This window comes from Equus caballus, chromosome 3, assembly GCF_041296265.1.
Source record: "Equus caballus isolate H_3958 breed thoroughbred chromosome 3, TB-T2T, whole genome shotgun sequence".
Taxonomy (NCBI): Eukaryota; Metazoa; Chordata; class Mammalia; order Perissodactyla; family Equidae; genus Equus; species Equus caballus.
In genome coordinates this window covers 10,203,566-10,321,409 of record NC_091686.1, presented here as the reverse complement: position 1 = coordinate 10,321,409, position 117,844 = coordinate 10,203,566, and the positions used below count along the sequence as shown (strand labels likewise).

Genomic DNA, 117,844 nt, shown 5'->3' with positions numbered 1-117,844 from the left:
TATCAGTGGTGGGAAAAGATGCAATGTGAAGCGTGAAGCAAGATCCAGTGGGAGAACCACAATGTAGGACCTGGGGCTTGGAAGAAGACCATGCAATCCACAGCAGGTAATGTCATGCCTTTTGAGAAACAGCTCCTGGACTCTTACTAGACCCTGGTAGAGACAGAACGCTTGACCATGTAACCAGTCGTAACCATGGTGAGCTGGGTTCTGTTGGACCCACCAACTCATAAAGTTGGACAGGCCCAGCTTCAGTCCATTGTAAAATGGAATTGGTTCATCCAGGATTGAATCCCAGCAAGACCAGAGAGCATGAGTGAGCTGCAGGAGCAGGCAGCCAGACCAACATATCATCCACCACACTTGTACCAGTACCCCTCCTCCAGTTCACACTTATAACCGTATTAGAGGAGGGGACAGGATCATGAGCAGCTGAAAGAGGAGGAAAGAGCCTGAGCTTGGTTTAGAGAAGCGCTGGCTTGGAATGTGGGTACAAACCAAAATGGACGGTGGCAGCATTACAACCGCATTCACAGGAGGTGCAGAAAGACAATGGAGAGGGAAAATCTTCTGCCTGGGCAGAGCTGTGAGTGGTGCACCTGGTCACCTATTTTGTGTGGAAGGAGAAGTGATCGCAAGTGAAAAGTGTCCACAGGGGACTCATCTAATGGGCAACTTTGGCTCAAGGACTCCCCATTGGCCTGGCTGAAATGTTGTTAGAATGGTGCTATAGCCTAAGAAATTTCCTCCCTCCTTTCTTTCCCAAGTATGAGACCAGCATCGTGGCCTGAAGGGTCTCCCTGTCTACTCCTGCTGCATCTACTATGTAGTCATAGGCATTTTCCCCATTAATTAAATCTCTTCATGTCTAAATCCATCCTACTTGGAGGACCCAAACTAACACAAATAATAAATTTCAATCTTAAAGATGTTATTCAAATTTAGTAACATATGACATGTATGAATTAAGATTTGCACTTATGAAACAAAAATATTATACTTGGCTGTCTGCACTCTTTCGCTGCTTTACAATTTTTTAAATTGTGGGGAAAAAACACGTAACATAAATTTACCATCTTAACCATTTCTAAGTGTACAATTCAGTAACTTTCAGTATATTCACATTATTTTGCAACCAATCTCCAGAGCTTTTTCATGTTGTAAAACTGAAACTCTGTCCTCATTAGACCATAATTCTCAATTCCCCCTTCTCCCTAGCCTCTGCCAACCACCATTCTTTCTGTCTCTATGCATTTGACTGCTCTAAATTCCTCATATAAATGGAATCAGACAGTATTTGTCTTTTTGTGACTGGCTTTTTCACTTAGCATGATGTTCTCAGGGTTCATCCATATGTAGCATGTGTCAGAATTCCCTTCCTTTTGAAGGCTGAACAATATTCCATTGGATGTATGTACCACATTTTGTTTATCCATTCATCTGTCGATGGACACTTGAGTTGCTTTCATCAGTGCTTTAAATTTTAAACACGAATAAAAATTTCAAAACTTATCAAGTAGTACACTGTTCAATATTTAAATATGTGCAGTTTGTCTATTATACTTTAATAAAGTTGAACGAACAAGTAAACAAACATGCTCTCTTCTCTACTCCAGCCTTGTACATCAAAGCACATACTCAGCATCTGCTCTTGGATGTGTAATGGGCATGTCAAACTTAACATACTCCCACCAAACTCATCATTTTCCTCCTCTCTTCAGATCTATTCTTTACCCATTCTTCCCCATCTCAGTAACTGGCAATTCCATCCTCCGAAGGATTCAGGCCAAAAAACCTGCGAGTAATCCTTGACTTAATCCTTGACTCCCCTCTTTTTCTCATCTGATCTGCCAGTAGATCTCATTGACTCTCCCGTCAGAATAAATCCAGAACTTGACCTCTTCTCATTACTACAACAACCCTGGTCCCAGCTACTATCATCTATTGCCTTAATTGTTATAGTTGACTCCTCACTGTGTAATTTGTTACATGTCAATTACACCCCAATAAACCCTGGGGGAGGGTGGGGAGAAAACAGCCAAGTCACCAAATTTCCACCTCCTTTTGTAACTCCTTCAATTCTTTGCTTAAATTAATACCTTTGCAATGACCCTTCCTTAATCACCTTAGATAGATTTGAACCTCCTTCCTACCCTCTCCCCATGCCACTCTTGGTATTCCCTATGCTTTATTTTTTCCCATAATGCTTATCATAAATAAAATACCATATATTTTAATTATTCATTTCTTTTTCTTTCTCCCCCAGCCACACCCCACCCCCTGCCAACTAAACTATGAGCTCCGTGAAGGCAAGAACTTTGTTTTGCACACAGCTTTATCCCCAGCACTTAAAACAGCATCTGGCATATAGTAAATGCTCCATAAATATTTGTTGAATAAATGAAAGAATGTGAAGGCAGAATTGTGAGGGGCTTAAGAGCTCGAGCTCTGTGATCAAACAGACTCAGGTTATAATCTGGGCATCGTCACTCTTTTGTTGTATGAGTGGCTCTGGGCAAATCCCTCAATACCTCTCTCTCCTAAGGTTTCTTCCTCCAGAAAAAGGTGGATGCATGTGATAAATACCTATCTTGTGGGTGGCTGGGAAGATTCACTAAGACAGAGAGGAGCTGTAGAAGAGAGGTAACAGGAGATATTGTTCTTGGTCTAGTTCTGACACTGAATTGCCACTGTCTTCCCTCCACTCCCACCTGGAGAGGACAGTAAACCTGGGGACCAGCAAGGAGGCCATCGAGCTGGCAGCTGAGAATTCTCAGACTCTAGGGAGGAAGGCCAAGTCAGCTGGGCCAGCCTCCTTCTTCTATGCTTAAATCAGACATTGGATACTCCCCCTGAGGTGGGCTGGGAAGGAAGGAAAGACGCAGACTGTTCCGAAGACAACCTTCCATGCTCTGCTCCATTTACCTCCTTCCATTTGTAATCCAGAATCCAGTTTTGCCTGGTAGATGGCAGCAGGTTCCTCTCCCCGGGATGGGTGGGTGTAGGTGGTCTCACAAGAGTACAGCCAGCTTGGGTCAGCTGATGCCACGTTCACCGGCTCTCTCTGCACATCCCCACCCGCCCCCCCCCTCGTCCCGCCCCCAACATCGATGCCCTTTAAAAAGCCAATTAAATCACATCAACTCTGCTTTCATCACACCTCTTTGTGAGCACCAGTTATCTGGACAGCTCATTTTCAGAGAACATGAATTACTAGATTCAATTATCTTTCAAGGCTATCTCCTCTTCCCACCCCCTCCTCAGTCCTGGCAGTTTAGCAAAGTTGGTTTGTTTTGAAACAAGCACAGGGAATACAAAGGGCACAGTCAAGCTGTTCAAGCTTCCTGCTGATGGCAGAAGAGTTCACACGAGTGTAGTCCATCATCACATCAACTCCTCTCCTGTGCTGCTTGCTGATTCTCCCTCCGCCCCCTTCACATCACCATCCCTCCATCTTTGTGCTAACGGCACTCCTCCCACAACTTTATCCCTCTCTTCTCTATGTCCTGGGAGGCGGGTTCCTACGGACTCCATTTCCCAGGCTCCCTTGCTGGTTGACTTCCGGCTGCTTTCAGCCAATAAGAGGCGCCCACAGGAGGGCTGGACGAGAGAGTGCTCAGGGTATTTCTTCCCTGCTCCTTCGCTGCTTTGGCAGCAAGGTTCCGGTGGGGTGTAACTCCTCTACGACCGCACCACCTGTCTGGCGTCCCCTCACTCACAGCGCCAGCCCTCTCTGGACGCTGGTTTCACCATCCCTCCCCTTCCCCTTCATACCTAGAATGCTGCTGGCCCCGGACGTCTCACCCTCCTTGTTGGTTCCCTTAGCTCTACCCATGTGAGTGTATATAGTCCCTTCACTCCAGTCCCTCCAATTGAACTGGGTGGAATTCTGTTTCCTGCAGGACTCTGACTAATAAACACGTTTGGAGTCCTCCTAGCTGAGGAGTTCATCTCAGCTCCAAAAACGATCTGCCCACTAGCAGAGAGGTTTGCTGTGCAGATATCCCTGGGAGAAAGAACTGCTGAACATAAAGACACTCTGACCTGTAGACTGTCAGCTCCTTTTCTTAGAGTCAGGCTTTGTTAGGGAGGCAGGACCGGGTGTCTAAAAGAAGTGGGGAAGGGGGTGCCTTGGAGGTGAGGCAATTCGGAGCAGAGGGTTTTAATGGCCCGGGGTTCCAGCCCTGGCTTGGCTACTGGCTGCTTAACTTGGATAAGTCATTCAATGTTTTTGTCCCTCAATTTCCACCTCTGTAAAATGAGGATGACGCATTTTAAGTGGCTATCCTATGCATCTTGCAAGCTTACTCTCAGGCTTAAATGGGATGAAGTGAGAGAAAGAAGTAGTTTGGAAAGTGTGACGCCAAGGCGGGCACCCCAGCACCTCCCCCACCTGGAAGGAGCCACTGCCCGGGTTTGTCAGGAGTCCATAGTAGATTAAATCTGCTAGGTGAAAAACTGACTCAGCTTGCAGGCTTTAAGTAACAATAATGATCCTTGCCACTGTTATTTCTTAATATATTTATTACCAATTAGGTAATATTATGATTGCTTAATAAAAACACAATTATTGTTTCAGTTACTATCTATTGCATGCTAGCTATGTGACAGACACTGTGCTGAGCACGTTCTATACATTATTTCATTGCATCAGCGTGATGGTTCTTGAGATTCAGGTACCATCTTAACCCCCATTTTACTCAAGAGGAGACTGAGGTTCAGAGAAGTTTAGCAACTTTCCCAAGGTCACATAGCTGTTCTAAGTGGGGCTGAAGTTTAAACCTAGGCTCATACCTCTCTGTTCTGTCCTCTCATCATATGTACTCAGTCAGAGCAGTGGTTCTCAGTGGCGGAGAAAGGGGTACTATTTTGCTCTCCCCATCTGGGGTCATTTGGCAATATCTGGAGACATTTTTGTTTGTTATAACTGAGGGGATGCTATTGGCTTCTAGAGGGTAGAAGCCAGAGATGGTGCTTGTATTCATTTCCTAGGGCTGCTGTAACAAATTACCACAAATGGAGTGGCTTAAAGCAACAGAAATTTATTGCCTCACAATTTTGGAGGCTACAAGTCCAAAATCAATGTGTTGGCAAGGCTACACTCCCTCTGAAGGCCCTGGGGAAGAATCCTTCCTAGTTTCTGATGGCTCCCTGCAATCCTTGGCATTCCTTGGCTTGCAGCTCTGTCACTTCAATCCCTTCCTCCATCTTCACATGGACTTCTTCCTTGCATCTCTGTGTCCTCTCCTCTTCATATAAGAACAGCAGTCATTAAATTCAGGGCCAACTCTAAATCCAAGATGATTTCCTCTCAAGATCCTTAACTAATTACATCTGCAAAGATCCTTCTTTCTTTCTTTCTTTTGCTGGGGAAGATTTGCCCTGAGCTAACATCTATTCCAGTCTTCCTGTATGTTGTATATGGGTCACAGCCACAGCATGGCTGCCAATGAGTGGTGTACGTCCGTGCCTGGGAACCCAACCCAGGCCGCCAAAGGGGAGCATGATGAACTTAACCACTATGCCATGGGCCAGCCCCAAGATCCTTATTTCAAGCAAGGTCAAATTCTGAGATTCTAGGTGGACATGAATTTTGGGGCACACTGTTCAACACACTACACTGTTAAACACCTTTCAGTGCACAGGGCATCCCCCACAACAAAGAATTATATCAAAATATCATAGTGCTAAGGTTGAGAATGCTCGAGAGAGGCATTTCTTCTCTGGGAAGCAAGGAGAATGTGCCTCTGCTAATCTAGACAGCTACAAACAGAAAGGGTCTCAGAGCAGCTTAGAGTCCAGAGGTCACCCACTCCCTCCACTACTCTGGGACCACTTCTCCTGACAGCCTCCAGTATGTCCATGTGGATGCTGCCCCCTGCCTGGCATTTTTGTAGTGCTGTGTATTTTGACTTAAGGATGATACGGTCAGATCCACCCAAAGTATTAATCTTCTTCAATAAGTAAGAAGTGGCTGGCCTCTCCTTCCCCAAAAGGGAAGATGCTCAAAAATCAGATAAAAGAACTCAGGCTCATGGGAAAGTGACTATTCGCACGTTATGGGAAAGGTACCAGCCCTGTGAGGTAGGCCATCATCTGATGGCTGCCGGAGCATTTTCCTCCATTGCTTCAATAAATATTTGTTGAGCACCTGCTGTGTGCTTGGCCCTGGGGATGCAGCAGTGAGCAGCAAGGCCAGCGTACCTGCCCACATGGAGCTTCCAGACTGATGCAAACAATTATAATCCAATGTGTAAGTGCTATAACAGATGCCCAGGTGTAAGGTGCCCAGATTTTGAGGGATCATGGAAGGCTTCCTGGAGCAAATGAGGTTTAAGCTGAGATTAGAAGACTGAGTAGGATTCAAATCCAGGTGAGTCAGACTCATTAGTCCAGGCTCAACCACAACCTTAGCCCCCAAGCAAAGCCTAAGGGAAGAGTGATATTGGGGGAGGAGAGAGCTTGTGCAAAGGCCAAGGGGAGAGCCAGTACATTTGGGGAATTGAAGGAAGGTCAGTCTATGCTTCACCCCTTTAGAAGAGAAAAGCAGGGAAGGCTGTTACTAACATCCACCTTCTGGTTTTCCTCCCTATCCTCTAGGGGCTCCCTTTGACCTCCCTTTCTCACGTGAGTTGTTTGGATGTCTTCTCTTGGCATCCATGTTCAACTCAAGTCCCATCTTCTCAGATTCAGGGGTCTCCATCTAGATCTGATCCCCAGGTCAGGGCAAAAGCCTTTGATCTCATCCCAAAGCAGAGGGGGACATCAGACATGGCCAGATGTCTTTGGTGTCTCATAAAACGTCTAGAAATTGCTTTGTGCTGGCCAAGGTGAGGCAGAGGCTGAAAGCCCTGGGAAAGCGTCAGAGCTGAGGCCTATTCACTGACGAGCCCCCACTTTGAAAATCTGAATCAGAAGCACGTAGCTGGGGGCCTAGGAGCCGTGGTCAGCATTACTCATGTCTCCTGCTCTCTGGATCATAGAGGGGTAAAGGGGCAAAGAGCCTGGGCTCTGAAGCCAGCGACCTGGGTTCAAATCCTGCCCCAGCCACTTACGAATTGTGTGACTTGGAGCAAGTCACCTCATTCCTCATAACTGTAGCGCTGCCCCCTAGAGGTGTGTGTCTGCATGTCTGCAGCTGAGGGGGAGCTCAGCACAGGGCTTGGCACCCAAAAAGGACCCAGATGTTGGGGCCTGTTTCTTTCTCATCTTTAGCCATGAACCCAGGCCCAGCCTCCTCCTTCATCCAGTTTCTAGGGAAGCTCTCTGGCCTGAGATGGAGAAAGCAGGAAGTGGGAAAAGAAAACGGTTCCTCTATGAGGATAGTCACTTATTTTTTAAAGTAAACTTTATTAAAGAATAACATGGAAAAAATGAGTAAAAATCATAAATGTACAACTTAACACAATTTCAAAAGCTGAACACACTTGTGTAACCAGCACACAGTCAAAGAAACGGAATATTTCCAGCACCCCAGAAGCCCCCCACACACTCCTTCACTGTCAGCATCACCTCCAAGGGGAACCACTACCCTGGCTTCTGACGCAGACGTTGGTGTCACCTGTTTTTCTATTTATACAAATGAAATCATGCAGCACATACTGCTTCGTGTCTGGCTTCTTTCACTCACCATCGTGTTGACGAGTCATCCACATTGATGTGGGTAATTATAGATCACTCATTACCATGGCTGTACAGTGTTCTATTGTGTTTATCCATCCCTCTGTTGATGAGCTTTGGGGACGTTTCCAGTAAGAGGCTAGTGTAATGAGCACTGCTATGAACATTCTAGTAATGTCTTCTGGTGAACATATGTAGACATTTCTGTTAAGTATAAAGTTAGAGGTGCAATTGTTAGGTCATTGTATGCTCCACTTTAGTAAATACTGCCAAACAGTTTTCCAGAGGGATTATACCAGGTGTTTACTTCTTAAGACAATCAGTGACATGGGGCACTGTGCCCTCCTTCCCCAACAGTCAGTTATTTCTTCACACACATTTATGAAGTCCTGGTCTGTGCCGGGCACTGGATGAGATATTGGAATGCCGAGGTGGAAAGGCCATGGGTTAGTCCCGGCCTTGGTGCCCTCAGATCCATTCCTTCCCCTTCCTTGTGTGTGTGAAGGGGGAGGGGTGGGTTGGGGTTGTGATAAGCTCTTCCTGCTGTGTCTCCCAGGCTCCTGGGTCAACTGGAGGGCACTGGCTGGAGGCCCGGGGGCAGGAGAAAGGAAGAAGCTTTGGTGAGGGGGGGGGGGGGTCCCCTCTGTCTCTGCCTTGGGCAGCGCCTCTGGTTGTGGCTGCATCACTTCCATGGCTCCAGCTCCCACAAGACACACCTGTTGTGGTTCCAGCTTCTGCAGGTGACCCTGGCCCCTGGGCTCCAGTGACATCACCTGCTCCCTTGCCCCTCCACCTGAGGGGTGGCAGTGGCTTCCTACTCTTGGTGGCTGTTTGGCTTCCCCACTCTTCCACCACATGTGTTCCCAATTCCCTGTAATCATGCACTCCTTTGATGCTTAGAATGGTTTCTCTTTTCCAGGTTGGACCCTGACTGATTCTGGCAGAGACCTCCAGGGCCAGAGGGGAGATCTCCAGCCAAAAGGACAAGTCTCATTCACCAAGACTTTTGCACCGGTAGCGTCAGATGAGATGTGTTGGGGGCAGGAGCAGTTGGACATGCTCTAGGTTACCTGGGGTGTCACCAGGAGGACTGCTGCCAAATTGGGATAGTCACTCCCCCCAGCCCAAGGATCAGCATTGGGAGGCCCACTTCAGTGTCCCGCCAGCTGAGGCCGCTCCCTCCAAGGCATCCCTCTGTCTGGTTCTACGGACCAGAGATCTGCAGGCTGGCCCTCAGCATGAACTGCCTGTGGTAGCTGTTTACCTTTGTGGGGAGTAGACCCTGGAGTGGAGAGTGGCATTTTGGATCTCATGGTGTTCTCGGTGCCTTATGCACAGTAGGTAATAATAACAATTCACACGTGAGCATTCACCATGTGTGGGCACAGTTCTCAGCACCTGACGTGTCTTAACACAGTAAGCATTGTTATTATGATCCCATTTTTCAGATGAGGAAACTGAGGCATAGGGATCTGAAATGACTGGGACCCAACTGACGTTTGTTGGTGATGATAGCTTCAATAATTAGTGTAGCAGAGTGCTTAAAAACACTGGCTTTGGAATTCAAAAGACAATGATTTGAATTTGGTTTCTGCCCCTTGCTGGTGTGTGACCTTCCTCAGTTCCCTTCTCTGCAAAGTGAAGATAATGATGCCCACCTGGCCAGGTTCCTGAGAGGATTAAATAATGGGTGAGCATCAAGGTAGTAGAGCTTGCAAGGTTTAAATGTATTTATATATATACATTCACATATACGCACATATATAATATATAATGCAAAATTGTACTTTACTGCACGTATGCTACACTTGTTTTTCAATCATGAACTTATTTATTTATGATTAGCAATGGCCTGAAAACAAGCTATAACCTTCAGATTTAACAAACTAATTAACTTCTTTTATCTGATAAAATAACGTTTATGATGAACGAGCCTATGTTATCCCAGACACTAGTCTCAGATCATAAATTACTCCTTTGGGGATCACATTAATAATCCAAGCCTATGAGGTATATTTTTAATACTGCACTGTTTTTAACTTTTTATTTTGAAATAATCTCAGTTGCAAAATATAATAAAGAATTGCAATACACCCTTTAAGCAGATTTTCTACATTCCTCGAATGTTAACTACGTATGCTTTCTCATCCTCTCTGTCTCTCTCTCTCTCTCTCTATACAACAAAATAGATATTCATCGATATTTCCCTTATCCAAATATTTCTTTTTTCTGAAACATTTGAGAGTACTAGTTGCAGACCTGAGGTACGCCTTTATCTCTGAATATTTCAGTGTGTATTTCCTAAAAGCAAGAACATTTTCTAATAAGATTATAAAAATCAAGACATTAACATTGATTTGACAGTTATCTAATACAGAGATCTCATTTAACTTTTGTCAGTTGTCCCCCTAATGTCTTTTATAGTAAAATAAATACATGCATTTTTCTGGTCCAGAATTGCCTTTCGTGATCATGTGTCTTTAGTTTCCTTTGATCTAAAACAGTTCCTTAGTCTTTCTTTGTCTTTCGTGACCTTGACATTTGTGAAGAGTAAAGGCCGGTTATTTTGATCAGTGCTTCTCAGTGTGGGTTTGTCTGATGTTTCCTCATGATTAGATTCGGTTTCTGCATCCTGGGTAGGAATATCACAGAAGTGATATGTCATTCTCAGAGCAACATGTCAGGAAGTATTTGATATCATATGATTTTAACTTTGATCACTTGGTTAAGTGGTGCCTGCCAGATTTCTCTGTCATAAAGTTTCTGTTTTTCTTTGTCTTTCATAAGTATCTTAGGGAGAGATACTTTGTATAAATACACTGTTTCTCATCATACTTTCACCCACCAGTTTTAGCATTCATTGGCGATTCCTGCCTGAATAAACTGTTACTATGACAGCTGCCAAATGGTGATTTTTCTAATTCCATCATCCCTTTTACATTTATCAGTTGGGATGTTACTTTATTTATTTAGATCAGTGTGGACTCATGCATTCTTTATCCTTTACTATCACTATTTAATTCAATGCTCAAATTATCCCATATTTGGCCAGCGGGAGCCTCTTCGAGCTGGCTCCTTCATCCTTTTGACGTGTCCCCACAATTTTTCATGTGGTGGCTTACTTTCTGGCCAATTAGATGTTCATCTATATTTCCCTTATCCAAATCAGGAATCAGCCATTTCTCCAAATAGCCCTGGTTCCTTTTAGTAGAGAATTTATACCTCAACTTTTAAAAAGGAGAAAGGAGAAGAAGAAGGAAAGGGAGGAGGAAAAGAAGGAAGAGAAGTGCTGAAGGAGGGGGGAGTTACAAATATTGTAGTATGTGTTTTAAGTGTTACATTTAACAAATCAATGGCTTTACAACAAAAATATGATGCAATTATAATTGTGTTCCCCATAAGATAGTTACACCAAGAGTTTACATTTGAGATTCTTCCTGAATGTGGGCCCAAATCACCCCTCTGCCTCCCCAGCACATTCCATAATAGCCCTGAACTAGTAGTGCTGAAATGGGGAGTGGAGGAAATTCCACAGTGTGATGGTGAATCTCAGAGAGCTCAGCTCTGGCTTCTCTGAACCCTGACCTTGACCTCTACCCCCCAGAGCTGCTTTGCCAATATCTGTTTTATACGTTGGGATTTCACTCAGTTTTATTTGGGAAAGTTTTAGGGCAGTGGGGTGGGGAAGGTGGTTAAGAAGAACCAGACTGTCTGTTTTCAAATGCTGGCTCTGGCAAGTGACTTAACATCTCTGTGCCTCAGTTTCCTCATCTGTAAAATGGGGGTGTATCGCCAGTTGAGGATTTTGGAGGGTGACACTGTTTGATATGTGTCAAGCACAGGGAGCAGCAGCTGGCATGTGAGAGTAGTACACATGATGTTGGTAGTTGTCCTGATGTCACATGGAGGCTGCTGCCTTTAGAGACATCTTCCCATTCTTGGATTCATCACTTAAACTGAGCCCTCAGGACTCCTCCTGCCCTCAAGGATTAGTACCCACAAACTATGTCTCATGGCCCAAGACTGGAAGATCTCTTCTCTGGCTTGTCTTCACCCCTTGGCACCTGCAGGCACCCGTGCATCAGGCACCAGCATCAGTCACGACCCTTTCCAGTGTGAGTGACAGAATCCCAACTCCTACCAGTTTACACACAACAAAGATCCATTGGCTCCAAGGGTGCTTCCTCAAACTTCAGGTATGGCTGGATCCAGAGACACAATTATGCCACTAGGATACCAAATCCCTCCACCTTTTCTGGACTCAGTTTTCCTCTGTGTTGGCTTTGCTCTGAGGTAGGCACTTCTTATGTGGCAGCAATATGATCAATGGCTCCAGGCTCACATCCTACTGGCTGACCAACTTCAGCAAGGAAAGAGAGCGGGTCTCCCAGTAGCTCCAGCAAAGGTTCTATGTCTGATGCCTATTGGTCTGCGTGGGTCACATGCCATCTCTGAACCAATCCCAGGCTGTGCTACATCTCTCCTATTTGCCCCTTCATAGCCACTCTCCATCATTTCCACCCCACTCTGTGCCTTGGGAGGCTGACCCATGTCAACTATAAAAGCAGGCTCCTCTGCCTTCTGGGTTTAGGTTGGGCTCAGCAAATGGGAGGCACAGGCAGCAGACTGGAGGGCAGGAAGATGGTACAGTCAGAGTGTGTATTTTCCAGCTCCTTCCCTTTCAGGTTGCCATGGGCTGGCTGTGTGTCTCCACTGAAGGTCCCAGCTCCTGCCAGGATGCCTTCTCCATGCAGCACCATTTCTCCTGAGCAGTAATCACTCCCTCTCTCGCCCCTTCAGGCCAGGGAGTGATGGCTCCCTGCCAGCGCAGGCCCCAGGGTACTGCACCAGCTCTGTTGGTTTCCCGAGATCCTGCCTTAACCTTTGTAAAGAGATGCTTTATTACGCTCTCCTCGGTGACCCAGTTGAGTATGCCACCTATGTCCTGCTGATGCGCATGCTCACCTCTGGAGCACAGGTGAGGTCTGTCCTAATCAACCACAACAGAAGGAACAGACAGTGCGACAAAGATGGGAATGCCAAAATGCTTTGTCAACCTCAAAGCATCAGACCATGTTGGGAGTGTCAGACACTAAGTCAGGGTCCTCTTAGCCTTGGTTTCATCTTCCTTCCTCTGAGTTCCACTGAATGACAGGGTGAGGAAGGGAACTAGATTTGGAGCCCAAACCAGCCACCCCCTTCCCTCTTGTATTTCCTACTAGCTGTGTGACCTGAACAAGTTACTCAGCTTCTCTGAGCCTCCCTTAAATGAAGATACATCACCTGCCTCCCCCAAAGGGTTGCTAGCAGAATTAAATAAAATGATGGCTGTGGGGAGGGATCGCTGACATCTGGAGTTCTACACTCACTGCACTGTGGGGCCTCAGGACTTCGGGGGCACCCTCAGGTGCCCCCTTCCTTCTCTCTGGTGGTTCTATTTGTTTCCATTTTGGCCACAGAAGATCCCAGTCCTCTGTCAGCCAGTGTCCGCATAACCTTGGAGGTAACCTCCGTCCCCCTGTCACCAGCATGCTGTGAGATCGAGTGAGAACATCTGTTTATGGTCTCTCTGTGCCACCCCGCCCGAAGGAGACTGTAAGCTCCTCGAGGGCAGGGATGCCATCTGTTCCGTCCGCTGTTGCATCCCTGTGTCTGGGGGGGACCAGCACAGACCAAGTGCTCAGTAAGTATGTGTTCAGTGAACAGAGCCAAAGAGGAATGAAGAAAGACCAACTGTTGTAGCTATTGTTTTACTCCTACTTGTTAAAAAACAAAATGAAAAATGTAAAAGCAAGGTTACAAAAATTGATGATAACATCACCTACATTATAGGATGGTTGTGAGACTGGCACGAGATTGTGTATATAAAGCACCCAGCACAGAACCCAGCCACGAGCAAGTGCCCCACTAACATTGTGTGGATTCATGAGCAAGTACCCACTCAGAGACCAGAGCTTGGCTGAGGGTCCCTCTGCTCCTGCCAGCCTGGCACCAGCTGCTAAGCTAACGTTGGATCCCAAGGAGGGAGACCATTGTCTTGGGGACAAAGGTGTCACAAAAAAGGAAAGAGAGCCTGTAGGCCGGGCTGAGAGGACACTGCACTCAGCTACCGACTTGCCCCTCAGATAAACGGTCTGATCTTTCCAGGCCTCAGTCTTCTCATCTGGAAAATGGGGATATTTGCACCAGTTCCATCCACCTCACAGGTGGTCTTGAGAATCAGATAAAAAAATGGCTATAACTTAAAGCTCTTGGAAAATGAAGGGTCGCTAATGAAGCCCAAGGGATGATGAAAACCTTTCACTATCCCCAACCCCCCCACACCCAAGGGTCCGCAGATCCCCACTCCCACCCCTGGGCTGGCTCCAAGAGAGCTTTGTGCGAAGGCCCAGATTGAAATGGTCCCTTGTTTCTATTGCTTTGGAAAGGAGTCCTCCTCTAGGATTGCTGGAACAGGGCACTCTGCTGGCTCCAGCCCCAGGGGCACCTCACGGGAACCAGAGGAGGCAGCTATCTCCACCCATCCTGCAAAGTGAGTCACCCTGTCAATGTGCCCTTCTGATGTCACAGCTGGTTCTACCAGATCCCCTGGAGCTGGGCCCCGCCCTTGCCACGCTGCAACCCGCACCCTCCTCCGTGTCAAAAGCAGGAGACACATGCCAGCCAGAACTACCTGGGCCCCAGAACCTTATTATATTTGAAAGTGTTTCAGCCTATCAGTCTTTGTAAAACAATGATTACTGAATGATATGGAGTAAAAAGAGCAAGTTTTCCCTTTCTCCCTGCCCTCCATCTCAATCTACACCCCAAAGGAAACCATTATTAACAGCTTGGTGTGGAACATTACAGATTCTGTATAATGCATATTCCATTTTCTTTATTAGGACTTTATTTTTTTAGAGCAGTTTAGGTTCACAACGAAATTGAGGGGAAGGTCCAGAGATTTCCCACATACTTCCAGCTCCTGCAAATGTATAGCCTCCCTTATTATCAACATCTCCCACCAGAGTGGTTCACTCATTACAACCGATGAACCTACACTGACACATCGTATTCACCCAGAGTCCATAGTCTACTCTATGGTTCATTCTTGGTGTTGTATGTTCTACGGGTTTGGACAAAATGTATAATGACATGCATCCATCCTTATGGTATCAAAAAGAGCGTTTTCACTGCCCTAAAACTCCTCTGTGCTCTGCCTATTGGTCTCTCTCTCTGCTCCCACCCCCGGCCACCACTGATCGTCTCACTGACTTCATAGTTTTTCCTTTTCCAGAATGTCATATAGTTGGAATCATACAGTATATAAACTTTTCAGATTGGCTCTTTTTCCCTTAGCAATATTCATTTAAGTTTCTTCCATATCTTTTCATGGCTTCATGGCTCGTTTCTTTTTAGCGCTGAATAATATTCCATTGTCTGGAGGTATCATAATCGATTCACCTGCTGAAGGACATCTTGATTGCTTCCAAGTTTGGGCAATTATGAATAAAGTTGCTATAGACATCCATGTGCAGGTTTTGGTGTGGACGTAAGTTTCCTTTGGATAAATACCAAGGAGTGTGATTTTTGGAGTGTATGGTAAGAGTATGCTTTGTTTTGTAAGAAACTGCCAAACTGCCTTCCAAAGTGGCTGTACCATTTTGCATTCCCCCCAGCAATGAATGAGAGTTTCCTACTGCTCTACATCCTCACCAGCATTTGGTGGTGTCAGTGTTCCGGATTTGGGCCATTCTAATAGGTGTGTAGTGGTATCCCATTGTTGTTTTAATTTGAGCTTCCTTGATGACATGATGTGGAGCATCTTTTCATATGCTTATTTGCCATCTGTCTGTCTTCTTTGGTGAGGTGTCCGCTAAGGTCTTTGTCCCATTTTTTAACTAGGTTGTTTTCTCACTGTTTTATGAGTTTTAAGAGTTCTTTTCATATTTTGGATAACAGTGGTTTATCAGACGTGTCCTTTGCAAATATTTTCTCCCAGTCTATGGCTTTTCTTCTCATTCTTTTGATGTATATTCAATTGTTTAAATTTACTTTAATTTTACAAGTAATGAAAAATTTTACCTTCTTTGGGGAAAAAATGAAACAGAACAAAATCCCCCCATCTGAGTCTGCTCTCACCACAGCCTGTGGGTTATGTCTGTTATTTCTCTTATTTTCTTTTTTTTAAGGTACGCTTTTTGGTAAGGAAGATTGGCCCTGAGCTAACATCTGTCCCAATCTTCCTCTATTTTTGTATGTGGGATGCTGCCACAGCATGGCTTGATGAGTGGCGCATAGGTCCACACCCAGGATCTGAACTGGCGAACCCCAGGCTGCCGAAGTGGAGTGAGTAAACTTAACTACTATGTCACCGGGCCAGCCCCATGTTATTTCTTCTGAGTGCATTTGTTCTCACCTTTCTCCATGTGTTTTTGTTTATACATATTTCTATTTCCATGGGAAACATCTAGCTCTATTTTGTGTGCACATGTTTTACATAAATTCTGGTATAGCATACCTATTAGTCCCAGTCACAGCCATGCTGAGTCTTGAAGATCCATGCATGTTAAGACGTACACAGCTACCTCGCTCTAAGCATAGCATTGTCTTCCATTAAGTGAATACCTCACAATTTATTTAGCCTTTTCCTGTTGATGGATCCTTGGGTTGCTCCCATTTTTTTTTCTTTTGTTCTTTTATAAAATTTATTTTCAAAAATTTTGACCAAATTCATGCATGTTCCTGGTATTAAAAAATCAAGGTTTATAGCAAAAATCAGCAAGTCATCACACACACGCCTGAGACCTGCTTCTCTGAGAAATGATTTACTACTCTTTCAGCTGTTTCTTCTGGCATTTACTTCCAGATTTCTGAATAAGATGCTTATATGCTATTTCTTGATTTATCAACCTGAGACTCGATCTACTGCCTTCCCATTGTGTTAGATGTGGGTTTGATGTTTTATACCCACCACACCTGCCCACTTTGCTCCATTCTTCCCATACAGTTACGGGACAATTTGGTGAAATCAGTATTCTGTGTTTATGTTATTGTGACTGTAGAAGTATTTTTTTCCTGCCATGCAATGGTTCTCAACTTTAACTGCACCCAGGAAGCTTTAAATAATCCAGAAGCCCAGCCTGCTCCCCAAATCGATTATGTCCAGCTATCTTCAACTTTTTCCTTCTCAACCTTCCATTGAATGTCTTATTTCTGCTCTCACATTTTTAATTTACAAGACTCCTTTTTGTTTTCTGATTGCTTCCTGTAGCAGACACTGTTGGCATTAGCCCTCGGCACTCACCCCTGCCAGCTGCCCGAGGCTGTTTGCTGCAAGGCTCTGTGCCGTTCTGCCCAAGGGCTGTTTTCTTCCAAGTGGCATCCTCAGCCTGAGTGCAGAACCAGCTGGAAGTGATGAAGGTCATTTCCCTTGGAAGCACCTGGTGGGTCCCCGCGCACTGGTCAGGATTCCTCTAAGGTGTGTTCTGTTCTGTCTCCAGGGGTTCTCCAGAAAGATCAAGCTCCAGGTCCCCACAGTAGTAACTGGCTAAAATAACACATCTTTCATTATCTTCCTTCCCTTCCCTGTCTCTCTTCCCTCTTCCTCAACCAGTATTTTCTGGGATTACCTGCCCCAAATCACTTGCACTGGAATCATTGTCTCAGAGTCTACTTGTGGCGACACCCAAACCAAGATGCTCCTTTTTTTTTTTTCAATAGAATCTTATTCTTGTTTCGTGAATGCAACACCTTGTTATCTGAGGATATTAATTACAGTGAGATCTAACATTTGTTTAAAAAGTTTCACTCTTGCTGGTCCATGGAGACTTACCTTGGCCCATAATACCTACAATTTAATTTTCTGGGGTTTCTCCAGAGACAACTCTCCAGTCTCCCACTGTGATGAGGCTATGTGCCTGGCTGGCAGCATCCTTAGAGCCAAGCAGTAGGGGGGACCAGGGTTCTTCCTAGTCAGCATACAGACTTTCCCATTCCATCCCTAGTTTTAGCATAATGTCTCTCCCTGCTTTCTGCTGTGCCTGGTCTCCCTAGGTCTGGAGATTCCCTGGTTCCATTTTTTCCACAGAATAAACTTCTGCTGAGATCAGGAGGGGGTAGTGGCCTGGATGCAGCAGTTCTGAAAAGGTCTCCTAGGTGGTTATTCCAGGTACAATTGCTAAGTAAAAAATCACCCAAAACTAATCCAAACAAGAACATTCATTTTATTATGTCTCATAGTTTCTGTGGCTGAAGAATTTGGGAAAGGTTCAGCTGGATGCTTCTGGCTTGGGATCTCTCATGACGTTGCAACCAGAAGGTGATTTGAAGCTGGGCTAGCAGGGGGTCAGGCATTATCCATCTCTCCCTCTCTCTCTCCTTAGTCTCAGGTCCACTCCATGGGGTTTTTCCATATGGGCAACTTTGAGCTTCCTCATAACAATGTGGTCTCAGGACAGTCACACTGCTTACACGAAGGCTTAGATTCCAGCACAAGAGTTCCAGCCTCGGAAATACGGCATCACTTCCACTGCATTCAGTTGTGCAAGCCTGCCCTAATTCGAGGGAGGGGACATAGTCTCTATCAACAGGAGGAGTGTCCCCATCACATTGTGGAATACTGCTGTGGCCATGTGTGGAAAATGCAGTCTGCTGCAGAGGTCCCACTGCTTCTCATACAGGGGTCCTAGCTGTGCTTTTGTTGGAGATCCCGCTCCGACTCTGACACATCATTCTGTCTCAATTCCTGGCATTTTGGGGTTTTAGTTCATGAATCGTCCTGCTTCCTGTGAGGCCCTCCTTGCACAGATGTGCAAGCTGGGCAGTACACAATGGAACCACATCTTAAGGGAGACATTCACCTTGTAAACATTGTCACTTTGTCTATCTACTTTGATCATTTTTCAGCAGACGGCAGTAAGGCGGGGGGTGGGGTGAGAAACAGCACTTTGTGTCAATTTCCCACCAGATGGAAGTCAAGTATCTAGCCCCACTTCCTCTTCATAGGAAGAGGCTGGAAGGGCTAGCAGGTAGCTGGCTGCTTGGTGGCACCTCCTTCTGCAGGCATGTTCAGCTCCACTAACTCACCTGCTCTCCATCTCTCAAAATTTTAATACCTCTTATTTACTATTGTCCTCTCTCCTATTACTTTTGGTTCTTTTGTGAGTTTATACCTTTTCGGTTCATTTATTCTGATGTTGGTAGGGCTTTGGGAGGAGGCAGAGGAAAATACACACTCTCAATCTATTATTTTAACTGAAAGCTCCTTGCTTCCAATTTTTTCCCAAATGTAAATCACCGCAATAATGCCTCACTGTGCACAGATGCAAGTGTTAATACCTCTTTGTATAGTTTACTTTTGCAAAAATGGATCATGCTATACATATTGTTGGGCAATTTGCTTTTTTCACTTAATATATTCTGAGCATCTTTCAAAATCAGTTTATACAGATCTTCCTTCTTTATGATAGCTGCTGGATCTTCCATGGTAGGGAAAGGAATTCTATTCCAGAGGAGAAAAAACGAGGGAAAAAGCACCTTTTCATCATTCCTTGTCCGGAGGGGGAGGGATGGCTCCCAGGGGGTCAGGGTGCGGTTGGAGTGTACGTAGTTTTAACTATATCCTTGACTCTATGTACATAATCATGATTGTAGTGTGAACACTTCAGATTCTGCTTTTTTCCCCTCGGCTTTATTGCTAAAAACCAGGATTTCTCAATTTTGGCACTATTGACATTTTGTACCAGAGAATTCTTTGTTTGGGGGCTGTTCAGTGCATTGTAGGATGTTTCACAGCACTCCTGGCCTCTATTCACTAGAGGCCAGCAGTATTTCTTCCCCATTCCCCGGTTCCCCCACACTCCCAAGTCATGACAAATAAAAACGTCTCCAGACTTTGCTTGATGTCCCCTGGGGCAAAATCACCCCCAGTTGAACACTGATCTGAAGTCCTGTTAGCAACGTGTAACCCAGTTAGCTATTTTTGCTTCCTGTGTTTCTGTTAAAACCAGCTATTTATGATTTTCTAGGAGAGGACACATATTCCCAACATGCCCTTCCCCAGCGTGACCAAACAGGGGGTTCCTTTCTCTCAACTTACTCCCAGATTTCTGGTTTTTTCCATCAAGTTTATTTGCTGGCTTTCTTTTAAACAATTTCAAAAAGCTTTCAAATGTAAGACATATTTATTGTTCAAAATTGGATAATACAGAAAAATACACAGAAGAAAATTTAAAATTTCCCTTTCGGCCCCCTCCAGATAATCACTGATGACATAGCTTTGGTGATTACACGTGTAGCCTTCCAGTCTTTTTCCTTTGTCTTCTTCTGTGTGGAACGTGTGTTTATACATATACACGTGTGTGTATATAAAATTTTAAGCAAACTCCCTCTTTTTCATAGGTAACATTGTAACGTCTCTTCTTGCCTTAAGCATCAGAGTCTTTTCCAATGACTCCTTATTTGTGTATCCAGAGGACTCCTCCTTACCGCTCAAGTTCTGACTGTCTATACTGATTATGGCAATTACTTGTCGGTGCCATTTTTGAAATACAGCAAGTGACCTCTGTTCTCTGTCAAAGTATAACTTTAAGAATTTCTAAAGCAATCCTGAGAAAAAAGAACAAAACGGGAGGCATCACAATCCCTGACTTCAAAACATACTACAAAGCTACAGTGATCAAAACAGCATGGTACTGGTACAAAAACAGGTGCACAGATCAATGGAACAGAATTGAAAGCCCAGAAATAAAACCACACATCTATGGACAGCTTATCTTTGACAAAGGAGCTGAGGGCATACAATGGAGAAAAGAAAGTCTTTTCAACAAATGGTGCTGGGAAAACTGGAAAGCCACATGTAAAAGAATGAAAATTGACCATTCTTTTCCACCATTCACCAAAATAAACTCAAAATGGATTAAAGACCTAAAGGTGAGACCTGAAACCATAAGGCTTCTGGAAGAAAACATAGGCAGTACTCTCTTTGACATCAGTATTAAAAGGATCTTTTCAGACACCATGCCTTCTCAGAGAAGGGAAACAATAGAAAGAATAAACAAATGGGACTTCATCAGATTAAAGAGCTTCTTCAAGGCAAATGAAAACAGGATTGAAACAAAAAAACAACCCACTAACTGGGAAAAAATATTTGCAAGTCATATATCTGACAAAGGCTTAATATCCATAATATATAAAGAACTCTCACAACTCAACAACAAAACATCAAACAACCCAATCAAAAAATGGGCTGGAGACATGAACAGACATTTCTCCAAAGAAGATATACTGATGGCCAATAGGCACATGAAAAGATGCTCATCATCGCTGATCATCAGGGAAATGCAAATCAAAACTACACTAAGATATCACCTTACACCCGTTAGAATGACAAAAATATCTAAAACTAATAGCAACAAATGTTGGAGAGGTTGCGGAGAAAAAGGAACCCTCATACACTGCTAGTGGGAATGCAAACTGGTGCAGCCACTATGGAAAACAGTATGGAGATTCCTCAAAAAACTAAAAATAGAACTACCACACGATCCAGCCATCCCACTACTGGGTATTTATCCAAAGAGCCTGAAGTCAGCAATCCCAAAAGTCCTATGCACTCCAATGTTTATTGCAGCACTGTTTACAATAGCCAAGACGTGGAAGCAACCTAAGTGTCCAGCAACAGACGAATGGATAAAGAAGATGTGGTACATATATACAATGGAATACTACTCAGCTGCAAAACAGAACAAAATCATTCCATTTGCAATAACATGGATGGACCTTGAGAGAATTATGTTAAGTGAAATAAGCCAGCGCAAGAAAGATAATCTGTGTATGACTCCACTCATATGAGGAATTTAAAATTATGGACTACGAACAGTTTAGTGGATACCAGGGGAAAGGTGGGGTGGGGGGTGGGCACAAAGGGTGAAGTGGTGCACCTACAACATGACTGACAAACATTAATGTACAATTGAAATTTCACAAGATTGTAACCTATCAATAACTCAATTAAAAAAAAGTATAACTTTAAGAACATTAAAATACGACTCGCATATAAATGGGCATGCACCCAAGATGTATTTAATTTGTTAATGAGGGGACCAGGGTGGTGAAAGATGGTAGCAAAGGAGAAGGAGAAAAAGGATTTTATAACCTGTCTGGAAAGGCATACTAAAATCTGATTGCTAGGTTAGAGACAAAACTGCTTAACATCCTACAGGGAAATAAAACTGTAACCTTTGGGGTTATCTTTTCTACCAGACAAAAATCATTTGCATCTCTACCAAACAAAATTCTATAATTTAGCACACAACTTTATGGAAGCTGGGCCCCAATCAAGAAGAAAGTTCGAGTCAAACAAAGGTAGCTCCCCTAGATAATGAAATAATCTGGGGGTGGTCTGTTAGTGTTGTGCAGATAGAACACACAGTCCTCCTTTTGCCTTATTTCCAAGGTTGGGATAATTTGTCTTTCTATTTCCACTCTTTTCCCTGGTTCCCCAAGCAAATTCCGCACAGTAGTTCCCTAATGGAAAGTGACCATGGTTTCTGTGGTCTCCTTGGCATCTCTCATCTTCTTCCCCTTTACACACATTCTAGGAAGGTAGGACCAGTCCCTGGGGACCTGGGTATTTTCAGTTAGGCACTGTACCTGGCCAGGTTTCCACTTCCATATGATCCTGCTCCTTCCTGCCTGCCTTCTTTCCTTCCTTCCTTCCTTCCTTCCATCCTTCCTTCCTGCCTGCCTTTCTCTCTTTCTTTTCTTCTTCTTTTATTTCTTGCTTTCCTTGTTTTAAATATTTAACTGCTTTATTGAGATACAACTCATATACCATAGACTCATTTAAAGTGTACAATTCCATGGTTTTTGGCATATTCACAGAGTTATGCAATCAGTTTTAGAACATTTTTGTCACCCTCGAAAGAAACCCTATACACATTAGCAGTTACTCCCCACTTCCTTTCAGCCCCTGGCAACCAGTAATCTACTTTCTGTCTCTATGTATTGTCTATTCTGGACATTTTCTATAAATGGAATCATTTGACATGTGGGTCTTTTGTATCTGATTTTTTTCACTTAGCATAACATTTTCAAGGTCCATCCACATTGTAGCACTTATCAGTAATTCATTGCTTTTTATTGCTAAATAATATCTCATTGGATATCTGTACTACATTTTCATTAGTTGATGAACATATGAGTTGTTTACACTTTTTGGCTATTATTTAAAATGCTGCTACAAACATTAGTTCAAGTTTTTGTGTGGACATACATCTTCATTTCATCTTCATTTCTCTTGGGTGTATACCTAGGAGTGGAATTTCTGAGTCATATGGTAACTTTATATCTAACCTTTTTAGGAGCTGCCAAGCTGTTTTCCAAAGTGGGTGCACCATTTTACATTCCCACCAGCAGTGTAGGAGGGCTCCAATTTCTCCACATCCTTGTCAATACTTGCTATTATTTGTCTGTTTGATTATAGCCATCCTAGTGGGTGTGAAGTGATATCTCATTGTACTTTTGTCACCTTGCTTCTTAAACTAATCTTGCACAGAAACCAGTTTTGCACACCATCAAAGCACTGAGCACACTGGCCTCAAGATTATAAGTCTCTTTTAGGGGGTTGAGTCTGATGGATGAGTGAAGACTGCCCTGCTGAACCATCCCACAGATGGGGGCTCCCCAAGGGGCAGGGCAGCTACACCAAGCCCTGCCTACCTTGGGAAAGCATCCAGAATATGTGATCTCCTGGCCAAAAGTGGATCGTGCTTTTGTGGTAAATAGAGGTGGTAAATGCCCAAGGTTGCTGTGTAACGCAGGGAAGAAGAATGCAGCCTGGCCCTGAGTTGGACCCCTTCAAGGAGGTCCCAGGCCTCTGTAAATTGTCATTTGAGTGCTAGCCAGAACAAAATGACCTCCTTTACCACCCTGCCACACTGTCAGAGATTCCATCACATTCCCAGCTAAGTAAATAAGTTGCTGCCTTTTAAAAAATGTGACTACTTCTGGGAGGAGTAGGCATCCTGAAAGAAGTCAATACCTTATTGTGAATTAGCTTATCAGATGCCAGCTCACACCCTGAAGAGACAGGACTCAGAGGAATTGGGAGTTTTGACTCATTGGGAAGGGTTGGGGAGGGAGAATAGGGAGCTCTGATTGAAAAGGGGTAGCTCTGCCCAAGGGGTGACATTCCAGGATGCCAGGATGGGGCCAGAACTGGATAGATGGGGAGAGGAGCCTGTTGGGCAAGTTTTCACCTCCACCCATCAACTGATAAATGATGATCACGATGAGTTTATATATGCCATATGACCTGCTAAGTGCTTTACATACAATTTTTCCACTTTATTTATTCCTTTATTTAATGAACACATGTCGTATTATGTGCCGCCACCTATCTCTCACACTCCACATGCCGCATCTAACTCATCACGGATTCTGTTGGCTCCCTCTGAAAGATGGTTCCTGAATCTCTCCATTTCCCACCACCTTCCCAGCCACGCTCCTCACTCACTGGTTTACTGCAGGTCTCCCCACTGATCTCCCTGCTTCCATATTTGCAATCAGAGCAATCCTTTACAAAACAATGTCTCTTCTGCATTTGAAATGCTGCAGTGTCTTCCTATCTCAGTCCCTATAAAAACCAAAGTCCTTAAAATGGTCTACAAGTTGCCACCTGAACCATCCCCTCTTACGTGGCTGACCATCTGCCTGCTGGTTCAGCCACAGGACTCTTGCTGTTCCTCAGACACACCAGCGTGCTCCTGCTCAGGGCCATTGCAATGACTGCGTGTTCTGCCTAGAACACTCCTCTCCCAGAATCTGCGTGGCTTATGCCCTCACTTCCTTCAACTCCCGCCTTAAATGTCACCTCCTCAGAGAGACCTTTCTTAACACTCTCTCCACCACTTAGAAGAGCTCTGCATGCACCAGATTGCTCCCTGGCAGAAAAGAGGGTTACAAATATAGAAAGGGAGAAGACCAGAATGAATTCTATGGTGTTAGGCTGGAATTAGAGACATGGAGTGAACTCGTGGTTTTCAATATACACAGATATATATAGAAATAAATACAGATGGAAATGGTTGTGTGTGTACATACACATACTCTCTAGCTCGGTCCACTGGAGAAGGCCTGGGGAGCAGCAATAGTCCAATACCAGTGAGCAAACCTTGTGCCCAGATCTTGGCTTCTAAATAGTATTCTTCATGAAAAGGAATCAAGACCCCCTTGAAGAAATGGTTGATTCCAGGCCTGGGGCAGAGAAAGAACAAGATGAGTGTGGAACATTTTTTGTGCCAAAAAATAAAAAAGTCCTCAAAGGATGATGGGACATGTCAAAAAGATACAGAAGCCAGCTTGAGGGGCTCTCACTATCCAAATAAGGGACAGTTTGAACATCAACATAACTCTAATGACAGTAATTGATTTGAACCCATTGAATAAAATAGGGAATCCATGAGTGCATACAAATATGAATAAATAAATAGAAAGTTTGATGAGGACCAAAATAATTATACAGTTTTCAAAATACGTCCTTATAAAATACATATTACTTAAAAAGATAAAAAGAGTAACTTTATAGTGGAGAAATCCACTATAAAGGAGGTATAAAGGAGGTATCCAGATGCTACCTTGATAGTCAAGTGATAGAAGTTAATACCTCAAGTAATGCGACAATTGGAAATTGTATGTCACTTGATAGGATGGAATGAGAAGAACACAGCATTATTTCGGTGATATTTCTGCCGAAGATACATAATCTGAATCAAATCATGAAAGGATATCAGATAACCCCAAATGGAGGAACAGGTTACAAAAGAACTGGCCTATAATCTTGGAAAAGAAACTGAGGAACTGTTCCGAACTGAGAGAGACTGAAGAGACATGACAACTGTAACTATGTGTGGCGACGGACGCTAACCAGACTTAATGTGGTGATCATTTCACAATATATACATATATCAAATTATTGTGTTGTACACCTGAAACTCATATAATGTTATGTGTCAATTATATCTCAATTTAAAAAAAAGGAAACATGACAACTAAATGCCATGTCTGGTTCTAGAGGGGATCCTTTGGCTTTAAGGGACATTACTGGGGCAAATGGCAGAATTAGAATAGGGTCTAAGGCTTACATACAATTTTTGTGGCAGAATGACACAATTCTTGTGCTAATTAGGGCCAGTCTCTGCTTGATTCCACCATGGTTCCAGCAATGCCACTGTGGAGACCTGAGGTTGGCCACCCCAAGATATGTCTCTTTGGCATCAGATTATTTGAGGCTGATTACTTTTGATAAACTGGGACAGGGAAGGAGGCTCTGAGGAATGGAACTTGCTCTTCCTTAGGACACATTTACATTTGTAAAGTAAATCTCTATCTGTAAAAGCTGCCTCCCTCTCTGTACCAGGAAGAAGAAAGGAGATGACCTTCTCTCTAAAAACTCTTAATCAATACCAAAGGCAAGGACTTAAATCTGCATTTTATTGTGCTTCTCTGGTAACCTCCTGTAACTGACTTCCCTCCCCCTCCCAACATTGGCATTTCTTAAGGATTAAGCATCTTTCCTTAGGCTAGGAACTGACTGCCGAGCTCACCGGTGACCGCCCAGCTCCAGACAATCGACTTGCCTCCTGCTACGTCCACCGAGATAGCCGACCACTACCTGCTGTGTCCATCAAGCACTGTGCTGACGGGGCAATCTTGTGACTATTGTGGGAGGGACATTTCAATCACATGTGAAACACCCCGTTTGGGGGTATATAACCACTATGTGCACCCCACTTCTTCGGTGCCCTTTCTTCCTTCGGGAAGAAAGGCCCCGGGCCATGGTTCCTCATTAAAGCTTTGTTTAATTTTCTCTTGCTATTCTGTCTCCTGTGAATTTAATCCGTTCTCCGGCCAGACGAACCCCCATTTGGGGAGAGGAAATGTCCGCCTCCCCTACACCACTGATGTCCAGTGTGCTTGCAACCTGGACTACCTTCTCCTAACCATCTCTCTCACTGTCATCTATGTCTCCTCCTCCACTTTCCCAATGAAGAGACAGGTCCTCACCTTAGGGGTGTGGAATTTTGATCTTCCTGGGCTTGAATTGTGCTTTCTGGGGCTGACAGGTCATCCACGGGAACTTCTGTTGTACTCTGTGCTCTTGTGGGCAGCAGAGCTGGTGGGTCCTCACGTTCGTAGGCCATCACTAGCATCCGAGCTTTCCATGTCATCTTCCAGCCATATGGGAAGACTTCTGCAAGCATCCAGAAATGATGCACTTCCTAAAACAAAAAGTAGAGCTTGCTTGTGAAAAATCTTTTAGTTTAGTTGGGTTTTTTGCTATTGTTTGTTGTGTTTCTTTTATCCTCAGGGTATAGCCATGAGTATCTATTGGGGAGAATAAAAACCTATCAAATCTCAGGCTCAGGGTCTTCTAAAGAGATGCCCCAAGGTGAGGAATGCCCTAAGTGGTGGCTGGGATACAGGAGGAAAAGCCCCACACCAGGAGAAGGATGGAGGTTTCATGGAGGAGTCCTCCATACTCTTTCACTTCCAACAATCACAGCCACTGATCTTTCTGGAGAACAAACTTCCCTGCTTCAAAATAACACCAACTGTGCAGTGACAAGCAAATATCTGGGATGTCTAGTGGTGACGAATTTGAGGGTACCACTAATACTATCGTGTTTTCTTTGTTTTAGGTTTTTTTTTTTTTTTTTTTTACTACATCTATAATGGAAAGAAATGCTAAATTTTATTTAGAGGTTAGTGAATAAAGATGTAATATGTTTCATCCAAGTTTATGAACCCCCTGAGTACCAGCCGCTGACCCAGATTAAGGATCCCTGGGTTAGCATGTGGTGAGACAGCCCAGAAATCACTGCAGTAAAGGACCTGCAGAAGGTCCCAGCAGGAGATGATGCAGGCTTAAATCAGGGCAAAAGATATGGGCATCACAACAGGAGGATGGAAGTGAGCTGCCAGCTGGAGAGGAAGCCAGCTGGACTTGGTGATGGATGGGACGTGGGAGTGGATGGTGATTCTGGACAATTTGGAAGTGCAGTTTGGCAGGAAGAGGATGAACATTTGCGAAGTACAATGGCCTCGCCAGGGGGTGGGGGTGCCTGCTGTTGTCGAGTTCAGCCCACTCCCCTCTAAATGCCCACCACACCCTTGGGGAAGCACTGCCTACCGTCCAAAATACCCCCTCTACCTTTTTGTCACCTATAACACCAGGATTAAGAATTCATTCCGCAAGACTTCTTGGTCCTGACCCTCCTTGAAATGCAAATCCCTTCTAGATAGCCATTATTTACATTTTAGTCTGAATGAGTTTTTCCATCCTTCCCTGAGCCTATTAGGAGAGTTTGAGTTCACTGAGCTTCTGGGAAGCGGTGGGTGTTGGGGGACGGGAGCTAAAAATGTGCCCCGTTTCCCAGTCAGACAAGGCTGAATAAAAGGGGACACCACTGGAGAACCAGCAGAAAATTTCTGTCACTTCTAGCCTGGGACAGGCTGTGCCACATCCCCTTCTGCCCTCTCTGGGGTACTCTGTGGGTGAGGGCAGAGTGGGTCACACTTTAAGGATAATTAGGAAAAAGTAATCAAGTGATGTCCCTAAGCAAGTTGTTTGTAAGTGTACCCAGGTGGAGTGCAGCTAGGGGGCCCTAATTAACACATTGCATTCACCTGTCCGGAGCCTCAAAGGCACCCAGAGGGAGAGTCCTGCATCCCTGTGGGCTACTTGGATTACAGAGCGAATTTAAGACCCCATTCCCCACCCTCCACCCCTTCCCACGTGGAGAAAAACCCCCATTAACCTATGAGTTGTAGAGTTGTCAACAGCCCGTAGCAATTGGTTATTTTTTTCTGATTATAAAAGTAAAACCAAATGATGCTAAGACCCAAAGGCACTGAATGTATTTCCTTCCGGTTGTTTTTCTATGCATTTGTTACACTCCTGAGAACTTATCTACTAAAATATAGACATACACTTTGGTATCTTGCTTTGAAACAAGGCAAAGCATAATGAAGAACATACGTTTTGATTTCTGCAGAACCATGATTTGTCAACGTTGGGATTTTCTGCACTTTTCCATGTGAAAGCTTAAAACCTGGTATTCTGATGTTTAAATTTTTCTATCCCAGACATATTTCTATGGAAGTTTAGACTAAGAACAATCCTAGAGATGTTGTGAATTCGGAAAATGTTTCCTATTTAAGAAATGAGGAAATGAGACTCAACATTTTCTTTCTTTAATTAAAGCAGACACAACTTGGGTGAGAAGCATGTAGGCATTTTATAAATATATTTCTTTGTAAGATGGGCTCGTTGAAATTGTCCTCTTTTTAAATTAGAGATTCTGCAACTCTTATCTTTGCTTTTAGGAGAAAGTCACAACAGAATTCTTAATGTGGCTTCTTTGTTCATAGAATAATATGAACGTCTTTTATTTTATTCATAATATATTGAGTTTGTAAGGGATAGTACCTTGCTACATATTATTAAGCATCGTCTTGGAATATATCAAATGTATGTGATTCTGTGTGATTCTTTCGGGCTGGAAAATGTAAAAATTCTTCAACTGTCTTACAACAGATATGCTAGTAAATTTTATTATGAAATATGAAAAAAAAAAAAGAACATAGGTTGTACTATATATTCTTATTGCACAGAAAAAGGCCTGGAAGGGTATACAGCAAAATGTGGGAATGTGGAAGGAGAAGAAGGGCACCTTTCCATTTTTCACCTCTCTGACTTCTGAATTTCTTGAAAAATGTCAAGTAACTATATACTACTGTGTGAATTTCCTCTTACTACTGTAACAAATTACCACAAACTTAGTGGCTTAAAACAACAAAAACGTATCTTATAGTTCAAGAGGTCAGAAGTTTGCAGTGGGTCTCATTGGGCTAAAATCAAAGCGTTGACAGGGCTGCATTCCTTCTGGAGGCATGAGGTGAGAACCCTTTTCCTTGCTTTTTCCAGCTCCTAGAGGCTGCCCACATTCTTTGGCTTGTGGCCCCATTCCACCTTTGCAGCCAGCAGTCCCATCATTCTGACCTCTGCTTCCATCAGCACACCTACTTCTCTGAGTTTCCTGCCTCCCTCTTTCACTTACAGGGACTCTTATGATTATAATAAGTCTACCTGGATAATCCAAGATGACCTCCCCATCTTAAAATCCTTAATACATCTGCAAAGTCCCTTGTTCCATGTAAGGTAGCATATTCACAGGATCCAGAGATCAGGAAGTAGGTATCTTTGAGGGCCAGGAGGAGCATTATTCTGCTTTCCACAATTACTTGTGTCACTTTAAAAAAACACATTGAAGAGACAAATTTGGCCCATCTGCAGCAACGTGGATGGACCTCGAGGGTATTATGTTAAGCAAAATAAGCCAGTCAGAGAAAGACGAACTCTATATGACTCCACTCATAGGTGGAAGTTAACATATTGACAAGGAGATCTGATCGGTGGTTACCAGGGAAAAGGGGGGGGTGGGGGGAGGGCACAAAGGGGTAAGTGGTGTACCCACAACATGACTAACAATAATGTACAACTGAAATCTCACAAGGTTGTAATCTATCATAACATTAATAAAAAAAAAAAACACATTGAAGAATCCTTATATAATAAAATTTTTCTCATCACTAAAAATTCCTGATAATCATAATTTTTAATGATGCCTAAAATTTCCCTGTATGGATATACCACAATTTATCTAACTGGTCCCTCAATTGGGGATATTTAGGTTGTTTTACATTTTCATGATTAAAGATGATGATTTTCATAATGAGTATCTTTGGCCCTCTTGGGGAATATATTGAATCAGAAAAGGATTAGGGAAATGAATTTGGTGGTCAGAAAGACCTGAGTTCAAATCTAGATTCTTCCTCAATTATCCATGTCATTGGAGTCTTAGTTAACTAAACTGCAAAAACGGGATCTTTACAACAGCTCCAATCTCATAGGATTTTTTTAAAACAGTTTTCTTGAGACATAATTCACATAGCATACAAGTTAACCATTTAAAGTGCAAATTCAATGGTTTTTAGCCTCAGGGTTTTTGAGGGTTCAATGATATTGACCACACAAATTGTCATTACTATTAACAATTCTTTGATTGTAATTTACAGTATTTTCTTAAGCTAGGTTCTTAGAACCAGCAATATAGGATAAAAACCTGTAAAACTCACAAATGTTTTGGAAATAAGCCTTGTGAAGATAGAAGGTGTCCCTCTGAAGGTTTTAAATTGTTGTTTTGGGGGTTTTGTGTGTGTGCACATGTTTGGATAGAATTTGGTATGAAATTCTTGGGCTATTTGACTCAAGATGCCCTCTTTCATTCTCCCTTGCGTAACCCTGAATTATACTCACCCCCAGACCAACACACACAGAGTAATTAGAAGTTGATTCTAGTTCACTGAACCTCCCTGCCCTGTCACCCACCCCTGCAGAGCCACCAGCCCGTCCCACTCGATATCCAATGAGACTTACTCCTTCAGCAAGGGTTGCATTGGTACTACCTCCAATTGCCCATCTTGATTCACACCAAGCATGCTGCATGGCAGGCTGGCAGGAAGGAGAGGCGGTGGGTCTCTCCAGTTCCATGGGGTACCCAACCTACCTCCTAACAAACCATAAAAACATACCCAATTTAGCCGTGGGAGGACTGACTGCAGGTTTCAGGGCTGAGTTATTGAAGTGTCAGCCAAATCCAGGAGCACGTTGCACCAGAGTGATGTGTGGGTGAATCCTCAGGCATCCTGGCAGGTTGTGGAAGCAGGTTACAGGAGATGGGTGTGGGTTAGGTAGTGAGGGATGGGAGGAAGGTGCAAGGACGGGGGGTGGGGTCAGAGGTGGACCAGGGTGGAGGCGAGGAATGGGGCCCGAGGCAGGGTTGGTCCTAGCAGGTAGACCAGTGGTTTGGAACCATTTTTGGGTCATGGCCTCCTTTGAGAATCTGATGGATGCTGAGGAAAGAATGCACACACACACTGATCGACAAATTTTTCAGTGTCAAGGGTTCCTGAAACCCAGGAAGCTCATCCAAGGCTCAGGATTAAGAACTTCTGGTCCAGAGCCAGACCTGATGGCCTAGCAGTTAAAGTTCCGTGCTGTTACTGCTTCAGCGGCCCAGGTTTACTTCCTGGTCCGGGAACTACACCACTTGTCAGTAGCCATGCTGTGGCAGTGGCTCATATAGAAAAACTAGAAGGACTTACAACTAGGATATACAACCATGCACTGGGCCTCTGGGGAGGAAACAAAAAGGGGGAAGATTGGCAACAGATGTTAGCTCAGGGCAAATCTTTCCCTGCAAAAAAAAAGAACTCTGGTCTAGACTAGTTTACAGAGACTTGTCAGAAAGAAATCCTAAGGCTGCATTAAGAGCTTGAGAATGTTTGTGCCTTCTCGCTTAAAATAGATTTAGGGAGGATTGTGGGTTGGGGAATTAAATTGCAAAGTCTGTTTATCCCATAAACACTTTACTTATTTTCTTCCAGTTTTTATTTTGAAACAATGTTCAAATCTACCAAACAGTTGCCAGCTCGCGTAGTCTTCAGCCACATTCTCCAATTGTTGACATTTCTCCCTAATTGTTCCCCTTTCCCCATGGATGCCTGTGTTCTCAGGAACCCATGTTTTTCTGGAGGACCATTTGAGAGTAAGCTGCAGATATTATACTTCATCTCTAAACACCTAGCAGGTAACTCTTAAGATCAAGAGATTCCCCTGCATAACCAGTTTAATCCTCACACTCACAAAATTTAACATTAATACAATACTACCATGTAACGTTGTACATCCTATATTCAAGTTTCCCCAGTAGTCCCAATAGCATCCTTTTAGCTGTATTCTTGCTCCTTCCCTGCCTCCTTCCACCCCTCCTTCCTACCTTTTTCATCCAGAATCGAAGCCAGAATTAGGCACTTCCTCATTTAGTCATCTCTCTCAGGCTCCTTTAAGCAAGAACACTACTCCAGACTTTTGTTTTGTTTTCTCGTGACACGGACATTTTTGAAGAGAGCAGGCTAGCTGTTTTGCAGAATGTTCCCCAGTTTGGAATTGTCGGATTGTATTTTCCATGATTAGATTCCAGTTAAGCATTTTTGGCAGATGCCGTGTCCCTTCTTGGTGCCTCATGTCAGAGGGTCTGCTGGCCCCTTATTGGTGATGTTAAGTTTGATTAACGGTTAAAGCAGTGACCTCCAGGCCCCCCCTTTGTGATTTAATAAGTGATCTGTGGGGTAACATTTATTCATTGAAAGCGTCCAACTGAGGCAAATGCTGCGTGAGCCAGTGGTGAGCACCCAACTCTGTCCTTGCTCTCATGCTGTATTTACAGTGCAGGAGGCAGACAATAACCTAGGAAACAAATAAATAATTACAAAACATGCAGTTTTCTTAAGGATGGCAATAGGGTGCAGAGATAGAGAAGTATCAACTCTAATGTTTAAAGTGAACTTAAAGGTAAGACTTGAACAGGAAAAAGGAGTCAGGCATGGGAAAGTGGGGGTGGAGGGAGTGGAGGTGGTCTTGGCTAACCTTGGAGGATGGAAGGAACCAAAAGATGGGTGTGTCACGGTCTCAGGAAGGGAAAAGTGATAGGAGAAAGGCCCTGGATCTGGTAACAACAATATTGAGCACTTAGGATCTGTTAGACACTGTTCTGAGGGTTTCACAGGGTTTACTTTGTCTAATTTTCCCCATAGCCCTGTGAAGTAGGTGCATTACTATTTTTTTCTTGAATTGTTTTATTGAGGCCATAATGGTTTACAACACTGTGCAATTTCAGGTGTACATTCTTACATATCAGTTTCTACCCATCCCAAACATATGTTCCCTTTTACCCCTTTCCTCCACCCCCCAACCCCCTTCCCTCTGGTAACCACTAATTTGTTCTCTTTATCCATGTGTTTGTTTATCTTCCACATTTGAGTGAAGTCATACAGTGTTTGTCTGTCTCTGTCTGGCTTATTTCACTTAACATAATACCCTCAAGGTTCATTCATGTTATTGCAAATGGGATGATTTTGTCCTTTTTTATGGCTGAGTAGTATTCCATTGTGTGTGTGTGTGTGTGTGTGTGTGTGTGTGTGTGTGTGTGTATGCCACATCTTCTTTATCCATTCATCCGTTGATGGGCACGTGGGTTGCTTCCATGTCTCGGCTATTGTGAGTGTCCCATTACTATTTTTATGCTGTAAAATCTGCAGCACACAGAGGTTGAGTTATTGGCCCAAGGTCACGCAGCTTGTAAGTAGCAGAGCTGGGAGTCAAACCTGGGTGGATCTGACTCCACAGTCTGTGCTCTTAACTAAATCAAGAAGGAGGAAGCAGGGTCTCATCTAGAAAACAGAACGTGTGAAAGGATTGGAGTCAGAGCAACCTGGGCTGTGTGAGGAAGTTCTGTTGAGAAAGGGATGGGAAAGCAAGACAAAAGAAAGGCCCAGAAGATCAAAGAGAGAAGAGTGTCAGGGCTAGAAGGCAACATATAAAATAGTTTGGTTGGCCACCCCACCCTCAGTTCATGCCCAACCCCAGCCTGTCCCTTCAGGCAGGACTCTCATAACCCTCCTGCTCTCCGTCCTCCGAAACAAAACCAGGGTGTTTACGTGGTCTCAAAGTATCTCCCCACAAATTGCTTACTAATTACAAAGGGAAAAACAGGAACTTTACAGTAAGCAACCTGGCCGACTGGGGGCGGGGCGGGGGGAGGGGAGGGGGAAGGGTTTGTGAAGAGGGCTCTGGATGCAGAGGGCGGGGAAGTCTTGGGGTTGAGGAGTCTCTGGGTGAGAGGACAGGGTCCACTGGAGGAGAGGGGGTGTCTCTGGGAGGGATGGAGAAATCTTGAGGTGCGGAGATTCGGCGTGATAAGAGCGAGTCATCGGAGAGGCGCTTGATGGGAATAGCTTGGGTGACAGGAGGGTCAGAATAGGGTCAGAATGGGAGGTCGGGTGCGTGAATTCCGGATGACTACAGGGTAGCGGGCTTGGGGCAGGGGTCTGCAGGACAGTCCTGAAAGGATACACGTGGGATAAAGCTGTAGAGCAGCAGTCTGTGGGGGCAAGGGGGTAGGCCCTTTGGGGAGCGCGGTCGGCCGGGCTGAGGATGGGGAGACTTGCTGGGGGCGCGGGGGGCGGGCGGCCGTGGGCGGGGCCGTGGGCGGGGCCGGCGCCACCCCGTCGGTCCCCCCGCGCTGCAGGGGGCGCTGTGAGCCTGGGCGGCCCCGGGCGGGCGGCGGCCGCTCCTGGTGAGCGCGGCCCCTTTTCCGGGTTTCCTCCTCCTCCTCCTCCTCCTTCTTCGCCGCCGCTGCCGCCGCTGCCCCTTTCCCGGCCGGCGGCTGCCGCTGCCGGTGCCGCCGTCGCCGCCGCCGCCTCGGGCCGCGAGCCGAGCGGAGGCCGCCGCGGAGCGCGAGCGCCGCCCGCCCCGCCGCCCCGCCGGCCGCTCCAGGGCCGGGCCGGCTCGGCCGGCGCCCCCCGCGCCCCCAGCCCGCCCGCCCCCGCGGGCCCGGCCTGGCGCGGCCGCCCGCCGCCGCGCTCCTCCTCCTCCTCCGGCGGCCCGCGGCCCGCCGCCTCCTCCGCCCGCCGCCCCGCGCCCCCAGCCGCGCCACCGCCGCCGCCCTCTGCGCCCCGCGGCGCCCCCCGGTCCCGCCCGCCATGCCCGGCCCGGCCGCGGGCAGCAGGGCCCGGGTCTACGCCGAGGTGAACAGCCTGAGGAGCCGCGAGTACTGGGACTATGAGGCTCACGTCCCGAGCTGGGGGTAAAGCCGCCGCCGCCCCCCGCCCGGCCCCTCGCCCGCCCCCCGCGCAGGCCGCGCTCGCCCCCCGGCCGTGGGTCTCGCCGCCCGCCCCTCCCGGGGACCTGTGCTCCCTTGGGTCTGGGGTGCGAGAGAGGGCCCCCCACCCCCCGCACATGTCCTCATCCCCCCCTTCTCGTCCCTTTCTCCCCGCCTTGCACCCCGTCTCCCCCTTACCCGCAGGAATGCTTTCTTACCGGGGAGAAGGGTAGGGTCCGGGGATCAGAGCCTGGTGGAAGTGAGGGAGCAGCCCTTCCTCCTCACACTTTTGCGTTTCTATTGGGGTGGGAAGTCAGCAGCTGTCCTGTTGAGCTATTAAAATTCTCGGCCTTTTTAGTTTTTTTGAAATGAGGCTGGGTGGGAGGAAATTTTCTAAAGCCGTCCAGATTCTCAGAGCTGGCGCTGTCTGCCTTGAGGGTGTGAAGGATCGTGCTGTGGAGCCCTGGGCAGAGGGGCACCCTCTGAGCCTCCAGGATGGATGCTTTGCTCATCCCTCTAGCTTGGCTCCGAGTGGTGCCTTCCTACCTCATCTCCCCAAGTTAGGAGGGACCAATTAAGTTAGGAGCTGTGTGCAGAGTGAAGGGAGCCAAGTTTATGTTGTGGCTTTCATTTAGGGAATGAGTTGTGTGACGTGTAGACACTTCCAAGTGCCTGATTAATGGAAGCGGCTGGATGGGGTTGTATAGTGGGCACAGGCTTGGTTAATCCCAAGTCCTGGCATTGATGTGTCGTTCTTGCCTTTGACAGTAATCAAGATGATTACCAACTGGTTCGAAAACTTGGTCGGGGGAAGTATAGTGAAGTATTTGAGGCCATTAACATCACCAACAATGAGAGAGTGGTTGTAAAAATTCTCAAGGTGAGTGTTTTATGAGGTGCATTAAAATTTTTTTTCCACAGGTCGGAAGGATATAAACTACCCCAGCTGCACTCTAGAATGAGCAGTACAGGCTCTAATTTTACCTGTCTGATGTCCTCCTCTATTTCTTCCCTTGCTCCATTTTCCTGTGAACTTTCAAGAAAACATGCAGACCTGTTTCAAATCTAGACGTGATAGTTCAGGACCATCCTTGTTTTGAAATGTAATTATGGACTCCCCAAAGAGAAAATTCCAAAGGGGCTCCATTTGTTCCAAAGTACGTAGGTATTCAGAAGAAAGGAAAGCCTTTTCATGAAGATCCCATCAGTCCAGGAGCCCCTTGAGCACTCCGTTTGTTATTCTTGTTGCTCTAAGTTATTCCAGAAAGAAAGTTGGAAAAAATTGGAGCAGCTTCAAGGTTGAGTTTGAAGCCTGAGTGGAGGGAAACACCTCGGTCGATAATCACTTGTTTCTTGTTTGGCGGTCCAAGTTTCGGGTGGGTGGATGTCATCAGCCAGTAGGGCCAGGAAGGTTCATTGTTGCTTATCAGCTAGTAAAAGTGAAATTGGCAGCCGTGGAAGACTACACTTACAATCACGGAAATGGTAATTGGAGCAAAGCAGTCTTAGTGTCTGGTTTAGCAGCCTAAGTTTGATAAGATACACCTTTTGTCATCTCTTGGGTCTTAATGAGCGTGAAGAGTTGGCTAAATTCTCCTTCAGATAACTGTGTAGCTTTAATATTGTTTTATAGGGTGTTCTAAAAAGTGATTCTTAGAATCGTTTAATGTGTCCGCATCATTTAGTGAAATATTGAGAAAACCAAAGAGTAATTGATATAAGCAATTTTACATAGACAAGATTTCCGATGTGGCCATTTTGCAGAGGCTCTGATAAGAATGTGGGATTGAAAAGATGTTTTTGTGTCTTAAGGGTAGGATTAGGACAGCTGTGTCCCTGTTTAATATCAGGTGGCATACACTGTCTGAAAATCACGTCTCAGAAAAGTGATCAGCTCTGTTACTCAGTACCATCCTCGCTTAGTGGTGAAGAAGCGGAGTTGAAGTAGAAACTGGCAGTTATTTGTGCTGTTAGAAACACTGGGGGTGAGGAGTGAGGAATTGATACTGGAGATGTGGAATCTGACTACACTCTTCCCTAAATTTGAACTGCACTTAGAAAGTCACATGTTTTTGTTTCTTTACAAGCATAAATATTTAAAGAAATGCTCCCTTCAGAGAAGTCACCTGGGGAAGCCATATAATTTTTTCCCTTATATATAAGCATAAATGTTTTTAACATAAGCTGCTTAAAATCTTTCTGGGCAATAAGCAAGGCATAAATTGAAATTAGGAATAGCCATATTCCACTCCTGTGCATTCAGAAGAATGAGCTGCTGACTCTAAAGCAATTCCAGAAAAATGTCTCAACTTTTGTGCCATGGCAGCATTTTTAGAATAAGTGCAAATTCCCATGGTGTCTTTTTTGAAAGGAACGGCATTCAGGTGTACATATAAGAAGCAACAGGGGCCAGCCCAGTGGCGCAGCGGTTAAGTGCGTGTGTTCTGCTTCTCAGCGGCCCGGGGTTTGCCAGTTTGGATCCTGGGTGTGGACATGGCACCGCTTGGCAAAAGCCATGCTGTGGTAGGCATCCCACATATAAAGTAGAGGAAGATGGGCACGGATGTTAGCTCAGGGCCAGTCTTCCTCAGCAAAAAGAGGAGGATTGGCAGCAGTTAGCTCAGGGCTAATCTTCCTCAAAAAAAACCCCAAAAAACAAAAACAAACAAACAAAAAGAAGTAACAATATGCTCGTTTAGGAAAGCTTGGCATTGCTCTAGTTATCCTGCTAGAGAACTTCATAGGGTCAGTTGCTGGCTGGTTTTTCCTCCGCTCTAAAGATTCGCACCATATGTTTAGGGAACCCAACGTGGAAGCTGAAGATTATTTTTACCAAGGAGAAACCTAGGCATGAAGAAACTTGCCTAACGTCACTATGTTGAAATGACCCTTAGCCAGAACTCCTGTGTCCTATTTCTTCCTAGCTGTGACTGCTCATTTTAGCGTTGGATCTTAACGCTGAGCGCAGAATAAGTTCCAGTGTTCTGGAATAAGGTTTGGGAGGCCCCTTGATGCTCTAGTTAACGAAGTGTTGTTTCTTGTTTCTTTTCGATACAAGTTCTTTTCAGGGTGCAGCCTGAATCACCTTGTTTCCGTTAGTGAAAACCATACTCACTTCTTTCTATTTTTCAAAGCCCTGTGGCATTTCTATGCAGATTTTGTTCCTATCCGAAGGATGGGGTAAGAAACTACTAATGGTATTGTTGTGGTTTTCTCATTGGTCTGACAGGCTGAAGTAAAGTAGGTTAAAAGTATTGTTTTTTTAAAAAAGAACAGGGTCTTTATCCAAAGTTGCCCTCCCCTATTCAGATAAGTTGAAGTTATGGCTAATATCTACTATTGTGGTGTTTGCTAGCTGCTCATAATTTGGAGGAATCTAGAAAAACCTTCCTCTTCATATAGGCCTACTCTGTGTCCGCTGCAGGCAGGAACTTACATGTTATGTGCACATAGTGACCGAGATTGAGGGCACATTCTGCAAGGAAGGGGCTGTCTTCCTTTTCAGTCCATGACATTTCCAGTTAATCCTTTCCAGTATATGGATGGTTGGATGATGAATGACCACAGAGGAATTTTATATCGTTTAATTTGCATCAGTAGATTTTTAATATTTTTTTATTAAAACATACTGGGGCTATTAAGATGTTTTAGGAATTTAGAAATTGGTGAGGAAAATTTTATTGTCTCTCCTGAGGTGAAATTCTGAGGCCACTTAAAACTTTCCAGTCAATAGGGAAGTTATATCTTTTTTGACAGAAATTGTTTTGAGGAGAAAAAGAAGGAGTGGTGAGTGGTAGGGATTAATATAGCAGGGCGGAAAGCCACTTTAGTGCCTGAAGGTTCATCTTTTGATTCTGAAAAATCAGTTTTTCAGTTCCTTTGTAGTACATCTTAGGGAGGTATACACAGAAATAAAAGTATTTGGCCATTTTAGACAACTTTTAGCTTTTGTGAGCACACCTGTGTATGGATTTCAGCACTTCTTGGGGTGTTTGGGATCCTTCAGATTACACTGCTATTTCCTAAATAGAAGTTAGGAGCAATACTGTTTTTTAAAAAAACAAATGTACAGTGTTTTGAACTCATGCTACGGTGACTTGAAAATTCTGATATAAAGCTTCCTGTTGATAGTCTTATTTTATACAGAACTTAGCTATCCATTTTTTCCCCCAAAATTAAGTTTCAAGCCTAAAACAAAGACTGATGGTAATACAGATTTATTTTTTTAAGAATGTTTAGCATGTTTGTTTGTAGATATTTTTTAAATTTTCTGCTGTCAGGACATAGTGTTAAAAGAAGGATGCGATGACTGTTGATTACAGATCCTTGTTAGTTACTTCATAGTGAGCTGGTGACTGTCTAGGTTATATCAAAATGATGTTTTCTTCTGCTACTGATATGGTGCTTTCTCCTTTATTTCCACTTTTTCAAGTGGTAAGTTTTTTACCCTCCATTTAATTTGTTAAGCTACTATACCAAGACATCATCTTCCTGAAGCAAGACATTAGTATTAATTTATGTAAATTTTTTGTGATTTCTAGTTTCCACAAATGTATCATTGTATAAAAATAGTTAAAACAATATTATTAAAAAGTATTACTAACATTAAAAATAATATAAATTTTAAAAATTGTGAACTGGTCAGTGCTGTTTCTAATATTGTGTTTGTGGGCTCAGAGATTGAGAGTGTGGTTAACCTGTGTAAAGCAGAATCGCAGAATATGGGAGCATGGAAACCATTGGAACCCAAAACCTTTTTTTTGTTTTCTGGTGAGGAAGACTGGCCCTGAGCTAACATCTGTTGCCAATCTTCCTCTTTTTGCTTGAGGAAGATTCTTGCTGAGCTAACATCTGTGCCAGTCTTACTCTGTTTTGTATGCAGAAGGCCACCACAGCATGGCTTGATGAGCAGTGTGTAGGTCTGCACCCAGGATCCAAACCCATGAACCCCGGGCTGCCAAAGCAGAGCATGTGAACTTAACCACTTTGCCACTGGGCTGGCCCCCCAAAACCCTTTATTATAGATAAACCAAGACCCAGAGAGAGCATGCAGTTTGCTCAGGGTCACATGGTTAGGGAGTGGAAGCATTAGGTTCTGTCCCTGTCATGGAGTCTTGGTAGATGTGAAAAGCACAGTCAGGACGTTTGCTGGATGTCTGACTTCACGTGCTGAACTGTACTGGAAAGATGGATGAATACTCCCTGGAAGTCAAGTGAAGTTAATTTGTTTCTAATGATTTTTGGAGTTGTTCTTCTGAAAGGAAATACTTGACTTTGGTGGGTTGCTAGTTGAAGTGTGGAACAGATGAGTGCCCAGAGAGCTACAGGGACCCGGACAGGGGTCTCCGGCTTGTATCCACAGCAACATGTTTAATGCATAAGCAAAATGTTACTTTCCTTTCTTGGTTTGAAGCCGCAATAACCAGTGTTTTTATACTTTTTTATCCCCTGGTTCCTCCAGATCTCATCACGATCACTTGCCAGATTTTGGGGTCAACAGTTTTACCCCTTTGATACATTAGAGTGTATTGGAGAGTGAGCCATGTGTGAAAAGACTATCTTGCTAGAGAGTACCCATTTTCATGGGTAGAGCATGGATCCAGATGGTTTTTAGAGCCTGGTTTTAGGATCTGCCACCTCATCATCAGGGGTATAGTGTAAGCAGTACTGTAAATGGAGAGCAGGAGACTTGGGTTCTAGAACTAGCTTCTTCATTTATACCCGCTTGACTCTCTTGTCTTATCTGTAAAATGGGTATACCTTTCTTGTTTAACTCACAGGGTTGTTGGGAGAATCAGATGAGATGTGGATAGATGCTTAGGTAGATAGATGAGAAGTGCTGTAGCAATCTACAAAGTGGTTTTCTTTCCCGATTGTGGCCCTGGACGTAGACTGCCTGGATTCAGATATTAATTCCCACACCTGGAAGCTCTGTGACCTGAGCAGCTGTTTAAACTGTCTGCCTCGGTGCCCTCGTGTAAAGTTGCATTAATAGTACTCATCTCAGTGTACAATTAAATGTGGATTAAATGTGCCTAAAACGGTGCCTGGCACACTTAGCAATAAAATTTGGCTATAATAACTGTATTTGAAATTGGGCCAAGTGAATGCTTCTAGAGGGCAGAACCAATAATAGAAAGGACTGTACCATTCTCTTGATAAGATTCAAAAGGCCTGCTGTATGCCTCACTTTTTTAAAGAAAAACATTTTAAATTATGAGAATAAACAGTTACCTCAAGGAGTTCATAACGTAATTGGAAAAATGAGACTTGAAAGATTAGGAGAAAAGTTACTGTGAAGAGAAAACATTGTTCAGGTAACTGTTTATATTTAGGTCAGTTGCAATAGATTTTAGAGATGCTACCAAGGTAGTAAAATAAATGCCATTGTCCAGGCTGAACTTTTTTCCTTATTCAACCTTCATTCCTGGCACCCGTTATTCACTGTCATTGTTTATTGCAGGTGATGAAGTTAATACCTTAGTGGAGCAATCGTTGCTTTGGTAGTGGAATAAAAGTAATCCCATGGGCCGGCCCCGTGGCCAAGTGGTTAAGTTCGCATGCTCCACTTCGGAGGCCCAGGGTTTCGCTGGTTCGAATCCTGGACGTGGACATGGCACCGCTCATCAAGCCATGCTGATCCCACGTGCCACAACTAGAAGGACCCACAACTAAAAATGCACAACTATGTACTGGGGGGCTTTGGGGAGAAAAAGGGGAAAAAAAAAAAAGTAATCCCGGATTTGAAAATCCTAAGCTGTATTCCTGCCTGTCCTGGATTGATCAGTTCAGTTGCGCTTGGAAAGAAATTTCAGCGGGACTTTGCCTGTTAATATTTGCTGGGATTTATCGAGGTCATAGTTCTTGTGCCCATGGTAGATGTTAGTTTGCAAATTCAATTGCAATTTACCCCACTGGTTGAAATCATTCTCAGATCTGGCTCTTTAAAAATCAGCTCTAAGCAAATAAATAGGACAGATTACTGACTTTTATCAACTATTGCGTTTCCAAGCCGTTCGTCACTAAATTTGTCTTTTGTTTTAAAATTTTCTAATGTTGGTGAATAGGGAGGAGAAAAAGTACCTTACTCTTGGATTACATTTAACATGTTCTTCTGAATAGCTGGGACTCTTTACCATGTGAGCAGAAACCTGGAAAGATTCTTCCTTCCTCCCTCCCTTCCTCAGAAAATTTTAAATGAGGTTTTTCCCTTAAAAGATTCTCTCCAGGTGTGTGCCAAAATTCGTTTATTATTGAAACTTGATTTAATACTTTAATTTCTTCTTTTAGCTTTTTGTCATTTTACCTACTATATTTTGAGTAAAAAAAAAAACAGCTCTTTTTTTGGTTTGGAAAACGTCTAAACTGATTCAGTTAAATCTTTTTAAACAGATATTCTCTGAATTGGAATAAATAAACCTTAGGTGGGACAGACTTCTTAGCATGCAGGATGAAGTGATGAAATCGTCATGGAAATGTATGTGTTTTCTCCACTTTGTGTAACTGGTGGTGAGTGAGTGCAGACACTGGGCTAAAGGGTCAGAGCATCCTTATTTCTGTAAAAAATTGTGATCAGTGAGTTTCTTTAAGTTGCCAAGGGTCCTCCCTTACAAATCCTAGTTCTGTTTATAGAATTAAAGTGATCACTTTCACTCTCTGGGAGCTCATTGGTCTTTTAGCTTTTCTAGTATCTCCCAGGTTCAAAGGGATAAGCTTGAGGCTACAGGGAGTTACTTATAGCCTGGTTCCTGTAGGGAATAGGTGCCCATGCTTTGGATGGGGGGGTGTGCTGGGCTGTCAGTCACTTTCCTTTTTTACAGTCTCTTGGTTTTTTGTCAGTATGTGAGGACTCTGGCTGCTGCGTGGCTCCATTGTTCCCCTTCAGAATTGCCCTCCTGTCCCCAATTTCTAGGCTGGGAAGTTGTTGGACAGGTGACCATTGAGCAGCAAAATATGCTTCACTTGCTATTTGTTACCTTTAGATAGAATGAAAGATATCTTAATCTTAACTGGGTTATCCGGGAACGGTGTGCCTGCCTGACCTGTTGCTGAATAACAGGAGAACAGAGCAAGTCTTTGGGGCTCTGTCATAGAAGCGGCTTATTTAATAATGGGTTACCCTCTACTAATGCACTGTCACAGGGTGGGGAGGAGGGTTTTTGGTGTATACAGGCTTCTGGCTGGGGTAGTTTTTTTCCCTGTTACCACTCCCACAGATTTGTCACTTCTTTCCAGTAGTGGATAACAACTCTTGAATTTTCTTAGATTGGCTATACTGGTAGCATTGGCTGAATTTGTAGATAGGATAGCCAGCTTTTATTTTTCTTTTTACTTTTTAACATAATTTCAGACTTGTAGAAAAGTTACAAGAATTCCCTTATGTATCTTTCACCCACATTTCTCAAATGTTAACATTTGCTTTATCCTTTTCTCTTTTATGTATATATACACACACACACGCACACAGAGTTGTCCCTCAGTATCTGAGGGGGTGGGGGTCGGGGGGGATTGGTTCCAGCACCTCCTGCAGATACCAAAATCCTCAGATGCTCAAGTCCTTTACTTGGCCCTCCAGCGGGTTCCACATTTGCGGATTCAGCCAATTGCGGATTGTAAACGTAGTACTATGTAATCCACTGTTATTGGATCCTCAGATGCAGAACCCGCAGATACAGAGGGCCGGCTGTGTGCGTGTGTAGAGTCATGCATCATATAACAGCATTTCTTTCAACGATGGACGCATACATGACATTGGTCCCATAATATTAGTACCGTATAGCCTAGGAGTGTACTAGGCCATATCATCTAGGTTTGTGTAAGTACATTGTGATTTCACACAACAAAATCACCTAACAATGCATTTCTCAGAACATAGTCACTGTCGTTAAGTGACATGTGACTATATGTACATCTATATAATTATATTTATTTTACGTTTCTGAAGTGTTTGAGAGTAAATTGCAGTCATCCCTACTGTAGTGTGTATTTCCCCAAAAAAAGGACTACATAACCTCACAGTGCCGTGATCAAAAATCTGAAATTAACATTGATACACTGCTATTAGGGAATTACAGCCCCCATTCTCATTTGCCGGTTGCCCTTATAATGTTCTTTGTAGCAAAAGAAAATCCCAGGTCATGGGTTACATTCAGTCTTCATACCCTTTTAATCTGGAACAGTTGTTCAGTCTGTGTGTTTCGTGATAGTGACATTTTTGAAGATTACAGGCTACTTGTTTTGTAGTCTGTCCTGCTGAACCAGCTGTTTGGTTTTTTTTTTAAAGATTTTATTTTATTTTTTTCCTTTTTCTCCCCAAAGCCCCCCGGTACATAGTTGTATATTTTTAGTTGTGGCATGTGGCATGCTGCCTCAGCGTGGTTGATGAGCAGTGCCATGTCCTCGCCCAGGATTCGAACCGACGAAACACTGGGCCGTCTGCAGCGGAGCGTGCGAACTTAACCACTCGGCCACGGGGCCAGCCCCGTGAACCAGCTGTTTTTTGATCAAGTTGTACTTCATGTTTGAGTGCATCATCTTCCCAAGGCATTGAGCTCCCTAATTATGGAAAGGGGAATAAGGAGTAAGATTCCTAAGTGGAGATGGGGAAGAGACACAGTAGGCAGATCTGCTCTACTAGGCACCCTGACACAGTGGAGTGGCGTGATTGTGGCAGCTGGCTTGGAGGAGCGCAGCTGGAGTCCAGTCTCTTGACTGTGCACCCTGTTACAGGTGATGCAGGAGCTCTGTGTTTCGTAATCTTCTCCCTCTCTGTTTTGTTGTATGTTCAAAGCTGTAGCTTAGTGACCAACAAAGGACGAAGGTTTCTCTGGCTTATGGCTGTGTTATATCTCCCTCCTTCCACCACCACATACACTCCGGCTTTTTGAGTCTTGTTTCATGGCAAATCCACTGGACTCTGCCTGTACTATTATAAAGTGTCTCAGTGATGGAATACTTCTTTTCCTTAGTTACGTTTCTCCCATAGCCACACTTGGGAAATGAAAGCACAGTGCCCGAGAGAGGCCTGCAGAGTCAAGCTGTCTAGATTTGAATCCTGCCCCAGCTCTTTACTATTAGCTGTGTGACCTGGGCAAATAGCTCAACTTGGCTGAGTCCACTACGTAAGAATTTTGTAAGGATGAAATATGATTTGCTACTAACTAGAAACTTGAAAATAATAAAGCTAACATTTATTGAGTGCTTACTATGTGCCAGTCACTGTTCTAAGTACTTAATGAAACAGAACCGATTGGGCAATGCCTGATTTTCCAGAATGACTTTTGTTCTTCAAAGGCTTTCACCCATTTAAGACAAGAAATAGCATGTGTAATGCTAATGTTTCTGATGAATGTCTAATTTTCCTCGCCAGCAGGTTGAAAGGCTAGCAGGTGGCAGAGGTTTCAGTCCCTGCTGCATTGGAGATCAGTTTTCTCCTTTGCTGACCCATCATCTCTTGCTCTAGGAATGGGATCTATTGGGGACTTTTACTGGCTCTGTGCTGATTTCAGATTCTAAATCTTAAGGAAATGGGAGTGGTGACAGGAAATGGGAGCCAGCAGCTGGGAAACAAGTTTGTAACTTGATGTCGGTGAACTGGTCTTCACTTCTGGAAGACAAAATTACATGAACTCGTGGGAAGAGCAGGTGTCGCACCATTTTGTTTCAGTTTTTCCATTTGTGAGTGTGTGATGTACAGCTGTTCAGAGCTATAACATTTTCCATTTGGCAGTTATCTAGTAAGCATTTTATTTTTAAAGTATGACATGGGTGTTCAGAATTTTTAAGTGCCTTAAATGTAACTACTTAAAGATCTGACACATAAGCTATATGAGCCTGTAAATTATTTATCTTAATCTTAAAAGTTCTTATTCAAAGGCCCATTTTATCTCAACTTTTTTCTCTTGTAATTTAGACATGCTCTTTAACATAACGCTGTGCGAAAGATAGTGCAGTATCTATTTGATTAGCTAACATTGTTTTAAAGTTTTATTTATTAACTTCAAAAGGAGTCTCACTTCTGATTACTCTTGTGTATTTAAGCCAGTGAAGAAAAAGAAGATAAAACGAGAGGTTAAGATTCTGGAGAACCTTCGTGGTGGAACGAATATCATTAAGCTGATTGACACTGTGAAGGACCCTGTGGTAGGTGCCTCCTGGGGGGCGGTGGGGAGAGTGTGTGTGTGAGAGAGAGCGAGAGACATACACACAGAATCTAATAATAGTGAGAAACATTATATAGAGGGAATGACTGATTGTCTTCACTACCGAATGGTTTTGAAAACCTGAAAAAATTATGGTGGCCCAATGATAAAATAGCCACTGCTACTTTTCTGGAACCTAAAAGTGTATGTAGAAAAATCCCTGTCTCAGGTTTATCACCTCCTTATTTTGATTCAGCCCACAAACGTTTGCTGAATATCTCCGTTAAGCCCCTGCTTTTCTCCCAGTTTTGAAAGCTCATTACTGCCAGTTAAGCATTCTTTTACCTCAGTTAACTAAGACTGACATTTGAAAATCTGGATTTACAGAAGGAAATATTGACTGTCTCTATGTGGACACCTGACATTGAGCACTGGCAGGTCACAGCCCCACAGACCCCGTGGGGAGGCAGTCTTGCTGTTTCTTGTACTAGTCTTTACTCAGCATCCATCATTAGGGCTCACATTGTAGGTGCAGATACAACTGAAATATTTTTTGTTAAAAATACTTGATTTTTAGCCATTTTAGATGTACTGTTTAATTCTGTTTTCTCTCCCTGGGGAGTAACTTAACCTCAAGTGTTTATTATTAGCTAAGGTTTTTTTGTACCACTTCCCATCCCATTTCTGTTCTTCGCCTTTCTACTTCAAATATTTCACTGTTCTCTCATGAAAGCTTTTTGTTTAAGAAGTAGATCTTTGCTTCTGTCTGCTAAAGACATCCTCATAATAATGTAGTGGCTACGTTATTATGTGTTGAATGCTTACTGTGTGCCAGGCACTGTTGTGAGTGTTTAACTGTATTACATCATTTAATCCTCCCAACAGTCCAGTGCGGTAGGTACTGTTATTATCCACATTGTCCAGATAAGAAAACTGAAGTCTACGGAGGTTAAATAAGTCGCCCAAGATCACACAGTATTGTTGAACTGAAGAATAAGGAAAGTTTTTCCTTTTGGACCCTGGAAAGACTGAGAAGGAGGATTCTGTGCTAGATTCTATCTAATTGGCATTAAAAATATATCCCAGCCTGATGAGCTCAGATTGATTTTACAGTGACTAACGCTGGACTACGTAACCTTTGAAAGTGGCTTATAGTGTGAGCTAGTAGTAGTATAGTATTATACGAGGAGCATCATTTTGCCTTTTTTTTTTTTAACAACTTAGCGATACCCATCTTACTGTTTTTGTAGTTGTTACTTAAAACATATGTGTGTTTTACATGATTTGTAACACAGGTAAATCGAAGTGGACATAAACCAACAGAAATCCCTCATCCCGTGACTTATAGGGGAACAGGCCTGCTCCCAGCATGTAGAGAGATCTGGTCTTGATAAAACTCTCAGTCTTGGGCGAGTGAGAAGTCCTTTGACCAGGACTGCTGCTCGTTTTGGTAGAGACCTGCATGCATGCATTGTGGCCTGTTTCCTAGGTAGCTTTCACCTGCTTCCTTGAGCAAAACTTCCCAGCCATAAAAATTTCCAAAATGAAAAAAATAAATAAAAATAAATCTTTTTGCTTCTGCAACCCTTTAAGCTCCTGTTTTTCTCCCAATTTTGGAAATGTATTACTGCCAATTAGTGTTATTTTACCTTACTTAAGTAAACCTGACATATGAAAATCTGTATTTACACAAGGAAATATTGAACATTTTGTACTCATTGCATTAAAGATTATAGTCTTTAAAGATACTTGATTACATATTTTTGGGGAACATGTCTACTTTGTGAAGCAAGATACTCTCTAATGGTTTCTAGCCAAGGCAATAATTTCACATTACAGCTTACTGATAATCATAGGTTATTTTCCTTTTGGATCCTGAAGGACCTATGATAGATACCCAAGACCTGTGATGTTCTGTAAAATGCATCTGGCTCATTAAACCAAGATGAAAACATGCCACTCTTTTAGTAGTTGGCAACTGGAACACTGCAGAGTATAAATCTTCACAGAATGTGCCAGGCCCACTGACAGGTTGGTTAGAGAATACATCTCTTTTTGTAAGGGAAGAAAACACTTTATTATGAAAAATGTCAACCATTACAAAAGTAAAGTGAATAGTATAATGAACCTCCCTGTACACATCACCCACCTTTAGCAGTTAATCAGCTTGTGGCCAGCTTTGTTTCATCTATACCCTACCCACTTCCCTGAAAATTCCAGACATAAAATTTTAAGAGGATACTTTCTTAATAGGCTCTCCCTGATGAGTGAATCTCTTTTTCATCTAAGTGAGATTTGGGGGTGGGCCAGTATGACAGAAGTCAGTTACATTTATTGTTTGAATACTTATAAAGCATTAATATTCTCTCTTGCAGTCGAAGACACCAGCTTTGGTATTTGAATATATCAATAATACAGATTTTAAGGTGCGTATATACTTTTTCTTTATGGCATGGGGTCAGAGGGGTATGAGGAGGTGGTGATAAGTACTGTTGATACTCTGGAACACAAGGGGCCAGGAGGGGCCATTGGCGAGAGTAGGACATAAATTGGATTCCTGGTAGCATGTGTACAGGGCGCAGAAAGTGGTCAGGGTTCTTGCTTTTGGTGAAATTACTCATTACCCTTTGCCTTGCTTACTCTGGGAATACTTGCTGGGCTGGGTCTAAGGTAATGCCTCATGGGTCTAAGGTAATGCCTCATCTATAACACTCCTCCATTAGCCCACATAATTTTAGATAGATGTTAACTTTGATTTTTGTAGAAATCTTACTTTGCTGACAGAAAGTGATAAAACAGATACAGGGCTCCTGTGAGAAGAAGCAGTACATTGGACTCAAGCTGTCAGATAGTGTGTGTGTTTATGCACCCTGTATACAAAGCAAATGACATGGAAAAGCTAGTTAAGAATCACTGTACTTTAGAAAAGCCCTGTCCTGGGTTATTTACACTTCTTGTATTTATAATGCACATTAATTTAGTCTTTGAAGCGTTCTTCTAAAAGCAAGGTTTTGAGCTAGTTTTTCATGAGTTTGTTTTTATTGTTGGAATACTGCAACCTTAACTGCTGGTAGGGTTTCGGGGCCAGGCATATTGGACATGGTAGAGTGTTATATGAAAACCAATATAAAAACAAAACCGTGGTGTTGATTTTTAGGGGCATTTATAGAACTGTTAGGTGATTATAAGTCTGTCAGTGACTAAAAGGTTTGTGATTTTGTTGTGAGGGAAGATAGGGGCAAAAACAAATAAGCATTTGAAAAATGCTGGCATCAGGAGTGATGCTTTTGGGTGAAAAGAAAAGAAGCTTGTCTTCACGTTTAATTTTTCTTAATCACTCTAAAACGACTCTAAAATAAGGTTAGTGAAAAACAGACAAAAGAGAATATTATGACTTACAAAACAGTAAGCAAGTTTTATATACAGTTTAGCTTTTCCCATATGTAACAAGTTTCCTTGTTAGTGTGAAATCAGTAGTGAACTCTAAAAATTGGGGTGGGTTTTTCATTAGCAAGCATGGCAGTGCTCAGCCGGTGGCGTGCTGTGCTGATAGACAGAGCTGATCGCACTTTGGCTGTGAATCCCCCAGGTTTATCAGGTGTATATGGGTGGGAATGTGTACGGTTCTTAGAGAAATAGGCTTTAACGAAACCAAACATTTTCCCAATGCAAAAGTTTAAAAGCCAGTTTTAATGGGACTTCATAGTGAAATCCCTACGCTTTCAGTGCCTCAGCTTGCTTAATGTGTTTTTACTGATTGTCTAGCCACACCTGTGGAATTTCACCCCAGCATTTTGTGTTTTTAAATTGATGGCCGCTCTGTTGATTTAACAACATGCAGGAGATCAGTTTTTAATTCCCAAGAGAGATCTTACTTCTTATTCTTAGAAGGGCATGTTTTGATGGCATACATTCTCTAGGAGCTTCCTTTAAAGGGATCATGGGAAATTAATGTTTTTTTGAGGCTTGCATATCTGAAAACATCTTTATTTTATCCTCCTGATTGATGTGTTTGTTAGGTATAGAATTCTAGGTTGTAATAATACTAATTTCCTCAGAATTTTGAAGAGATTGTTCCGCTGTTACCAGCATAGCCACTCTGGTTTCATCTTAGGTCATCTGGTTTTGTTTTTGTTTTTTCCTCTGAAAGCTTTTAGGATTTCTCTTCATTCTCAGTCTCTGAAATTTCGCAGTGATGTGCCTTCCTATGGGTCGTGTTCATCTTTTGTTCTGGATACTCACTGGGCTTTTTCAGGCTAGATGCTCATGTCCTTCCATTTCGGAAGAATATTTTTAACATTCTCTGATTTTCTTCCCTTTCTTCTTCGTTTTCACTTTCTAGAACTCATTCCAATGTTGGACTTCATGTCTTAGAGCTCTATTTTCTTCTCTGAACTTTTTAAAATAGTATCCTGTTCTTTCATGTTTTATGTAATATCTTCTATTTTCTCACTGAGAATATGGTTTTTTCCCCATTATGATTTCTTCTTCATGCCTTTTCTCTGTTTTTCTTCCAAAGTCCTTTTTTTGTGTGTTTTGTCTCTGTTACAGTTGTCTGAAATGTCATGGTTTTTGAATGCTCGTATTTTAGAGTAATGAAATACTCATTACTGATTGTCAGCTCCTGTCTCGAGGATACCAGCCTGACTGCGGGCATCTTAGTAGCTTCAAATTCAGGACAGCTGTGGCTAGTGTCACGTAGACTTTCACTTAATTCCCCTGTTCTCAATGTGGTGGTTTTAACTCATTTTCCTGTCTTCAGCTCAGTCTCTTTATCCTTTCAGTGATACCTGGGGTTACCAATTCCTGAGCCTTTCTGTAATTCTTCAGTTGGAAGTCGTTTGCTTCTGGACCCCCTCTACTGTTGGCAGAATCTTCAGCTTTTTTGCTCTGCTAAGTCAGCTGGACATCTGTTTTCTAGCTTCAAAATGTTGTCTTCCATTCTCTTAGTTCTTGTGAGCTAATCTCTCCTCCTTTTACTCTATCTTAGAGGCGCTTCGGGAAGAAGCAGGGGTAGGATGTGTTTGATCTGCTGTATTGAACTGGAGATCCCCTTTGAATGTTCAGGCCATGCCGTTTCAGCCAACTTAAAAGATCGTTAAACGTCAGGTAGCAGGTGTATTTTGTGGACGAGCCGATCATGACAGGAAAATCTTTTTTTTTTTTTCCAGATAGTATGACGGACCACAAATAGCGTAATCAGTTGGTTTAATGTCCTAGTGTTCTTCAGGTTTTTTATTTTGTACTGTGTCTGTCTTATTAGAGAAATTTGTCTTTGTTTTCATTTTACTATTAAGAGTATTACTAACTAGTTTTAAGGTGTCACCCAGAGAAGGTTTGTCCCTGGTTTAATATCGGGGTGAATCAACAATGATACAGCCTGCAGCCCGTTCTTTTCGGTATTTTTTTATTGATGCAATTGATAATAAATTTTGATCTATACTTTCCTTTTATTGTGGAATCCTTCTAATTTTGGTGCCAAGGTTATACTCCCTCTAGAATAAGTTGGGTAGCTTTTCCTTTCTGCTCTCTGAAAGCTCGGGCACAGTAGGGTCGTCTCGGTGGGCGTCTGGGGCAGGGGAGACTTGGGCTCCACTTGGCTTTTTAAAACACGCTGTGGGTGGAAGGTTCACCCGATTTTCTAGAGTCTCTTGGCATGACAGCTCTTTCTAAGGTTGGCCACTTGCAATTTTATTTGCATAAAGTTGTTAATAGAATTCTCTTAGTACTTAAAAACTTTCATCCGTCGGTAATTTTCTTTTCCTTTACATTTGTGGCATTATTTGTGCCTTTACTTCCTTTTCTCTTTGTTTAAAAAATCAGAGTTAAGACATCTCATTAATAATTTCAAAGAACTAGCATTTGGTTTTATTGCTCAGATGTTGTTTTTGTTAGTTTTTCTGTTTCATTCTGTTTCTGCTTCTATCTTATTTTCTTTCTTCCTTCCTTAATTTGTTTCCTTGAGTTTTCACGGTTGTTCCCCCTAGCTTCTTGAGTTGAAGTCAACTCGTTTGATCTGTTTCTGTCTTTCTTGATTGGCAGTAAGTTGCTTTAAGTCTGCACAACCCCAAATAGCATTTTACTACATTCCATGGTTGTGGAACTCACTTCTATGTGGTTTTCAAATTAGAAGTACAGGTTCCTAACTTGTGGATTTGGGTTTTTTCCCACAGACTTTTTACTATGAAAAATTTTAAACCTACTGGCAGTTGGAAAGAGCGGCACAATCCGTACCCTTAGGTTGGTCACCTGGGTTTGTCAGGTGTTAATATTGCCACGTTTGCAGTTATTTCCCTCCCTCCTCCACCCTCCCCTTTTAATCTTTGTCTCTTTGCTGAAATTCTCTTAAAGTAAGCTGCAGGCATCATGATACTTCACTCCTAAATGTGCTAGCACTGAAACTAGGTAAGACGTTTTCCCATGTAACCACAGTGCTGTTAGTACACTTAAGAAATTTAGTATTTGTATAGTAATGCCATCTAATTGACCATACAGAGTCTGTGTTCAAAAGTTTCCCAGTAATTAAAAAATTATACTTTTTTTGTTGATTCCCAATTTGATTGCACTGTGTCCAGGGAACATGATTTGTATAATGTTGATTATCTGAAATTTGTTGATGGTTGCTTTATGACTCTAGTACCTGGTCATTTTTTATATCAAGCTTGGTAATTTGGTTCAGATCTTCTATGACCTTACTCATTTTTTTCCCTTGATATTTCATTTTATGGTAGAGATACTGGTTTGGTCAATTTCTCCTTGAAATTATCAGTTATGCTTCATATATGTCAAAGCAATAATAAAAGATACGCGGTGATACTGAGAACAAAAGGCAAAACTTCCAAAGAAATGAATAGGAAAATCTAGTCTTTAGAAGTTGGAACAAAGCAGTAGTTACAGAAAACCTCCAAACTCAAAAATTGTCTCAAGGAAGCTAAGGGACCATTTTGAGGTAGAAAAAGTTTCTGTTGAGACACGCTTCTCAGTGTTCTATGGCTTTGGAAGTGTCTAGATAAAAATGAATATGCATTTTAAGTAAAAATATATCATTTAGGCTTTTTTTTTTTTTTTTGAGGAAGATTAGCCCTGAGCTAACATCTCCTGCCAATCCTCCTTTTGCTGAGGAAGACTGGCCCTGAGCTAACATCTGTGCCCATCTTCCTCGGTTTTATGTGGGATGCCTGCCACAGCATAGCTTGACAAGCGGTGCATAGGTCCATGCCCGGGATCCCAACCAGTGAACCCTGGGCTGCCGAAGCAGAATGTGCAAACTTATCCGCTGCACCACCAGGCTGGCCCCTGGGCATTTTAAGATTGATAAGACGTCTCAAATGGGCTCCATATTGAGAAGGTGGTAGTCCCGTATTGACCTGTGGAGAGTTTCTAAACCACTCACATAGAAATGGGCCTTGACCAGCGGGTATCTTGAGGGCTTGTTAATGCCATTAGGGTTTGATGTGGAGGGGATGAGTTCACAGACTAAATCAATAATGTTTCCTTAATTGGGGAAACAAGGTTTACTTTTTTTTTTTTTGAGGAAGATTAGCCCTGAGCTAACTACTGCAAATCTTCCTCCTTTTGCTGAGGAAGACTGGCCCTGAGCTAACACCCGTGCTCATCTTCCTGTATTTTATACGTGGGACACTACCACAGCATGGCTTGCGAAGCGGTGCTCTGTCCGCACCTGGGATCTGAACTGGCAAACCCTGGGCCGCCAAAGCGGAACATGCGAACTTAACCGCTGTGCCACCAGGCTGGCCCCCAAAGTTTACTTTTATCATAGGTCATTGACATTATTTTGCCATTTCTTTATAAGACGTTTTCAGGTGATTAATAGTAACTTTAATTTATTTGCTTAATTAATGATTTGTTTTGCTTCCTTAAATTTCTATAAACGTTGACTTTGATTTTATTCTGGATCTTAGGGTTGTGTGTTAATGCCAAAAGTTGTGACTACTACATTGAACACCATTTACTTTCACTTTAAATCCCCCTGGCCCCCACTTTTTCTTCTCCCTACATGGGGACCACTGGGATTTCTGGACGTAGACTGCACTGTGTGTGTTGAGGAGCATGCAAGCTGTCTGTGCAGGGTGGGAGTATGCTGTGTTGGGGACTGCCACATCTGGCTGGGAACCTTCTTGAAGTGTGCAGTCCTCCGAAGTGACAGTCGTTGGGGATGAGGCCTTGTCTGTAGCTGATCGTGATGCAGTTGAACTGCAGCTGGAGTCTGAAGACCTGTCTGTGAACAGCAGGAGCGAGGTCCACTTTTGGCCGTTGCTTTCAGACCAAGGAGGCCCTGAGTCTCCTGACCAAATTGCATTTTTCCCGTTCTCTTGCTCAGCTTTCTGCGGTTTTTAAAAGTCCCAGGAAATTTCCGCCTCGGGCTCTTTGAGTAGTCTTGGAGTAGAACTGATTTCCAGGGAAGTGGCAGCATGTTGAGGCTTTCTAACCAAACCTGGATTGAGGAATAGTTTCTTCCTCAGCACCTCTGTAGGCGGCACGGGCGTGTTTTGTTTTTGATAAGTCACTTACTTTATTAAAGTGTAAGCAGAGCTAACTTCCAGCCAACATTTTGCACTTGGTTGGTTGATGATGTCCTCCACATGGCTGGCCAAGAAGAATGGAGTAAAAGCGTGGCTCTCATGAAGTTTCCCTTTCTGATTTGTCGTGGACTCTTAGCACTTCTGTTTCTCAGAAGACACTTTTGCTTTTGTTCCATTGACTGGTGAACAACGTCGAAGGCGAATGTTTATTGCCTGCCTTCTGTGTGCGGGCAGAGAACCGCCTTTTGTGGGGTGGGGCATGGGAAGCAGAGGCTGTTCTGTCTGAGGACTCAGCACGCGGACCGAGTTGTACGGTGGACCTGTGACATTTGAGGGAGGAAAAATTCAGACATCTTGAATGGCCAGATTGGTGACTGCCACCAGCCACAGCACCCATTTGTCCCCATCATGTGTATGCCACGATACGCAGGGACGCTGGCATGGCACTCTTAGGGTATGGGCAAAGTGAAGCAGCCTCTTGTTCACAACAGAGTGAGAAATTATCTTGGGAACTTCAGGTCTCTACGAGTACCTGAATGAGAAATGTTAATTCTGGGGACACTGCTGCTGTCAGTGTCTTATGAACACCCCAGAGGACAGTAAACGGCATGGGGGTTCAGAGAAAGAAGACCACTCTCAGCTCTGTGGAGCCCAGATGGGGCGGGTTTGACTTTATGGGCTAAGGATGAGGGGCGGAATATTCCAGATTTTGGGAGAGGGAAGAATGGAGGTGGCAAATAGAGGTTTGTTTGGTCAGAGTGCGGTGCTCCTGGGGGCTACAGCGGACCCTGGTGAATCCTGAATTTTAGGCCCAGGTGGTAAAATGTTATGGGTGTAGTTTGGTCTCCTCCTACCCAGAGCGCCTGAGAACTGAGAGTGAACGTCAGCCTGTCGTGCGGGAGTTTATAACGTGTTGGGCCTAAACGTTATATTCAGCCAGGGTCTTCTGTGTTACATAAAACTGAGGTTGGTTGGAGTAGCTAGGAATACTGTTGGCAGTCCAAGGACATTTATTTTTGTGTCTTACACCGTTTACACGGGTGCTTGGTAAAGATAGCACATGACATGAGAGGGAGGCCTTCCATAGATAGAAGTTCAAATAGTACAATAGCCCTTATTTGTTTTCTGGAAATAGAAAATTTCAGCCCTTTGAGGGTTAGAAAATGCTCTTGTCACTTTCATGACCTCTCTGTTGACTTTGAGCTTCAGCCTGGCACACCATGGGAGAGATCTCTTTAACTCTCAAAGGAGGAGCTGATTTGACACCCAGAGAGATGATGGCATCTTTGGCCTGTGTGCGTACATACAGGTTGTCAGTGTGCTGGCTGAGAAGCCTGCCTTGCTGTGCAGAGCCCAGGGGAGAACAAAAAACTTGGATGTTTGGCTGTTATACAGTTGAATTTCTCCTGAGCGGAAGTGGTGGTGTGGGTGCATCTGAGTGGGGTCAGTCCCAGCCAGGGTCAGCCTCCCGTGGTGGAGCAGCTCCAAGGCACCCCAGGTGTACTGGACTGTGTGGTCTCATTCCCTGAAGTATACTAGCTAGCTGCTGCCTGCAGTTGGTGCAATCAGATATTCCTACTAAGCTGGAGGGAGAATTGCTCTTACTTAAAAGGGGAAATTTGGGAAAGAAGCTGTCTTGGTGTTCTTAGAAAATGTTAAATTTGATTCTTGGCAAATTTGTTGTTTTCCTGAAAAAAATTTTTTTGAGCAGGTAGTGTATTTACACAAATCTAAAACATAAAATGGTATGCAGTGAAAGTCTCCTTTATTCCCCTTGCCCCAGCTGTCCATCTCCCATACACATATGCATGAAGCCACTTCTTATTCGTCTCTTTTCTGTCATTCTTGCAGATGTAAACAAATGTGCATGCGTAGTTTTACTTCCTTGCCCCTTTTACACAGACACATCATATACGCCGTTCCGTGCTCCTTGGAGAGATTCTGTACATTGCTTGAGTCTTTCAATAAAGGGAGAGGCAGAATATGTTGAATAAAGGTGTGCTCATTAACTCTACGGAGAGTGCTGCTGTGACTGATGAGGCTAGAGATTTACTTAGAATTGATTATCAAAAATAATAGTATAGTTTCTGACAAGGGTCGTGATGATTTTTAATGAAGCCAGATGCGTAAATGCTACTCTGCCTCTTAGAAATTGAAGTTTTTTAAAAACTCCCAGTGGCTAGGTCTTTGGATCATCAATAATGAAAACTTTTGTATATGTGTCACTTTGGCCTGGAACCATTTTCAGTACCTATATCTTTTTCTTTTTCAACTTCTCACTCCACCACTCCTTTTTTCTTCCCTGTAAAACGTGTTGCTTCTTTAGTTCCCATCAGTTGTTGCCTGTGAAGTGTTCTTTTTTCCTAGCCTGGAGTTGGTGGGGGGGGAGTGGAGGGTGTCGATTTTTTAAGTCTCTGGCCAGCTCCAAATGCTGTAGCGTTCATTTTCCTCGTGTTTCTTTCACAAACAGACTGATTGTCCTGCCACTAGTTTACCGCACGGGCTGGTGAGTTGCAGGTTCTGCTCTCTACTCAGAACTCGGTGCTCCAGAGTATTCTGTGGGGTTTGTTTGAAGTGAAGTAAGACAGTGAGGACAGCTGGACAGCTTTGACTTCATTCTGCAATAATGTGATTGTGGCTGTTGAAACTGTGGAGCATTAAACAGGTTTTTAAAAGATCCAGGTTGGCTTAGATGTTTTCTGCCCTGGAATTTCTTATGTTTCTCCTGAGGGCTGAAGTGGCAGACCCTCATCTTGAGTCTTTGACGCCGTTTGTTCCAGATCAGGTGGTAAGAAGTTGTGGGACTCCTTACTGACTTAAGCACTAAGTGTACAGACAATAATGACCAACATTTGGGCTGACAAGATGCAATGAGAGTAAATTAACTTTCTGTTTTCTGAAATCTGTTTCAGCAACTTTACCAGATCCTGACAGACTTTGATATCCGGTTTTATATGTATGAACTACTTAAAGTAAGTGGCATTCGTAAACAGTGAACTTTTTCAGGCTTATTCATTAAAGGAGAAGTTTTTGAGAAGACAAAGAGAATTCAAGCAGAATATTTCTTGATACCCAGAGAATTTAGTGAGATTTTTTTTTTCTTTTAACTTATATTGAGGCCTCTGTCATAGGATCTTTACATAGAAACTTTCCAGTGGATCTGAGAATGATGGCCAAGTCAAGGGTCCCAAGGACATTAAACCAGAGATTAGAACCTTCCTCTTCATAGCTCTGGTTGGCCCTTGGATTTTCTTTTTTCTGTTTAATTAATACTTACTGTTAGTTTTCACTGCGTAACAAGTCATCCCAAACTTAGTGACTATTTAAAAGTGATTTATTTCTCATAATTCTGTGGGTTAGCTGGGGTGGTCTTTTGGATGGCCTCATTCACATAATCTGGGATGGCAGCTGGAATGGCTGAGGTCTTGTCCTCCAGGAGGTTAGTCTGGGCTGCCTCCCATGGTGGTCCTGGGGTTCCTAGCAGCAAGAGAAGGCAAACCTCAGTGTGTAAGCACTTTTCAAGCCCCCACTTGTGTCGTGTTTGCTAATGCCCTATTGGCCAGAGCAAGTCATGTGGGCAAGCCTAGAGTCAAAGGATGGAGAAGCGGACTTCCCCTCTTGGTGGGCAGACTGTTGAAGCCACCTTGTGGAGGGATATGCACACAGGGATGGCAGGCATTTGCAGCCATCTTGTTCTTGCCATCTCTCACGATCCACTTCTCATGAGACGCCCTGTCCTCTAGCCTACCCCACTGGCCCTGGTTAGTTAACCTTGACACACAGGGAGGGGTGCTGGGCGGACCCTCTGGGAGACCTACCAGTCCCAGGACTGAAATCTTCAGGCATTACTGATGGATGGAAGAATGATCTGTTTTAGTTTGTCTGGGTAAACACTTAGGTACGGAATTCTAAAAAGGTTTGTAGAATGGCATAGACCAATGGTTCTTAAGTTTTTTAGGGTCATGAATCACTAAGAATCTAATGAAAGCTATGAACTCCCCTCAAAATGGATGTATAAATATACAGTATTACATAAGTTTTGGGGAGGGTGTGGACCTCAATTTAAGTACCTCTGAAAGAATATAGAGGTGACTCAGCTGTTGACATTACTGAAGAAAATTGCCAAAATGGAGTTTTGATGGCATAAAAAGTTGCTTGGGCAAAATACCAAGTTAGATTAAGGCTGAGCTTTAGGGAACGGGAATTTGAAGAACTAGCCTTATGAGATGAATGTGTTTTCTTACAAGAACTTGCATAAACTACTTGTCGTTAGAGCCAAAGTGGTGGATTTAAGGGTTCGCTCTAATGGCTCTTGGGTCTTTCTTTTGTCGATAAGATCAGAAAGATGGAGAAGGTAGAGCTTGGTTTATCCCATACTCTTCCGTGTCCACTCCAAACTAGAATTGGAGGCCTCATGGGGGAGAGCTTTGCAGAGGCGTGTCCTGTGAACTGTCAGGCTAGCCAGTCCCTGGAGGGGCTTCCCAGAGAATCCCGAGCAGTCACCCCAGGAGAGCTGCCATCCAGATCCCACAATTGGTTATTCTTTAAAACGAGGTATTAAGAGTTTGTGGTTAGCTGGCACACCAAAGGTAGGATGTATAACCTAGCACAGTTATCCTTAGATGAGGTAGGCATCCCGATGGTGCGGGTCTCCACGGCTGCGCATGCACATGGCACTCAGTGTTTGATGTCCTCTCTGCTTTCTGGAGGTGGCAGGTAGGTGGTAAGGGCATACTTTGTGCTAATGAGGCATAGAACCGTAGATGAAACTCGAAAAACGTCTTTCATGCTTAATGGTCAGAAACCACCCAATTTTAAAACTGAAATAATTCCCCAAAGAATTTAAGAGCATGTCAGTGTCTCCACAGGGAGTCTGACTAGTGAACTTGGCAAAATAACTAATTCCTTTCCTGTATTTGTTCAGCCTTTGCTTCCATCAGGTATTTTTCACATCCCAGGTATTGGGGTTCTAATTAGTTTATTCCTTTGGGCAAAGACTAGGCAAAATAATAGAAACAGCACTTCCTAACTGTTCTCTTTGTTGGGGGAACGGGGCTAGGGAAGAGGAATATTTAACTCAATTAAAACTGTAGAAGAAACTGAGGCTGAGGGCTGCAGAGCGATTGCTCAGGGCCTCACTGAGGCTACGCGCAGAGTCTTGTCTGATTTGGATTCGGGGAGGTCTGTTCTCAGGAGTCCTGGTTTCAGAAGGCACTGCCACAAAACCACTGTGGAGTCTGGCTACAGCTCTTGGTGTAAAACAAAGAGAAAAATTAAATGGAAGTAGAACTTACATAAATGAAGTGAATAAATCTTAAGTGTACAGTCTTGGATTTTACATAAGTGAAACCTTCACCCAGATACACACAGAACTGTGCTGTCCCATATAGTAGCTGCTGCCTGCAGGTAGCTATTTAAATTAAGTAAAATTAAAAATGCAGTTTCTTAGTCACATTTCAAATACTCAGTGGCCTCATGTGGCTAGTGGCTACCATATTGAGCAGTGCAGATGTAGAACTTTCTGTTGTTGCATAAAGTTCTGGACAGGGTTGGTAGAGAATATTATGAATACCCGAGAAGGCTCTCTTGTGCCTGCTTCTCTTCAGTATTCGCTCCTCTGAAGATTATATTTTCACCTCCATCACCAGAGTTGAGTGTTGGGTATTCTTGACCTTCATATAAAAAGCATCATGCACTGTATACTCTTGCGTCTGAGGAAAGCAAAATTTGCTTATTCCTGAAATGTTGATCTTGGGCTCATTCTCTGGCTTATGTATTCCCTCCCATGTAAAGATGCCTGGTACCGTGCCCTTGCTAGTCTAGTCCACTGCTTCTTAACTAGGTCAGCTTTGTCCCCCAGGGGACATTTGTCAGTGTCTGGAACCATTTTTGGTTGTCACAATTGGAGAGGTACTACTGGTAGAGGCCAGGGATTCTGCTAAACATCCTGTAATGCACAGGACGGCTCCCTACAACAAAGGGTTATCTGGTCCAAAATGCCCACAGTGCTGAGATTGAGAAACCCTAATCTTGTCCCATGGAAAACTCCACCAAGAGCGCTCAGGGCCAAGCACATAGTAGGTGGGTGAGATTCTGGGTTGCTGTCATTATTGTAACTCAAGGAGTATATCGTGAGATTCATGTAGGCTTCAAGTGCTTTTTAAGACAAACCAAAGGTCCTAACATTGAAATATATGAAAATAGTTACTGTGTTAGAAAAGGGAGATTTAGGAGCAAATTTTTATGTTATTTGTTTTTAAAAAAACCCAAATAACTCATAAAACATGAGTGAAAGATTTGAATCAACATTTGTCTAAAGATGATGCAGGCATACCTCATTTTATTGCGCTTCGCAGATACTGTGTTTTTTACAAGACCTTCCACCAGCAAAAAGATTACAACTCACTGAAGGCTCAGATGATGGTTGGCATTTTTGGGCAATAAAATGTTTTTAAATTAAGGTATATACATTGGTTTTTTTAGACATATTGCTGTTGCACACTTAATAGACTACAGTAAGTGTAAACGTAACTTTCACATGAACTGGGAAACCAAAAAATTCATATGACTCACTTTATTGCTATATTAACTTTATTGCAGTGGTCTAGAGCCGAATCTGTGGTGTCTCCAAGTATGCCTCTATAGGCTGGCCAGTAAGCACAGAAAAAGATGCTCACCTTTATCGCTCATTAGGAAAGTGCAAATCAAAACCACGGTGAGGTACCACTTCAGACCCACTGGAAGGGCTATGATCAAAAAGAGGAACAATCGCAAGTGTTGGCACGGATGTAGAGAAACCGGAACTCTCATACATTGCTGCTGGGAATGTAAAATGGTGCAGCCACTTTGGAAAACAAGCAGATTCTTAAAAAGTTTAATGTAAACTTACATACAACCTAGCGTTTCCACCTTTAGGAATCTACCTGAGAAAAGTGAAAGTATATGTCCTCTCAAAGACTTGTACGTGAATGTTCTTAGCATTATTCGTAATAGCCAAAGAGTGGAAACAACCCAAATGTCTGTCACCTGGATTCATACAGTGGAATACCATTCAGCAAGAAAAAAGCAACGTGGATGAATCTCAGAATCATTATGCTGAGTGAAAGAAGCTAGACAGAGTACTATGTATTATTTCACTTTATAAATGTCCAGAAAAGGCAAATCCATGGCAACAGATAGATCAGTGCTTGGAGGGAGAGAGAAAGGAAAGGGAAAGTAGGAGGAAGATGGGAATGAGAATTGACTGCAGGCAAGCTGAAGGGAAATTCTTGGGATAATGGAAAATTTCTAAAACTGGATTGTGCTAATAGTTGCATAACTCCATAAATTTACTAAAAAATCATTGACTTGTACACTTAAAAATCTTATTTGCATATCAACTATCTTATAGGAAGCAGTTTTCTCCCTAGAGTAATAATATAATTATAATTAAAGACCAGATGGTTCAGGGATTGTTTTTAAGGAAAATACTAATGTTAAAATGCATATTATTCGTGAAAACCTGCATGGAACACTTACCTAAAAGACACTCTGCGTTGAAAGATGTATGTGGATGTCATTCATTGTGTCCACATGGACTTCTGCATGTCCTTTGAACCACTAGGAGAGGTGACTCCAGGGAGGTTCCCAGATCTGGCTTTAAACACATCAAATTAGCCCAACAAATTAATGTGTGATTTCTAAATCCAGGTGGTTGGTAAATTACTACCAGCTACAATTAGGAGAGGAGCTCCTGAAGAAGGGTGTCATTCCCCCTTTTTAAGAAACCTTCATGGTAGCCCTTCATGTACCTTCCTACCAGCTGCCAACGTAGTATGCCCAGACAGCAGGGGTGTCTTCTGAAGCATGTTTTTTCTCTTTCGTTACAGACAGTAAGCTGCCCCTTGGGAGACTGTTCAAGTCAAGCTGTCACAACCAAATAAGAATATGCTTGCATTGGGGGGTGGTAGAGGGTTTGCTTACTTTTCTCTGTGCTTTCTTATCTAATAGGCTCTGGATTACTGCCACAGCAAGGGAATCATGCACAGGGATGTGAAACCTCACAATGTCATGATAGATCACCAACAGAAAAAGGTACCATTACAGCCAGGCAGCAACAGGCCTTTTACTGGAAGGCTTAGGGCAGACCAAAATGCTGGCCAGGACCTAGGTGGTTTCTGGAGACCCAGGCTGTTTGCTTTGGCAGACTTGTGATAACTGTTACTTCTCCAGTCTCCAGTGTTGGTTTCTACTTTGCATAAGCAAAGTACTCAAGGAAGGTAGACAGCTGACCTTAACTGTAACCACTTGTTTATTTTGGTCCTGGTTCTCTGGAGGGCCTCACGAAAGAAACTACAGCTGATAGTTTCTACTTCTTTTTTTAACAACCCTCAGACCAATCTGCCTGGCCTTAAAAGTACGGTTGGGTCCCTCCTCCTTTCGGTATCCAATTCTGGTTGTCCCTGATTGGTGAGTAAATGAATCACTAGTATTAGGTTAATGAAAAGCTAGAATAGTGCTACTGTCCAGGAGTGGGGCATATGTCCCCAAGCCTTTCAGTTATGACTAGAGCTTATAATGAAAGCTGTTAATGATGGGGGAATGTGTCACACATCTAAGTGGTATGGAGGCAGAAAGAAAGCTTGAGCTCTATTGATGTAGAGAGGATGATGAGCCGGGATCATTTAAATTTAAAAAGAGAAAAAGTGAATCAGATTCTGAGTGCTCTGCTCTAGAGATAACCTTTTATGCAGTTGCTGAAAGTGTAGTTTTTTAGCCAGTGCACCTGCTAACATTTTTTTATGTGGCCAAATAATTGTTATCTGATGTGACGTGGCCTTGTTCTAAGGCACAGGCCTCTAGAAACAGTCCTCTCACCTCCTTCGTTTGTGTCCTATTTGCAGCTGCGGCTGATCGACTGGGGCCTGGCGGAGTTCTATCACCCTGCGCAGGAGTACAACGTCCGTGTCGCCTCCAGGTACTTCAAGGGACCAGAGCTCCTCGTGGACTATCAGGTAAAATGGTCAGCACAGCGCCTCTGGGTTCTTTTTACATCTCCTTAGGGCTTTTCCTGGTTTACTGTTTGTGTAGTTAATTTGGATACATTCAAAACCTAGTCTTTATTCCACTCCAAAATGGTAATTTCCAATTTTTCTCAGCTACTTTTTATTTTGCTTGAATTCTAAAATATCTTATCTCCTCAGATGTATGATTATAGCTTGGACATGTGGAGTTTGGGCTGTATGTTAGCGAGCATGATCTTTCGAAAGGAACCCTTCTTCCATGGACAGGACAACTACGACCAGGTGAGCAGACCCCATCTGACTCATATCCATTTGGGGGCAGATGCGAAGAAAACAACATCCCTTGATAGGGATTCTGTCCTTGAGCCCCTAAATGGCACTCAACATCTGCACTTGAGCTTTTCTTCAGGGTAAAGAATTTCACAAAATTTTGTCTGTGGTTACCAGGTCCCCAGAAAGATACAGACACGTAATGCTATCTTGTGCCCAGCTTCTAAAGTGGGTCTGTGAAGAAGTCAGGCACCTCCTTGTCTGTTAAACTGGATTCTAGTCATTAGGTTGTGATGCCCCATAATCATCAGTTTCTAGAAGATTATTGTCGTAAGTTCTGTTACCATTTTAAAGGCAGTTTTGAAATGTGCATTCACGTGAACTTGGGTGTCCTTGCCTCTGCTGCCTCTCTGCCCCGGGCCTGGGTCTGTGTCTGGTCCCTGGAGATGTGGTGAGGTGCAGGTGCTCTGAGTCCTTGTACAGCATTCTCACGGGCTGGCAGTGAGCCCCGTGCTCAGTGATTTGGTCAGTTTGTTTTGTGTTTCAGCTTGTTCGCATTGCCAAGGTCCTGGGGACAGATGAGCTATATGGGTACCTGAAGAAGTATCACATAGACCTGGATCCACACTTCAACGATATCCTGGGACAGTAAGTAAGAGAGAGGGAAAGAAAGAGGATTTCACTTACCCACTTCAGGAGGGGGAAGCTGAGCCGAAAGTGCTTTCTCAAGCTCTTTCCCCTTTCTGAGCATGTCAAAGTTGAAAGATCCTTTTTTGCTCTGTTTTTTTTTTTTAACTTATTTTGAGATATTTGGGCATTGCTTACATGTGTCTTCTAATCATTTTTACTTCTCTAAGAGATAACTTGCTTATCAATAGAAAATGGAAGACAAAATCACAGTGTTACAGAAAAAAGCTTTTTGGTACAACATATGCTTATTTTAGTGGAAAATCTTAGAAGATGTGATTCTTTTAATTAGAGATTTATAATTTATTTATGTTCTGTGTAATGGACTTTGTATAAGGTAGCAAATTTTAAACCATGTTTTCAGATAAACAGTGCAGTAGCGTTGAAATGCATAGGTTGTGTTGACAATTTTCAAACTATTTTATGAGGCTTCATGTTTCTGAGGCTAGCTCTCTAAATATATTTGCTGAACAATAAAAATTACTCAGCTACCTCTGTGCTTCGCCCAGAATTGACTAAAAGCCTGGGCATAAAACATAATCTAGAAGGGTTCCACAAATTCTAAATCAGATGTAGAAGTTTTAATTAAGTTCATGTATCAGGACACTGTTTTGTTTGAGGATGCTGTGATTGTAACTGTGGGGGTGGAGTAGGTACCCAGAAGAGTGAGATTTAACGAGCTTGTTGTCAGTGCAGTATTCTAAGATTTTGTTGCCTTCAGCCCTAGTACGTAAGGAAGGATTCTTGTTGAATTCAATCTCAGAATACTAATGCTTCCCTTTTCTCCTCAGACATTCACGGAAACGCTGGGAAAACTTTATCCATAGTGAGAACAGACACCTTGTCAGCCCTGAGGCCCTAGATCTTCTGGACAAACTTCTGCGATACGACCATCAACAGAGACTGACCGCCAAAGAGGCCATGGAGCACCCATACTTCTGTGAGTCTCGGGGTAATCTATTAAAGGGAAAGCTCTTCTACCCTTTATGCTTGGCACCAGTCAAGAGAATTCTAGGTATTTGCATTGAATTGTCCCTGGACTTTGGCCTCATTAGTTCTAGACTGTTGAGACAGCTTTGCAGATCTGTTTCTTGATCCCCAAAGGTGTTTCCTTGTCCTCCACTGCAGCTCCCTTGAGTCTGGTCCCTTTGACCATTCCCTGTGGCCCTGAGTTTATAGATCACTGGTATCTAAAATTTTTTTTCAAATATATACATTTGTGTAGGAACTAATCAAAGATTTTATTTCCCCTTCAAAAAACAAGTAATTAGGTGAAAGTGATAAGGTAACCATAGTAAATTTTTAAAGAAGAAAATAAGTTAAACGGAATTTGGGGAAAGGAGAGCAGGTATAGAAAGACCTCACTAAACTCCTGTCTGAATTACAGACTCCTTAGGTCTCACTTGGAACTCTGGGTGCATATTCAGTTGCTGCTTATTGTTCTGCGTGCATATAGTTCTCCCCACTGATAAAGTACGTCTCAGACTTTCCTCTTACTGGCGGCAGTGTGAGATGTTTTAGTCCAGTCCCAGAGGAGACTGAGAATAAGGGAGGTTAAGTGACCTGTCTCAGTTCACTCTCTGAATCAAGATGAACACTTGCACCCTGTCTCTTGCTTGACCAATATGCTATCTTTCCTTCTCCTTTTTTCCCCTCTGGAGGTGAACTAAATCTCCCCCGAAGAATGGGTTGCTGTGTGGTGTGGCACCTGCTGGCCCATGAGCGTCAGTAGACAGCAGAGTGAAAAGATCTCACCCTCAGCCTTCCGACCTCACACTAGTGCAGCTCAAGTGTCCCCTTTCCAGTTTCCTGCACAGAAAGCTATTTTCACCCTTTGTGTTAGATTGAATTGAGAACACTCGTGTTTATAACATGTAATTCATGATCTGTCTACTTTTCTGAATGTACATCATACTTCAAAAAAATTTTTTTTGAACTGCTGTTGCTTAAAATTGCTAGGTCTTCTAACGGCTCTTTTTAGTCACCCTTTCCTCTGAAGTGCTTATTATTGCACAAGCTTTGAAGAAATTGGGGCTTGGATGTGATGTTAGTATTCAAGGAAAATAACACATAAGAAAATTAGGAGAAATTCTGAACAGTGGGAAATGAGTGTTTCTGTGCCTCTCTTTTCCATGAATCTCAGTAATTGAACTTGTATTCTGAGGAACTATAAGAGTTGACTGTAAGAGTAATTCCCCCTGGTCATTTTTCAGTGTCTGGTTTTTCTATAACGTTAATTCTGTAATTTCTGTTGCCCTCCTGGCCCTGACTTTCCTGGCGGTCTCTCTCTATCTCACTGTGGAAGAGTTGCGTTTGTTGTGATGCTCATGAGCTCACTCTAACCTTTGCTGATTTGCCTAACCATAAAATCTCCCACATGGCCAGCCCCGATTCCACTGACTTTCCTCCTTTTTCTTGCAGACCCCGTGGTGAAGGAGCAGTCCCAGCCTTGTACAGATAATGCTGTACTTTCCAGTGGTCTCACAGCAGCCCGATGAAGACTGGAAAGCGACGGGTAATGCGGCATTGATGCTTGCCAATAAAACCAACCAACCAAACAGAAATCTTGAAGGAAAACTACAATGTGATAAAAAGAAATTCTAGTCATTCCTTCCAAACGCAAAGAACAGTAAAGACCTAAAAGTCTGTCAAAAAGAAACTCCCCAGTATTAGTCTACAGGGAGCTGCCGTTCTGGCAGCGTGACGATGCACACAGTTCAGGATCTGAGGGGACTCTCCCTTTGGAATGCATGGGGGATGAAAGGCTCGGAGTTGTTGTACATTTCCCTTATTTAACAGGAGACCACTGTTGAATTAACTCGTTCAGTCAACAAGCTCTGAATTTCTGGCTTCCCATCTATTCCTCTGTGGTCTGGGTTTCCTTTGGTGAGATTCAGGCTCAAGTTTTAGCAAAATGTCAGCAGTCTGTACTGACACACCAGCCTCATTTATGAAAAGGAGATATTAAAACGGTGACAGTATTTTTTTTTTTAAGCTCTTATACAAATTCATGTTTTATGTATTTTTTTATGACATGAGCTCTCTAGGAAATGTACCTCAACCCTGCGGTTTTCTTCTGAGTGTGTTCATTTTGGAGCAAACTGTAGTCGCCCTCACAGAGCCCCCTTCGATGTCAGGAGGCCTCACTTTAAACCTGGTGATGCCGTGGACAGGCCCATCAGTCTCATCAAAGTTCTGTGCTAAGTGCATAACTTGAGCTCACTCTAACCTTCGCTGATTTGCCTAAGCATAAAATCTTACTGCTATTTTTTTCATGTAGCTTTTTTTTTTTTGCCGCCTTGTAAGGAAAACCTCACCTTTCTCAGCACATCCCTGTGTGTGCACCTCTTTTAATGCACCTCTCTGAAACAAAGACTTTTTGTTCACAACCATAACTAAAGCTGGAAAGTCAGTCTTCAGGCAAGTCGGGGAGGGAGAAAAATGTCCTATCAGAATTTATTTAGGAAAGACTTACTGTGTGAAAAAAACGTACTTCCCAACCCCTCCCTTTTTGCCTCTTTTTTTATCCCCATGAGAAACAATTTCCTGCTGTAATTAGGGTAATCTGCTTTTTTAAGCTCTGATAGGTAATACATGAATGTGGTGGCAAAGCTGAGTCCCACATGCAGGCACTGGAGTCGTGTGGGCAGGGCCGCCCCATGACCCAAGCAACTGAGGAGAGCAGCATCCAAGGGGCTCGGGGAAGGCAGTGGAGCTCCTGGGCAAGTATCAAAGCTTGGGCTCCATTGTGCTAGCCTTCACATTAACAAAGGGAGCTAGATTTTGTTTAAAAAAAAAAAATAGGGCTGATTTCGTTTTGGGGGACTTGTCACCAGTATGATTTGCAAGCAGTCCCCTCACCCCAGCTGCAAGCCTTGACAGCTGTGGGGACGTCACACACCTAGGCTAGAGCTAGAGGTGTCTGCCATCCCATCACACTTTAGGATTTCTTTATTAACTATTTAATAATGCCATACATTTTTATAAGGTTAGATTGTTTGTTTGAAAACATCTGTTTACATTCCATATTCCAATAAAATCGTATTGGTATTGGTAGCAGGTCCTATCTCTAAATGTAGATTCTATTTTTGTCGTTTGGTCGGTGGAAACTTAAAATGCAAATAAAACTCTTATTGTAGAGTTGAGCTTACAGATTAAAAATTAAGATCCCAAGGCCAAGAAATGCACTGAGTTACTGCCTGCGTTGCACATTCTGTATATTAATGTATACGTGTTCTACCTGAAAATCAAAGACAAGACATGAGCTCTTGGCTGAACCTATGTTGACATGTCAGGCAGCAAAATTCAGTGTTTGGGATTATTAAAAGCCTTCTCATGTGCCCTTCTAGGCAACACCGAACTGTTAGATATTGTCAGGGAGATGTGCCACTGTGTGTCCTTCCTGTCCCCTACCTCTCATCCCCTCCTTTGTCACCCAGCATTTTAAATTTTAAGTTGCCTGTCTGGACCAGGCAGGGGAAGCCTCTTGGAGCGTCTTGGTGAAGCGGTAACTGTTTCTTTCCCTTGGGTCCCCCAGAGGCAATAAAAGCAGTTGGAGGAGAAGAGTCAGGTGCCTTACTTCTGCCTCTCTCTCCTTTGGTCACGATGTAGTAGTGCAAACACAGCCGACCTGTCTGTCCTGCGTTCTGCAGCTGCCGCTTTGACACAAGAGTCATTGTCTTTCTGCATACAGTGTACTGTTACGCCACCTATGCTTCTGACCTCTCCTCATGCCTTAGACATACAGCATGACTGAGTTTAAAATGCTCGCTCCTGTCTGAGTCTGGTCTTGACACCCTGCCTCCTGGCTGCTTGACTGTAGGTGGTTCTTTCCCAAACTGAAGTGAGTCTAGTCCAGACCTTTTCTCGTTTACCTAGCTCCAGGACCATTTTGTGTCCAGATGGGCCCAGCTCCCCTGAGACCTTAGAGTATTTACCCTGGTTAGGAGATGGTCTTGGAGAGTTCCAGAAGAGAGATGAGAGAGTATGTGTGAGAGAGAGAGTATGTATGTGTGTACGTATGTATGTATCTAAGAGTGGGAGTCTAGTCTTAGATGAAGCTGTGGTAGATTTTTTCCCCCTTAATATCCTTTTCAGGTAGCATATTATTTCTTTAATTCATCTCAGTAATTTTCATTAGACATTTCGTTTGCTTCAGTACCTTATAACTGGTTAAAAGTGCCTATGATAAGGACTTGTTATTTCCTAAAGAAAAGCAAAAAACGTGGGGAACAGGGTAGTGTTACACTATCATCTCAGGTACTGCCTGTGTTCAAGAACCTAGACCTGGTGTGGTGAGGACAAAAGGTTCCTGTGCCAAACACAGATCAGTGTGTCATAGTTCATTGGCCGCACGTGAGCATAGCTACCCAGGCTTGCTTAGCCGAGGACCCGCATGGTAAGAGCAGAACCGAGGGAGTGTGGGGAGTTCCGTCTGGTTTGCTGGCAGTTCGCTCTCCCTGGATCATATCACTGGCCTGCTCCTGTCCTCTCCTCTCCCTGTGGAGGGGTCTGGGTGGGAGAAGCCGCAGTGTATAATGCAGACCAGGCATTCCTGGGTCTTCTTACTGGTCAGAGGAGGGCCGATGCCAGTTATGTGAACCGCTTCAACGTGAGCCACTCCACTGGGCTCCTAACATTTTCTAGCATGTTGGTACTCACAAGGCTCAAAGCAAATGTATTTCTTTGCAGAGAAGGAAGTGCTCTCAGACTGATTAGAGGAGATAGAAGAGCTTGTAATCCTTGGGAGCTGGGAGAGGGGCTATTAAAGGGAGAAAGGGAACCAATAAGAAAAACAGGCAAAAGGTAGATCTTGAGGAGGGACCATGACCTCTTGAGGGGAGAAAACTAGGGGACATGAAAACTTGGAATGTGCCCTGAGATGGGCACTGCCCCTGGATTGGTTCCAGTGGGACCGAAAGGTGGTGCTCTCAAGGCAGATGCTGAGGCCCAGAGAGAGCTGACGGGACGGCTGTGGGTCTCAGGCTGCACCTACTCAGGGAAATGACTTAGGTTCTCCCAGGTGCTGCGTTGATGAGGATGGAAGCAGAATTATTTTGGGATGCAAGCGACAGTTGGAAAAATTTTTATATTGAAACGGAGCTGAGAGAGCCCAGTTAACAGTTTCCTTTAATGCCAGTTCAGGTTCAGTGATTCATTTAGTAACCCTTGTTTCTGCATGAGCACCCACGGGAAAAAGCACACTTCCCTCCTGCAAATAAATAGGAGTGGATAATAACTGATCAGAGTCAAGGTCATTGAAATATAACCCCTTTCAAAAGCAAAAGCAAGGTCCACGTGAGCACACAAGAAGCCAAAGTTTGTCAGTGAGCTTAACAAATCTAAGACAGTAATGTCCTGCCTTTAAAAACTAACCCCAGGGTGGGAACAGGAGGGCGGGGAGGTGGCGGGGAAACAGCTGGCTAAGAAGACTGGTAAGAACGTACGTTTTTTGAGCTATATGGATGTGTTAATGAAAACGACCCGAACAAGGTGGTACAGAGGCTGGGGAAAACGATGTGATGGGATATACAGGTGATGCATACCTTTGTGTAGAGTCTCAACAATGTGCTACAAATGTGATGGTTAATCCTGAACTGCATGTATTGGGGATTGTTTAAAAAGAGAAAACTCTCATTGAATCAATAAATTAACAGTTTTTCACTCGCTGGCTTTTCTTGCTGTAAATGGTGACTAAGAGGTTGGGACAGAAATCTTGACACCCAGTGGAAAGCTTGGACAAATCTTCAAGAACCATGGAGCCGACTTTCCTTCTGTTTGCAGAAAAGCAACACTGCCTGGGTTGTGATTTACAAATGACTGCTTCAGACACGATGGGCCACCTCTTTGTATCACTGGGTGACTGATGTGTGGTTTATGTGCTGCTGTCCATGGAAGAAAGAAAAACACCGTGTTAAATCCTGTTTTCTTAAATAAAAATGTTGCTAATCACCAGCCCTGCCAAGTGGGAGACCAGCCACTGCTGTGAGGGCCTTAACCTTGTATTTCCTGTCTCTCGGGGGAGTGGAGGGATGAGCTTCGAACTGTGGGATGTGTGTGTGGTGGATGCAGTCAGTCACCTTGGTGTGACGACTCCTGTAGCAGGAGAGGGGACTAGGGTGGTGTCGTGGGGATTGTTCTGTTTCTTGGTAGTTGATTCTGAATTCCACCATTGCGACACCTGCCTCTCGGATTGACCTGTTGTCTTGCACAAGTTTAACCTTTGTGGCAGAGTGTTCTGCATTTTTGAAAATCTCTGCAGCCCCATTTTTTGCAACATAGGCGGGCACCTGCTATCGTTTGGCAGATGGCAGTGTCTTTATTTATTGAGCTCTTTTCTCACTGACTGGTCTCTCTGTGGAGTTGGATGCTTAGAAATCAGTTTCCGAAGTGCTTCAAGGCAAATAGAGCTCTTTCTTTCTTAATTTAAGCACCACGCAGCCTTTCTCAAATGCTAAGCAGTAGACCCCTGCTCCTTTACCCAAAGAGAGTGTTCATGAAATGGTGTTTCTGTGTGAGAGCTTCCCAGGTCCGTAGTCCTTTCTCAGTGCTGTGTTTCTGTTCTGAGACACTGCTGGCATCTCACCACCCACTCACTGTACTGGACATGGAAGGAGAAACGAGGTTTGCAGGCCGTGCCAGACAGCTGCTTCCAGGGGAGAGTTAAAAATGTTTGAGCTCCCTTTTTGCTCTTTATTAGTGGACTCGGCCCTTTCCCTGTGTAAAGACAGTCATCTGATTCTTAGTCCCAAGATGTTCTCAGTAAATAGGGTTGGGTCTGATGGGGATCTACACTTGACCTGCTGAACTTGTAGCTTGGCTTGCATGGAATGGTCAGGAGGCCTCACTAAATCAGCGTTCTGGACCTGAGAGAAGGGGAGGAGACTTGGTCACAGTGTCCAGAACTTTCCTCTTGCTCTCACAGAAGGCCGTGCCAAACACTGCCTCTGTTAATGGTGATCAGAAGAGGAAGGAAGAGGGTACCGTTTGAAACCTGAAACCATAGAGGCAGTTCTTAGCTAGGTTTTCCGCAAAGTGGCATGGGAAAGTCAAGCTTGCATACTGTCCCCAGCCCTCTTCAAGAGGAGGAGGCCACTTGCGAGTGGAGGCCTGTCCTTCCTCCCGGTCAGATTAATTAACGCCATCTTTCCCCTCCTCCCATCTCTTTCCCCAGGTCTGTTGCGGTTCCTCCCACTTTTCCATAAGCAGAACAAGAACCAAATCAAACGTCTTAACGTGTGTAGAGAGATCACGTTCCGTGAGCAGACACAAAATGGTGGCAGGTTTGGCGAGCACGAACTAGACCAACCGAAGGGCAGCCCACCACCGTTTACCAAACCTCACTTCCGAATGTAAAAGGTTCACACGCCTTTGGCTTCCTGTTGACTTCCTCCTGACCCAGAAAGCATGGGAAATGTGAAGGGTATGCAAAATGGTTGTTGGTTACTGTTGCTCCCCCGCGCCCCTTGATTCGTCCTGCGGCCGCCTGTTTTTCCAGCAGACCACGTTAACTGGCCGGCCACAGACTCCACAGTACGGGAATGGGGGCATATATGGCATGAAGGGCAGTTACATATTATAATTTTAAAAGTATATATTATTGAATAAAAGGTTTTAAAAGAAATGTATGGAGAGTTTTCAGTATGGAAGGGGCCATTAACTGAGACCCGTGGCCACAGAGGACTGAGTGGAATAGAAGAGCATATGTGCCAGGTTGTAGCCAGAGGAAAGCGGGGGAGTCCCAGAGGTGAGGAGGGCTGGTCTGAAGGATGCTCTTTACAGAGATGAGGAGTTGAGAGAGCGAACTAGTCCTGGGGATGGGGTAAACCGCAGAGAGTTTGCGTAGACTCCGTGGGCCAGGAAAGCCCAGCTTTGTCTTGAACACATTCATCTTCCCTTGACCCCTCCTTCCGAAGCAGGTGAGTCACCCAGTGATTTAGGTGGTAAGGAAATGTCACCTCTGATGAACTCAGGAAGATGACTTAGCCCCTTCTTTGCTTTCCCTTTGCTCGTGTCTTCATATTTCATCCCCACCCCCCATCCTCTGCTCGCTCCCCATGGCCCCTTCTGAAAAAGCCTCTTACCTTGGAGGATGGCTGAGTCTGCTGTCCTCGGGCAGGGAAGGGGTCGGGGGTCTCACGTCCAGATCTATAGGCTGCTTCTGCTCGCGCTCTGAAGCTCCCGGGAACTGGAAGGAAAAGTGGCCCACTCAAATGTGAAAGAGGGTGGAGTGGAAGTACTGATCACATTTATTAAGTGGAAACAACTAAACCCGTTTTACAAATTAAGCCTCCCCTGGCCACCTCAGTCCTTCCCTCCCAGAACAGGTGTACCACGTGGAGGTGAAAGCAGCAACAACCTAGTGGCTGCCCAGCCTTGTGTCTGGCTGTGGCCTGTGTCGTCCCACTGCCCGTAGAGAGCAGAAGGACAGGCTGACCCCACCGCTCAGGCGGCTGGGTGAGGTGCCCACTAGTTCTCTACAAAAGAACTTGATCTGCACAACATTCCTTCTCCTTCTCTGCTGCTTGTCCTGAACAGGTGACTATAGGAATCCAGGTGTGGATGCTCACAGTTTTTGAAGCAATTATGGGGGTAAGCAAAGAGGCCCCTCAGGGTCACCACAACGTCACAGTGTACCTTGGACCAGCTTCTGTCGGATCCAAACAGTTCCTCGGGTGTGGGCGCTCAAGGCTGTGCACGCCCTGGACACCAGTGAGTGAGGGCCCACAGGCCCACCACCAGCTGACTTTGTTAGGCCAACCGGACACCAAATGGATGGACTTGGTACTTTCTCACTCCATCACTGGCCTAGTATTCTCAAGTGGTCTCTCTCATGAGGCCCTTTTTGACACAAGGCTCTGCAAATTTCTGTTGGTCTCTCAGCTCTCTGGGACAGCATCTCAATACCGTGTTATTATGAGCACATCCCTGAAGCTCCTGTGGACCTGGTGCTTTGTACGTGCGTGTTTATCTACGCGGTGCGTTATCTCCATGTCGACCAGCTGGCCTTCAAGGGCATTCCCAGACAGGAAGAGTCTCTGGAGCAGACACATGGTCGGCTGGCTTGTGAGTTCTTTAGATGCCATGCAGAATTTGAACGCTAGCTTTGTCCTCCAATTTCCCTTCTCAACCAAAATAATCTTGGTTTTTATGGATGATTATTGTTGGGTGAGAGAGTGTTTGGTTGTGGAAAGAAAGGGAAGGAGGAGTTGTTGCTTAGCTTGTTTTGGTCTTGAGAGAAGGGGACAAGGAACCTGCTAACCCAAGCGCAGTCTAAAGCTCATCCCCAGGGTGCTTGGAAATTCGGAACATCAGTTCACATCTTTCAGTTGTCCTGCTTATGTTTGGGTTGTTTAAAGTAACATTGAATTTTCCTGATTACCAAAGTAATAATATGCTCACGGTAAAAAAATTCATATGTTACGTAACAGTAAGTAATGAAAGCCTACCCCCCCCAACCACATACACACATGTACAAAAACTCTTTCCTCCCTTGGAGGTAACCACAGTTAAATTTGGCTATATTTTCCAATTTTTTTCTGTACCTTTACTAACATTTTTAAATTACAACTATTATTTTTACAGAAATGTAATCAGACTATAGATTCTTTTGCAACTTCTGTTTTCACTTAGTTGTGAAGTTCTTACTGTGTTAACATGTGTAGATCTACCTCATTGCTTTTCATGGCTGCGTAGTATTCCATTCTGTGGTGTACTGTAGTTGAAGCAATCCCTTATTGATAGACTCTTAGCAGTACTATTACCAGTATTGCTGTAATGACCAAATTTGCACACACATTTTTACACTTTGTATGTTTGTGAGATAAAAATCTTTAAAAAGAACTGTGCCATATGACTTTTTCAGAAAGGGCATTGTTACAATTCAGAGAAAGTAATCTTCCCTTCACTCACTGGTGTAGGTTGGAACCGCGAGGCCTTTAGTCACGGAATTCTTGTGGGACTCTGTCAGGCACTTGGGGCATGTGCTCAGGGTCTGTGAGCTTTCTAGGAGCCTGCAAAAATGTCTGAGACCTGAAAAAAAAGGTTGTGGCTCTAAAAGAAGAATGTTGTAAAATAAAAATTAATAAATGTAGTTAAATGTCTTTCCAGTCCTGTGAACTAATTGTTAAATTCAATATTTACTTTTAAAAATATTTCTCTCATGATAATTAGTGAAGAGTCACAGACAATCACAAAATAATAAAATAATTTCAAAAGCAAATTCTAAAGACCTTTTCAAAAAAGTTACAGGAAAACAGTTGTCTTAAATATGAAAAGTGGCTGCCCTTTAAGCTGTTTGAAATGCTGTGGGAAGCCTTCATAAGTAAGCATGGCAAACGTTTTAAAATATCCCCGACCAGAGGAGGCCGAGTGGTGGAATGGATGAGCAACACTTGGTGGAATATTCTAGAAGCTGTTAAAATGTGCAGCTCAAAGGTGTTGTGCTAAGTGGAGAAGCCAGACTCAAAAAAACTGATACTGAACGATTCCATTTATGTGACGTTCTGGGAAAGGCAAAAGTGTAGAGCTGGAGAAGAGAGCCGCGGTTGTCAGGCGTTCAGGGGAGGGGGAGGGTTAGTACAAAGGGATAGCGTGGGGGAATTTGGGGGGTGATGGAACTGTTCTGGACCCTAAACGTGGCAATGGTTATATGACTTGGTGCTTTTGTCAATACCGTATACCAAAAAAAGTACATTTTACTGTGTGTAAATTTAAAAGTAAATTTTTTATTTTTAAAGATTTTATTATTTCCTTTTTCTCCCCAAAGCCCCCCAGTACATAGTTGTATATTCTTCGTTGTGGGTTCTTCCAGTTGTGGCACGTGGGATGCTGCCTCAGCGTGGTCTGACGAGCAGTGCCATGTCCGCGCCCAGGATTCGAACCAACAAAACACTGGGCTGCCTGCAGCGGAGCGCGCGAACTTAACCACTCGGCCACAGGGCCAGCCCCTAAAAGTAAATTTTTAAATATAACAACGTGGGGGAGCCCAGCAGAGTCCCATTTGAGCTTCGTTCTCAGTTTAAAGGAGCCTGTCTGGCCGCCACCGACTCTTTGACTGGCGTAGTCAGGGCTGACGGTCTTTGGATACAACATGAGCTGGGACTCTGTGGTCCTCCATCGGCCACTGAACGTCCAGTCAGTGGGGGCACGCCTCCTTCGCTCCCACCTAAGGGGAGGTTCTCCAGGCACGACCCCTCACCTTATTGCTCCACCTCCCCATCCCCATCAGCAAGGAGGAGTGGAGAATAAACTCTGCCTTACAGTGTGTGGCGAGGCCCTCGTGTCTCCCGGAGGCCAGGGGCTCTAAGTTTCTGGGCTTGGACTGACGTCAACAGACACTGTCCACCAGGTTTTAGCCTCTGACCAGGGCCTTGTGCACTGAGAAGGATGCTTATAGTTACCGGTGTGTTAAATAATATCTTAGTTATTAAAGTTGTACATTTAAAAATCTAAATGTGTCTTTAAGATCAATTTACAAATGTTCTAACTACAAATTAGTTGGTCTTGTATATAAATATGAACGCTCTTTCTTCATCTTTGATCAATGCTCAATTAATTCAAAACTTAAGGGTTAAAGCATAAATCTAGTTTCCTTAGACATTTCAAAGCCAACCACATATTTAATGTTTGATTTGCACAAACACTTCTAATAGCTAACATGAAAGACCTAAAATGTGATGAAATCTTCCTAAGCTTTCAAACACTAACATATCGAAGTCTAAACTCATAGATTTAATAAATCAAAATCTTTCAAACATTCATTGTTTACAGACAATTAACTTTTCTCGGACATTTTTAAATTAAAATCACAGATCTAATTTCAACTTCCTTTAAGCATTTCAAATTAAGTTCAAAGTATCAGATCCTCTAATACATTGTTATCTTAAATATTTCAAATATCTTAAATAAAATGTCGCTAATCAGAAACTTATTCTCAGTTTGACACAGATTACTGCTATCATGGGTCCGATCTACTTGCCATAATCTGTGTGTTTTGACACTTACCCTCCCAAGGTGACGTATTCTGACCGATTCGCTCACGGTCAGAGGTTCTGGGCTGGACACAAGACTGGTTGCTTCTGTAGATGGTTCTACCCAACTGCAGGTTAACCGTCCCCTTGTAGTAATGGAATTCTCAAGACCGCCACGTGCCTCGCACCTCACACGGTTCCTTTACATCTTCTACAGCTTTTCGTAGCCTGATTGGCATCAGTTGAGCTTCTGCACCCACTACCCAAATTGTAATCACTTTACTGCCTCATTCGATTCTGCTCTCTTTCCATTTATTTCACTGACCTTCTAAAACGGACTCATCTACCCCATCCTAGTTATACAATCCTTGAAGGAAGCAACTCATTAGCAAGATCTTACTTGTGTTTTGTCCTTACCTTCATGTTGAAGGGAAAACAGTCTTGAAGAAATACAGTGTTTAATGCATATTTTTGCGAGAGAGATCTGTAGTTTTAGGTTAATTTAGTCTATATTACCTTAGAGATGAAGGTCAATGTCAGAGGTGACCATTTGGCTCTATTCCCTTCATTCACTCATCCATCCATTCATTCATTGTGTGCCCGCCATGATGGTGGTACTGTGCTAGGTGCGGGGATACAGGCATAGAAGACACAGTCTGCACCTGGAAGGAGCATGACCAGATCAAGTCTACAACAGGAGCAAACCCACGATTTTATGTTCTCCAATCTTTGATCAAATTATCTGTGCTGTAGCCAAGGCCATGACCACGATAAACTTTGAACCCCAACATAAGGAAGAACTGAACACAGTTCATGCAGACACTCACTGAGAACGAGGAGTTAAGAGAAGCAAGCACTTTCATCTCCTCCATCGGCCTGCTCACTGACTGCTGTTCATGGCACTTAAGCCCCCAGTCGCTCCAGGTGTTTCCATTTCAGTTGGGGAGACTGCATGGTTAGTGAGAGAAATGTGCGCCAGAAAATGGGCTAGGTGAGCCCTGATTCTGAGCAGGAGAGGATCTCTATTGGCTGGATGGGTCTGGAGTTGCAGAGGCCAGGAGAGACCGAGCCTGTGCTGGGCAACCCCAAGTCTGTGACTAATTCGTTGATTCAGTACATACTAGCTGCGTACCCATTTTAGGGAGGCCCTTGGTTTGGGCACTGGGAATACATCTATAATCAAGACAGATCAAAGTCTTTGTCCCAGAAGCTCAAAATCAAGTAGAGGGAGACAGACAGTAAACAAATAAATATATAGACTGTAAGTGGTGATACGTGCTATGAAAAAAATAAAGCAGGGTTGGGGGATGAGTAGTTGGGATGTGGGGGAGCTATTTCAGATTGGTTGTCAAAGAAGTCCTTTCTGATAAGGTGGATAGTGGGTTGAATAGTGACACCCCCAAATTCCTGTCCACACAGAACCTTGGGATGTGAATTTATTTGTAAAGAGGGTCATTGTGAATGTAATTAGTTGAAGATCTCAAAATGAGATTATACAGGATTCAGTGTGGGCCCTAAATCCAAGGCCTGGTGTCCTCATAAGAAGAGGAGAGAACACAAACACAGAGAGAAGAAGGCCACGTGAAGATGGAGGCAGAGACTGGAGAGATGCTGCCACAAGCTGAGGAATGCCTGGGGCCACCAGAAGCTGGGAGAGGCAAGGAAGGATTCTTCCGCAGAGACTTAGATGGAGCATGACCCTGTCAACATCTTGATTCTAGCCTTCTGTACTGAGAAAACATTTCTGTTGTTTGAAGCCACCCAGATTGTGGTGATTTTTACAGCAGCCCTAGGAAGCTAAGATGGGTACCATCTGAGCAGAACTCCAAATGAAGAAGGGAAGGAGGTAGGCCCAGCCTGGGCAGAGGAAAAGGCAAGTGAGGCGAGAGAGATTGGTGCCAGGTCGCACTGGCCGAGGGCATGTGTGGGGAGAAGGATGTAGGTGAGAAGATCAGAGAGGTTTCCAGGAACGAGATGGAGGAGGCCAGAATAAGGATGTGGGTTTTTTTCTTAGCAAAATGGACAGTCATGAGAGCAAAGGGCCACTGGCTAATAAGAAGATCCCTCTGGCCACCATGTGGAGAATAGACTGTCGGATGGCAAGGATAGAAATAAGAAAGCAAAGAGGAGACTGCAGCAGACACGGCTTGCGCCAGGGCAGTAGCAATGGAGGTGCTGGCATGATTGGATTGGGGAAGTATTTTGAAGGTAGAGCTGCACTGATGTGGGCTGTGAGAAAAAGGAGGGGCTCAAGGCTGCCTCCTGGGTTTTGTCTGAGCAAAGAATTGAGTTGGCATCTTCTTAGATGGGCAAGACTTGGAACAAAGCAGGTTTAGGCAAGTGATGTGTGTGAGATGTGAGGGGGGTGATATTTTAAGTTCTATTTTGGACACATTAAGATTGGGATGCCCATTATACCTTGGAGGGGAGGAGTGAAGTAGACAGTTGGATATAAGCACATGGAGCTCAGTGGGGCAGTGGGCCTGGAGATAGACTTTGGGGGGAGCACAGGATGGAGGTGGGGCAGGAATCGGCTTATGGCTATCTAAAGCCTGAGATTAGCAGATCTGTGAGGAAGTGGTGGTTGTCAGATGGCACCTGGAGCCCTGCGAAGTAGAGATGTGGGGGAGGGGGAAAGGACAGCAGAGAAGACAAGGAAGGAAGGACTGATAAAAAAGGGGGGAAACCAGAGGGTGTGGTGCCTGGAAGTCAAGGAAAGAACTTGTCTCAAGAAAAAGTAAGCGACAACTCTGGCTGCTGAAAAATCAAGTAAGATGAGGAGTGAGAATTGACCACTGGATTTGTCAACATGGGGGTGCATGTGAGCTCAAGGAGTGGTGCGGGGAGAAACAGATTGAAATGGATTCAAGTAGGGACGGGAGAAAATGAAGTGAAAATGGTAAGACAGTTCTTTTTGAGAAGCTTTGCTGTAAAAGGCAGTAGAGAAATGGGGCTGTAGGGGAAAGAGGTAGGGCCAAGGGAGGGGATTTGTTAGATGGGAGATATTACAGTTGTTTGTAGACTTATGGAAATGACCCCATACAGAGGAAAACTGACGATGCAGGAGAAAGAGGGCATAATTGCAGGAATGACCTCTGTGATGAGCCAAGGGCTGTGGGACCTGGTACACAGGTGCAGGGACTGGCCTTCCATAGAAGCACAGATGGTTCTCCTTGTAATAGGAGGGAGAGCAGAATACCCAGGCACACACATGGAAGGTTCTGTGTTTGGTGGGAGGAAGTTGCAGAGGTCCTCTTACGATTGCTTCTATATTTCTCAGTGAAATAAGAAGCAAAATCGTGCTTAGTGAGTACAAAGTTTCTGTTTAGGGTGATGAAAAAGTTCTGGAAATAGACGTGATGTTGCAAAAAAAAGCAGCCGCAGCAGAAGCAAGGTTGTTAGCTTAAAGTCGTAGGGGAAATGTTGGAGGTTGAGGAGAAAGGAGAAAGCGAGAAGGGAGAGCAAGTGGCCAGGGATATGTAACAAGATTGCCGAGCTGCACTAAGTGTCCACCTGAGGTTCATGGTCATGAATTTAGTGCAAGACCAGTCAGCAGGGCTGTGAATTTTTCTCCAGCCGCGTTGAACTGCATGGGGATGAGTACAGAGGAGATGCAGTCATATTTTACCAGGGTAGGGGTTTTGCCACGTGTGAGTACCAGTGATGAAGAGGGTAACAAAGTTGTTGAGGATGTATTCAACCCAGCGAGCTAATAATGGACTGTGGAATTTAAGCCAAGGACAAAGGGAAGGAAGTGAGGACATGATGGGGGTGAGGGAGCATAAAAAGTAGGAGGGTAGCAGATTCAAAGTCCCAGTGGTGTTGAATAATTGGAGGACTCTGGACACGGGAGGGAGTGAGCCAGAATGATAGGAGCGGGGGCTTGAGTGGATGCTTGAGAGGCCTGTCCACAAGAGTAGGTAGCTGGGTGGAATGAAGGCCAAGGTCCTCGAAAACAATGATGGATGTTGGCAATGGTGCGGAGAAATTGGAACGCTCACACATTGCTAGTGGGACTATAAAATGGCGCAGTCACTTTGGAAAACAGTTTGATAGTTTCTCAAAATGTTGAACGTAGAATGACCACATTACCCCACAATTCAGTCTTACATACATCCTCAAGAGAAATGAAAACAGATGTCATCACAAAGACTTGTATGTGAACGTTCTAGCAGCGTTCTTCATAGTAGTCAAAAAAGTGGAAACAACCCTTATGTTCATCAACTGATGAATAAACAAAATGCGGTGTATCCACACAATGGAATACTCTTCAGCAATAAAGAGGAATGAAGTACTCATACGTACTACAACGTGGATGGACCTCAAAGACATTATGCTGAGTGAAAGAGGGCACACACAAAAGCCACATATTGTATGATTCCATTAATATGAAATATTCAGAAAAGGCAAATCTGTAGAGACAGAAAGTAGAGTAGAGATTACCTCAGGCTAGGAGTGACAATGGGCACGGGTTTTCTTTTTGGAGTAATGGAAGTGTTCTAAAATTAGATAGTGGTGATGGTAACAACTTGGTAAATACACCAAAAATCATTGTGCAATTAAAATGAGTGAATTTTGTAGTAGGTAAATTGTGTCTCAATAAACCAGTTACACACACATTAGAAATAGTTAATAACGAGAGCACGGTGGAGAGAGACATTGGGCCAGACATTAACTATTCAAGGAATGATCCAGGACATGATCTGAGATGGCTGTTAACGAGGAGGGGTAGTAGATTGCAGAGTCTGATGGTGTGAGTTTCAAAGGAGCTGGACATTTCAGGAAGGAGAGAGAAGCAGTGGTCTGGGAGGAGCAATGAGGATCAAGGAGGTTGCACATGCCACGTGTAAACCCAGTGGTTGAGGAGTACAAAGGAAAAGCCACCTCCACTGGGAATAAGCAGACAAGGTGAAGGAGGGAGCGGCACCGGCAGGAAATAAGGTGAGAAAGTGCTCACTTACAGGAAATGGCAAAGACCAGTCTGGCTGAACGATACAGGAAGGGAGTGATAGGAGAGAAGCAGAGGCGTAGACACTGAGGAAACTCAAGCGTCAGAACCTCTCACTTGCTGGGCCCCTTCCCAGGCCCTGGGAGGGGCCTTAGCAATTTATTCAAGTGGTCCATATGGTATTATAAAATCTGCAAAGGTAAGCAGAAGATTTGGGTCTCATCAAAGCTAAGTCCAAATGGAACTTCCCTCCCATCAGAAATAGAGTCAATAATGCAGGGTGTATAGTTATAAACATATGACACTTTTTTTTAGTGAGACTCATGCAAAGTAGACTTAATCAGAATCCCTGTGTCTGGAGGGCACAAACAAGGAGGAGTACTAGAAACAGCAGCACATGTGGGTAAAGTTGCGTGTTTTATGAAGCCTTCTATCAGCCATGATAAAGGAAGACTGAATTATCCTATTTGCTCTATGAAAATGATATTACAAAACTGTGTCTTATAAAGAGGAGATCAAACAGCAGGTGCCACAAAACCCGGAGCCCCACCTGGTGAATTCTGAGGCCTTTAAACGTAGGGTGAGCATTTGGACTGTCCCCAAGGGCAGCAGATTAACAGGACTAGAGAATGCTATAGGCTGTTGACATGGAGGCTGGGAGGAGAGAGGCTGGAGGACACAGGAACCGGAAGCTCATATGCTAGTTAGGAGGCCGTAGCATGACTTCAATACCATAGGTTAGTTTAACCTGTTTTTCATATTCAGTAAGTTGAATCACACAATCTGGCTTATTTTACGTCTGGCTTCTTTTGTTCAACATTATTTCTGTGAGACTCGTGCATGTTATTGAGTGGAGCATTAGTTCATTATTTTCATTGTCATGTAGTATTTCATTGAATAAATATATCACAATTTATCCATCTACTGTTGATGGACATTTGAGTTGTTTCCAGTTTAGGGCTATTAGAAATGATATTGCTAAGGACATTCCTGCAAATGTCTGTTATGAACATAAGCAAGCATTTCTGTTTGGTACCTGGGATTAGAATTTCTCAGTCACAGAGTATACATATGTCTAGATTTAGTAGGCACTGTCAAACAGTTTTATAAAGTGGCTGTACCAATTTATACTCCCATCAAGAAGGCATAAACGTTCCATTTCCTCCACATCCTCTCCATCACTTGGTATTGTCAGTCCTTTTAATTTTAGTCATTCTGGTAGATCTGTAGTAGTGTCTCATTATTTTAATTTGCATTTCCCTGATGACAAGATATAATGAGCACCTTTCCATATGCTTGTTGGTCATTTGGATATTTTCTTTTGCACAGTGCCTGCTACAAGTCTTTTGCCAATTTTTCAAAATTGGGTTTTCTGTCTTTTTCTTATTAACTTGTGAGTGTTCTTTATATATTCTGGATATAAGATTTTTTGTCTGATATACGAATTGCAAATACCTTCTCCCAGATTGTGGTATGCCTTTTCACTCTCTTAATGTTGTCTTTTAATTACCAGACTTATAAAATTATAATGAAGTCCAATTTAACAATTTTTTTATGGTAGTGCATTTTGTGTCATTTAAGAAACATTTGTCTAACTCAAGGTCTTGAAGATAGAATCTAAGTTTCCTTTTTTAATTAAGACCTTATTTTTTGCAGCAGTTTTAGGTTCACAGAAAAACTGAAAGGAAAGTACAGAGATTTCCCATATATTCCCTGCCCCCACACATGCATGGCTTCCCCCACTGTCAACATCCTCCACCAGAGTGGTACATTTGTTACAATTGATGAACCTCCAGTGACACGTCATAATCACCCAAAGTCCATAGCTTACACTATGGTTCACTCTTGGTGTTGTACATTCTATGGATTTGGACGAATGTATAGTGACATGTACTCATCATTATGGCATCATACAGAATATTTTCATTACCCTAAAAATCCTCTGTGCTCTGTCTATTTCTCTCTCCCCTACACCTCAACCCCCTGAAACTATTGATCTTTTTATTGTCTCCATAGTTCCTTTTCCAGAATGTCAATAATTGGAATGGTACAGTATGCAGCCTTTTCAGATGACTTCTTTCACTTAGTAATATGCATTTAAGGTTCCTCCATGTTTTTTCATAGTTTGATCACTCATTTATTTTTAGCACTGAATAATATTCCATTGTCTGGATGTGCCAGTTTATTTATCCATTCATCTACTAAAGGACATCTTGGTTGCTTTCAAATTTTGGCAATTATGAATAAAGCTGCTATAAACATCTGTGTGCAGGTTTTGGTGTGGATGTAAATTTTCAATTCCTTTGGGTAAATACCAAGAAGTGGAATTCCTGGATCCTATAAGAGTATCTTTAGTTTTGTAAGAAATGTCCAAACTGTCTTCCAAGGTGGCCGTTCCATTTTGCATTCCCACCAGCAATGAATACGAGTTCCTGTTGCTGCACATTCTTACCAGCATTTGGTGTTGTCAGTGTTCAGTGGAACAGAATAAAAAATTCTGCAATAGACTCAAGTGCACATGAAAATCTAACATACGATAATCCTGTGTCTCCCTAGGATATTTTGAAAAATTTAATAACAATCAAAAGATAAATTTTTTTCACTGGCCTAAAGTATACAGAGACCCCAGAAATCATCCCCAAATAACAGTTCCTTACAAAAAGTTCTGACTTTCTACTGTTATAAGATCCATACATTTTTTCCCCCTATATCTGGAAATTCTGCCTGGATTGTTCACACATGGTGTTGCTCTGAGGATTAAATGATTTAATAAAGGCTAAGACGCTTAGCATAGTGCCTGAAACATAGTATAGTGCCTGACACATAATAAATGTTCCATTGATGTTACTATTACCGGTTGTTATGACGATGGAATTAGCAGCAAACTCCTTTTCTGTCGGCCACAGTACCCAGCACAAGCCTGGGCACAGAGTAAAATATTTAGGTAGATGCTCAGCGAGTGATTGATCTCCAAAATTTGGGATTTCTTCCACACCTGAAATATCATAGCTTATTTTACGTCTTTTAAAAAATGTTTTAGGTATTAATACTTTTTTTTTTTTTTAAATCCAGCTGTTGATTCAACTCAATCAACTTTATTTTGCTTAATTTTATTAATTTCTGTTTTTATCTTAATGGTCAGGCTTTCCTGTTTTCTAATAATGCCTTTAAGGTGATGGATTTTCCTCAGAGTATTGCTTTGACTGCATCCCACAAGTTAAGACACGTGGCTGTGTGTTCGCAGGGAGCCCGTTAATAATTAAAGCAATGATGCACATAAGGCGCTTAGCAGTTAGTGCTCAATACTGGCTAGCTGCTTGAACCTTATCCCGTACTCGCCAACAAGCATTGCTTTGGCACTCTCAGGAGACCAGGTAAGACCAGGTAAGACTCAGCCAACCCGCCTAGGCAGCCTTTCTCCATTTCCTTTCCCCTTGTAGCTCCTCCTGGGTCTCAGGGGGCGGGGCCTGGTCCTCACGCCCCCTGACCCCACCCCGCCAGGTTCCCATGACACCACGCAGGTTCCAACCGCACATTCTATAATCCTCCGTCTCCTTCCGCTTTCTCACAGCAACTCCGGGCCGACGATGGGAAAGTAGTCCCTGGGCAACGGAGTAGTTCTCACGAGGAGGCGGAACGAGGGCGGGGCCTCAGGGTGGAAGGCACAGGAAGTCCGTGAGCCCTGTGGGGGTGATTGGGCCCCGCGTTTTCGGGGGGCGGGCTCAAGCGGGCGGAGGGATCCACCTGGGGCGGCGGGCGGCCCGCCGCCTCCATTTAAGGCGGGGAGAGCGGCGTGGCTGGCAGTTGCTGTGGTTTCGGTTCTCGGGTGGGTCGTGTTTTTAGGGAGCTGAGGCTCTCGGACGTAGCGTCCAGCGTCCAAGTTCCGCCGTCGGAGGCTGTCGGTCGGGAGGTCGAGGGAGCAGCGTCCTGCTTCGGGCCAGGGCGGGCCCCCTGCTTTGCCTTCGCCGCTTGGTGCCCATCTGTAGGCCGGCCCGGCGCGGCCGAGGAGAAGGCCGCCGGCGAGATGTTCAAAAACACGTTCCAGAGCGGCTTCCTCTCCATCCTCTACAGCATCGGCAGCAAGCCGCTGCAGATCTGGGACAAAAAGGTCAGGGGTGGGGCCGCCCCCTCCTCGCCCGGGGCTGGGGACTGGGTGGCGGTGGTCGTGACGAGTGGGGGCCCCGGGGAGGCCGGGCGGTGGCTGCGGTGCCCTGTCCCCAGCCTGGCGTGACCGAGGCGTGAGGTGGGGGCGTCGTGCGGGCAGCGGGGGTGCCCGTGGCGTGGGCGTGGCTGGGTGGGAGTGTCCTGCGGCCTCGGTGTAGTTGGGACCGTGGTCCCTCCGCGCAGACTTGACTGGGCCAGTCCATGCCTCTGCGCCTCGGTTTCCCCAGCTCTGCAGTGGGGTTGACAGCGCCGCTCTCATAGCTCGAAGTGCATCGACTGACTTGAGGTTGCTTTGGGGACGCACAGATGAAAGGAGCTGCTGTTCGCCGGTCGCACACACATTCACTGATCTCCTGGCTTGTGCCAGGCGCCGTGCTGGGCGCGGGACACAGAGCCTTTGTTCCGGGCGCCCCGGTCGAGGCGCAGCCGGAACGCAGTCATGTTTGGGGTTCATTCATTCGCTCCCTTCCTGCCACTGGTCCCAAACCAACCGGAATTCCGTGGCTTTTGGCACCTGCTCCCAGCTCACTGTGACGTGGGGTCTGTACTGTGCCTTCAGTGCCTGATTTCTCCATCAGGAAAACTGCAGAATGGTGACAGTCCTGGGTTAAGCTCAGAGCCAAGTGCAAGCCTCCCTATCTTTATCAGCCAGCCACCAGATGATGCTTATCTGACCCCAGGAGAGGATGACCTGTCCGCTTTTTGGACTTGTTGAGTAGAGGGCATGTGTGTCTAGCAGTGTGTGCGTGCGTTGGTCTGCATTTTATTACTTTGATATTTCATTTCTCCTGCAAGTTCCCAGACAGTCAGCTGTCCCCTTTTCTGAAGATGTGAGCATAGGCGCTCCTGCGGAAGACAGGTGATTTAGGGCCACCCTCTTCCAGGGAGAATGGAGAGGGCTTGTGTTGAGTGGTGTTTTTCTAGAGATGGATGTGGAATAATCTAAATAAGCAGTTTATTGGTAATAAAGCCAAGAATTTTGGATTTCTTCTCAGAACAACCCCATCTTCCCTTACCCACAGATGAGAGTTTTGGGCCACAGAGAACTTGGGAGAGAACATGGCTGGCCTTGTGCCTGTCACCACTAGGGATTTCCGCACTCTAAAAGCCGCTTTGAGGGCGGTGTGTTCACAGTGTCGTTTTTATAAGATAGTTGAAAAATCTGTAATAGAAAATCTGCAATGAGTTTGGCCTCGTGCGTATGTGAAAACTCTGAGCAGCTCTGCGCTTTCACGATTCTGTCCACAAGCTAGAGCTAAAGCCAAGAGAGTTAAGAGGAGAACAGTCCTTAATTTTTCCCTTCATTACAGAGGTTTTCTCTCCATGGTTTTGTTTGCATTGGAGTAAAACATTGTCAGCTCTGAAATTGCACCTGGACAAAGCAAACCCGGAGGGAGTGTCGCCGGGCGCTGTGTGAGGATGGGGGCTTCCCGGGAGTGTCCCTGGGCACTGTGTGAGGATGGGGGCTTCCTGGCCTGGCTTGACTTAGCTCGGGCTGTCAGAGGCCTGGAGAGAGTGGCCTTGTGTGCCAGTTGAACTCGGAATTCTAACAAAAGTCTCAAGAAAAGCAGCTGAAGTAGAGAATGAGACCTGACCTACGAGGAGAGGTTGTCCGAGCGCGTCGGAGAGCTGCCGATGCTGCAAGAGCAGCAGTGGTCAGGAGGCTCGGCATGCCTGGTAGGGCAAACTTCTCTCAGAGTCACTGTTTTAACCTTTCTGGGCTTGATCTTTTGTAGTGTGTTTTATATTTCAAATGCAGCTTTTTATTAGTCAACATGTTTACACACAGAATATAACAGCAAAGTCACCATGGTGCGCTGTGTCCCTTAACAACGCCACTAGAGGTCGGATGGTACCCTAATGACATAAACACGGGTGGAAACAATGCTGGGTCGACTGGCAGGATCCCATGGAGTAAATTAAACAGACATTTTGACAAAGAAAACCTGTGGAAGAGCTCTCATTTTAAGCAAAATTATCATAATAGTAAAAGGTTAATTATGTTTCTTTTATTTACGTTGAAAAGTGTTTAGCAGTGAATTTTTTTTTCCCCTGGGGCAAGGGAAGGAAAGGGAGGAAAAGAGAAAGTTTGGGCTAGATCCATAGGCTCTGTTGTATGTGTGCCTTTTCTCAGCTCTGTTGCAAAGTCCTCAGAAAGTGTTGGGAATCCAGTCGGGGAAAAAACTGGGAATTGATATACTTATGAAGTTTTATTGAGCAACAGCTAAATGACAGGCATTGCGTAGGTTTGGGGAGATGCAAAGTTAGAGAGGACATTTCCCTGCTCCTGGGGAATAAGGCAAAGTGGTAATAAGGGCGAAGTTTGACGGAGGAAGGACTGTCCGCACTTACCTAGAAATGAACCTGACCTTTGCCCGTGGGTACGTATTGGCTATGGTTCTTATCTCTAGTTATTATTTTGATTTCACAAAACTTTATTATTCACTTCCTAAGTTTATGGAGAGAGGATTTCTGTAATTTATTTTCTGTGAAGAATAACCTTGGAAAAATTAGCTTTGGCTTCTGTTTAGGCTCTGTGTCTCCTTATGACTATGAGGAGTGAGTGCCGTATTCACAATACCAATGAATCTGCAAACTCCAGCTTGGTGAGTGTTTCCGTTTGTAACACCTGCCTTTATCGATGCTCTTTGAGGTTCCCAGCCCCTCCCCCTCCTCTCATCCTGCACATCAAACACCATTTGATGGGGCCCTCCCATTGTTGGTCTCCTCTGTGCTCCTCTGGCGCTCTGTGGCACACCTGTGGCATACCTGTGGCACATGGTATGGCAGTCGCCTATTTCCTGTGCACCTCCCACTAGACTACAAGTTCCTTAAGGGGAAGAGTAGGGTCTTACCTGGAAACCCCAGTGCTCGAGTGTGATCCGACTCCTTGGATTTGTGTCTTGGCTCTGTCGTATGTCCTATGCTGTGTTGCCTTGGGCAAGTACTTTACTCAGTTTTCTCATCTTGTAATAATGCCACCTCTTTCTCATGGTTATGGAAGTTAAATGAAGATGGATATAAAATGCTTAGCAACAGATTACTGCATACAGTATTAAATATGGCAGGGAGCTGAGGAATTTGCTCAAGAGTGAATAAGAATTTTATACCTGAGCCCAGGATTCAGGTGCCTAGGAATAAGAAGTATCGTAAAACTGGACGTCTGGAATTAGAATAATTTAGTCATTGTACCATGGCTTTTCCGGTCCAAAACCCGTAACGTGGCTCTCAGGCCACACGGTTTGTGGTCTAGGGCCTGCTGAACCTGGTTCTCCCACTCTCTGCAGTGACCTCCTGGTGAGCTGAAAGAAGTCCCCTTCTCGCTCACCTGCAGCCTTTTGTACTTGTTGGTCCCTCTGCTGGGACCCACTCTTCCACCTCTTCATTAGTCCTTAGGTCACAGCACAAAGGCACTTTGTCAGGTTAAGTTATTTATATCCACTTATGGAACCTCTTCTTTCTTTTCATCATACTCATCACACTTGAAATTAGCTGCTGCTTCTTTTTTCCTTTTGGATGAGGAAGATTGGCCCTGATCTAACATCTGTTGCCACTCTTCCTCTGTTTTGTATGTGGGATGCTGCCACAGCATGTCTTGATGAGCAGCGTATAGGTCTGCACCTGGGATCCAAACCCTTGAACCCTGGGTCACCAAAGCAGAGCGCTCAAACTTAACTGCTACGCCACTGGGCCGGCCCCCAGATTAGTTTCTTCAGATCTGTCTGTATTCTTGGGCCGGCCCCGTGGCCGAGTGGTTAAGTTTGTGCACTCCACTTCAGCGGCCCAGGGTTTCACCGGCTCGGATCCTAGGCACGGACATGGCACTGCTCATCAAGCCATGCTGAGGTGGCATCCCACACGCCACAACTGGAAGGACCCACAACTAAAAATACACAACTATGTACTGGGGGGCTTTGGGGAGAAAAAGGAAAAATTAAAAAAATCTTTAAAAAAAAAAAAAAAAGATCTGTATTCCTGGCTAGACTGTAAGCTTCCTGATAGAGACCTTCGTAATTTTTCAAACTAGGGGCTTAGGAGAGATGAGGAGTTTCTTATGTTCCCTTAACTTCTGGGACCAGCAAATATTACATTTATTAAAGGACTCTTGTTTCATGTAAATATTACATCTGGTTTGTAAGGAAAATACCAGGAGGTTCTATTCCCGCTTATGGCTGTGTAAAACGTAACTTTCAGTCTTTACTGGTAATCCCTGAAAGTCTGCTAGATGAGAAAGTTCCTTCATACAAGCTTCTCCGTCTCTTTCCTCTCACCTGGTCTTTCTCAGCTGCTGCTGATCCTCCCCTATTCCAAACTAAATCTTAGCCCCAGAGCGTCTGTGCTTGTTGCTGGGTAGTATTAGGTTCGCATTCCCATTCCCTGTTCCTGGGTTTAAAAATGAACAGTCTCTCTCCAGAAGGAAGGTTTCCACAACCTAGCTTTTAATCAGCAAACTTTGTTGGTACATGTTAAACTGATGCAATTTCTAGTAATAGAATTGAGAGCATTTGGACATGAAGCTAATAAAGCTATTTCTTTCCAACTTTCCCTGGGTCAGTCTGACAGTGTTCTTCGTTATTCTGAGTAATAGCTTTTACTATAATTGGGCGAAGGCATGAGTTTTAGTTACACTTGCCCTTTCAAGGCACTGTTTGGAAGACGCTGGTTGGCCGTGCCCATGAGCGTCCTTACTCTGCTAAGGAGTTGTTCAGATGTGCCCGGAGGTGCCCGTCTGCTGTCCCCACGGTCCCTGGTAAGTGTGACCTTGGAGCCGGTGAGGCCCAGGCCTCGAGCAGAGCTATGCCCAGCTCTCCCCACAGAGGGCTCCCTCTGCCTGTTCTCTGACTCAGAGCCCAGCCCCTAGCAGGGCAGAAACTTTCCTGCTGAAATGGACAGCTCTAATGGCTTAATGTAAATTGGAACATGTGTCATTAAGACTAGGACGCCAGATGGCTGAGGGCTCAGCTGTCTGCCAGGATAAGTGGGTGGAGCCAGAAAATGAAAGGTGGGGGTAGAGAATGGATAGACTCGAGTGTTATTTTTAAAGCACTTGAAGAAATAGAGAGCACGGGCCAGCTTCCTCCTGGTCCCAGTAGTAGTTTTCCCCTCAGTTTGACCCTCCTCCCTGGGGCTTACACTGAAAAAAAAAATCAGTGTTCTTTATTAGTTGCCCCAGCAACCATGGAAAGCCTGGGAGAGTGATTGCAAGAAGGGCTTGAAGGCTCCCTTCTTGGTGTCCGCAGAGGCTGAAAACCGTCCTGATTTGTAATTGCCAGTAGCCTGGGTTCTCAGCTCCCTCCAGCTCCTGGCTTGGTGGAGGGGGGAGGAGGGAGGGAGTTCACGAAATAAAAAATGTAAGATTGGCTTTATTTATTTATTGTGTGAAGAAATGACACTTTGCTAGGCCACACTTTGATAGTGGGACTGTGTCATAAAATTAAAAAGAATTAAGAAGTCAAAAACAATTGGCACTTTATAATTGAGAAGGGAAGTAAAATGAAACCTGCTTCCACCCAGAGCAATAAATGCTGACCGTTCATTTTATCTTCATTTCAAAGCCAGGCCTGCCGAGTGCCCTCTGAACTGGAAGGAGCTCAGGAAAGGAAGTCGCTGCTTTGTGAGGCCATGTGTCTTGTTAGAAGTGTTTGTCAGAAGCTGGACTGAGGAGGGGCTACTTCCTGAAAGCCCTTACAATTTAAGGCCGTGACAGCCAGATTGCCAGGGTGGCTGCGAGGCGTTGCCCCAAATTGTCCCCCTGCCTTTCCCCTTGATCCTGGCATTGGAGCCTAGAGAGAGGTTCAGGGGCTTCACCCTTTCATGCTCATTTCTCTGGGTCATCGCACCCCCGCTCCACTCTTTTCTTCCTGTGAGTTTGTATTTGCAGCTTTTGAGTGTAATAAGGAGAAAAATCATAATTCACTAACAAATCAACTTAATTTGATTTCAGAGCTCTGGCAGCTTGTGATAGGAGAATACTTGTGTTTTTCTTCTTTGAGGACTGAACTTTCTCCTTGAGCAAAGCTCTATTTAGCTTGTCTCACTACCAGCCAGATTAAAACTCGAGAGAGACTGGTAGGCATTCCTTTGAAAAAGCTGCCCTTTTTTCCTGAGTTCTCTAGTTTTATGGGCTACAGTAATTAATTTTGTAAGAATTAAGGTTGTGAGTGTGGTTGATGTGTTGCTGAAAGAAATGTCTTTTTAGAAAGTTATTGAAAGTCCAGCTAAAAGTTAGCTTGCCTCTAGGGCAGAGCGTGAGAATGCACCAAGTCTCTGTTTTGGCTTCCGGTCTCTTGGCTTCTGGGTGCCGTGGAAGGCGTTGTTTCCTCCTGTAAAGACCCGACGAGGTCACGTTTGCTGGAGTGGAGTCGCCTGCTGTACCCTTTGAGCTGGGCAGCAGGTGAGTGTCCTCATGTTTCCTCCTGTGAGGTCCGGCTGGGCCTCTGGAGCTGAGGAGCCTGGCCTCAGAGACTCTGGGGATGTGAGACTTGAGGCCAGGCTTGCTTTCACACAGGCTGCACACCTTGCGGCATGCCACCTTAGAGCGATAGTGGTCCCTGGGCCCTAATTACTTAATCTTCTCAACTTAACCATTGCTTGTTGCATTATGTACCTTTTTAAAAAGAATGAAATGATAGAGAATAATCAATGGTGTGTTACAAAATTAGTGTTTCCATCTGGCTGGAATATTGCCAGCTCTTATCCGTGTGACTACGTCACATTATTTGGAAGTAATTTCTTGCTTAATTCCTCCTTTACCAGCAAGTCGGCGCAATTTTCCGCAGTGGCTGTGGGCTAGCCAATAGAGAGGCGTATTGCCGTGTTGGTTGGGAGCGTTTCTAGGGGGAGTGCGGTGGGCAGTGTTGGCATGTGCTAGCCACACAGACCCGAGCCTTTGTGCTCTTAATCTCCTTTGGAAAGAGGCCCAGAATTCAAAGCAGGAGGGCACTGGATGTTGCCAGCTTTGTTTGAGAAGCACTTCAATGTGACGTTTGTGTCTTGAGAACCCAAGAAATGCTACATTGGCAGAGCTCTGCACCCATCCATGCAGTGTTTCGTCTCTGACAATGGGCACCAGGGGATGATTTGTAGGAAAGCATTCTCCGTGCTGGCAGCCTCGCTGGCTTTGTGATACACCCCAGGATCCTCTGGCTTCCTATTATAGTCCACCGTGGATTGTTATCCAGGAATTTTTTCAAAAATCCTCCTTGAATCTATTCATATGTGCCAACTCTTAGGGTGACAAATTCCAGAAGTCAGCAAATATTTGAATGCTTAGTTCATGCCTAACACAGTACTAAGCATTGCGGAAGATGCCAACGATGCTTGATACTTGATCCCTACTCTTAAGCATATACTGTTTTGAGGAGAGAAGACTCAGTTGCGTCTTGCAGAAGAAGATGGGCAGTGATATCAGATGTTACCTGGGGAACACCAGGCACAGCTCGAGTGGATCAAATTCACAGTGACAGAGCTCACAGAGACTGACGTCTAAAAACAGAATGCCGTATTATTAATCATCTACTTTGAAAAGTACAGTGATCACGCAGACTCGACACTCTTCTCTCCCTGTGCCTTCTCTCCCTAGTGGTTGTCTATGATAGCCCAATGCAGCTGTTTTCACTCTCCCTAGAAAAAGGCCTCATGCTCATCTTTCTGGTGTGCCCTGTTCTAAACCAGGTTGATCTTTTTCGTGTGTTAATACACTCGGCCCTAACAGTCCACCCCTTTGCGTATCTCCGCTCTGTCCGTCTTAGGGGTTTAGCAGTTTAATGCTTGAAGGTCGTGCTTTCCTAAGTATTATGAGAGGAGGAAACTGTGAGTATTGACTCTTCCCCTTCAGGTACTTCTACACGTGCAGCAAACAATGCAAAACAATGTAGGACGAAGTGCTAAATTTTGTAGTCTAGGCTACATGAGCCAGAAAAACACATCAAAGAGAAGAAAGGTCAGTGTGGGCTGAAAATGCTGAAGGCGGCTTCTGTGTGTGGCACAGATGGCGCTTGAATTCCTACTTGAAAAAGTAGAAACTTAGGGAAAAGAAGATAAGCATGAAGCAGGAGGGAACTTTGGGGAGTATGCTCCCCTTTTTTGGTTGCCACCCTCCTTCTCGGTGACATTCAGCATTCGACCTTTCTGGCTGAGAAGGACGTGTGGCAGTGCGGGGCCGGGGAAGCCTGGTCCTTAACGCGCACTCTTCCTTAGGGTCTGTCCTTGCCTCTTCCCCAGGATCAGTGTCCGCATTTGTAAAGTGGAAACAGTACCAACTACCTTGTGATTTTGTTGTTGTTTTTGTTAGGATTAAGTGAGAGAATGTCTATGAATGTTCCTAGCGCATAGTAGGCCCTCAGTAAATGTTAGCTGAATCTGAATTGAGTTGATTTCTTCAGGAAGAAATTAATCCTCATTTACAGATTGCCAGATTCCTTTGCTGACTGATGGTATCCTGTGCAGGGTAATAGCGTGGCTTACTCCCATATAACCGTCAGCTTACTGTCACAAACTTCTATGTTATGTCCCTTGGGCTACTGTGGTGGTTTTCTTTAAATGGCCCCATTCAGCCTTCAAAATCTTAACAAAGTTGTTGCCAAATATTTTGATACTAACCAGTTTAATTTTCTTCCTTGTAGGTGCGGAATGGCCATATCAAAAGAATCACCGATAACGACATCCAGTCCCTAGTGCTAGAGATTGAAGGAACCAATGTCAGGTGGGTCGCCACTCTGCTCTCCCAGGTGTCATGCCCCAGGGCGGCTGCTTCCCAGAGGTTGACAGCGCAGACTGCAGTCAGACCGCCTGGGTGAATGATCGCTGCTCCTTAGAGCTGACCTCGGGCAGGTCACTCAACTCCCCAGGCCTGAGTTTCCTCATCTGTAAAACGGGGATAATGACAGTGCGTCTTCCTTGTAGGGTTATTGTGAAGATTAAACAAGTGAGTGTGTGTGAAACACTTCAAACCTGCTTAGCAGAGTAAGCGCTGTGTAAGTGTTCGCTGTTGTCATGAGTGTGTAACCAAGGTGTGTGTGTTGGACGCGTGTTGCACGAATCATCCAGTGCGTGGCCAGCGTGGTGTTCAGTGCTGCATGGGCCTTAGTTTTCTAGCCTTTGATGGTCCTCTTGGACCGGAAGCGCATCTTCTCCCCCTGGAAGAGCTACCACAGACGCACTGTCTGCCGCCGTTGCTCAGATCTGTTACTGTTGGCGTCCAGTCCCGTGCTAAGCCTTTGTTGCAGCGCCCAGCATTTTTAAAGCATCGGCTGACTGAGGTCGGGGGATCACTGGATGACATATCTGGATCTTTTAGATCTGCCTTCCACTTGGTCCTCTTGGACCGGGTGTGGTTGCTGTGCTACCACAAAGGCAAAGATAAGTAGTGTGTCTCTTGGCATTTCCTCTCTCTCCAGCACCACGTACATCACGTGTCCTGCAGACCCAAAGAAGACGTTGGGGATTAAACTTCCCTTCCTCGTCATGATTATCAAAAACCTGAAGAAATATTTTACCTTTGAAGTACAGGTATGTATGTGCACGTGAATGTGTACACTCTGGGCTCCACCAGAGAGGCGTCCTGTCACTGTACAGGGAAAATGGGGCCCGAGGAAAGTATCTTCTTCCTTTTGTTTGTATTTTTTTCTGCCTCTGCTGTACGCTTGATGCAGCCCTTACTGTTATAACATAAATTGGTATTAGTGATCAAAATTTAATGCCAAATTTTTAAAGAAGCAGTGATCATCTAGAAAATCTACTCAATAGCTACAGGATTTCACAACTTGAGGAGTAGAGTAGTGCCCATATGGGGAGTTATTATTGGTCTCTTATTCTAGTATTTTAGATTTTTCAAAGGGATGAATGTTTATGAAATCATTCTATGGCCTGAGGGCCTCATGGATGTGTCATATGTCATCGGCAGCTGGTGTTGTCTTGGCAACAGATGAGATAAACTTGCTCCTTCCGGGCCATCTGCATCCACTGTGACCTGTATCTGGTCTGTTTCTCCTCCCTTGGGTCCCAGCCTTGGGAAACAGGCTGTGGAGTTCAGGTCCTTGTCTTAGCAAGGTTGTTTGTTTCTTCCAGGATGGGGTTAGCGTGGCTCTTCTCTGTATTTCATAGGTGCTAGATGACAAGAATGTGCGTCGGCGGTTTCGGGCAAGTAACTACCAGAGCACCACGCGGGTGAAACCCTTCATCTGTACTATGCCCATGCGGCTGGACGACGGCTGGAACCAGATCCAGTTCAACCTGTCAGACTTTACTCGGCGGGCGTATGGCACAAATTACATTGAGACCCTGAGAGTGCAGGTACCGGCTCCTTTCCAGATGGAGCCCCAAATGGGAGAGCGGGGTGTGCTCTGTATGTTACTGGCTTGTGGCCCATGTGACAGAACAGTGTGGGTTTCTGGCTAAAGTTCCCAAGTTACTGTCTTTGACCTCGGAGAGGTCCAGGACATATTCAGGAGTCTGCTCAGATATAGTGGGAGAATACAGCCAGCAAAATCTCCCTCTCCTTGCCAGAAGCTACTCCTAAGGCAAGCTGGGGAGATGCCAAAGAGATGAAGCCTTGACAGCATCTTGAGAGGGGCTCTAGAGAATCAGGAAAGGAGGGACAATCCTATTTTACCTCTTAAAATAAATCTCGCGTCCACAGATCCACGCAAACTGTCGCATCCGACGGGTGTACTTCTCAGACAGACTCTACTCAGAAGACGAACTGCCAGCAGAGTTCAAACTGTATCTCCCAGTTCAGAACAAGGCAAAGGTAGGCTGGTCCGCAGAGGAGGGCGGGACGGCGGGCTGGCGAAGCTCTGTCCCTGGAAGTGCTGTGTGCTAAGAGTTTGGCTGTAGAGCCTCTCTCTGCTGACGTGGAGTCTGGAACCCCTGTGCATCGTAAGAGCTTAGTCCTCGTCTCCATCAGCACTGAATCAGGGAGGAGCCTGGGAAATGTTCTCCTGCTGCCGTCTCCACCTCCACAAGGTGATCCTGCCCTCCTGGGGGGAGCCTGCTGCTTCCTGCTCACAGGCCTTCCGTGAAGAGTATCTTCCATCTGAACCTCTTTATCAGCCCCAAATCACCGCCAGCTGACTGGTGCCCTCTGACAGTGTGGGCGCTTACATGCCTGCCTGCTGCTGACGCAGCTGCGTTCCCTCCCAGCCCAGCCTCCCCTCGAGTGTCACCAGCGTTAGGGGTGTCAGTGGCACTGACCATCTATTTTCTAATAACATAAACTGATGCCTCTTTTCTGTTTTTTTCTTTCCTTTCTGCAGCAATAACTGGAATGCAACTCAAGGGATAGACCCCGGACATGACTCTTAGTTTAAAAAGGAAACTATCTGGAGGACAATGCAAAACAAATATTTATGTTAGTTCTCTGTCTGTGCTTCTTTTATCTATTCCCTGACGTCCCTTGTCATGGGCACCGGTGACCAGGCCGTAACGCCGTAGTTGCGTTGTGAGTACAGTGAGGGGTCAGCCGTCCTTTGACAGGCGAACACGGGAGCCGCTCCTGCTGTCTGCCCTCGTCTGTGGGGAGAGGCAGTCGCCACGGACTTCAGAGTTCAAGATGTCCCCAAAGGCGGTTTCAGACCAATCTTCCTTCCTATGGTCTGTTGTTTGTTTTATATATTATCTAAATATATGTATATGCTGTGTAATACTCATAATCTGCAAATTAATAAAATGTTTTATTCTGGGTTTGTAAATTTGTTCTTAGTTTGTGTCTTTTTTAACTGTGGCTTTTCTCTTTCCTTTGTGACGTGAAATGGAACTCTTTCCAAAGAGCATCGCATACAGGCAGGCTGTGCGGTAGCCTGCATGGGCCTGAGAGAGCAAGGCATCGATACAGACTGATCTGGAACAACTTCCAGGATAAACCCCACGGAAAAAACATGAATAGTGTCGGGCCAGCGGAATCGTCTTTCTAGGGGGTGGATTCCAAGTTGAGGCGAAGATAAAATGGCGTAGAGTTCAGGTTGCCCTTAAACCCCTCAGGGAGGCGGCATTTTGGAGCCCCACCGTCTCCTTCGTAGCAGTCAGCACGTCTCGAGTCCCTCAGCACTGGAACAGATCACCATTTTCCTATTTGAGCTCCAGATGAGGTACTTGCCTTGAATTTAGGGACTTATAGGAAAAACGTTGCTTTAAACACTAGAATAACATGAGAGAACTGAAACCCTACGTCACTTTTCCCACTCAGGCTTATTCTGGGACCCACGCTTGGTTAGTGGAATAACCCTGGCACAAATAGTTAATAGTTAATTTACAAAAGTTAAAACCTTATATGATGCAGCTCTACCGTATGTAACGTTTCTGGGGGAAAGCAATTTTGGGGGTAGAGAAGAGCATATGTAGACCCACCCAGATGATCTTGAAAGCTACGGAAGAACTGTACAGTGCGTCTGGAGAGGATGGTTATTGTGCCATTTGTATCCTTTTTTTGTGCTATAAAAATTTTTTTGAAAGGTAATATTTATGTAATAAAAATTTCACAGTTAAAAAGAACAAAAGGCCATTCAAGACGCTGCTCTCCCCAGGCCCGCCCTCTGGCCTTGGTTTTGTTCTGCAGGGATGAGGCGGGGATGGGGACACCGGCCATTTTGATTTAGGTAGAGCTGGGTTCATCATCACCGTGGCTGCCTTCTGAGAAGTTCAATGGCGGGAAGCGCTGCGCCCCCGCAGCCTCGTCCTCCAGAGTGTGCCCTGGGTGAGCGTGACCGAATCCCAGGAGAGAGGGCTGCGGGAAGTGGAGAGCGGCGGGGAAGCCGCGCTGCTGCTACCTTACACACCTGTCACTGAGTTTTCTGCTCACAGTTGTCGAGGGCCTGACTCAGGTGGGCTCAGTGGAGATGACTTCCCCTTTCTCTTCCTGCTAACAAGCAGACCGGAGTCGTCTGTCCCGCGGGTGCTGCCCGTCTCCTTTGAGTCACCGGTCGTTCTGCATTGCAGAGCACCCGTCAGCCCAGGTGACAGCCTGCCCTTCCAGAGTCAACCCTGGTCAAATGTGTTTGCTGCTCCATCTTTAAACCTGTCGGCATTCCTGTTGTCAGACTGCCTGCGCCCGTCTCCAGAGCTTTCTGGGCTACAGTAGGAATCCTCAGAATTGGGTGGGGCGGGGCGGTCAGGGACTTCAACAGAGCTCCTTGTCTCTGGCCACTGTAGAGTGAAATCTTCCCTCCAATCTGGAGTCTACTGTGGGATGAAAGATGCTTTTGTAGAGGCGAGAGTCCCGGTTCACTTTTCATCTCTCCTCGGTGCCAGGACAGCAGTGAAGTGCTCCTGGAAGTCCAGAGGAACGCAGTCATGCACTTTCCTCCACACAGAGCCCCTTTCACCCCGAGGCTCTTGCCAGACTATGTATGGGGATTACCTCACCACCCTCTTTGGGGTGGAAGGCGGCAGCAGCTGACTTTCCAGATGCTTCACATATCCATCCGAGAGGAAGTGAGGGGGCGCGGAGGGTGATGGGAGGTATTATCTCAGCTGGACCCAGGCCAGGGTGAATTGTGGCACCGATGACCGCATGGCCCCTTGCCCTCAGCTTTCTGGCTCACCAGGAAGATGGTGACAACTAGCTGTGAGGCCGAGGGAAGGAGGAAGGAAAGGACAGGCTGATGGGCTGGAGGCCTCCATGGAGTGGGGCTGGAGTGACCTTACACTGTGAAAACGAGCAGGCAGAGTTGCATCGTCCGGTGTGTTTTAGAAGGAACTGACTTCCAGGTAAGAGGGTCTTAGGTAATCGGCATGCGCTCGAGGGGACAGGAGTGCAACCACTCCCAACAGGGCTCATCTTGGGGGAGAGTGGATCCACTACAGCGTAAATTTGCCGCTGGCCCATTGGCTGCTTTCCCTGCCGCCAGGCCAACAAGTCTGACCAGGCCATTACAGCCCCTCCTGGGGCATTTCTGAAAAGTAGGCAAGTCTGCCAGAGAACCACCTGCAAGCTGACTGCCCTGGCACCTCAGCAGCTTTAGCCCAAAGCCTCAGTGTCGGGGAATCCGCTGAAAAAGACCCCGGGGCTCTTCTCTGAGCCCGCCCTTCCCCCATTTTACTGATGAGGACACAGTGACCCAGAAAGACACGGGCTAGCCCCTCTGCAAGTGGCCGGGTGGAACGAGGAACCGGGTAAAGATGGGAGTCATATGCCCCCCGCCCCTGTCCTCCTTTGTCTTGGCATCCGCCTGCCTCTTGTGCCTTGTCGAAGCAGGCATTGCGGGTCAGACGACGTCTGCCTGGGTGGCTGGGCCAGGCCAGACTCAGCTCTCCTCTGTGGTGAGGGCTAGCCTGTTCCTCACTTCTCTCCTGGACCTGAGGCTGGGGGTAAAGAGATGTGGGGCATAGTTTCTGTTTAACTAATGGATCATACAAGTAACATATGCTCATGGGATTCAAACTGTAAAAGGATATAAAGTAAGATAGAAGTCCCGTTCCCATTCCTGAACGGCAGTATTTGCATGGGCCAGGAACAGTTTTAACTACTCTACATGTATTTGTTTTACTGAATTATCGCAATACTGAAACAAGAACTATTATTCTCATTTTAGAGATAGGAAAACCAAAACACACAGATTGATGTGCCTGAGCTCACACGGTGATACCTCTGGTGGTGGAACCAGGTTTCAAACTCACAGTTTAACCCCTGTGCTAGGCTTGTAAATTACTCGACTTCTTGGATCTGCTATTTCCTCCTCAGCAAAATTAGCCTGATGATAAAATACATGAAACTGACCTCAGAGCTGGGCTGGAAGAGATGTCCGTGAACAATAGATTAGATCAATTGTCTTAGCTTCACACGAGGAAATACTACACAGCAATGAAAAGGGACAGATTATAATGAGCTGCAACAGCAGACGGGAACCACACATGCATAACACAGTGAAAACAGCGAGGCACAACGGATTCAGGACAATTCCGTTTTGTACAATTTTTAAATAGGCAAAACAATACATTGTTCTAGGATGCATTATAAACGACAATCTACAACGACAGGCAGGGCACTAAGTATCTCAAAACTCAGGAGAATGGTTTAGCTAGAGGTAAGGGAGTAGGGGTGGGGACACAGTGATGGGAGAGACCCTTCAGGGGGATCCAAGGACCACCGCTGCTCTATTTCCTAACTTGGGCAGTGTTGACATGTGGACGTTTGCTTCATTACTATTTGAATTACACACACAGTTGAATATATTCTTCTGATTATATTTCCCAATTAAAACAAAAAAGTGGAATTTAGATTACTTAGCACTGGCCTATTAAAATGCAGGCTCTTGGGGCTCAGCTCATTAAAATGCAGATTCTCTCTCAGGAGATATAAATCCAGCCAGAAATCTGCATGTTAACACCTTCCCCTGGTGATTTTTCCTGTTTCTGTCACTTGAAAAGCTGCTCCAAGCTGCAGAGAGCAAGAGTGGATGTGATACAAACCTCTGAGTGGAGAGAGGCCAGGGGCTGGAAGGAAAGAAGGCACAAAGCAGCCCCCCAGGCCCATTTTCAGAGCAACCTCCCCCTGCCCCCAAAACCCTCCAGCTCCCTTTATACAAAATGCTAGTATGTAATTTACATCTCTATACATTTTCCATAACCCGAGACGTGGAGTCCTGTAATGCAAACCACGAGGGCCTCCGGGCTGTGACAGACGCTCCAAATTGTAAATTCATGAGACACTGAACATCTGGAGGGAGCACGAGCCCTGGAAAAATCGTGCCTCTTGGTATCCATGGTGTCTGAGGCAAAGCAAAACACTGTGCGAAGGGTGGGATGTGGAAACGCACTGGACAGAGCCCCTTATGAGAGGAGCGTGAAATGTCACCGAGAGCCTCTGCCGCGCCACTGCATCAGGGTCATAAATATTAATCAGGGCCTTCATGAGCTCTCATCACTGGGGTTTCCTCCAACTCTTTCCTCCATAAAGTCTTAATCCTCCTGGTATTTGGGAGCGGATACAGTAAAATCAGGAAATACAGTAGAATCAGTCCACACACAGTCTCCCAAAGCCACCTCCCCTCCTCCAAGGCTGCCCGTACGTCCACTTGAACCCTACAGCTTCCTTCCAAGCCCGGCACCTCTCTTCCTGGTACTGGAAACTGACCTAAGCCGACACGTCAGATTCTTGGTGACCATCAGGATCTTCCGACTCCCCGGGGTAGGGAAAGGCTGTGGTTCTCTCTCCGTGGAAGCTGGCTACCAGGGCAGGTGCTGTGAAGGCAAATCTCAGACCACAAGGACAAACTGAGCAGTGAGCCTGCAAAAGAGATTCGAGCCAGCTGTTCCTAAAGCTTGGCGAAGTGTCTGTTCGCCCTCCGGATGTGCTTCCGTGGGGAACGTGAGGATGTGTGGACAGTAGTATTGTACTGAGAAAGCGGGGTCGCATGTGGACGCTCTGCTGAGGGTGTGCGGGTGGGGAGGCATGAACTGCAGGTCCCATAGGAGTTCCAGGTCTTAGATGGCTGGGCTTGCCAAATTCTTCTGCCCCATTTTAATGGGGACAGAGGTACCTGTATAATGTTTCTGGCCAGTCCTGTGTTTTGGACTTGACTCAATTCACCAATGAAAAGGTATTTCTGGGGCCGGCCCCGTGGCCAAGTGGTTAAGTTTGCACACTCTGCTTCAGTGGCCCAGGGTTTCGCTGGTTCGGATCCTGGGCACAGACCTAGCACCACTCATCAGGCCATGCTGAGGCGGCATCCCACATGGCACAACCAGAGGCACTCACAACTAGAATATGCAACTATGTACGGGACGGGGGTGGGTGGGGGGGCGGGTGGAGGGGGGGATTTGGGAAGAAGAATTAAAAGAAAAAAGATTGGCAACAGTTGTTAGCTCAGGTGCCAATCTTTAAAAAAAAAAAAAGAAAAGAAAAGGTATTTCTGATATCCGCTTACTAATTATAGGGAGTAGAGATTCATTCCCAGAGGTTGCGCTCACGTGCTGGCCCATGGGTGGGAGAGAGGAGATGCTCTACCCTCTAAGGTCCTGACCAGCCCCTTCCCCCAGGGAATCCTACAACCTCCGATAAGAGAGATGATGAAGCTGGGGCTTCCTCAGGCAGCTGAGCCCCAGAGGGGCCACTGGCCTTCCCAAGTTGGATTTGGGCGTTAGCTTTGTCCCCGCAGTGCCCTGCTTGCCTGGAGAAGCTGTTGAGGCCTGAAGGGGGCTTCAAGGCACCAGCCATTCCCCAGAAAGCTTGCCTGGTGTGGGGGACCATGGTGGCTTCCACCCTCCCCTTCCCTTGGGGGCTCCATGGGCCTCAGAGGCACCAGCTTTCCTGCCTCATCTGTGACACCGCACAAGAGAAAAACTTCTCTTTCTTCTTCTACTCACATTCATAATACTTCTGACACTGAATGTGTGGGTTTTTTCCACACCAACCAATTCTCCAACACCAGTTGGGTGTCCTACAGTTCAGGTCAGTTCTGACACTATCTATCTGGAGTTAGCAGCAGATCCCACAGGCTCAGTCCCACGGACTGCCCCTCCCCGCACCTCAGACAGCAGTCACAAGGACCAGGGCCCCAGGTTACCCACACTTCGTTCGACTAGGCTACAAATTGGGGATTCCCACTACCCCTCCTCAAGTTCGACAATTTGCTATAATGGCTCACCAAACTCAGGGAGACACGTTTCCAACTTATCATATGAAAAGGGTCATGATAAAGGATACAGGTGAACAGCCAGATGCACAAGTACAGAAGGCAAGGTCCGGAAGGGCCCTGAGTGCGGGAGCGTCTGTCCCAGTGGAGCGGGGGTGCGCGCCACCCTCCCAGCACGTGGACGTGTTCGCCAGTCCGGAAGTTCTCCAAACCCCACACGTTCGGGATTTTTATGGAGGCTTCCTCTCGTACGTAGGCACGATGGATGATGAACTCAATCTCCAGTCTCTCTCTCCTCCCCAGAGGATGAGGGGTGGGGCTGAAAGTTCCAAGCTTCTGATCAAGGCTCGGTCTTTGTAATGAGCAGTCCCCATCCAGGAGCCTTCCAGGAACCCACCAAGAGTCACTTCATTAGAGCAAAAGACACTCACCACCCAGAAAGTTCCAAGGGATCTAGGAGCTCTCTGTCAGAATTGGGGTCAAAGACCAAATACTAGAATGAGAGATGCTCTGCACCTTTAGCGCTCAGGAAATTACAAAGGTTTTAGGAGCTCTGGCCAGGAGCTGGGGACAAAGACTAAAATGTATATTTCTTCTTTTTCGCGTGTGTGTGAGGAAGACTGGTCCTGAGCTAACACTTGTTGCCAATCTTCCTCTTTCTTTTTTCTCCCCAAAGCCCCAGTACATAGTTGTATATCGTAGTTGTAGATCCTTCTAGTTCTATATGGGACACTGCCACAGCATGGCTTGATAAGCCTTGTGTAGGTCCACGCCCAGGCTCCGAACCGGCAAACCCTGGGCCACCGAAGCGGAGCACGTGACCTTAACCACTACGCCACAGGGCCAGCCCCTATATTTCTTCTCCTATCACAGTATCACGCCATAGCTGGGAACTCAGGGCTGTGCACAACCTCCTGGATAGGGAGAAGGGAACCAGGCTGCAATTTTCTAGGTTTGCAGACCTTTAAAAAACAAAGTAGATTTAAAATTTATGCTAATATGGTAACCACTAGCCACCTTTGGCTATTTAAGTTAAATTTTAATTAATTTAAATTAAATTAAAAATTTAGTTTTTCTCCTGTACTGGCCGCATTTCAAGGGCTCTATAGCTGCATGTGGCTAATGGCTACAATACCGGGCAGTGCAGATATGGGAAATCTCGATTGGACAATGCTGTTTTAAATGCTTACATTAAACAAAATAAGACTTCATCGCCACTACCTAAAAAAATGTTCAATGTAGTATAATCATGTCCTTCCAGATGGATCTGAGCTGGGTCCTTAAATGTCCATGTGCTTAGGAGTCTGCCAGGGATTTTGTTAAAATGCGAGTTCTGAATCAGCAGGTCTGGGGTAGGGCCCCAGCTTCTGCGTTTCCAATGAGCTCACAGGTCATGGTGACGCTGATGGTCCATGCACCACACTTTGAACAGCAAGGGATTATAGGGTTAATGAAAAACACCCAGGGTGCATTTCAGGTGATGAGCCTCGGCGATGGGACACAAGTTCAAAATTGCACGATAAGCGATGAGCATCATCTTCTTTCGGCTGGATCCCTCAGCCACCGTGTAACCTCCTTCACACGTGATGTCTTGAGTATACATTTCAGGCCTGTTGTAATATGAGGCCTCGCCCAACGGCCCACTCGCCAGAGTGATAGGCCCTGGCGTCAGGGACAGCTTCACTCTCCCCTCCTCCATCAGGGCCCCCTGAGGCCAGAACGCCCTAACTCCCTGGGGATCAAGGGGACCTGCTGTGACAGCTGCCGGGGACAACTCTGCTCCAAACGGTGAACCGGAGGCCTCCTCCCAGCCTCCCTTTTATATCTTCTCTTTTTTCAAATGTCAAAATAGAAAAGTACAAAGTACCCATATTCCCACCACCCCAAATTACCATTGTCACAATTTTTCACCTCTCGCTTCCAATGTTTCCCCTAGTTCTCACGCCTTGCGTAGTGCTGGCCCCGCAACATGCGTTAACTACAGAATGTGGTGGAGGCAACCCGGGGCCAGTGCCGAGCCGAAGCCTTAAGGAAGCCTTGGAGCTTCTGCTTTTTACCTGTTGGGAGCTCAGCCAAGGTGGAAGGATTGGGGGAAAAGAAAACGAAGGTTATTTTAAGCCAGGAATTTTTAGAGTAGTTCCCAGGGTAGCAACAGATGACCAGAACCTAAGTGACACAGGACATGGTTCATAGAAGCCCCGCCCGCCCTTTCAGCAGCTCCCCCTTCCCTGTGCTCCTCAGACCTCGGCGCTCTTAGGCAGGGGCAGGAAAGGATAAATTAACGCAGAGGAGAAAGCAGGTAGTATGAACATATATCTCGTCTCGGCTCCAAAAAGTATATGAGGTGGTTTAGCAAAAATGCATGTGATGTAAGATTTTCTTAAAGGTTAAAAGGATGAGGCGGAAGGGAATCAGCTAAGGGTGAGGGGTAGAGTGCTGCCTGCAGATGATGCTCTGTGTCGACACGCCAGCTCTCGTGTCTGCTTAGCCCGGGGTGGCCTGAAAATGTGGCCTTGAGTACCCTTGTTGCCAAGACCTGGAGGGAGAAAGCAAGACGGATGAGGCTGCCCCAGGAGAGGGACGGGACGACAGGGACGAGGGGTGGGCTGCAGAGCGAGGAGGAGCCAGCAGGTGGGAGCCGGGGGGTGAGATGCACTCAGAGGGCAGAATGGTGCCTTGGGGCCACATTCCAGCTCCAGCTCCAGCTCCAGTCCAGAGGAGCCGTCCAGAGGGAAGGGCAGCAGCTCTGAAGGTACCGAGCTCCCCGTTCCTGGAAAAACGTGCTTAGAGGCTGGCGTTCCTGCCACAGAGTCCGCCTTGGGGCTCTGAAGTCTCTGGGGCCCTCTGCAGCCCGGTCGCTCCTTCCTCATCCTTTGGCCTGCGCTGGCCCTGGGTGAGGGGGTCACCGTTTAGAGGCAGGCTGGGCCAGGTCAGTTCAACTCCTGGGGCCAAGAGAGCCCCCCATGTCCTCCCACTGAGGGTGGCCTCTGCACCCAGGTTTGTCCCCATGAGAGATATTGTTAGGGATGGTGTGTGGTCAGGCAGAAGGTGCAGTTTCCCGCCTTTGAGTTTGTTAGGGGGAGGGAGAAGATGGGGGAGGGCTCTGTGGAGGAGGCCTCTGAGGGGCTGGAGGCGTGGGCACCGGGTTGTCAGGGGAAAGGCAAGCAGGCCAGGGGGGAACAGTAGGAGCAAAGGCCCGGCAGGGGGACCTCCAGCTTCCTGACCCAGTAAGAGCATGCAGGCCCTTCGCATCCGACTTCGGAGCAGCATCCTCAGGCTGGGAGGGAGGCCCGGTTCTGGCCGCACGTGGGCCGGGCTGGGGTGCTGGGCTGGGGGAGGCTGCCACCCTTCGGCTCCCCACTTTCATCTCCTACTCGCTGGGAAGAGGGTTTCTTTCCAGGGGGAAGGCCGCCCTGGGCACAGGAGCTGGGCTGGCTCCTCACCCATGCCCATGGCCCTGGCCTCCTGCTCTGTGGGTTCGGGCCTGCTGCAGGGCCGTGGGTGGGGGCTCTGTGGTTCCGCTCCCCACCCTTAATCCCCTGCAGCTGTTGCCCTCCCCAGGAAGGACAGTTGTGTTGGAGGGAAGGGAAATAGTTATTCTGAGTTGGTCACTGGCTTCTGACCAGGAGATATGGGTGGCCGTGTTGGGGCCTGGCAATGGGGTGGGCGGGATGGACTAGTGCTGGGCCTGCCTGGGAGGGCAGCCGTGTGGGCTGTGATGGGGCTGCTGGGGAGGAGGACGTGGTCCTCACCCAGATGGAGGCTGTAGAGTGAAGGGCCAGGGAAGAAATGGGCCCGAGATGGGGGATGCGGAAAACGGAGCCAGTGTCCTGAGTGCAGTCAGGACTGGCTGGAGGGGGTGTGGCAGGCAGACCCAGCCTCCTCAGATTGGCCCCCGTGCCACTGGCAACAGAGGAGAGGAAAAGGAGGTCCCTGTGACGGAGACTGGGGGCTGCAGGGGAGGGGGAGTCTCTCAGTGAATGTCGCCTGTTAGGGACCAGGCTGGCTGGGCAGCCTGTGGTCACGGTGCCCCCTCCTCCAGGCAGGCCCTCCTCAGCGCCTCCCTCCTGGCAGAAAGCAAGTTTGGTGGAGGCCACACCCTCTGGTGGCCTCTGCCCTTCCTGCCCATGGGGTCATTGTAGGGGAATGACATGAATGGATGTGACCACCCTGGGCCTGGAAAAGCCAAATGGCCAGTGGTTAAGCCCTTCCTTTAGGGCTTGCCAACATGGGCTTGAAGCCCGGCTCTCCTGCCACCAGCCCTGTGAACTCAGGGCAGACAATTAACCTCCCTGAGCCTTCCCATTTCACAGAAATGGGGATTACAGCAGCGACACGCACTCACAGGGCTGAGGAGAGGTTCACTGAGAGAAGGAATGGACCACACTTGGGGCAGGACCCTGCACTCTGAGAATGTCGTCATGGCGATGGTTGTTGTCCTGTTTCATTATCCTCATGGGCATCATTACAGCTGGCCTCCTGCTTGGGTCCCGGTGGGGCATCTGCCTGCATTGAGGGTGCCAGGAGGGGTTTCCTGGAGAGGAGAGGAGAGGAGAAAGGAAGAAAGGAAGAAGTCTTCACCAGGGAGGAAGACAGAGGCTCCCAGAAACGCGAGGCGGAGAGAGGAGCCTCCTGGACTGTGCGTCCATTTTCTCCCCTGCCGCATCCCCAGCTCCTAGGAGGGCGCCCGGCACAGGTTTGGTGCTCAGAGCCAATTTTTTAGATGAAAGAATGAATGAATTTTTGAGTGAATCCTTGGCTCCCTGGGGTGTGGACCTGCCCAGGGCCCCTGGCTGAAGATGATGGCATGGTGAATTCCTGGGCTGGTCAGTGACCCGGGACGCGGCCAGCAGAGCCCTCTGTCTGGGATTGGAACAGGGAAAGACAGAGACAAGGGTGGTCAGCAGCAGGGGTTCAGGAAGCAGAAGAGAGAAACGGCCCGACAGAGCAGGGGCGCAGGCAGCCCTTCCAACAGAGCCGCCACTGTGGGAAGACAGTGGTCCCTCCTTGCTCTCCCAGGCGCCCTCCCTCTGCCCAGCTACCTTAAGTGGCCGGAGGAGGGAGGCGAGGGAGTGAGAGAGGGAGGAGGGGAGTGCTCCCTGGGGCTCGCCCCCCCCCGCCCCCCCAGAGACCCTCCACCTTTAGGAGCTCATTCGCCTTCATTCACAGGCCCCTCACTGAGCCCCTGCTGTGTACTGACCATAGTGCTGGGAGCTGGGGCTGAACCATGACCCTACAGGGTGCCTTTTATGGTGGGCAGGAGTCCACAGAGGGCCTCACACCCCCGGCTTCGTGGGGGCAGGAGGAGAGGGGGCACTTCCCAGAGGAAGCCGTTCTACTCTCTGCACTGAGAGCTGAGGGATGCGGACAGGTTGGAGAGGGAAAAGAAAGGGGAAACGGCTTTCCAGGCAGGAGGAACAGCCTGGGCAAAGGCCCGGAGGCTGGAGAGAGCCTGGCCAGCTTGGGGAACTGTAAGAAGGTCCATGGGACTGGATCGTGGGGTGGGGGCGGGAGGTGGTACCAAATGGGGTGAGATGGGGTTCTGGATGGGGTCTCCGCTCCGGGGTCAGAGACTGCCTGGGCCAGAGCATCCAACAGAGCGCTGCGAGGGACAGCTGCGCTTGAGTGACTTGTCCTCATTACCAGAGCCAAGTGCCAGGCTCGGGGCCTGACAGAGCTGGGCAACATCCTCAGCTCTGCTGCTGGCTGGCTGTGTGACCTCAGGCAGCTCACTGCTTCTCCTGGGGACATTTCTTCGTCTGTACAGTAAAGGGGCTGGCTTGCTGTTCCCTAAGGCCTCATCCATGGCTCGGAGGGGCCTGGGAGCACTGTGGGCCGGTGGGGTATGGGGTGGCAGGATGGAGTGGGCAGGAAGCCCCTTTCTAGGGACCAGTGCCGCCCAGCAGGGGCTGCCAGCATCACGTCAGGGCCTTGGGTCAGGCTCGGAAGAGATGGATTCCACATGGCTCCTGGCCTGGGTGGCTTTGCTCTTCCCTGAGGAGACCCTCCCCGTCCACAGAGGGGACCTGGGCACCCTGGCCCTCCGCCTGCTGCTGGGCCCTGGGCTACCTGGTTTTCGAGGGCGACTGATTCACGGCTCTGGCAGCCCCTCGCTCAGCCTTTCCCTCCAGCTGGGGGCCGAGGGGGACAAAGGCTTTCTCTGGAGTCCCTCTGACCGCTAGCTTCCTGCCAGCCCCAGGCCTTTGCACAGGGGTGAGGGTCATATTGATACCTGAGACTTTCCTGTACGTTCTCACCTGTGCGCCTGGCACATGCACCGTCAGGGCAGGCGTCACTGCCCCACTTTATGCGGCAGGGGAGGGGGCGCTAAGGTTCCAGAGGGAGGAGGAGCCCTGCCTGATGGCAGTCAGACTTGCAGGGGTGAGGTGTCGGGACGTGGGGGAGCCTCTCCCCATTCTCACAGGGAAGGAGCTCTGCCTTGGGACGGGCATTGGGCCCCGTCCAACCTACAAGGAAGGGATCCGGCCGTTGGAACTTCAGCTGGAACTGAAGGGCATCCTCGGGGACGGTCCTAGGGGCTGAGCCCTTCTCTCCTTGGGGTCCTGCCAGGCAGGGGGCGTGGCGTGTAGGTGGCTGTCACCAGGGAGGGAGGGAGCACATGGGTTAAAGGCGTGGCCCGGGGGTCAGGCAGGTTTGAATCTGCACTTGATCTTAGCCAAAAGGCCCAGAAGCGATGCAGCTTTGAATCTGAATTCCAGTTCCACCTCTTTCTCATTGTGTAGCTTGAGAAAGATCTCTCAGTTCTGGATGGAGGACGATTGTGCCTCCCTCTCGGGGGTAGGAGAAAGGGAAAGCTAAGTGAAACGATCTATTCGTTCACTCAGAGAAACAGCCGTTGGGCCCTGGGACAGGAGATAAATGAAAGATGAGAATGTAAGTTCCCTCATGGAACTGACATTATAGCTGGGAAGAGTGACAAACAACCACAGACACACCAAATGACATGGAAGGTGGGAAGGTGGGATGAGGGAAAAGCAGAGCGGGGGGCGGTGGCGGGGCCAGAGTGGGCTCCTTTGAGAAAACAGGCAGTGCCGACTCATAGGGAATAACATTCTAGGCAGAAGGAACGGCATGGCGAAACCTGTGATTCAAGAAGCAGTGGAAGCAGAGTGAGTGATGCGGGTAGAGCAGGTGCAAACGCAGACAGTGAGGTGGGGGGACTGCCCCTCCTCTGTGAAAGGTCAGGGCCTGTGTGGACACAGAACACTGCCAGTCTAACCCCACTTCTACACGTTCCAGTTTGAGTGTATCCTTTCTCCTTTGCTGCCATCACATGGCCTCTGCCTCAGGTCCTCGGCCCAGAGGCCTCCCCTACCATGACCTGTGACCCCCCACCCGTGGCAGAGCTCCCTCCCTCCCCCCGTGGCCTGCCACAGCCTCCTACTTGGGGAGGGCTCTGTGTCTGCTCTGGCCAGGCTGTGGGAGCGTCACAAAGGCTCCTTTCACCAGAGGGCATTGTAGGGGGCCTGGGAGGGGACGTGGTGCCCTCCTGCCTCTGGGCATAAAGACCCCCTTTCTCTTCTGCTGCACCAGCTCTCTCGACCGGCGGGCGGAAGGCTGGGTCCGGGGACATTCTTGTCCTTCCTTTTTAGAGTCTGGGCGAGACCAGACCAGGCCAGACTGGTGGCGATTTACAGTCTGCTGGGCCGCGGGGCCACCTGCCGGGGTGCCACTGAGCAGTGGGGAGCGCCTTGGCCCAGGGAGCCCTGCCAGCAGAGAGCCTGATGCGCTGGGGCTGGGGGCGCCTATGTAGGATCCCACAGTGGGAGCCCCGTCTCATCAGCCACAAAGGGAAGGAGTTCAGCTCATAATTTTAGAGACCCCCAGCTCTGCTGTTCTGAGGTTCTTCATCTGCTGGCCTCCTCTTGTCTGTTAAGGGTTCCGCCAGGCTAGTCTCTACCTGGATGTCTTATTCCGACCCGTGTCAGGACCGCCCCCTGCAGCTTCCACATGCTGTGCTGGACAGGGACCCTCTGCCTTTGGAGGGAGACAGCAAGGAAATGAGGGCCCAAAAGAGACCACAGGGTCTGGGAGAGCCTGGTGTGAGGGGCAGCTCCCAGTCAGGAAGTGACACGGAAGCTGAGCTGGGGGGCGGCACATGGACCTCCAGGCGGAACGGCAGCAAGTAGAAAGGCCCAGAGGAGGGACGAGGGTGTGGCAGAGATGTGGCGGGAGTGGGTGAAGGTGCTTGGTGAGGTAGGGAGGGCCAGTAAGTCTTGCACCTGAGAAGACCCTTCATCAAAAAGCAGTGGGCCCTCACCAGGGGTCTGGTGTGAGCCGGCAGAAGGAGGGGACTATAGGGGGAGAGAGAAGCCAGCAGACGGGTCAAGAAGCAGAGGAGGCAAGAGCAGAACCAGTGGGGCCCTGGGGTGGTGAGGAGGCAGATGGCCCGGCCACTGACGGGACCCAGGGTTGAGTAAGTGGGACTAAGTTAGGAGGGTGCCCTGGGTTCTGGCCTGGGCAACAGAACTGAGGGAGCCCCATCGGGCTGGGAGCACCAGGAGAAGGGGCAGGCTAGGAGCTGGTGGAACAGCTTGGGGAGAGCCCACAGGACAGCTGGATATGTGGCAGGGAGCGCTGGAGAGCCAGCCTGGAGAGGGACAGGGAAGAGGGCAGCGGGGCTGGAGCGGGGAGGGAGAGGGAGATGCGAGAGAAAGAGAGAAAGAGGGAGAGGACACACAGAGGAGAGAGACCTAGAGAGAGAGGGGGAGACACAACGAGAGAGAACAGGAGAGAAGGAGAAATGATCAGAGGAAGACAGAGAGAGAGAGGAGAAAGAGCGCACATGATGGGGAGAACGCAGGAGTGGGAGATGGGGAGAATGAGGGACGGGGAAAAAGAGAAGACCAGAAGGATCTAGGCCAGAGCCACTGGGAGGAGAGGGCAGAGCGAGTGAGAAGCCAGAGGACTTCTCCCCAGTCCTGCTAGCCTTGACCTCCCACTGCCCTTGCTCCATGCCCACACCCCTGATGGCCTCGCTGGCCAGGGAAGTGGGGCAGGGGCACACTGGGTGCTGGTCTGCTCGCCAGCTCACAGAGGAGGAGGTGGGGATGGTTCAGTGGACATGCGCAGAACCTCTTGATTAAACAGCGGAACAGGCCCACGAGGGACGTGGCCCCTTCATTGGACCCCCGGCCTTCCAGAGACAGAGGACTGGCCACCTTCCTCAGCAGGGACTGCACCATGTTATGGAGAGGACCCCATCTGGAGGAAGGCGGTTTTCCACCTGTCTGCCTCAGTTTCCCTCTATGAGGCAGAGTTGTGGTTAGGGGCCTGGGTTCAGTGACGGGGCAGGGGCTCTGGAGCCGAAGCTGGGCTGGTGAAGTCCTGTGTATCCACATCCAGGTGGGCTGTGGGACCTTCTCTCCATCCCCAGTCTCGTTCCAGGAAAAGGCAGCGGGGGAGAGGGGTGGAGGGCAGGAGTCGGCTGAGTGTTTCCAGGGAAAAACTGATCCTTCCATGGAACAGGCAGCCAGCACCGCCTCCCCCCACTTCACCCCTCCACACCCCATCCCACCTCCTCCCATTCCTTCCTCCCTGCCTTTCTGGCAGAAGGAGCCCAGCAGCTGGAAAAACGATGCTCAGCTCCCAACTCCTACCCTGAGCACCGCGGAGCCCTGGGCAGCCCTGCAGAGGGGGCAGGGGTGTGTGTGTGTGTGTGTGTGACTACCATCACCTGTGGCCATGGGGGTGGGAGAGGCAGGGTCCATCCACAGGGAAAGAAGTGAGCCTGGGGCAACCACCCAGAGCCTCAGTTTTGTCATCTGGAATATGGGCATGACCCTTGCCCCGCTTCCCTCATCGGGTTGATGTGAGGGTCACTGAAGCCAAGGTGGGAAGGGTGGGAGCATGTCCCTGAGTCCCCTGGGTACGGGTGGCCCTCAGCCAAACCCTCGAAGCAGGTGCTGTCCCGTCCTCGTTTCCAGACGAGAAGACTGAGGCTCAGAGATGTGAATGGTCCACAGCTGGCAAGCGGTTGACCTGCGACTGGTACCCAGGTCTGGCTGACTGCAGAGTTACTGACAAGGCCCCAAGGTGCCTCCTCACCACACAGGGATGGGGAGGGAGCCAGCACCTCTTTCTGCCTCCAGGGCTCTGAGGCTTGGTGTCCCAGCCTCTAGGGAGCTGCCTGTCCCCTGCTTGTAAGACCTGAGGCCCTTCCCAACTCAGGGACCTTCTGCAGGTTGTCCCAGCCCAAAGAATCCCCACAGGCCACCTGGTCTAACTCCTCGTCATTCATTGGAGGAGCCTGAGGCCCAGGGGCCTAGTGCACAAAGTTGCAAAGCACAGGGCAGAGCCGGGATTCCAGCTTCCTGCCTGACTGTCCAGGCTTGGGCTGTTTTTCTTTCTTCCTTCCTCCAAACTCGAACCAGTTCCTGGAGCGGCTATCACCACAGGCACACTCCCCTTCCTCCCTCTCTTCCTCCTGGCCCAAACCCCACCACACTTTCCCTGCCCTCCCCAGACGGGAGGCTCAGCCAGGCAGGGATGCTGAGTGAAGCTTCTGGACACCTCCCACCCCCACCCCATTCCTGGGCGTGGAGCCTCCCCCAGCAGACTGCTCGAAGGGACCCAGCCCTTCCCCAGACCCCATCTCTGCACCCTGACCCACTCATCCCGTGTGTAAACACCATGGCCTTTTGGCTGGATGACCGAGGCCCCTGAGACCAGCCTTGTTTGGTCAGCCTGGAGACCACCCCGCCACCAGCAAGGGACAGGAAACAGCAAGAACTCCCCTCCCCAATATGACCTTTTTCCTGAGTCCAATTCACCACCCCTTTCTCCAGAGGCCTGTTAACCCTTTTTTCTCCTCCCTGCATAATGATACACCACACAAATTAGGATTTGTATTGTGGGGTTGGGGTGCCGTAAGAAGAAGGAAGGACTTGAATTCATTGTGTTTATTCACTTGGGTTACGGAGTTAATAAAGCTGAATTCCAGAATTGGTTCTGTCACTTACTTGTGACATTGAGCAAGCACACTGTCTCTTGGAACCTGTTTCTTCATTTGTAAAATGGGTACTTATTCATTCATTCACATCCACCCATTCATCCTCCCATTCATCCATTTCTACCCATTCATCCATCCATTCATCCATTACCCCATCCATCCACCCATCCATCCATTTACCCATCCATGCACTCATCAATTCACCCAACCATCCATCCATCCATCCATGCATCCAACCATACATTCACCCATCCATGCATCTGTCCATCCAACCACCCACTCACCTACCCATCCATCCATCCATGCATCCACCCACCCATGCATCCATCCATCCATGCATGCATCTATGCATCCATCCATCCATCCACCCATGCACCCATCCATGCCTGGATCCATCCATCCACCCATGCATCCACCCACCCATGCATCCATCCATGCATGCGTCTATCCATCCATCCATTGGTATGTACTAGGTGCCAGGCCCTGGCACAGGTCCTAGGGGCTTAAATAGGTTCATGAAGTACAGATTTGTTATCTTAGTCCCTATTTCCATGATTAACCATATTTCTGGATTTTAGAGACCTTGACTTCAAATGAGCACAGTGAGCAGGAAAAGACAAAGCTTAGGCCAATATACACATTCACCTAGTAGCATGCGGCCTCTCAACAGAGGTCGCCCGCCCAAGCCCATAACAGAGGAGCAGTGCCACACTAAGGGCATCAGAGGACTGCTGGGACACTGCCGCCACCACCTGGCACAGGCCATCATGAGCCAGCAAGGCCACCACAACCCAGGCAGGCCAATCTCACCACCAGAGCAGATCTGACTACTTTTGTGGAGATATGGTTGTAAAACGGGTGACCTAAAAAAACTGCTTTTAGAAAGGCTGTTCTGAAGCTTCTAATATTTAGGGTTCTGCACAAACCATCTTCTGCTATGCAAATCCTAAAGCTGTCATCAGGGAGGGGAGTGGAGCTGAGGGGCCCCTTGAGGGGGCTGGGCCAGTCTGGGAAGGCTTCCAGGAGGAAGAGGAATTTGAGGAGCTGCTTGCCAGTCTAGAGGTGATGACTTGTATAGGGATGATGCCCAAAGCAGAGAGAGGAGTGGAAGGTGGATAGGGCCAGGAAGAGGTCCAGAACATTCTTTGCACAGAGGCCTATGGCCCTCCCAGAGCCTGCTTGACCTACAGCCAGGCTGACCAACACGACCAAGAGGAGGGAGGGGTGGGACACAGCTAGAAGATGAGGCCCAGGGCCATAGACACCAGGCCTGCCAGGAAGGCACTGCGGCAGGGGTGACCCCCACAAACCTGGGCTCAGGCGTGGAGTCAGCCAGTACTGGTCCTGATGCTGTGCCCTCCTTGGGCTCGGCTTAGTCTGTCTGATGCTAAGTGCTCTTTGGTGCCCAGTTCTGAGCTCTGTGATGGGGTGGGGGCACTGGACGCTCCCTGTGGCAGATGCCGTTCATGTCCGCCCAGATCCCCCAGGCCAGTGTCCCGTCCCTCAGCTGCTGGGCTGTGGGCTACTCTCAGCTCAACTTCCTCCAGACGCTGCCCTTGGCTGGTGGCACCGCCTCACCTGGAGACACCGGGAAGTCCTGAGGAATGACTGACTGACACAGGCATAGGGCAACCGGGGCCCCTGCCTCTGGAGTCAAGACTTCTTGGGTGCCATTCATGCTGCGGTGCTCCCCGTGGGATCAGGCTGAGGCGAGGTTTCTCCTGAAACCACATCTCGTTCAGCTTCTTCTGCTGCCCTGTTCTGCTTCCCTCGCTTTTATGCGGATTGAGGCTGTCAATAAACCACTTGTACAAGAATTCCCACCCCAGGCTCTGCTCCCAGGGAGTCTGACCTAAGACACCCATGAAATTGACCTGGTGGTCTCTCCTGTAGAATGATACCAGGGCTGGGTGCAGGGTGTGGATCAGTCTTGGGGGACACAGGAAAGCCTCTCAGAAGAGGTAAGATTTGAATCACGGCCTCGAATGAAGGTTGAGTAGAATTGCTGAGCTGAACAGTGTCTGCTGCATTTGATAAATCTTGCCTGATTTAACAGCTCAGAACGAGGGATGGACATAAGATGCCAAAAGAGGAACACAAGCAGAGGCCCTGAAGCAGGAAAAGGCAGTGTTATGTTCAAAGGGCCGGGGGCTGCAGGGGAGGGCATGGAAGGGAAGGAGGAGATGAGACCA

The 117,844-nt window shown here is 46.0% G+C and overlaps 2 protein-coding genes and 1 long non-coding RNA gene across 7 annotated transcripts; 2 read left to right on the top strand and 1 right to left on the bottom strand.

Annotated features, from left to right (window-relative positions):
- Nucleotides 1–22,354: 22,354 nt before the first annotated feature.
- Nucleotides 22,355–35,920, bottom strand: LOC138923374 (uncharacterized). The gene is made up of 4 exons (XR_011436888.1): nt 35,603–35,920; nt 32,502–32,971; nt 26,665–26,879; nt 22,355–24,855 (listed from the first exon to the last, which is right to left on the bottom strand). It is a non-coding gene; the product is annotated as an uncharacterized lncRNA (long non-coding RNA).
- On the top strand, nt 34,703–73,650 carry CSNK2A2 (casein kinase 2 alpha 2). Of its 4 annotated transcripts, none has more exons than XM_070261897.1 (12): nt 34,703–35,310; nt 36,153–36,264; nt 46,425–46,526; nt 48,901–48,951; nt 57,981–58,040; nt 63,058–63,141; nt 63,951–64,061; nt 64,251–64,352; nt 64,888–64,988; nt 65,819–65,967; nt 67,449–67,542; nt 73,201–73,650. In XM_070261897.1, the coding sequence occupies exons 1-11, from the start codon at nt 34,718–34,720 to the stop codon at nt 67,523–67,525; spliced, it is 1,542 nt and encodes a 513-aa protein (XP_070117998.1). In that variant the 5' UTR covers nt 34,703–34,717; the 3' UTR covers nt 67,526–67,542; nt 73,201–73,650. The 4 variants fall into 4 exon arrangements, with proteins under 4 accessions (XP_070117998.1, XP_023492861.1, XP_023492859.1 ...); XM_023637091.2 differs by having other exon boundaries at nt 35,182–35,369; XM_023637093.2 differs by lacking the exon at nt 63,058–63,141 and having other exon boundaries at nt 35,180–35,369.
- Nucleotides 73,651–82,206: 8,556 nt separating this feature from the next.
- CFAP20 (cilia and flagella associated protein 20) lies at nt 82,207–98,800 on the top strand. Of its 2 annotated transcripts, none has more exons than XM_005608296.4 (6): nt 82,207–87,054; nt 95,735–95,814; nt 96,509–96,620; nt 97,215–97,403; nt 97,750–97,860; nt 98,366–98,800. In XM_005608296.4, exons 1-6 carry the CDS (start codon nt 86,971–86,973, stop codon nt 98,369–98,371), a joined length of 582 nt encoding a protein of 193 aa, XP_005608353.1. In that variant the 5' UTR covers nt 82,207–86,970; the 3' UTR covers nt 98,372–98,800. The 2 variants fall into 2 exon arrangements, with proteins under 2 accessions (XP_005608353.1, XP_070119070.1); XM_070262969.1 differs by lacking the exon at nt 82,207–87,054 and adding an exon at nt 91,771–91,860.
- The last annotated feature ends 19,044 nt before the right edge of the window (nt 98,801–117,844 follow it).

Coding starts and splice junctions, on each gene's coding strand:
- CSNK2A2 (XM_070261897.1), top strand. CDS start 34,718: ATGGGGAGACTTGCTGGGGGCGCGGGGGGCGGGCGGCCGTGGGCGGGG. Junction 48,952..57,980: donor TCAATAATACAGATTTTAAG/GTGCGTATATAC, acceptor AATCTGTTTCAG/CAACTTTACCAGATCCTGAC. Junction 64,989..65,818: donor TTCAACGATATCCTGGGACA/GTAAGTAAGAGA, acceptor TTTTCTCCTCAG/ACATTCACGGAAACGCTGGG.
- CFAP20 (XM_005608296.4), top strand. CDS start 86,971: ATGTTCAAAAACACGTTCCAGAGCGGCTTCCTCTCCATCCTCTACAGC. Junction 87,055..95,734: donor TGCAGATCTGGGACAAAAAG/GTCAGGGGTGGG, acceptor TCTTCCTTGTAG/GTGCGGAATGGCCATATCAA. Junction 95,815..96,508: donor ATTGAAGGAACCAATGTCAG/GTGGGTCGCCAC, acceptor CTCTCTCTCCAG/CACCACGTACATCACGTGTC.